Genomic DNA, 112,538 nt, shown 5'->3' with positions numbered 1-112,538 from the left:
ATAAATAAAATCTTTAAAAAAAAAAAAAAAAAAGAAAGAAAGTAGTAATAGGATACAGAAAGGGGACCTGGGTAGGAAGGTAACGGTTGATGCTGGGTTGCAGAAAGTTTTTGTTTGCCTACATGGCAATTTTTTAAATTGAGATGACATTTTAACACAAATAAAAAGAAAAGATATCCAGAGTCTCTTAATAAAATAGAAGGTCTGAAAAGCTGGACTCTCATATCCACAAGATCACAATCAACTCCAGTGTCATAGAGTAACCTTCTGTAAATATGGCAGTGATTTCTACATTGCAAATCACTCTAACGCAGTATATGTGTGGTATTGCTACATAACCCCCCTAGCTTCAGCCAACCCCTGAGCTAGAGGAGAGGAAGATAGGCATGACAGCGTTGTATACCATGCAAAGAAATGTGGGATTTACTGTGAAGGCAACAAGTATAACTAGAGAGATTTAAGTAGGAGAGTGTTATAATTTAACCTGCATCTTAGTGTCTTAGTGTCTGTGTGGAGGATAGATAGGAAGGGGTCGGGCCCCAACGTGAGAAAATCTGAGGATATTATAATTTTCTACTCAAGAGATGACAGAAGCCTTAACTAAAGAAATAGTAGTGAAGATGGAGAGGGGGATGCACGGAATGTAGTTATTTAATGGAATTGGATGGTGATAGGGGAAGAGAGAAATGGAAGTATGAATCCAAGATTTCACATTCAGCATCTTGGCATATGGGGTATTGCTCATTAATATGTGGATAGTTGCAACATTCTACATATTCTTCTGCAATGTGCCCTTACTGCTCCCTCATTAAGAGGTGGAGTCAAATTCCTCTGCCCTTGAATCTGCCAGCCTTAGTGTCTTGTCTGTAACCAACAGAATACAAAGGAAGTGATGCTGAATGACTGCAGAGGCTAGGTGGTAAACGGACATACTAATTCCACTTAGTTCTCTTGTTAACACTTACTCTCTAGTCCCTCCACCTGGGAATGCTCCATCTTAGAAACCAGCCAACGTACTGTGAATGATGAAGGATCCACGTGAAGGATACATGTAAGCATTCTGGTCATGAGCCCCAAATGTCCTTCTTCAAGTCCTTCTTACCACAGTGCCTGACATATGAGTTAACAGGCCTCCAGAGCATTCTAGTCCCTAGCTGCTCAAGTCATCCCAGCTGTTTTGAGTCTTCAGAGCTGATGACATCAGGTTCAAAGAAACCACTCCTGTTCTGCTTTGTCTGTCTACACTCCAGATGCTACGTCTTGGGACATTTTCTTTCAGAACCCCAGCTGTATGCAGTGAGAAGCCCAAGCCATATGGAGAGGTCACGTATTGACTCCAGTCAGTTGCCTCAGTGAAGAGCAGCCTTTGAATCGCTACAGCCATCCATGAGACACTGAGTGAAGCAGCCTCCAGATAACTCCAGCCTCTAACCATGAGTTACCTCCAGCTAGTGTGTTCCAGCTGAGACCCCAGACATCTTGGAGCAGAGACAAACTATCCTCACTTTATGCTGTCTGAATTCTTGACCTATAAATCTGGGTGTTAAGTTGATAGTTGTTTACAGCACGTAAGTTCTGAACAGGGATATATAGACAAAACTCCATAATCATTGGTGACTTCTAAATTTATTATTATTTTTCTTTTTACAGCTGACCATTAAAAATGTGTGTTTATAACTCAGAAGTGAAGTCTGTCTTAATAAAGATATACATATAAATATATAAGTGATTGTCAAGTAAGGCTTTTTTTTTTAAAGATTTTAATTTATTTATTTATTTGATAGAGAGAGATCACAAGTAGGCAGAGAATGAGAGAGGAGGAAGCAGGCCCCCTGCCGAGCAGAGAGCCCGATGCGGGACTCGATCCCAGGACCCTGAAACCATGACCCGAGCTGAAGGCAGCGGCTTAACCCACTGAGCCACCCACGCGCCCCTCAAGTAAGGCTTTTTCACATAGGTCTTAATTTTCATGTTTAAGATGATTTTTGCGTGGAAGTCAATAAATTAATCCAAACAGTAGATAGAATGCAAAGAGAAGGAAATCAAGAATTTTGAGAATCCCAAAAGTTAAAGAGAAAATAAAAGACAGAGTGGAAATGAACAAAAATTAGAGAGATAAGAAGATCAGGGAAGAATTGTAACATGGAAAACAAAGTTGAAAACAGTTTATTTAGGAACATCATAAAAAATAACTAGAGAATGTAATTTTGATTGTTCAAAGATATCTGTTGAATTTTAGTAAGTAGGATGAGGGAGAAAGTAGGAGACACATAAGTGAAAACAAAAATTGAAACTACTTTAAAAAGAAACTTGGCAACTAAAGAAAAAGTCTTTTTCAAATGCAGGAACTTGCAGTAGACAGCAAGAGGAAGCATGGGATTCTTAGGGCTGTTTTATAGCTGAACAAGTCTCAAGTAAGTCCTGTGCTGTAAGGAGTTGGCCGATAGAGAAGTTGAACATACAGAAGAGAAAGGGGAGAATTTGTAAAAAGAAATGCAAATATAATTTTTTTAAGTTGAAGAGAATAAAATGTAGGCAGTTTATTTCAGATCTACTTCAGATTACACATCTGTTTTCTGTGTTGGAAATACTACTCCAGATTCCTAAATAGGGCAGTTTTCTTTCTAGGAGGTCTTGGGTGCACTTCTCAACTAAGGAAATGAATGAACAAATAGTCCACTTTTAAAATTATTTACATTTTATCAATTTCTGATGATACAGTGAGATAAAATGTTATTATTAATAGTATTGTGTTGGGTTTGAATTTGGAATAACTTCTAAAATTTCACTCCTGATTGTTGGTATAGCTTTCAACAATTAAATTTTTTTCATGGTATATTGTTAACTATAGTTAAGTAAAAAAAACATTTTTTTTCTTAAGTAGTATGTGTAATCCAATTCCATTACATATTTATATGGACATATACACATAAACACCACACATGTAGGCATGTATAAAATACCTAATGACATATACATATACACATATTTATATTTTTGTGTGTGACATTTGGAATAAACTGTTATGTTACTAGGCGTTTTCTTTGGATGATGGGATTATAGATCTATCTTTCTCTTTATTGATTTTCTATTTTATATAATGGGCAAGTATTAATTTGGTAATAAAAATTAGCTGTCATAATAACAAAGATAATTTTTAAAATAATACTTTCTTTAAAATGTCTTAATTTTCATGATTATTTTTACACTCTCTTAAATCAGAGAAATTAAAACACCTTTTTCAAAAAAACCCATTTTGTCTTTTAATTAAAGATGGACTGCTTTGGATGAAATCATTATTTCTGTAAGCATATTGAATTTGCCTCACCTATTAAATTAAAAGAACACTGTTCTTAATACTCATATTTAGCTTACCCAAAGGACACAAAAATACTGATACAAAGGGGTACATGTACCACAATGTTTATAGCAGCATTATCAACAATAACCAAATGATGGGAAGAACCCAAATACCCATTGACTGATGAATGGATAAAGAAGACACAGCACACACACACACACACACACACACACACGCACACACAGGAATATTACTAAGACATTAAAAAGGATGAAATCTTGCCATTTGCAACAATGTGGATGGAGCTAGAGTGTATTATGCTAAATGAAATAAGTCAGTGAAACAAATACCGTATGATTTTACTCATATGTGAATTTAAGAAACAAAACAGATGAACAAAGGGGAAGGGTAAAAAAAAAAAAAGAGAGAGAGAAGCAAACCATAAGAGGCTCCTATCTAGAGAGAACTAAGTGAGGGTTGCTGCAGGGGAGAAATGAGGGAGAGGGGCTAAATGGATGATGGGTGTTAAGGAGGGCACTTGTGATCAACACTGGGTATTATATGTAAGTGATGAATCACTGAATTCTACTCTAAATTCTACGAAACAGATATTACATTGTATGTTAGCTACAATTTAAATAAAGACACATAAGTGAAAACAAAAATTGAAACTACTTTAAAAAGAAACATGGCAATTAAAGAAAAAGTCTTTTTCCAATGCAGGACCTTGCAGTAGACAGCAAGAGCAAGAATGGGATTTTTTTCTTTCGGAAGAAAAGAAAATAGGCAAAAAATAACTCCCCAGCTAATATACTGTCTTCAGCTTAGTTCTTTAAAACATGCTATCAAATGCCTGCTAGAGAGCAATCAACATCAAAATAACTGCAGATTTTAGATTCATAATTTTTCAAAGCAGGATTTTGTGAGTCACTAAGTACCTTGTAACTTCATATGACTGATGCCAGACACAGTCTTGATAGTCATCAGAATTTTAGTCGACTCTTAAATACTTTCATTCATTTTACAGGTATCAGGAAAAGTATGCTTTTTACTATTTTTATCGAGAGATTGTTTTGAAATAATTGAGGAAGACAGGAAAATACTTCACTCCTAAGATGGTGAGACACTTTACTTTAAAAATGTGTAATCTTTCAGGGTGCCTGGGTGGTGCAGTCAATTGAGCGTCCAGCTCTTGGTTTCAGCTCAGGTCATGATCCCAGAAGTTGCGAGATCAAGCCCCATGTCTGGCTCAGAGCAGAGTTTGCTTAGGATTCTCTCTCCCTCTTCCTCTGCCCCTCCCCCACCGATGCTCACTCTCTGTCTCTTTCTCTGTCTCTAAAATAAATAAATCTTAAAAAAAAAAAAAAGACGTTATGTAATCTTTTAAAGGGTTCCCAGGTATAGTTACTGAATGATCAGGTAGATCCCAGCCAGCTGGGATATAAAAGATATAAAATCTTTTATATATGTATGTATGTGTGTGTGTGTATGTGTGTATACATATACATGTACATATACATAATATACATACACACACACACACACACACACATATATATATAAAATTAAGGAAAGAAAACTGGTTCCAGTTTTCTTTCCTTAATGATTTTTTTTAAACCTAAAACTCACTTTATACATTGTATATATAAACCTTGTGTTAGAAATACTTAAGGTGGCATAATTGACTGACTTAAGTTTCATCTCTTATCCCTATATCTTCCTGTCTTGGGTAAAATGCTAATACTTAGGAGATTGCTGAAAAGGCAGATACAGGGAAAGTAAGGCTGGAGGCATATGTCTGCATAAGCCACAAATTAATTCACCAATCTCCAGAAACAGAAAGCTGATGCAAATAGTAATGGAATTGACAGGCTTCTTAATTTTTTTTTTTTAAAGAAAATAAGATGTAAATTAAGTATAATGTGATTTCAAAGTTTCAAATACTATAAATGTCAGTGAGACCATGGTATTATATGAATGAATACTATGTTCATGTTGAGTATGTTTTCACTTTTAAAAAATATATTTGTTTAGGGATGCCTGGGTGGCTCAGTGTGTTAAGCCTCTGCCTTTGGCTCAGGTCACGGTCTCAGGGTCCTGGGATTGAGACCCGTATTTGGCTCTCTGCTCAGTAGGGAACCTACTTCCCCCTCTCTCTCTGCCTGCCTGTCTGGCTACTTGTGATCTCTCTCTCTCTCTCTCTGCCAAATAAATAAATAAAGTCATATATATATGATATATGATACATATGTCATATATATATCATTTATATATATATATAAGTGTTTAGAACATCTCTGTGAAAGGAAACCCGTTGTTTCCTATGCTCTCAGTTTAAAAGAAAGATCAACTTCAGCAAAATCCCTTTTCTTCTGAATTATACCTCAAGAAATGATTAAGTTGATACTTTAACACTTATCATTTTGCCTTTTTTAATTATCAGTATAAAACTTGATAAACACTCTCTTCTGTCTTATTTCTGCACCTATATTCCTACTACCTATTATTTACACATTTAATACTTTGTATATGATCTCTTTGTTCTAACTTCCATTTAAACAAAAATAAATTCTTTTTAAGACGATTATAACTTCTGGCTTCATATTGTTGCAATTTAGCGATCTTCTGGTTCTACGTGGACTCTAAAAAGGAACTTGATAGCCGTTCTTGAGTGTTTGCCTATGTTTCCACATGCAATATAGGCTTATTCACATCCACAAATAATCTTAACTAATGGAACATTAAAAAAATAGAATAATTTACTGATTAGGATGAGTCACTTCCAGTAAAAGCAAACCTCTTAGTAAGAACACGAAAGCTATATTAAATATCTGAGGGCGTTTACCATTGTTTCTTGGTCATGTTGGCTTGTAGTGACTGGGAACAGTTGGCCTGTAAATTAGAATTGCTTATTGATCACATTTATTTCATAGCAGCCTGTTATGGGGATGATCAGTGCTATCCCATTATCTCTGTTTTTGAGAATTTAAAATATTATAAACCTTTATGATTCATAACCACTTCGTTTTAAGAGCATATGATTCATTATACTGTTTGTGTCATATATGCATAATGATTTTGGAAACAAATAAATCATTCTTGATTCAGAAAGAACATGAAATTTCTAGCAGGTTATAATGTGCTGAGCCTTATTTTTCAGTGCAAATAATGAGTCATGGAGCAAAATGGATGATAAGAGTAGGTAATTAAGAAAGTACAATAAGGAAGTCAACTTAGATCATCATCTGGCCCTGTAGAGAAAAAAAAAAAAAAGAAAAAATCTTATTTTCCAGACACATCTCAGGCCACACACCCTACAACTACCACTGAACAACTTCCCCCCTTTTTTTTCTTTAAAGATTTTATTTATTTATTTGACAGAAAGAGAAAACAGTGTGCACAAGTAGGCAGAGCAGCAGGTAGAAGGAGAGGGAGAAGCAGGCTCTCCACTGAGCAAGGAGCCCCATGTGGGGCGGCTCGTCCTAGGACCTTGGAATCATGACCTGAGTCTAAGGCACCCGCTTAACCGACTGAGCCACCCAGGTACCCCTACCACTGAACTTCTTACTCTATCTTGAATAACCCAAACCCTTATACAATGCTGCACCCTCTGTACACGTGGATACTTTGTTCAGAACATCCTTCTACCCCATGGGCACCTGGGTGGCTTAGTAGGTTAAGCTTCTGACTCTCGATTTTGGATCAGGTCATGAGCTCAGGGTTGTGAGATCCAGACTGGTGTCAGGATCTGTGCTGAGCATGGAGCCTGTTTAAGATTCTTTCTTTCCCTCTCCGGCTACCTCTTCCCACACTCCCTCTCCCCACTCTAGAAAAAAAAAAAAAAAAAGAATATCCTACACCATATCTCTTACTTGACAGATACCTCTTCCTATAGGACCGTGTTCAAATGTCCCCTCTTCTGAAATGTCTTCCTAGAATCCTCTGGGTTTTCACAAGGCTTGGTTCATATACTGTTTTCTGCTTTATTAAAATCAATTATACTAATAATTAATGTAATAGATAAATAACATTCACTGTCAGCATAAACCCCCAAACAAACAAGAGGCTTATAATGTCCCTTTCCCTAGTCTTCACACAACCTGGAATGGTGAAAGAATCTTTCATTTTTAATTTCAGGGGTTTTTTTCTTTATATTTTGTTTATTTCATATTCTCGGCTTATTTGCCCACATTTGTCCTATATCCCACTTCTTCATCTTGGATTCATTCTCTGTTTTGCTAAACTGTGTTCTTCAGTAATTTTTTTTTCCAATTTATTTATTTTCAGAAAGACAGTATTCATTATTTTTTCACCACACCCAGTGCTCCATGCAAGCCGTGCCCTCTATAATACCCACCACCTGGTACCCCAACCTCCCACCCCCCCGCCACTTCAAACCCCTCAGACTGTTTTTCAGAGTCCATAGTCTCTCATGGTTCACCTCGCCTTCAGTAATTTTTTTAACAAATAATTCATAGGGGGGCGCCTGGGTGGCACAGTGGGTTAAGCCTCTGCCTTTGGTTCAGGTCATGATCTCAGGGTCCTGGGATAGAGCCCAGCATCGTGCTTTCTCCTCAGCAGGGAGCCTGCTTCTCCCTCTCTCTGCCTGCCTCTCTGCCTGCTTGTGCTCTCTGTTTCTCTGTCTCTCTCTGCCAAATAAATAAATAAAATCTTAAAAAAAAAAAAAAAAGAAAATGCAACAATTGGTTTAAAAAGAAACAATTCATAGGTAGTAAACTCTCTAAGTCTTTGCATATCTAAAAATGCAAATCTTTATTTTGCCCTCCCCCATGGGTTTTGGCTGGGTAAAGAACTGCAGGTTAATGTTTTCTCTGTCAGAACTTAGATATTTCTCTGTTGTCAACTTGTATACAGTATTGCTGATTTTAATTAGAAGAAAACTCTTTCATAGGCAATCTGATTTTTTTCTCTTGAGAAACATTAAGGATTTTATCTTTATGTTTCTCATTCTGAAACTACATTAGGATGTGTCAAAATGTGGGTAGAGGTTTTTTATTCATGCTACTCAACCCACTTTTTTTTTTTTTTAAAGATTTTATTTATTTATTTGACAGAGAGAGATCACAAGTAGGCAGAGAGGCAGGCAGAGAGAGAGAGGAGGAAGCAGGCTCCCCGCTGAGCAGAGAGCCTGATGTGGGGCTCGATCCCAGGACCCCGAGATCATGACCTGAGCCGAAGGCAGCAGCTCAACCCACTGAGCCACCCAGGCGCCCCATCCTACTCAGAAATTTTTTGGATCCTTTAAGTATTTTGAATGACTCACTTGTATGGTTAAGTTTCTTCAATTAGTTTATAGTTTGGGGTTGCTATTTATATTTGTGGTTGACTATCTTTATCATAACAAGATTAATGGAATGTATTTTATCAGATCAAATGAGAATCTTTTTTGCAGTAAATGACATTAAATTCTGAATATAGAAGACTGACTTGTATGTTTGGAAGGAGGGTCAGGCTGGGAAAATTTGCAAGGTGTACAAATAACTTTTACGTAGGATGTGAGGGCTCCTCAGCCCTTATCTGGAGCACTGCCCTGGGAGTGTCCTGTGTCAGTCACTGACTGTCAGTCAGTCACTGACTGACACAGGACACTCCCAGCTCTGAAATGAGCTCCCATTTCAGAGTGTCCCATTCCCAATTTTTCCTGTTGGCAAAGGGAATAAGTGGTTCTTCCTTCCTCATCTTTGCTGTGGATTTGGAAGTTCCCCGTTACCTCAGCCTCTACTTTCCTTCATCTCTGACCCCAACCTTCACGTGAGGTACTCTCCTAAGGAGGTAGCTCATTTTGTATATGAAACAGTCCCCCTAGGCTTTATCCTGAGGCAAATACTGCTGCTGCCAACTGCTTTTAGAAGGTGGGAAGGGGGCAGCCAGCTGGCACAGAGTATACAATTAAAGTCTTTAATTAATTGCCGTAATTGCCCTTAGGGGCCCCTCCCTCTCTGATTGGTTCAATCTGAGCAAGATATTTCCCCTAGTTTCTTCAGGAAATGCTGAAATAGTGTAGAGCCTTCTCCAGCTATAGCCTTTGTATTTTAGTTCTCTTTAATGGTTTCTCCAGCTAGATTATCCTATGTGCTCTTTCCCATCAAAAAATTCCTCAAAATTTCCTTTTTTATTTAGGGTGTATTATGGATGTATTATCTAGTAAAATATTTTCTGTAATTTCTAGGTATTTTGGTTGAGTTTCTGCAATTCCAAAAGGTGGCTAGAACATGTTTTGGTTCATAACTTTTATGAATGTACTGCATTGTAGGCTGGAGTAATTGTTCTCTGTTCACACACATCTCCTTTCCTAGAAAATGACTCCCGGATGGCAGCATGGTCTTCCCCAGTGCCTAATCCAGGTGTCTGTAAGTGGAGAGACTGCATGAACAAGAACACAAAAATAGAAAAACATCAGGGCTTATGGAAGAGAGAATTCTGATTTTTCTCTCTCTTTTTAAAAAATATTTTATTTATTTATTTGACAGACAGAGATCACAAGTAGGCAGAGAAGCAGACAGAGAGAGGAGGAAGCAGGCTCCCCACTGAGCAGAGAGCCCAATGTGGGGCTCAATCCCAGGACCCTGGGATTATGACCTGAGCTGAAGGCAGAGGCTTTAACCCACTGAGCCACCCAAGCGCATCCTGATTTTTCTCTTAATGGAAAATAATAGAAACTGGTAAAAGGGATGGAAGGGAGAGGGGTATATCTGGAGCAAACAAACCTCTAGCATAATGGAAAACTGCTTTTTATTTGGCGTTTAGATTGTTCTTAATCTTTTTCTGAGCATCGGCTCTCCCATTTGGGAAAAAGAGCATAGCTATAAGATAGCCAGAATTATTTTCCTATTTAATCACTGTGTAATTCTATGAATTAGATATTAGAACACAGTAGACTTTACCAGACCACTGTTCTTCTCCCAGCATTGTCCAGATAGACCATATCGTTTGCACTCATCCTAAAATGAGCAGGACCAGGGTTCAGTAAAATAATGAAGAACTTACTCTTCTCTCTGAATTATGAGCAGCTCTCTTTTCCTTTTAGACACTTCTCCACTATTATCCTTAATTTTCCCTCTTTCAACCACCATTTCCCAATGATTTACTTCATGGCTGATTCTAAAATCTGTGATAGGGCATTGACTGATAAGGACAGTGTTAGCTGGTGAGGGCTGAGAGCAGATGCTTTATAGAGATATATACAATATTTTGAGGTAGCATTTAATTAAATGCATTAATTTTTTTAAGATTTTTTTCAGTTGTAAGGAGAAAAATTAACATATAAATCATGTGGTTGAACCAATTTGCCATCAAAGATGAAGATATAGATAAACATACAAAGATAAAGATAGACACACACATGCACACATATGTCTGCATATATATATTTAGATCATTGGAGCCTCCTGCAATGGCCCCTGATTCTATGGCATGATTACCTAAATTGAAAACATAATTAATTGCCTATTGCAGAAGTTCTAAGATGCTTGAAAAGATAAAGTCATACTAGTAAAATGATATACAGTGATACTGATATATGACACAGGCACACTCCTGAGTACCTTCTCAAATTCTAGTCCAGGATCAGCCAGCCACCTCTCTCTTGCCTCACTATCAAGTTTCAGTCTGTAGCAAATCATAACTTTTTAAAAATATATTTTATTTATGTATTTATTATTTCTAGAGAAAGAGAGAGCATGAGCTGGGGAAACAGTAAAGGGAGTGGGGAGAGAGAGAATCTCTCAGACTCTACACTGTGCACAGAGCCTAACATGGGTCTCCATCCCACAACCCTGAGATCATGACCTAAGCCAAAACCAAGAGTCAGAAGCACAACTGACTGTGCCACCCAGGTGCCCCAACTTTTTTTTAACAGTCTTACACTTCACTGAAAATGCATTTTTCCCCCATTTTAAGCTAAAATGACTTGTTTCTGATTCTTTATATCTACACGGATGTCAAATATTTCCACATACTTCTGCCAGGATGCTTCAGTCTTAAATTGGAGCTAGAAAGTTCTAGGGTGAAGAGTAGTCAGCAAAAAATATTTTTTGTAAAAGATATGTGTTCAGTAGTTGATAGCATTAAAATTTCCTCTGTATAAAGCAAATTCAAACAGACATAATCCTTGTTTTCAGTAATGCACAATGTAAGAGAAATCTTGTTAATTCATACCTAAATGCTTAAAAATAAAAAAAATCAGTTGAATAAATAAATATTTAGCTCCCATTTTATGTGTGAGGAGAGAAATTATTCACCAATGTCAGCACTTCTCAAAATGATGTTGCTATATTCAAGAAAAGCGTCTACAAAAATTTTAATTGTGAGTTTTCAGTTTAATCACACTTTAAAAAACAATCCACACACCCACCGTGGTTAGAAGTTACACAGTGAGGTGACTTGAGTAATGCTGACAATGCAAAGGGCTCCTGGTGGCTCTGTCAGTTAAGCGTCTGCCTTCGGCTCAGGTCATGATCCCAGGGTCCTGGGATCGAGCCCTCTCTCAGGGTCCCTGCTCAGCGTAGAGTCTGCTTCTCCCTCTACACTTCCTCCCTGCTCATGATCATTCTTTCTCTTCAAATAAATAAATTACTAAAATTAAAAAATGCTGAAGATACAGAGCAACTGGAATTCTCATGCAGTGCTATTGAGAGTCAAAAATGGCACAATGGCAGTATCTACTAAGGCTTAATATATGCACAGTCTATGCAGTCAACTCTGCTTTCAGGTATTTATCCACATGCCTACCAGAAATGCAAACATTTGGGCCTCAAATATGCTCCCAAGAAATTTATATTAGCGTTACTTTTATTAGCCCCAATTGGAATGTAACAGGGCAAATGTTAAGTCCAGATAAGAATCATGAAATTGAGATGTTTCAAATAACCATTTAGCACTATTATTAAATTCATGAATTACTATGCTTATTGTACAACTTTATCACAAAAGTTAGTCACACAAGAAAGTTAGAAGTGGAAATTAAAGAATCACTTGAAGTGGATATGGGAAGGAGGCATCACAATGCCAGCAGCGAGGCACAGTTGTAGTCCTGTGACAGGCATTGGCCTGGATTGCAGTCAGATTGCCTTCTGGGCTGTCAGAGCCGCCAGCAGTCTGGCTGGAGCTACATCTCCTCACATATAGCACGGGTGGTCTTTGAGCTGCTAATAGGCAGCTCCTTCTTTTAGAGGGTTTGCGTAGCTGGTTGTAATGGTTATGCCTGAGTCCATGGGGTCCCACCAGTCTTTCTGCAGATGTTGGCCAACTAGTGTAGCTTATCTGTAGGGGCACTTTAAGCCCTATGGCGGGTGTCGACAAACAACTACTACAAAAGTTCACATTGGCCACTGGGATTTCCTTTTGTCTTACTCTTTAGTTTATTGTTTATCTTCTATGAGTGGGAGTTTACATACAAAGTATGTGACATGGAAAGAACCTAAGTGCCCAGCAACCATAGAATAAATCATGAAACAGCCATACAATGGAATACTCCAAAGCAATGAAAAAGAATGAACTACCTCAAATGTTGCAACATAGATCAATCTCGTAATAAGTTGAATAAAAAATCCAGACACAGAAGAGTATATACAGTAAGATCCATTTATAAAAAGGTTTTTAAAAAGCAAGCAAAAAAAACTATAATCAGAGTTACTTTTTCAAAGTTCCTTTTTCAAAGAGTCTATTGATTGGGAGAAGGTACAAAGAAGACTTCTGGGGTGCCTTTATTATTTCATATCTTGACCTGGAATTGAAATTACCTCTAGGACAGTGGCACCCGGGTGGCTCAGTGGGTTGAGCCTCTGCCTTCGGCTCAGGTCATGATCTCAGGGTCCTGGGATCAAGTCCCACGTCGGGCTCTCCGCTCGGTGGAGAGGCTGCTTCCCCTTTCTCTCTGTCTGTCTTCCTGCCTACCTCTGATCTTTCTCTCTGTCAAATAAATAAATAAAAATCTTTAAAAAAAGAAAAAGAAAAAGAAATTACCTCTAGGACAAAGCTCCAACTGCCCACGATCTGGATGCATAGACATTGTTCACCCACGGTGTTCCCTCTCAAGTCTATGTCATTATAGCAGATATAGTAGGTGCTCTACCATATCCTTTTGGGTCTTTCTTGTAAGTCTTGGGCTTCCTTGTGAGTCCCTCAGCTTCTGTATGTTGCGCTTTTGACAGTACACAGCTGTAATCTTCAGAAGACTGCTCTTGGATTACTGGGGCCCCTTTGGCCATACCTGTAAACAGCTGGAGGTACCAGGGAGCTTGTTTATCCCACAAGGTAGGTTGTGGTCAATGACTGGTGAGGAATAGTGAAAGCCCCATTCCTTTCCCTCAAGACAAGACAAGCTCTGAAATGTAATGTTCTCTGCATAGATCCGTGTAGGATCAGGCTGCGGGGAGGACTTGACCTAAAGCGGCTCCCTTTCTTAACTTCTTTCCCTTCCCTGTCTGGCTTCCCCTATGACTCTGTTGGCTTTTCCTGGAAGTATTGCCTTAACAAATCTCATGCTTACAACTTTTGTCAATGTCGACCTCTGATAATCAGATACAAAGTGGCCATATTGGAAATCCAGTATCGAATGGACGTAGCTTTCTTTCCCCTACTATCCTTCACAATACTTATCACTACTCTTCTTGTTGACTAGAATTTATACCTCAAAAAGTTCCTTTTAAGGATTATGGTCTTAAAAGGCTTCCATTTATTGAATGGAGCCACAATCTGGGAGGCATGTTTATGAAACATCAATCAATGACTTGCATTTTTAAAAAATATTTATTTATTGACAGAAAGAGAGACACAGCAAGAGAGGGAACACAAGAAGGGGAAGTGGGAGAGGGAGAAGCAGGCTGCCTGCTAAGGCAGGGGGCCCGATGCGGGGCTGGATACCAGGACCCTGGGATCATGACCTGAGCAGAAGGCCAACACTTAATGACTAAGCCACTCAGGCACCCCAATGACTTGCATTTTAGAAAAATGCAATAAGATTAGCAAATCAGTCATCTGACAAGTCCCTCAGCCACAGGGGATCCACCAGAGGCTGCAATAAAGGAGGCAAGGAGCAATGTTCAGGAAAGGTCCAAAGCACAAGCCTTGCCTGGAAAGGGGAACTGAATAGGGCATGAGGGACATATTCCTTAGGACAGATTTTGATCACCTGGCCACAGAAAGAGAAGAAAGAAAAACTCAAAGCAGAAACAATTTTGAGAAGAAGATGATCCAATTTCATGACTTTTTTGTCAGACTAATCCTGAACTGATTGATGTTTATTAATTCTATGTGTAACTAATGGAATGAATGCATGTTATGATTTAATAAGCCAGAGGGATTTATATTATTTTTATGTGGTTGAGAATAGGGAAGTTACTACCAGTCCCACATGAAACCCAGATGACATGAATTTACTGAGATTTCAGGAGCTTGCTTAGTAAGAGTTTAGTACAGTTATCCCATGGGTAAGCACATTAATACTACTTATTCCTATCAAAACAGCTGATCAAATATTTTTTGCCCAAAATTCAGGTTTAACAATATGAATAGCTGGTGGTATGAGCTTCGGAATTAATTACAGAGTAAGTCAGTAAATACAAAATTATGTAACATTTCAGATGGAAATTTCAGAAATCATGTATTTTAAATCTGTATTTCCCAGTTTCAGTGTACTTGTATCTAAAATAAACTTAAATTGACCTTTTTAGACAGCTTGTGCAAAAAAAAAAAAAAAGTCACAAATACAGCATGATTGCCTAAATTGGAGTAAATGGTAGTCAAAATTACCAAAAGAAACTGACACAAAATGAGGTGAATAAAACCAAAAAAAGTATATAACATAAAAATGTGCATAGACAAAGGCTATAGCGAAGCACACCAACAATTCAGTAATGTTTATTTCTGTATGCTAAAATGATTGAGGATCATTTAATTTCCCGCATCAGGAAAACTGTTGTTTATGAAAAAGATAATACATAAAATCCTCCCTCCAATTCAAAGTTCCCTCAAACAGTGGTTTAGTGAATGAATGTCATCTGAGTATGGGCTTGTTATATGAAAGTACATTATTATAAAGGCTTGTGTGAATTGAATAGAGAGATTCACTTTGATTTCTTTGAATTACTAAACATTGCCTAGGAAACATTCTAAAATAAGGGAGTGTTGCTGACCAAAATAGAACTGTTGGTAGTGGTGAGATTAAACAATCAGACTTTTTCCTAACGTTTATTTCCTTGATGGACTGTAAGGGAAGGGATAAACACATTCAAATATGCCCACATGACCTTTACCTGGTGGAAAAGAAACTATATTTGTGCAGGGCTCCCTTAAGTAATTGTTCAATGACTTCCTTGCAGGTTATAAATGTCAACTAACTTGAAGATATGGTAAAGGAGAAAGAAAAATGGAACAAATTTCAGAGAAAAGGCATAGCTGATGAGAACAGGATTCTTATCAAGGGAGTTTTTAAATATCAAGTTTCCATCACATTGAAAGGGATCAGCTGTGAATCTGTGGGATGGTTTATTTCATACTTGGCATTTCCTGTGAGTCATACCTTTCATCTGAGCATCTTATTAGACTATTTTATAAACACAAAACCTCAACAACATCTGCATTATTTTCTTTGTTTTATAAATTGATAATAAGTCATCAAAGAGCTTGTGAAGTTGACAAAGGTCACCTAGAATGAGATTCCCTATCAACAGCTCTCTCCATGATGGCCTCTAATAGGATTTAAGAACTCCATAGCTTCTACACTAACACATTCTGTAACATGAAACCAATGTCTTTAATTTTTCAGAAGTAATTTTTTTAAGGAGACATTGCTAGGAAAAACTTCTCTATATATACATATACACAGATAAATATCATGTATCTGTAGATACAGGGACAAAGATATACATAGAAAGGATTCAAAACCAGTAAAGCAGCAGTAAACTGATAACAGGCAGAGGAATTAGAGCCTGGCTCCTGACCATGGATGTCTGCCTTTGTTTACATAGCTGAGAAAAGAATGAGAAAGTCTATAGGCAATAGGCAATAAATAGAAAGGTGGAATGTTCAGGATTTTTTTTTCCTTTTTTTTTCTAACTCCTTTATCAGTTGTGATCTGATGTTTCTTAACCCTTTTTAGAGATTCTCAAACTTTTTGGTTCATGGTTCCTTAAGGTCTCAGTAAATTTTTCACCCTCTTTCTAGGCCAAAAGAAAAACCCAATACTATACCACTCAACACCAAGAAACCACAAATAATCCAATTAAAAAATGGGCAGAGGACATGAACAGACATATCTCCAAAGAAGACATACAGATGGCCAACAGACACATGAAAAGATGCTCAACATTACTTATCATCAGAGAAATGCAAATCAAAGCCACAATGAAATACCACCTCATACCTGTCAGAATGGCTAAAAAGAAAAAAAAACACACACACACAAGAAACAACAAGTGGTGGGGAGGATGTGGAGAAAAAGGAACTGTCATGCATTGTTGCTGGGAATGTAAACTGGTGAATGCTGCTGGTGTGGAAAAAAGTGTGGAGGGTCCTCAAAAAATTAAAAGTAATCTTTTTTATTTTTAAAACTACTATATGATCCAGTAATTGCAGTACTAAGTACTTACCCAAAGAATATGAAAACGCTAACTCAAAAGGATATATAACATCTCTTTGTTTATTGCAGCATGTTTTATAGCCAATTTATGGAAGTAGCTCACGTGTCTATCAACAGATGAGTGGATAAAGAAGATGTGTCATATATACAGTAGAACATTATTCAGCCATAAAAAGAATGAAATCTTGACATTTGCAACAACATGGATGGATCTAGACAGTATAATGCTAAGGGAAATAAGTCAGTCAGAGAAAGATAGATACCATATGATTCTATGCCCATGGCGAGTTCAAGAAACGAACAAATCAAAAATAAAGAGACAAACCAAAAGATAGACTCTTAACTATAGAGAATTATGGTTACCAGGGGAGAGGTGGGAGGAGGAGGTGAGTGAAATAGGTGATGAGGATTAAGAGTTTATCTTGACATGCACTGAGTAATGTAGAGAATTGTTGAATTGCTATACCGTAAACCTGAAACAAACAACAAACACTGCATGTTAACTATATTGGAATTAAAATAATAATAAAAAAAGAAATACTTAACACTTCCCTGTATCAAGTAGTTACATTGGAACACCTTAATAATAGTAGTTGGTGTGATGGCACTGTGCTTTCCCCTGACAATTTAAACTCTAGCGGGACTCCTGCAAGTTCTTTGTGAGGGGCCTCTGAGCACTTGGGCTCAGTTTGGGACCCAAGTCTTTAGGTCATCTCCGAACCAGGTGAAATGAACAGTAGAGCTGGCATCGGAGGAATTTGAAAGCAGGTGAAAAGGACTCTATGGAGTTATTTTTCTTTCATTGTAGGATCTCCAGAAGATTACCTGGTTCTAATAAAAATGTGTATTGCTGCCCTTTAAGCCTAATTATTGTTGTGCTCTCCCGAATAAAGAGGAAAATAAAGAGACCACTCTCCTACACAGTACATACAAACAGCCTATTGCTGCATCAGGTTTAGCTATCTCCTCCTCAGACAAATCCTCCAAAATTACAAACACTCTAAGCTGCCTGTTCTACTCAATGTTTTACTTTTGCATTTTTTGTGACTCATTCTTCAATACACATAACCTCAATAACTATACAAATAAAACCAGCTTCTGCATCTGAATCACACAAGAAGAAATAAACTTTTTTTTTTTTTTGTAAATACTAAAACTTTGTTTGATTCAGCCAAATTTAAAATATAAGCATAGTGAAATTTGTTTTCTGGGACCCTGAAGGGACGTTCCAAAGAACTAGGTAGTACTCTGACCCTGCAATGAACTTGGATAACAAATCTGTGCGCTTGCCAGTTTGGATGAGAGATGCTGGATGCAGTAAGGTGCGCTGGACAGAGGGAATGGTGGTTTTAAATGAATCTGCAGACGAGAAGGCATAGAATAAGATGTTTGAATTATAGACATGTATTGGCAATGAAATTGTTTCTCACACAGGCACCTCAATGAAGTATGTATTTGGGAGAAGAGTGGCAGCGATTTATTTAACAGTGACTGATTGGTGATTCTCCTAAACCACACCAAGAACAGCAGTGAGTTTCTAATTAGACTCCAGTGAGGACAAAATACTCTGTTCAGAGTTAAATACAATTCCTAAAAAAGCAAGCAAACAAACAAACAAAACCAAACTATAGATAGCATGCTTGCCAAGTGCCAGGCACCATCTCAGTTTATCAGAAGATCCAGCTGTGTGGTAGATGAGAATTACTGGTGTGGAAAAAAGTGTGGAGGGTCCTCAAAAAATTAAAAGTAATCTTTTTTATTTTTAAAACTAAAGAATTGTTTAGGGACAATTCGTGCCCTCCCAGGGTCAGGCCTGGTGGTTCAGAACAGCAGGAGTTTCCACAGTACAACTCAGAGGAAATAGGAGAAGGTGTCAAGAAGTTCACTTTCCTCCCTGACCTCAGTTTACTCTTTTTAAATGCGGGGGTTGGACTTAGTGATTCTGAAGCCCTCTGGTTCTGCTTCTAGCACCATATGAAGTTCACTTCAATGTCAAGGAAAGAATTGCAGCAACATAAATAGACGTCAGGGTATAAACACTGTATTATCCAAAGGGAAAATAAAGATGACAGATTACATGTTTTAAAATAAACTTACTGTGGTTTTTAATTCTCAATTCCAACATTGAGTTTTATGAGTATTGATTTCCTAAGAAAAGAAAGCCTACAATTGCTACCTTCCTTAAGTACCTTTCTATTCATTTTAAATAGAGCCATTAAAAGTTTTCAGGCCCAATATACATAACTTTCAGTTTAAATGTCCTTTTTACCCTCACCAAAAGGACCTTTCTTATATAGTGAAAACAAAACATTTACTTTTGTATGCATAAAAAGTTAAGCTTGACATTTATTGAGCGTTTATAAGGAAACATTACCTTGTTTTGTCTGGAAGGAAAAAAAAAAATTCGACTGACAGAAGTGTTACTGACAATGCAATAGGAGGGGCACCCTGAGGGACCTTGACTGAAGACATTTCTGATTTACTTCAGCTCATACATTTATTTTATTTATCTGCTTCATTTTCATCTTATGTATCCCTCACAGTAGATCTATCGAAATTTCCCTGCTCTACAGATAAGGAAACTGAGTTTCAGAAAAATTACATTTTTACGATAGTATTGGATTCAAAACTAGGTCTACCTATCCCAAAATTTCTAGCAGTTTTCCCCTCTACTTTGTGGGTTCTAGCATATAATCCCTGCTTTCCAAATTATGCATTCTCCCATGATCAAATGGAAAGAATACATTGATTTTTCTTCAGCGAATGAGAAAGAGGCAGCTGTAGGCAACAGAGGAGGAGGAAAGTGATGCTTAAGAACTGCCACTTCTTACTCTAACATGTTTGCAGACTTAATTTACCCTCAGCCTGTCCATACTTTCTACTGTATGCAAATTAGATTGCTTCAGTTCCTGGATACACCTTCACCTACCAACCTCCACTTCTCCATGTTTTTCTCTCCTGGAATTCCCTCTCTCTCCTCTTTGCTTACTGAAAACCTGTCCATCCCTTACAGTCCATTTCATGAGTCACTCCCCTTCCGTGAGGGGAATCTCAGTTTCCTCAGTAACAGAGTACAGAAAAGAATTCCTACTGGGATCATCATATCTACCTGGCAGAGTCATTAAAATGATCAGTTAGTGATAAAATATAAAAAGAAAATAAACACATTATTTCTCACTGTTCAAGATAAAAAACTGGCATTCAGCCCAATAAAGAAAATATCTAAACACTTAATCAGTGTCAAACTTTCCTCACTCCTCACAGCAAGGAGGGGAGATGGGGATGGTTGGCTTTTTATGCAGTATCTCCTCTGCCTCCTCTCCCACTGTGCAGGCCACAATTCTGGCCTCTCCAAGGTCAGCCTAGAAAGAGAGGGACTAGAGGAATGGGGGCAGGTTACGTGGCTGATGTAATGGAGTGATGACCTCAGTGCCCTCTGGACTGAAGAAACATTGCTGACTTTTCCTCTGATGGACAGGTTTGTTCTTTGGAATTTCTCACTCAGGATCACCAATAAAATTCCTTTGCCCTTGGCATGCCGTCTTCTGGGTAGCTCTGTTCTGAGCATTTCTTTGTTTATTGTAACCCACTGAGGCTATCCTTTTGGAAGAGGTTCTCTTTTAAGATGACCCAGGTCAACTCACTTTGGAAGGGGTCTCATTTTGTTCCCACAAGCCAAATTGAGTGGAAGTGCATACTATCCCAGTGGATTTGCTGTACACCTCTTGACTTGAGACATCTGAGTCTTAAGTCAACACCATTGTCTATCTCCCTCAATCTCCAAGACATAGATACAAGAATCTCCTCAAAGTCTTCACTCATCAATTTGTCATGAAAGTAAAGCATCCTATTCTCATGAGGAGGAGCAAAGATTAATACCACACAGAGACATCTCTCTAATCTCCAACTTTTTTCTATTATATCAACTGCAAGTTATGATCAAGCTGGCAGAGGCATTTCATTATCCCTGAGTATATAATGCACAGGTGGTCCAGCACTTCACTTTAGTATCTGGGGCATTAGGTGGGGGAAAAGAATTATTCCTTGGAATCTAACACATTGGTCTTTGTCTTTGAGTTTCATTTTAATAGTCTGTTACATAGATGGTAGGCCTAAGCAATAATTAAACCATGCATGGGAAAATCATTAGGTGTCAAGGAAGCTTTTCTCTTTCTCTAGAGTCAGATCTGAATTCTGCTTCTCCCTGCTCATAATCTCTCTAAACTGTCTTTGTTTCTCTATGCACATAGAAAAAATAGCTAACCCACAGCTTTCGATGTTATATTTGCTCCCATAGACCAGCAGAGACTAACTAGTTTGAATGAAAGGGGAACCCTCCTAACACTGTTGGTGGGAATGCAAACTCGTGCAGCCACTCTGGAAAACAATAATGAGGTTCCTCAAAAAGTTGAAAATAGAGCTGCCCTACAACACAGCAAATGCATTACTGGGTATTTACCACAAAGATACAAATGTAGTGATCTGAAGGGGCATGCGCACTCCAATGCTTATAGCAGCAATGTCCACAATAGCCAAACAATGAAAGAGCCTAGATGTCCATCAGCAGATGAATGAATGAAAAAGATGTAGTGTGTATACACACACACACACACACACACACACATACACACACTGGAATAGTGTGCAGCCATCAAAAAATGAAATCTTGCCATTTGCAACAATGTGGATGGGACTAGAGGGTATTATGTTAAGCAAAATAAGTCAATCAGAGAAAGACAATTATCATATGAGCTTACTGATATATGGAATTTGAGGAACATTATGGAATCATGGGGGAAGCAAGGAAAAAAACAAATGGGATGAATCCAGAGAGGGAGACAAACCATAAGAGACTCTTAATCTCAGGAAACAAATAGGGTTGCTGGAGGGGTGGGAGGAATATGGTGGCTGGGTGATGGACCTTGGGGAGGGTATGTGCTATAAGTGCTATGAATTGTGTAAAACTGATGACTCACAGATCCGTACCCTGGAAACAATAATACCTTATATGTTAATCTAAACAAATTTTAAAAATAAATGAATGCCACTTCGAAGTTCCTAGAGAAGAAAGATAATTGGCCTCTTCTGGACCAGGTGTCTATACCTGATCCAGTCATCTTTGTCCAACAAACAGGTTGTCAGAGCCTCTCACTGAAGGCAGGGAAATTCCCAAAGAAAGGAGGTAATAGTCTAGGTAGACACTCCTGGACAGTGTCAGAAATATATATGTTGCCTGGCACAAGGTCTAGCAAAAGTGAATACTTTGCATGTTTTTCTTCCCTTTAAAGACATTTTTCTCTTCTGAGGAGTTAAGAGGTACTGGACATTGTGGTTAGTTTTCTAACATTACTGTCCCTCTTCCTTGGTTACTATCCAAATTTTCATTCAGATATCTTCACCTCCCCTAGGCATCTCACACTAGCCCTGGGCTGAGTGACTGAAGCCCAAACAATGAACACAGTCCTTCTCCCTATTCACAGTTATTTGTTCCAGAATGACTGATCTCAGACTGACAAAATCAAAGGACAGGTTTTCTGATGGCTTCTAGAAGAAAGGTGTCCTCCCTCTTCTGAGAACACTCTTGAAAATCTCCCTCTGTCTCCATAGATGTGCCCAGAGAAGCACATTCCCATGGAAGTTGTAACAACCATCTTGTGGCAAGGAAATAGAACAAGGCTTAAGTAGAAGCTGAACCTGAAAAAATTTAAAGAAGAAGAAGAAGCAGCTGAATCTGTATGATACAGAGGGGAGATAAAAGGAAACTGAATCTTGAAGATGATTGAGCAGCTGACAAACAAACCAACTCTAAAGCCAACTTATACGTCAATTGCCAGTTACATAAGCCAAAAATCCTATCATTTTAACCAGTCTGGATTGGATTCCAGAAAGATCTAATTTGTATATTCACCCAAAATTCTAACATGAGGACAAAAATGTCAGTAAGTGTATTTGCAAAAAATTCTGATGTTCACTAGGGGACATTGTAAATGGACTTAAAAAAAAATCAAGAATTAAAATTAAATCTCTCCAAACAGAGGATAAAAGAAATCTTAAAACGTTTCAATGAATATAGCAGATCTGTGTAAAACTCAGGGAGAGGAATAGGAAGATGCTTGAATTGAATCATAAGAAACTGACTGATTTTGTAATAAAAGGTGATATTTCCAGGTAATCTCATGGGATTCTCCAATGGGTTTTCCTCTAACTCTGCCAATGAAGAGTTAGATCTAAATCTCTCAAGAAATTGAAGAGGTTATCAAGAAATATGTAATACCTGGCAATACAATGAATCTAAAAAATAAAAAGTCTACTCTACATGGAAACTGTATACATTAATAATACTGCTAGGGGAAGTACACTTTCTACCACCACTGTAAGTTCATCTAAAGGAGCCCTTGCACACCAGAACCCAGGACCAAGAGGAGACAGGGAGACCTCAGCCAACCCTGTGTCACACTCCAAGGTAAGACATGGAAAATGTCAGACAGGCAGCAGTCCTGAGACCACTGTGGGACCCATGCTTCTACTACCCATAAAAACTCCATACCAGCGGTGCCTGGGTGGCTCAGTGGGTTAGAGCCTCTGCCTTCGGCTCGGGTCATGGTCTCAGGGTCCTGGGATTGAGCCCTGTCTCAGGCTCTCTGCTGGGCGGGGAGCCTGCTTCCTCCTCTCTCTGCCTGCTTGTGATCTCTGTCAAATAAATAAAATCTAAAAAAAAAAAAAAAAAAAAAAAAAACTCTATACCAGAAACTCTGACAGAGAAGAGAATTTTGTCATAGAAATTCTAGCAATACCAAGGGATCAAGAAAGGTGAAATAGCTTAGCAGAGTACTGCTTTTTTTTTTTTTTAAATTTTAACCACTGTTGTTACCTAGTTCTTAATTATTTTTTTATGCATGAGCAAGAAATCTTATATTTGTGCAATGAAATAATATTTTGGAATACTTCACAATGCTTTTCTTTTTGGCATTTCCTTATATTTGTTGTTGTTGCTTAATCTTACCCCTATTCAATTGAAACTATTCATTACTTCTGAGAGGATTAAGATTGTTAACATTGAAAAGGAAAAAGAGTCAGTAATCAGAGTTTGGCTTTTGGCTTCCAGAATTAGGTTCCTAACATCAGTTTCAGTAAAGGCCATTTTGAATTTGTGTTTGAATTTCAAGAGCCAGGCAAGAGATTGAGATAGATGAAAACTTTTTGGTTTTTGTATGTTTTTTATTTGTTTTTAAACTCCATAATCTTTCCTGTAAATGTCAAGAAATAAATTCTGGAAAGTTGAGAAAAGAATTTTTACTAAAAACTTTTAAATATGAGAAATAGAAGAGATCTTAGAAAGGCAGTTTTCTATCCCAAAGGAAAAAACAAAAAAGTAACAAAACCTCCCTTAGGTGTGGTATCTTGGACTGCTTGGGGGCTGCTTTAACAAAATACCACAGCCTGGGTAGCAAAACAACAGACATTTTATTTCTCACAGTTCTGAGGCTGGGAAGTCCAAGGTCAAGGTGCTAGCCTATCCATTTCCTTGTGAAGATCCTCCTCCTGGCTTGTAGATTGTCACCTTTTCTCTGTGACCTCACTGGCAAAGACAGCAAGCATGTGGTTGTCTCCTTTTATAAAGGCACTGATCATATTGGTTCCTGACTCTGTTCTTACGGCTTCCTTTAACCTTAATTATTTCCTTACTCCATATGCAGCCAGACTGCGGGTTAGGACTTCAACATATAAATTTGGGGGGATGCAATTCAGTCCAAAGCATGTGGAAAGGATCCTCAGAGTGAGTAAAGCATGTAAGTGAATCATGATGAGTTTCCAGAGTCCCCTGCCCTCCCTCCTCCCAAGAGGAAGGTGGGTTAGACAATAAACTAACTGGCAGAAAACTCTCAAATAGCTCAGTTCTATGAGCAAAAGGAACTTTCATTTGTTTGGGGCCTGGAATTCTAATTGGAGGCAGCCTCAAAGAATGTTCTATGCCAAATCGCCATGGGTGTCATAAAGTAAACAGTAATCAGGAATATTTAGACTGAGAAGACCTATGATAACGCTCTGTGTGCAGCATCTTCATCTGTGGATGTTTCCACATGTTAAAGTTAGAGTTGCTGTAACCCTTAGCAGAAGGCTGTAAGGAATCTCCTAAACCAGACATTGAATAGGAATAAGAAAATTTCACTGGATCTGAAATACTATCAAAGCTGAAATAGGCTTTAATCAACAATGAAGGTTGGTCTCCTTCCTGCAGACACAGTGGCTGCTACCATTTGTTGGCATTATACTATTCCAGTATACTATGCTATATTAAGTAAGAAAATACTTATTTTTGTTGGTATAGTGACATTATTCTGGATTTTTTTTAATTGATGCATCCTTATCCTAAAGCACAACTGCTCACAGACCTTACCCTCCTACTACAGACAACTACAAAACTGCACAAAGTGGATGAAACAACTGTTTTTATACATTGAATAACTGTGCTTTCTGAGAGAAGAGTAACCAAAATGAACCCTATGTTTGCTCCAGCAATTTCTGGATTGCAGTACAGGGAGGATAAACCCAAACAGAAGCTGGCAGTTACAATGAGTTCAGAAGACAGAGTTTAGAGATGAAGGAGGATGAAACAGCTAGAATTTGCAAGGAGAATTACCAAAGAAGAAGGAGCTATGCAAAGAATGAGCCCTAGAAATCTGCATCACAGTCTTTGATGGGTGAGGTGAAATTCAGTATTGCCAGCCAAAAGAACAACTGCTGGAAGATCATTACTAGGAAGCTGTAAACTAAACTATCCTCAGAACTTACCTAAGCCTGGGAATCATTTGAGTTCACATCAGTCTGAGCGGAGAAAGGTTGTCAAATACGTGGCATTTCATGAGAGAAACCAGAAGGTACAGGGGTAGTAGTGGCTTTAAAGACTACCATAGGCCTCTATGAAAAGCTTAAAGGCAAGCTTTGAACGAATCAAGCTGATCTGAGAGAAGCTTATCCTGCCAGAGCAATGTCTGATACTTTTCAAAGGAAGACCACAAAATCCAGCCCTCCATGGCATAAAGTGACAGGATCTAAAATTACTGGTCATGTGAGGAAGCAGGGAAATGTGCCCCATAACCAAGAGATAAATTAGTTAATATAAACAGTTCCAAAATGACAGACATGATGGAATTAGCAGACAAGGACTTTAAAACAGTTATTATAAATATGCTCAAAGATTCAAAGAAAAACTGAAACATGATGAGACAAGAAATGGGAGATATAAAAAGAACCAAGTGGAACTTCTAGACGTGAAAATATCTAACATTGCAATTTCGTTGAATGATATAACGTATTAGATACTAGAGAAAAAAACCCTTGAACTTGAAGTCATAGCAATTGAATAGCAATTGAAATACCCAAAATGAAGCATAGAGGGAATCTATGGGGTGGTGGGTTTTGGAGTGCAGTGGGGGTGGGTTGGTGGTGTGGTGGTGATGGGAAGAACAGAACCTGAGGAACACAGTGACCTGAGGAACAATATCAAAATTTTAACATGCACATAGTTGCCATCCCGGAAGGAAAGGAGGGCTAGGAGGACAGAAAAAGAAGAAGAAAAAAAAAAAAAGAAAAAAACTAAGAAATTTCCATTTAATGAAAATATAAACTCAGAGATCCAAGAATCTCATCCAAGAAACTCAAACCACCCAAGGCAAACCATAATCAGATAGCTGAAAACTAGTATTAAAGGGAAAAATCTTAAAAGCAGCCAGTATTGAGGAGTAAGGGCTGGAATTGGTATAATTTATTTTTCAAGATATTCTCAGAGAATCTGGGAATCTTTAAAATTTTACATTAAAAATGCTGCCCTCATTTAGAAAGCATCTTCTTATACCACCACAAACCTCAGTTTGAAAATTATACCTCATGTTACCTTAAATAAAAGTCAAAAAATTTTTTTCAATACCTGTAACAACTTACGCAGAAGCAACCTTGTCATCTAACTACATCAGTATTTGAGGGCATTTTTTTTCTTTAATTGTAATTAAAAATCGAATGATATTATTTCTAATGGTTAATTAAGCTCTCAACATTTTATGAATCTTTGACTTAATATTCTTATTCTTTTTACATTTGTATCTGTTAATTTATAAGTGAGAAAAATTTTGACATTTATATTTTTATTTTAAAAATGGTATTTATTTATTTATAATTAGAGTAGAGTTGACTCACAATGCTACATTACTTTCAGGTGTGCAATATTGATTCCACAAGTTTATACTTTATGCTTTGCCCACCACAAATGTGGCTACCGTCTGTCACCAAAGTTATTACACTATCATTGACTCTATTCTTTTGCATTTTAAATTTGTGATTTGTAATTTTTCCATGAAGTTTGTATTCAAATTTATAAGCATTTGGTTTCATTAACTATTTTGACTTCTGAACACACTTTCAAAATAAAAAAAGATATCATAGACACTAGTTTTTAATTTTATGAAAAATAAATACCAACATATTTGTACCATAATTTCACTCCCTTATTAGACTCACAACTCAGGAGAAATTGTTCTGCATTTCTCATTTTGAGAGAAAATATAATTAATTGTATCAGCACAGTGAAAAGAAAATTTCCAAAGGAAGAAGAGGAAAAAATTATTTAAGGGTATGTAGATCTGTCTTGACTTACTGTTTCCATAGAATAACTTACAACTGTAAAAAAGTAAATGTTAACTTATGGAAAAACTGATAGCATAAATTATTTTTGTCCATTAGCATTGCAAATGAATTTGTCATGTAGATATATAAATGGTTTCTATATGGTAGAAATAAAACACAGGTTTTAAAATTCAGTTTAACAATTTTATTCCATATTCTTTTTTTTCAATTATAGTATTTCCACCTCCAGTACATTTTCCAGCTAGCTTTATTATCCCTCTAATTCCATCAGTAATGTACTAAATCAGTCTTTGACACAACTAATTTTATGTTTGTAGAAGAGCTATGTTTTTGAATTATTTGAAAACTATATTTTGATGAGTATCAAATGCAAAGAGATGGTCAGCAAGCTTAATTTTCTAAAATATTTATTTATTTATTTGAGAGAGAGAGCATGGGGTGGGGTGGTGGGTACAGAGGAAGAGAAAGAATCTTGAGCAGACTCCCCACTGAGCATGTAGCCCATCAAGCATGCTGGGCTTGATCCCAGGACCCTGAGATCATGACCTGAACTGAAATCAAGAGTTGGTAATTTAACTGATGGATCCTCTCAGGTGTTCCTGAGCCAGCTCAGTTTTAGATGAGAAAAATCTGCATTTCTGTATGTTTAAGTCACAGTAAATGAATTAAAAACTCAACTTTTTAAAAAAATTATTTATTTGAAAGAGAAGGGGAGAGAGATCACACACAGAGGGAGAGGGAGAATTAGACTCCTTGCTGAGCAGGGAGCCTGATGCAGGTTTCCATCCCAGCTGGGATCATGACCCAAGCCAAAGGCAGACACTTAACTGACTGAGCCACCCAGACACCAATTAAAAACTAATCTTTTTATTTGCTAATACATATCAGATAAAGGGCTAATACCCCAAATCTATAAGGAACTTCTCAAACTCAATAACCAAAGAACAAATAATCCAATCAAGAAATGGGCAGAAGACATCAACAGTCATTTCTCTAAAGAAGATGTCCAAATGGCCAACAGACAATGAAAAAGTGCTCAACATCACTAAGCATCAGGAAAATACAAATCAAAACCACAGTGGGATACTACCTCACACCAGTCAGAATGACTAAAATTAACCAGTCAGGAAACGGCAGGTGTTGGCAAGGATGTGGAGAAAGGGGAACCCACCTATATGGTTGGTGGAAATGCAAGCTGGTGCAGCCCACTCTGGAAAACAGTATGGAGGTTCATCAAAAAGTTGAAAATAGAGCTACCCCATGACCCAATAATTACACTAATGGGTATTTAACTCTGGAGATACAAATGTAGTGATCTGAAAGGGCGCGTGCACCCAAATGTTTATAGCAGCAGTGACCACAATAGCCAAACTATGGAAAGAGCCTAGATATCCATCAACAGATGAATGGATAAAGAAGAAGTGGTATATATACACAATGGAATACTATGCAGCCATCAAAACCTTGAAATCTTGCGATTTGCAATGACATGGATGAAACTATAGGGTATTATGCTAGGCAAAATAAGTCAGCCAGAGAAAGATAATTATATGATCCCTTTGATATGAGGAATTTGAGAGGCAGGGTAGGGGTTCCTGGGGAAAAGGGAGGGAAAAATGGAATAAGGTAGGGACCGGGGAGGGAGACAAACCATAAAAGACTCTTAATCTCAGGAAACAAACTGAAGGTTGCTGGAGTGGAGGGGAGTAGGAGGGATAGGGAGGCTCGGTGATGGACATTGGAGAGGGTATATGCTATGGTGAGTGCTGTGAATTGTGTAAGACTGATGATTCACAGATCTGTACTCCTGAAACAAATAATACATTATATGTTAATAAAAAAATAAATAAAAACTCATCTTATTTGGAAATTTCTATTTTTAAGAGATCAGAGCCCTCTTCCACACTGTTCCTTAAGCTTATCTCCAGAGAACATCTCCACACTGGGTACAGTCTCACTAGCTGATCCCAAAACAAGTACAGAGATCTTTATCAATTCATATATGTCTCTGGTGTTCACTTCAGGAAAACAGATGGATATAAACAACAACAACAATGAAAATATGGGAATATTACAAATTTAAGGCACCCCCCCACAACTTCTTTTGGACATTATCTTTTGTCTGGAGTTCCTAACTTCCTTCTGACCGAATAATAGAAAGTTCTATTAGATTATTTACCTTTATATGACCATTGAAGTTCACAAAGCTGCTGAAAATAATCTTAAACAAAGGATATGTGGGCTTCTTTTATAGGAAGTCCTTCTACAAAAGCCTCTGTTCTGTCTAAGTCATCAGAGATGAAGAACAGTGATGTCTGGCCCAAGAATACCCAACCTGTACCATACCCATTTCCCCAGGGACCCTACTATGGAAGGGTTGTAGTTGCTGTCTTGTGTTGGTGGTGGGTTTTCTCCAAACCAGTCAAAAGATGAGCCAAAGTGGAGTCCTCTTACCGGCAGAATCCATGACAGCAGGCTCTCCTTTAGTGTTAGAGAATCAACTCTGCATCACAACCCTGAAGCCAGGGATTACTAATTTTGGCTACTCTTTTCTAATTGGAGTGAGAAGAATACTAAGGAAATATGCATAAATCAATAGGAAGACATCATTCTGTCAGAGTAAATCAGGAATAAAGATCTGACAGACAATGACTCTGTTAATATGTAAAAAAAAAAAAAAACAGAACTGGACTAATCAAGTAACAAATAAAAAGTGAAATTCCACCATAATTCAACATACGGTCTTAAATTAATAATTTGATTAAATTGGGTTTCTTTCTTTGTAAGTAAATGACTTTGGATCCAGAAAAAGTGACTAGTTGTTCAAACAGTAGAAAGTCATTTGTATAGAACTTACATGGAAATGCCAGCTCACTGGGCCAAATTCTGTGTGTGTCTCTCTGAAGCTGGGCAAACACAAATGAGGGAAGCTTATTCACATTTTTTAGGTTTTCATAAACAAGGATGACAGAGGAAAGGATGAGCTGCTGATGCTTTTCCATTTCATCTTGTGAACATTTCATTCTGGAAATTATCACCACGGCTAAGGTCTTTGAGTTTGCCATAATTAGACTGCTTTACAAGGAATGCAGCTCAGCTGGTACTTAGCTACTGTTGACACTGCAAATGCGTGCTGCACAGGGAAGGACATACTTCACAGAGGGTCTGAGACAATTCCAAATATGTACCTGCTGCGACACTGGCTTCCAGTGCCATAATGCCAAATGCAAAGGGAAGTATTTCAGATATGTTTAAACTTGAATTCACCTCCTTAAACCTAACAGTTGAAGTGAATAAAAAGAATGAAATAATATTTTCTCACTATTTAAACAGGATTCTGCCAATATTTACTATTTCTACTGACCACATTTGAGATATTTGCTTCCTACTTTATTTCCCATAATCCGTGAACTGCTCATAGAGGCAGTTGACAATGGATTTATGGCTAAAGATGTTTAAGAACATTTTCAGTCACACCAGGTTTAGTAAGACAATTATCACCTCCACAATCACCAAAAAGAGCATTGTGGTTAAAAAAAAAGAAAGAGATATAACCTTGTCCTGACTTTTGACAAAAGCAGCATGTCATCTGCTCTGAAACATTAAGTAGAGTGCTGGCCAATATACTTTAAGAAAGACAGCGAAAAAGCAGAAAATAGATCAAAGGGAAAGAAACTTTTGAAGGAATGTAGATGGTGGGTAGCGGGTGAAAGGAAGCTACATTCTGAGACAATTCTAGTGTTTTTGAACCTTAAACTCTGTTTAACAGTTTATTTGAAGCCTCTAAAACTTCACTAAATTAATAGAAGAGGGGCGCTTGGGTGGTTCAGTGGGTTAAGGTCTCTGCCTTTGGCTCAGGTCATGATCCCCGTGTTCTGGGATGGAGCCCCGAATTGGGCTCTCTGCTTAGCAGGAAGCCTGTTTCCCCCTCTCTCTCTGCCTACTTGTGATCTCTGTCTGTCAAATAAATAAAATCTTCAAAAAAAAAAATAGAAGAGGGACATTTTGTTCTTTAGATTCTAGTAATATTAGATATTATGTCTTTTGAAATATGAAAATTAAGACACCTTAAAGAAAATAATACATCATCCAAGCAAGACAATGAATGATCTGATGTAGCACAAAGATGGTATGAATTGAAAAGGTCTGCTCCCTGCCTCTAAAAGTTTGGGGATAAAAAGCCCTCTTTATTTTATATTGTTTTCAGTGGAAGGTGATACAATTCTTTAAAAATCCTTGTGGGTTTCTTAAGTATTCACTCATAATCAATTTCATTAAACAAAAGACAAATTCACAAAGCTCCTCAAGATAAAATTGTATAATTAGGCCTTTTTGAGACTGCTGTGGGAGAACACCACTAAGAATCTTAGAAGCCCTATTATTTAACTGAAATGACGTGGCCAGGAAGGCATTAAAATCTTGAAAAGGGGGCAGATTGGTAGCTCAGTCTTTTAAGTTGTCTGCCTTCCTCTCAGGGCTCAGGTCGTAATCTCAGGGTCCTGGGATCAAACCCTTCCTAGGGTTCTCTGCTTAGCGGGGAGTCTGTTTCTCCCTCTCCCTCTGCTCTGCTTGTGCTCTCTCTCTCTCTCTCTCTCTCAAATGAATAAATAAAACCTTAAAAAAAAAATCCTGAAAAGTCCTTTCCTCTGTTGAAATGTTCTATGAGTAACTGTGTTAAATCCTTCTGAAATACTAACAAAGAACTTACAGACTTCTACTGGATTTGATCTTTTCCAGAAGCCATTGTTTCAACTTGTTTTTAAAGAATCTGGATATGAGAAACAATTTTATTTCAAATCCGGCAAGTTCTTGCTTTTTTATATTTAATAATTTATTCTATAGCTCATCTCTTCTCACATTTTGTCATAGGCAATGAAAAAATATCAAATGGCATTTTGAATAACTGCCTGGAAATCCCCTAGCTAGATCTTTGAGTTTATTAATGGCACATTTCTTCTTTGCCACATTATCACAAATGACTATGTTGGCAAACTCTGTGATCACCTAACAAGGGTTCCCTTTCCCTCAGCCTCCGATAATCTTTTCCTCTGTTTCCTTTAAGGTTTTGCTTCAAGACCTGTTAAGCTTCCACTAACACTCTACATGAGACCCTTTAGATTTCAGTAACAGCCTCCTCTAGAGCATTTCAACGTCTTCCCACAGTACAATTCCAAAATCAGTGCCACATTTTAAGTTTTTATTATAGCCGCATCCCATTTTCAGACTCCAAAAGTTGTAGCAGTTAACCTGTGGATGCATAAACTGTTCCTAAAACTTAGTGACTTAAAGCAACATCTATTATTTATTCTGTTCTTGCATCTACAATTTGAATAAGCTTTAGCAAGGACCATTTCTCTGAACTCTGTATGGCATTATCTGGGGTGGCATGACTGGCAACTGGAGAATCTACTGTCAAGGTAACTCATTCATGCGGTTGGCAATTTGGTGCTGTCTGTTGGCTGGGACTTCAGCCAAGGCCAAAGGCTGGAGCTTCTGTTCTTTACACGGGCCTCTTCCTAGATGTTTTGGCCTTCCTAACATCATGGTAGCTGGGTCTCAAGATCAAGCATCCTGATGAACCAAATGTCAGTTCATGGCATTTTTTTATGTCCTAACCTTGAAAGTCAGGTCACTTCTACTGCACTCTATTATTTAAAGCAGTCTTAAAGTTTCAGCCAGTTATGAAAAGAAGGGATATAGACTCCAGTTCTTGATGGGGAAGTGGCAAAATTTTAGAAGAGAATGTGAAACAGAATGATATTGTTGGACCTATCTTTAGAAAATATAATCTACTATACCAAGTAAAAAGTGATTGCATAAGGAATTAATTTGGGGGGGTGGTAATGTATCTTATCACTGACACCAGAATTATGGAGAAGAATTAAACATTTTATAATATAGCTCCTGTTTCTCTCAAAGTAAACTATATCTGTTGAGATGGATTATAGATCTAACCCAGTTTGGGAATCTTTTTATGATCATCTAAATCAGACATATCCTTGTAAAATATTACTATCCTAAAATATTATTTTCCATATTTCAATAAAAATAACTTAATTTCATGGTAACAATTTAAAATGACCAATATTTTCCACCCAGTTGAGTTCCATTTAATAAGTATGTATTGAACAACTACATGCCAAACATTGTTCTAGTTATACTAATGGTGAATAAGGCATGTTCCTGTAATACTGTAGTTTGAAAAACATACACTAAATAGTTAATTACACCATAGTAAGAAATGAAAAATAATAATGGTCTGTACTATATCTCCATGAAAATTAATGAAATTGGATCCCTACCTCACATATATAAAAATTAAAACTCAAAATCCATAAAATATAAGAATTTATAAATTTAAGAATTTGAAATATAAATATAAGAATTTGAAGTGTAAAACTCCTGAAAGACAACAGTAAATTTCCATGACCGTTAGGCGATGATTTTTTTCCAATTAAGAACTTTTGTGCCTCAAGGACATCATCAAAAAAGTGAAAAAACAGGACACAGAATAGGAGGAAATTTTGCAAATCATATATAAATCATATATCTGACAAAAGACTCAGCTAGTATATGAAAAGAACTCTTAAAACTCAATAATAGAAAGAAAAATGACTCAATTTTTAAAATTCCCAAAGGATCTGAATAGACATTTCTCCAAAGAAGATATATAAACTAATAAGCACCTGAAAAGATGCTCAGTATCATTCAGAAAAATGCTCACCAAAACCACATTGAGATACTACCACCCACCCATTAGGATGACTAGAATAATAATAATAAAAGGCATAGAGGATGTGGAGAAATTGGAACCCACATATGCTGCTAGTAGGAATGTAAAAGTTCATATAACAACTCTATTTATTCTTTGGTAACTCTGTGTTTAGCCAGATGATACTTTGGAAAATAGTCTAGCAGTTCCTCAGAAGGTTAAACATATGGTTACCTTACGCCCCAGAAAATCCGTTTCTATGCAAGATAAATAAAAATATATGTCCATACAAAAACTTGCACATGAAAGTACTTAGCAGCATAATTTGTAATAGACAAAGTGAAAACAGCCCAATGTCCTTCAAATGATGAATGAATACACAAAATGTGGTACATTCATATAATGGAATATTATTCAGCAGTAAAAAGGAATGAAGTACAGATACATGCTACAACGTGGATGAACTTTGAAAATATTGTTGTGAAAGAAGTCACATAAGCTTACATATTATATTATTCCATTTATATGAGATGCCCAAAATAAGCAAATCTTTGTTTTGTTTTGTTTTGTTGAGAGAGAGAGGTAGCAGAGGGGCACAGGGAGAGAGAGAATCTTAAGCAGGCTCCATGCCCAGCATGGAACCTGATGCAGGGATGGATCTCACAACCCTGAGATCATGACCTGAGCTGAAATCAAGAGTTGGACACTTAACTGACTGAACAACCCAGGCACCCCTAGAATAAGCAAATCTATAGAGAAAGAAAGTAAATTGTAATTGCCTAGGATGGGGGTGGGTTGAGGAAGAATGGAGAGTGACTGCTAATAGGAACTGAGTGTTTTGGGGGTGACAAAAATGTTCTAAAATTAACTCTAATGATGGTTGCAAACTTTGTGGATATATTAAAAACTATGAAATTTTCACATTAAATACGTGAACCGTATGGTATATGAATTATATTTCAGTAAATATGATACACACACACATACACACACAAACATAAAGGTATGTACCCCATAGAGTGGAGGCATAGACAAAATAATGATGTCTGTTTGGTAGATCACAGAGTTTCTTGGAGGGAGAAATGCTTAAAATGTTTGACATTGGAGAAGGAAAGAACTTGACACAGAGAACAAAAACATGCAAATACAGGGAAGGTTGGAGCAGCACAGTTGAAAATGACCGAAGCACATCTGTATATTATGGGATTTCAAGAAATACGCTTGAAGATGCAAGAAGGGATGTATTTGGCCTTGAACTCAAAAAGAGCAAGGCATCATTGAAAGTCTTTGAGCAATAAGGGCAAAGAGGTGATGGAATCATATTTGCATTTAGAACAGTCCAACAGTATGGAAGAATATGGGCAGCAGATGAACTACTATAACTGTAGGCAGAAAGGCCTAGGGGGCAATTAGTGTCATAATTACAAAAGGGCCTAAGAAGCAAGAAGGCCTGAACTAACGAATTAGCAGTGGAGGTGACTGGATGTGAAGGAGTTAGATGCTCAGGACTTGTGAAGAAGCAAGATACCTGGCAAACAAAGACAATTAATATTTAGTAAGTGGAACCGGAACTTGGTGGGCCTTTTACCTAGATATTTCAACAAGGGTAAAACGTAAAAAATACTCTGAGATGGCTAATGCTTCAAAGGACATAATCTTCACATATAATATTTTCCTGAAGGAAAAGAAATGACATAGGGCACAATCTATAAACGTATTTTTATGTGCTTAGAACCTGTAAATGTGGGTTCCAGTATACAAAACCACTTACACATTTCTTCCCAATAAATAGTCAGATATGTATTTTATTTTATTTTATTTATTTTTTTAAGTGACATATTTTTTTTAAGATTTTATTTATTTAGGGGTGCCTGGGTGGCTCAGTGGGTTAAGCCGCTGCCTTCGGCTCAGGTCGTGATCTCAGGGTCCTGGGATCGAGTCTCGCGTCGGGCTCTCTGCTCAGCAGGGAGCCTGCTTCCTTCTCTCTCTCTGCCTGCCTCTCCATCTACTTGTGATTTCTCTCTGTCAAATAAATAAATAAAATCTTTAAAAAAAAAAAAAGATTTTATTTATTTATTTGACAGAGATCACAAGTAGTCAAAGGCAGGCAGAGAGAGAGGGGGAAGCAGGCTCCCCTCTGTGCAGAGAGCCCAGGACTCGATCCCAGGACTCTGGGATCATGACCTGAGCCGAAGGCAGAGGCTTAACCCACTGAGCCACCCAGATGCCCCCAGATATGAATTTTAATAACTACATAACCAGTGACTTATAAATACTGTGAAGTTCTTATATAGTTTTTTTTTTTTGTAGACCATCATTGTTAATTAGAAGTCCCATATCTTTGAGAAGTAATTATGGTGTTTTGTCCCCAGCAACCATAAAGATAGTTTGGTGAGGAAGAACAAGCACCTGCTGCATATGCTATGTTTTTCTGGTATTGTACCAGAATCTTCTGGAGGTGTCTAAATGTTCCTTGTTTAAAGAAGAAACCAGGAAGTTGGCAGTGGCTGTAACTTCTCAAAAATGCCCCTTGTTGGTCATGAAATACTGATTTGCACACTTCCTGATCTTTAGTCTCTAAGATATACAAATCATGGTGAAGTAACTGTTCCTCCCTTAGCAATCCTTATGACCCAGTAAATTCTCCTGTCTAGATAGCAGATGCCAACTCTTCCAGTGCAGTGACTTTAAAAATTGTCAGAATTATTCACAGTTTCTACCAGCTGAATATTTATTAAACTTTAAATTGTATGTCCTTCAGAACTATATCAACTTGAAAATCTCTTAGCTATTACATATCAATTAAAATTACAATATTCTGAAGAACAGAACTTCTCAAAAGTAAATCATCATAATGTACTCTCTTTGGGTATAGTACATCTTATTTGTAACAGTCCTACATTAATCATTGGCTTAATTTGTTTATTTTTCTTAACTTTTTAAAACCCATACTCCACCCTTTCAGAAGACTTTAGAAGGTTGTGTTTTTTGAAGCTTGTATTTCAAAGGAATATTGTTCCAAATACAAAACTACAAAACAACAAAAACAACATGCCGGTGCTATGTGCCTGCCAGCACACATATACACACCCCCAGACACAACATATAATCTGTAATTGCTCTTGCCCAGTGAGAATTGCTATGCTCAGCAGGTTTTTAAAATCTTATCTCAGTTGTTCATGGATTCATTTTAAAAAAATGAAGAACAGAAAAGAAACAGGATTATGCTAAGAGAACGATGTTGTCAAGGGCATTCATAAGAAAACAATAAAGGGCTACAAATAGCCAAAACTAAGGATTTCAATTTTCCAAAGCTCCAAATCCTTTAAATAAATGATACAGAGTAAAGCATCTCACCATTGGCAATTATCCTAATTGGTCGTTTATTGCAGTGCCAACTAAGTGTATTAAAAATAAGAGAAAAGATAAACTTGTGACAAATGTATCCAGCACTGAGATTTTCCTGAATTAAATAAAACTTGGGCATGATAAGTCACACAATGTTTAGTGGTTTATTTAACATAAAGGTGGAATAACTTAGCTGTATTTTCACTCAGTTGACTAAGATAATCAATACAGTATTTCATCTTGATATCTTAATACATTGCTATGTTTTTACTTTCTTTTCTATAATTATCATTACTACCTCTAATAGTTACTATTTTTTGAGTTCTTACCATTTGCTAGGCAGTATGCTAAATACCCTTATGTTATTATACCTTATTAATCTCCCCTAATAAACCAAAGTAATAAAATAAGGCCATATAAAAATCAGCTTTGTCACTAGTGCCTTGTCCTCAACAGTTATTCACTAGATGTGTGTTAATGAATTTAATTGTGATAAGATTTCAGAAAATATAATAAAAATGTGAATGTTCCACACCTGTCATTAAGTGCTGGTCTATGTCCAAGAGTAAACGAGAACCAGCTTGTGCCTATACACACTAATTTGTGTTCATGCTAAAGATTCAGCCATGGGCTATTTGATGTTTTGGCAGACAGCAAGAGAGCTTGCCAGCATCAGAGAACAGGGGACGGGAAGGAGAGCAAACTGTCTATATTAAGTACTTCTTACCCATAGGCAAGCCCGTTGGAGATGGTAATGAAGCACAAGTGGTCAACAATATACTCCTAGGGGATTCATGTGAGAAGCCTGGGTTATAAGCAGAGCTGCTTTGTTGCCAGTGGAGTAAGCAATGATAGAGCAAGAGAGGCTCTTGCCCCTCTTCTGTGTGGCATGGTATCATCACAGCTTTGGCCAGTTAAGGACCCCAGTAAAAGAGCAGGGGAGCACTGTAGCCTCCAATAAAGAGCAAAGATCACTTGGCATTGATAGATAAGGACTATTGTGAAGATGCATGAATAACTCTTGAGGACTTTCCAAGTAAACACTCCTCTAGGAAGAGGATATTCTTTTTTTTTTTTTATAATGATTTTTATTTATTTATTTGAGAGAGAGAGAGAGAGAGCGTGAGAGGGCAGAAGGTCTGAGGGAGAGGCAGACTCTCCATGGGGCTGAGAACCCGATGCGGAACTTGATCCTGGAACTCCGGGATCATGACCTGAACCGAAGGCAGTTGCTTAACCAACTGAACCACCCAGGTGCCCCAGAAGAGGATATTCTTGAGCAGTTCTGAGGTGGTGATGGGAAAAGATAAAAGGAAAAAAAAAGTCTATCATCATTAATACAATCCCATTTGTCCTCATAGACTGAGGAGGCCTGAGTAATACATATAATCAATGTCATACCATATATCGTATCATATAATAATTGCTTAGCAATACCCTAAGGGATTTTTTTTTAACCTTAGGATTGTTGAAATAATAAAAGGAATTACTTGAGGTGTACCAAACAAACATGAATTATTTGTAGATGAATATACTAAACAACTCAGAAACATGAATAACATATTACAATGTGTTTGACACAGGTATAATTGTTTTTATTCACTAATCCCTTCCCTAAAGGAATGGTAAATTTTTCCAAACACCACTGAATGGAACAAATTCCACACTCTAGAGCTGATTTACTCTTTCCACAGCATCTCCAGAGCTAGTTCATTCCATTTTGGGTCTCATCCTGGCTCTTGAGTGGTTGAATACGGAAGCACTCAGACTGTCTGCATTTTCTCAATCTCCAGCCAACACATAAAGACTTATCACCTGCTGTCATTAATAGCAAAATAGCTCTTCGCTTAGCTGTTACTGTTGCCAACCGGCCTTTTTTTGTTGTTTTTTAAAGATTTTATTTATTTATTTGACAGACAGAGATCACAAGTAAGCAGAGCCAGGCAGAGAGAGAGGAGGAAGCAGGCTCCCCGCTGTGCAGAGAGCCTGATGCAGGGCTCTATCCCAGGACCCTAGGACCCTAAGACCATGACCCCAGCCGAAGGCAGAGGCTTTAACCCACTGAGCCAACCAGATGCCCCGCCAACAGGCTTGTCTTGACAAGTTGTACATTTGCACATGTTTCCTCCTGATGTGCTGTGCTTATCTTTGTTCTCAGTTTTGAACTTTGGGCTGTAATGGAAAGTTTCCTGAAGGGAGCTTCTAAAATGACAACTCCTTGGAGATAAAAAGTCCTTTTCCTGCTTACTAAATTTCTCCTTTTAAAGGATCTGGCATGGAGCACCTGGGTGGCTCAGTGGGTTAATAAGCCTCTGCTTTCGGCTCAAGTCATGATCTCAGGGTCCTGGGATAAAGCCCCACATCGGGCTCTCTGCTCAGCAGGGAGCCTGATTACCCCTCTCTCTGCCTGCCTCTCTCCCTACTTGTGATCTCTCTCTGTCAAATAAATACATAAAATCTTAAAGAAAATAAATAAAGCATCTGACATACAGGCAGTTAAGACCTAGTAATTTAAATCCTCGCTACTAAAAGTACAGCTCATAGACTAGCAGCATTAATCTCACCTTGGGAGCTTCTAGAAACACAAAAATTTGGACTCTAGAAATAGGACTCTTAATCAGAACCTTCACATCTACGAGATCTGTGGTGACTTGATTTCTACGCATATTAAAGTTTGCAAAGCATTGTTCTAAGTGGTATTCCATGAGCAAAAATTTGTGCCCCCCACCCCCTGCTCAGCAGGGAGCCTGCTTCTCCCTCTCCCACTTCCCCTGCTTGTGTCCTCTCTTGCTGTCTCTCTGTCAAATAAATAAAATTAAAAAAAAATTTTTTTTTGCCCCAAAGAACAAAATGTCTTTTGTATTGTTTTGAACACAGTCATGTTCACCATTCACAAAGTAGGATAATCAGGGATCTTTCCTTTCCTTGGTTCTTCTTCTTGAAAGAACATGATGACGAAAAATTCAGGCCTGGATCTATAAATTCATGTTCTCTCTTCCATGTAAAGTTTAATTTGCTAGACCTCCTTACCTGTCACCTTGTATCTACCCATCATGACTACCACCACCGCCACAAACCTTACTGAGTGGTGCCAAGCACTGTGCTAAGTGCATTTACATTTGTTAACAACTCTGTAAAAGAGGCACTAGAGTCACCATCCCAGTTCTATGTAGTAGAGATTTGAAGCCAGCTTGAGTCTTAACCACTAGAAAGGTATTCCTCCTTGCCAAGTCAGTGATAGTTTAAATCTCATATATACTAAGCCCTCTTGCTTAAAACATTTTGTTACTTTTCCTAGTGATGTAGTAACTTAACTTGTTTTCTGAGGAAGTTCCTATAAAAATACAATGTTTAGCCATTTTTATTTAATAAAAACAGTCAAACACTCCTTATGACTAGCTGTAAACTTAATTACACTGGGGAAAAAAAAATAGGTGTTTTACTAATATGTGCATTTGTTTTGAAGAGAGAGTAGCATTTATATTCCTATTATCAGATGAAGCAAAATATAGGACATTTAACACTATTTTAAAAGACAAAAAATCATAAAGAGGTTTACTTTGTAAAGGTATTAACACTGCTAAATTGCTTTCTTAGGAAAACTAAGATTTATGCACATTAGAATTTAGAACAGAAAATTTTTTTTTTAGAACAGAAAATATTTTAACATAAAGCATTAATCTCTGATTTAAAACATTATCTTTGTTGATGCTATACCTACCATTTGTCCAAGTTGAGTACACTTGTCATTTGATACTATTTTTATTGATTCCATAAAAGTGTATTTATGACATCGGGATTGATTCAAGGAACATTTTTATAAATCTAAATCAATATGGGCATCAAAACAAAAGAATGTTAATTTTCTAAAACCACAAGAACATACAAATATATTTTTTTTAAAGATTTTATTTATTTGACAGGGAGAGATCACAAGTAGGCAGAGAGGCAGGCAGAGAGAGAGGGGGAAGCAGGCCCCCTGCTGAGCAGAGAGCCCGATGTGGGACTCAATCCCAGGATCCTGAGATCATGGCCTGAGCCAAAGGCAGTGGCTTAACCCACTGAGCCACACAGGCTCCCAAACATACAAATATTTATAACGTGCACACTTTCTCTATAGTTGTATGGTCCTCATGTAAGTAGTATAGTTTAAGTTAACTTCTCAAGTTTCCTATAATTTTTTTCTCCTTAGCCTACAGATTATTTTCCCTAAAATATTTCATCACTACTTCAAATATTTTTATTTCCAAAATAAAGCATCACTATTTTCTCAGTTCCAGTTCTAAGTCATTCTGAAGTCTATTTTTTTGTAATGCATTCATTACCTTTTGTTGTCATTCCAACCCACATTACCTACATTTCCTTAATATGCTTTTCTATCCATTTGAAGAACCCATTGGATCTTTTTTAAATGGACAAAAAACAACCTAATTCCTAAATGTACTGATTCCTTCAAAGGTCTGAATAATATAGTCTATTACTTGTCTTTAGAATGTGCTCTTACTCATTATTACTTGTCTTTAGAATGTGCTCTTACTCATTCTTTGCATATCCATCTTCATAAACTCAGAGCTTTGTTAAGGGTGGGTATCCAGCAAACTTTTTTTTTTTTTTTTTTTTTTTAATTTTGAGAGTAAGAGCATGCATGAGAGCGCATTAGTCAGGGGAGGGGCAGAAGGCAGGAAGAGGGAGAAGCAGACCTCCCCACTGAGCTCAGAGCCCAACAGATTGCAGGGCGATCCCGGGACCTCGAGATCATGACCTGAGGTAAAGTCAAGTGCTTAACCCCCTGAGCCACCCATGCACCCCTCCAGCAAACTTTTATTAAGTCAGTCAACCCTCTAAGTAAGCTACTTATTGTTCACAAGATTTAGTCTCCTTTGGGGTATCCGAAAGGACTCTTGTGAGGCAATGGATAGTGCTATTTGTCTGATATGTTTCTTTGAGTACATTTCTAATTTATTGTGAAGCACATTTGACATTCTGTATGTAATCATTGTTCAGTGAGAAAGAACATGGGCTGTGAAAATGAGAACAAAGTGAATAAAGGGCCAGATATAACAGTAATAAACAAATTTTAAAAACATTAATTTGAAAGACTCCGCATATAGACACCCCCCCCCCCAGCCATTGATTAACTAACTGTTTCTTGGCTTTTCTGTAATCGCTCGCCCTTCCCCTGTTAGACCCCTCCCCCAGTTAATTGTTTAACCACTCCCTTGCCTTTCTGTAACCACTTGGCTTTTAGGGGGTGATACTGGTCTCCTGTTTCAACAGGATACTTTATGCGCATAGTCACATAGGCAAGGGGGTCGCCTAGGTACGTGGGCCTAGTCACGTAGGCAGGATGCTTCTCTGCTGAGTAATAAGGTCCAACTCCCCCTCCTCACTCCCCCTCCCCACCTTTCTCTTCGCGTGCCGGGGTCCTTCAAAGCCAATCTACAAACACCGAGTATGCCTTACATTTAAACCAGCCAATAAGAACCTTGTAACTATGTTTCTGCTTCTGTACGTATGCTTTTGCTTCCCCAAACCCCATAAAAAGGCCCTGAACAAAGGGCTGGCGCGCGAGTCTTCCTAAGACTTGATCGCCCGCAGGTACCTGTGTCAACTCAATAAACCTCGTGCTGTTTGCATCTGATCAGTGGACTCGGCTTGGTTTTTGGGTCCGGGGGTCTCCTCCTGAGAAGGGGTCCATTCCGGGGTGCTTGGAGCCCCGGGGGATCTTTCATTTGGGGGCTCGTCCGGGATACGAGACCCCCCACCCAAGGACCACCGACCCACTGTCAGGAGGTAAGCTGGCCAGCACTTTATTCGTTGTGTCTGTTCGTTGCGTCTGTGGCTGCGTCTGAACCTGTTACTTGTGAATTTGCGCATGCGTTTGGTTTGGGGTTCGATCGGATCCATTTGTATTTGGCGAGGGCCAGAAGGAGCTGACGGGCTCGGACTTCTCCCTCGCAGCCCTGGAAGACGTTCCAGAGGCGTTTGTAGTCCCGCCGGACGGGACATTTGAGTATTTGCGCATGCGTTTGGTTTGGGGTTCGATCGGATCCATTTGTATTTGGCGGGGGCCAGAAGGAGCTGACGGGCTCGGACTTCTCCCTCGCAGCCCTGGAAGACGTTCCAGAGGCGTTTGTAGTCCTCCCGGGCGGGACATTTGAGTCCTTCGGGACATTTGGGCCCCGGTGCAGCGGGGCATTTGGAGCTCAGCCTGTATCAGAGAGATACGTGGCCTTGGTTGGAGAGGGGGAATCCGGACCCCCAGGATCTCCACTTGAGTTTTTGCTTTCGGTTTTGTACCGAAATCGCGCAGCGTCCTTCTTGTTAACTGTTTTGTGTGTCTTACTTATTGTCCTTGGTGTTTTCTTTGACTCTAAAATGGGGCAAACACTTACCACCCCCTTAAGTCTCACTTTAGGTCACTGGAGAGATTCTGAGTTTCTCCTAATAGATGTGGGGGTTTCTCCCTCACTCACTTCCCATGTTAATGGCTATAACTGGAACCAACGGGTTGGTCTAACTCGAGACAGAGACCATAAGGAATATTCCCGAGCAGCTGCCGAAACTCTCTTTGTTTCGGGGAAGTTTCCCTGTGTTCTCTGGCCCGACTTGGACTGCTTAACCCCTCCCCCCTTGCTGGTGGGAAAGCATGGCATCTGCTCCTCTGTTGGGGCTTATGAGCTCTAAAACCGGGAATCTTTTCTCTGCCTCCTGGCAGCACTTTGTTTCTTCTGTTTCCCCCTTATCGTATTTCTGTACCAATGTGCGTGCAGCCTGCATGACTAGCCTCTCGATCATGCACCACGGCTCCTTCTCTCTCCACTGTCAACGAGCAAGAAGAGCACCCCCTGGACCTAACACCCCACTCCAGATCTTCCCACTTGTGTCTCAGGTAAACATTTGAAATGGAGTGGGTCCAGGTGAACTGTAAATCAGTATTGGAATGAAGTTAAGTTTGTTGGTTTAACTAAGATAAGATGTGTCTTTTAAGTTATCAGCAGTAAATGTGAAACTTCGAAGTTTACTGAAGGTCAAATAAGCTCATGTTATTTGTTAAAATTTGTTAGCAAAGAGATGACTAAACTGATGGTTAATTGTCTGTCTCAAAGTTCTAATGGGTAATTGCTGAAGTAGCTTTCAAAGTCTTTGGTAACCTGAAAGTTTTAAAGTTTTGCTTGGATGACAAACGGAATTGAATTGTGGACATCTATATCTTAACCAAACAGGATAAAATGCTAAGTCGTTAATTACTGGATGTAGGTTTATGCTTTTGACTTCTTACTGCAAAGAAACTAAGAGTATTTAAATCTGCTGGTAAACTTGTTTTCCACTTAACTGATTCATAAATTTGCCACCTGAAAAATTCTGTTGTAACAGTTCACAAATGGCTAATAACTAAAGGTGTTTCTAAGAATACAAAGTTCTGCTTAGTGTAACTAAGACTGATGGAAATAAGGGAAACTCTGTATGTAGGAAAGTAGGAGATATGTAAGAAAGATTTAAGGAATGGGAATACATTTTGTTGAAGGTAAGGGAAGGTAATTTTGTCCTCAATAAAATGGTTGTTTGAAAGAAAATGGCTTGGGACAAAACCTGAATGCAAAGGAAAGATGTAAAAGGTTTGTGAAGGGAAATCTTCAGAAAAGGAATTTTAGATATGGTCAGGACAGTCTAAAAAGGAAGAAAAACAACCTCCAAGGTGATTTAATACTCTCCTGACCTGCCTCCACATAAATTATACTTCCAAGTAAAGTATAAGGGCCATTTGGCCTTGAGAGATTAAGGAAGAAGCCCAACCTTGAGAGACTGCGAAAACACCCGGTTGCCATCCTCCATTGCCTGTAACCATAGAAATTCACTCTAATCTGTAAAGAGTAAAAAGGGAGATTGATCACCTCCCATTAGCCAGAGATACCCAAAAGGGAGGGTATCCAACCTGTTTGAATCTGAAGAGTGCCTGACTGTGTAAATCTGTCTGTACGGCTTCACTGCTTCGGCTACGGAGTCTGAGTGGGCTGCACCCTGAGTCTCGCAGGGCGTCATATGGCAGAACGGTCATCTACTCCACGGAGTAGCCTGGTCTGGGGTTTATTTGGACAGGCCTTAGCTAAAACGCTCCTAAGTTCCTGTGGGGAATGCGAGCAGGACAGCAGGGGAAAGATCCCCCTCCCTTGTCTGCGACATCATTCATGATGGGAGAAAAACCCAGAAAACTCCTATCTTAAGACTGCACACTTAAAAATAAAATTAAAAAGGGAAAAGACACTGGTATAAAAAAAAAAAAAGCTGATTTTCTTTGTTTAAAAGGACAAAGTTTTCTTAGATTAATTGATCAGATAAGAGAATGTAAATGGTTTTCTCTTTGCCAGCCCAGAAAACCCAGTCTCTATGTTTTGTTTTATCACGTGTTTAACATCCCTAATTATATTTAGGCATGTGCTTTAAAACTTTCTAAGATTTTAGCAATTGTTGACAAGATTTAAACCAATGATAAACCTTGGGTTACATTTGGGAAAATGCTATAATTATTCTAGAGATTCTATACATTTCCTAAAGTTTTAAATGTTTTAAAAGATCATCGCTTGATATTATAATTACAGAAATGTTATGTGTCACAGAAGTAACCTGATTTCCTTGTCAGCTAAATTGGAAACTCTTGTCTCATCAGCTCTAACCATATCCATTCCGAGTTTTGTCATTTGTAATTGTTTTAATTCTCTTGTAAAATGAGTTTTATCTTAAAGGAGATTCATATAAAGGACTTCCAGGACAAATACAGATATTTAATATACTTGAAAATCCTAAAACTGAAATGGGTAAGAATTTCCAAAACTAACTAAAGGTGCATTCACCAGAATTAGTAACATGGAACTAAATGAACTAAAAGATTATAATGTTGTGTCTCTTATTTTAGACATTGCTGGTTCTCTCTAATGTTTGCTCTTCCAGACTAGGGATACTTTTTCTTAAGTTATCTGTAACTCACAGAGATGTAAAAGTGCTCAAGGCATTCAACTTTTCTCTCTATCTAAACCCTCTGAAACCAAAAGGTCTCAATAAGTATTCTTTCTTCCATGGCAATCAGTCATTTGCATAAGTTCAATAAGAATCTGTTCTCTTTGTAACAGGACAGCATTGGAAACTGGTTATTTTACCAAGGCTTTGACTGGAATGTCATAGTTGAAAAAGACATGCATAGACTCAGATATGACCAGACAGCTTTAAGGAACTAAGGTTGACTTTATGAAACCTGGAGCCATAAAGCCCCTTGGGACTATTGGCCTGATACCTTGTTTACAGAGTTCCCAGCAGCCTCACCAGGTGAGTAAAGAATGTCACTCCTTGGTAGGTGCAGAATCTCATGAAGAGGCATATGCCCAAATCGACAGGTATTGCAGGCATGCCTGATGGCAAGTACGTGGCTTGGCTTCTGGCCTGGAGAGGCTACTAGAAGTTCAACCTAGAGATTCCTTGTAAGAAGTTCCAGCAAAGCAGATTCTAAAAGATCTATATGATCACACTCAACTGTTCTTGCTGAGCTTATGTAAATAATGGGCCAAGTTTGTTAAAACTGGACTTGTTTCACAAGTGATTTAGTCCTGATTTGGCTATCTCTGTAAATGAGGGTTATTTTAGAGAGAAAAATTATGTTTTAATAACACACCTTTATGGATGTTAAATTCTAGATTCGATTGTCTTTAAATGTTTGCTTACCTAAGCTAAACAATTTGAGGTAAACTTCAGAGAAGTTACACAATAGCTTCTTTAGTCGATCTTATTATTTTGTGGGTGTATTAGCAAGACCCCACGGGCACATGATTAAACAACTGGAAAATGGGATTGATTCCCCTACAATTGTATAACTTAACTAACACCTTGTTTGTGGCTGGGATAATGAAATTGCCTCAAAGCCAGCCTATCGCACGCCATAGGATTAACTATGGACTTGTGGAGATAATGGATGACCCCACTTTCTTTATGATTGGATCAGATGATGCATGGGGAACTCCCCTTATCTCTTGACAAGTTTTCTCACTTGCCAGTGATCCTCTGTAATCAGGATATTGTTAAGGCTGGACCACTCAAAGGTCTTCTTATTGGTTTCATCCCTTAGTCATATTTATCCTAGAGGCCACCTCTGTTGAGGTGCAATTGCAAACAGATGCTTTAGCTAAGCATAGAACAGCCCTCATAAAAGGAGCCTCAAATCTCACTATGGGACAGTCCCTGGCTGTAATGACTTCACATCAGGTCCAGATTTGTCTTAGAAGCCAAAGGCCACCAATGGATGATGGAGGCCGACTTATTAAATACTGGGCTATACTTAGAGATATGCCAGAAATAATACTTAAAACTTGTCAAAGTTTAAACCTAGTTACCTGTATGCCTGAACCTGACCACTGTACTTTTTCTCTATAGAGCAAAAATGTTCAGAGGTTATTGATCTTGCTTACTCTATTTGGCCAGATTTAAGATGCCCCTGTTAAAAATAGGAATGACACTTGGTTTTCTGATAACAGTAGTTTTCATAGAAAGAATAAGAAAAGCTAGGTATACTGTAGTGTTCACTAGCACTTTGCAATTGCCAAAGCCTAAGAATAAACATTAACACTGACTCCAAATATGCCTTCCTGGTACTACATGCCCATGGAGCAATTTGGAAAAAAAAAAAAAGGGGATTGCTGTCAAGCCATAACTCCCCAATCAAATATGGGCCTAAGTTACAAAACCCTCCTTAACTTACTAAGGATGGTGTATATCAAATCTGGGATGCATATCTGTGGCTTACACCCACGATTGGACGGCTCAGTCAGAAGGCAGTTTTATGCTGGGAACAAAGAAATCATACGAGTGATACTTGGGCAAAGAACGCATGATATCTAGGATGGCTATCACTAGAAATGTGTTCCCAAGTAACAGTACTCCAGGCTACTGACTGGTTTGCTACTGACTGGGCAAGACGACCTGGCATTAGATGGCCAGCTCCAAACAGAACCCACTGGATATATGAAACAAACCTGTGGCCCTGGCTTCCTCCAGGGTGGATAGGTCGCTGTACCTTAGGATTTGCCTGGATTCATGGGCGCATTACTAAAACCATTACAACTCCAGCTAGTCTCCCCAACTTAAAACAAAGATGGATGCGATCTATTTTTTAAATGGTATAATCACTTAGCATCCATTTTTGTTCCATCTTTGTGACTAGAGGATGTCATGTGGCATATATGTAATTATCAAGACAGAATGTTGTGTGTACATCCCAGACTATCACAAAAGTGTCACAGGATTAATAAAGGATATGAATGCCCAGATTAAAGCTCTACAAGATCCTTCTCTCTCTCTCAGCAATTGGTTAGCTTACTGGTTTGGAGGAGGACTGTAGCCAAATCTCCTTTTTGGGCTTCTCATTCTTATTGCCTTATTAACCTTAATATGTTGCTTTGTTCGCTATTTCTCTACTTGGTGCCGAGACTCCATCGCTGCAATGACTTCACCACGACAGATGATCCTTACCATGCGCAAAGATACTTTTTCACTGTCAGCACTGGATTCAGCTGCCTCCGCCTTTTGTAACTCCCCTATACATTCCTCCACTGATCAATGTTGACCTGAGTAGGTAGGGACAGCTCTACGCCCCTATTCAGCAGGAAGAAGTTACAGAAGATAAGACCTTCCACCTTCAACCACCTTAAAGATTTAAGGGTCAAAATTGTTCAGGAGGCTGGCTGAAGAGGGAGCAAGGGCTGGCGCCTTGCACCCCCTCTCCACCCCTCCCCTTGATAATATGTATGACATTTCACAGGCACCCCTGACTGCCCTGAAAAAAGAACAAATGTTTATATTGCAGAGATCACAGTCTTGTAAGGCAGGAGTCTCCCTTTGTTTGCAAATGTCCTTAAGATTTACAACAAAGAAGTTACCTTATCAATAGCCCAATTTCCAAAGACACATAACTCAGTTCCTCAAGCCCATCTGCAAGCCCTGCAGCTAGTACACCCTAACATCTGCAAGCTAGCAATAGGAACTCCAGCCAATTAGGACGTAGAAAATTACTTTGACCGCCTTCACAACCATCCCCCCCGGGGTGACTCGGGTTAAATCCTTGGGGAAGCTATGGGGACTGAAGTCAACAAAGTATGTTAAGAACACTTATGCCCCGTGTTTCACAGACCCAGAGAGTGGACCTACTGTAGTGGGACATCCCACTTTTATTGTCGCTATTGGGGCTGCAAAACCACTGGTGACACAGCAATATCAGCTAATTCGACAGACCGGATCCCAAACTGACCTGGTACAGGACCAGAGCGAATGGATATAAGATTCTATCCATGATAAAGAAAAAGGGGGGAATGAAAGACTCCGCATATAGACACCCCCCCCCCCCAGCCATTGATTAACTAACTGTTTCTTGGCTTTTCTGTAATCGCTCGCCCTTCCCCTGTTAGACCCCTCCCCCAGTTAATTGTTTAACCACTCCCTTGCCTTTCTGTAACCACTTGGCTTTTAGGGGGTGATACTGGTCTCCTGTTTCAACAGGATACTTTATGCGCATAGTCACATAGGCAAGGGGGTCGCCTAGGTACGTGGGCCTAGTCACGTAGGCAGGATGCTTCTCTGCTGAGTAATAAGGTCCAACTCCCCCTCCTCACTCCCCCTCCCCACCTTTCTCTTCGCGTGCCGGGGTCCTTCAAAGCCAATCTACAAACACCGAGTATGCCTTACATTTAAACCAGCCAATAAGAACCTTGTAACTATGTTTCTGCTTCTGTACGTATGCTTTTGCTTCCCCAAACCCCATAAAAAGGCCCTGAACAAAGGGCTGGCGCGCGAGTCTTCCTAAGACTTGATCGCCCGCAGGTACCTGTGTCAACTCAATAAACCTCGTGCTGTTTGCATCTGATCAGTGGACTCGGCTTGGTTTTTGGGTCCGGGGGTCTCCTCCTGAGAAGGGGTCCATTCCGGGGTGCTTGGAGCCCCGGGGGATCTTTCAAATTAGATATGACAACTTTCTCTATTTAGAATGCAGCCAGGATAAGTGCTAATTAAATGATTCAACATTTATAAAAGATTCTAATAATCAATCATTCATACATAACTTAATACAACTTAGATCCTCAGCTTTAATTATAAGATAGAATATTTCTTCTTCCCGCTTCTTGGAAGCTTATCAATTCTTCCTTCCCAGGAGAGAAAAACAGAAAAAAGGAGAACCAATGTTTGGTTTTGTATTATTCTTCCACAAGCACCACAACTCCCATGTGGACAAGTGAGGAGCACAGGCAGTCACTATCTCCTCAGGAATCCCCCAAACAGACTTTTTCCTTACATTATTTTATCTGTACTTTACTGCATCTTTATTGCCCTCTAAAGTTGAAGTGTATTGTAAACCTAAAACTGCCCTAAAAACATTGTTTTTTTCAGAAAGTCGAAGATGGCAAGCTGAGCAAACAGTCTTAACTGATGTAATACATATTTTAAATGTTACTGAAATTCAGTTGAACGTTCATAGAGGAACAATATGTATTCAAATCTGAGGACCTGCCCAGTTTTGTCCATGGTATATCATTCACGGTGACTCCCAAATTCCAAACCACCATTTTGAGATTCTTTTTCTTCCATGCTTTCTTTCTTCAGGCTCTTAGCACATGTGCAAGCTACAGACAGCTTGGTTTCTTTTTTTTTCTTTTAACAAGCAGTCTCGCCTAGAGACCTTTTTTTTTTTTTTTAAAGATTTTATTTATTTATTTGGCAGAGAGATCACAAGTAGGCAGAGAGGCAGGCAGAGAGAGAGGGGGAAGCAGGCTCCCCGCTGACCAGAGCCCGATACAGGGCTCGATCCCAGGACCCTGAGATCATGACCCGAGCCAAAGGCAGAAATCCAACCCACTAAGCCACCCAGGCACCCCAACAGCTTGGTTTCTTAAAAACAGTTCTTCATCATGCACATAGGAACTCAAACTCAATTTATACATTCTGAATAACCTTTACTAACATTCTTGATTATTTGAACCCATCCTTTCCACTTCCCTTTTTTTTTTTTTTTAATATTTTACTTATTTATTTGTCAGAGAGAGACAGCGAGAGCGAGCACAGGCAGACAGAGTGGCAGGCAGAGTCAGAGGGAGAAGCAGGCTCCCTGCGGAGCAAGGAGCCGGATGTGGGACTCGATCCCAGCACGCTGGGATCATGACCTGAACCAAAGGCAGCTGCTTAACCAACTGAGCCACCCAGGCGTCCCCACTTCCCATTTTTTAAGACTTTTAAGACTCTCTCAAATTCTTTTTATGATTCTTCTTTATATTTTTTCATTTGGCACTTGTAAACTTACCCATATAAAAAAAAGATACCTTTGGTGCCTGGGTGGCTCAGTGGGTTAAAGCCTCTGCCTTTGGCTCAGGCCATGATCTCAGGGTCCTGGGATCAAGCCCCACATCGGGCTCTCTGCTCAGCAGGGAGCCTGCTTCCTCCTCTCTCTCTCTGCCTGTCTTTCTGCCTACTTGTGATCTCTGTCAAATAAATAAATAAATAATAAATAAAATCTTAAAAAAAAAAGATACCTTGCTCTTTCTCACATTCATTTCTACATAGCAGGAGCTAGCATGGTGGCTTTTAAACACAAAGGTTTAAAACAGAGAGAAGGATGAAACTCTTAATAGTGAAGGTTCACTAAATTTTATTTCATGTATATACTAGAGAAATGATCTGTCCATTAGCTTAGTGTACTACTACAACTCTTTTATCTCTAATTTTAACCATCAAATTCTGGGTATCTTGTATTGTCGAAATGAACTGTAAGTGGCTAAAAAGCTGAACAGTTAAAATCATCGATGCCTCTATTATGTTTAATATGGGGTACCTGGTTTATATGTATCATTACTATTATTAGAATCAACTAAGTTGAATACTTTGACCAGAGAATAAAATAATACTTTAATGCCTGTTCTTTGAGTTTAATAGTACATTTTAAATGAAAGTTTTATTTGGCTTCAGATGATAATCATTAGGACCACAAAACTAGATGAGACCAAGAGCAATACAAGCTCTTTCTCCAGGGTGGTCTGGTCTTAACTGTATTTTTCAAAGCATCATAGAAGCCTCTTCAGAAAAAGAAAATATCAGCCTATTAGGTTATAGCCAATTCTTTTGGGCCTTATTTGTTACTCATCAAATCTAATCCAAATTGTTCACATTGTTGTTAAAGAAAAGAAACTATTAAAAAGATGTTAGGCAAAATAAATACTTTATTGCTTTATTTTTAGAAATCAGCCTTTGTGTGATAATTCAAATATTTATAAACTTTTTAGATATTCTTTCAAAGAATATTGTTAACATCTCAACCACTTTTGATTAAAATTTCACACAAAGAAATATAATGAGTTGAAAATTATAAATGCTAAAGGAATAATTCTAATAAATTTGGTTGTTACTTTACACATTTATTTAATACATACAAAACCAAATAGGAAACCACCTTCCTTTTTATTTTTTCCCCCCAAAAACAAACAGTTCTCACTGGTTAAAACTAAATTAAAACCATCTATTATGAGGAGAACAAATCTAAAATACCTCCATTTTGAAAAACAAAACCAGCTTATTCATTTCAATCCATTCAAGTCAGAAGTCTCATTATTTTGGCAATATTCTACTACTTAGTCTAAAAGAAGAAGAAACATCTCCTTATAATATAAGAAGTCAGGACAATGCAAAAAGTATAGTGTTTAACATAACGTATGTTTCCAAAAGAAAAATACTACATAAGCTATAATAAAATTACATTTGTCTTGGTAAAGTAACAATGCTTACAGTGTAAGAACATTAAGTAGTTGTAGGTAACCTCATACAATTCTATCCTACTGCTATTAGTAACCTCCTCAAGAATTAAGAGCAAATTTTACAACAGAACAATTTTTCTCCTTGGAAGTGACACTAATTAACAGCAGTGGAGGGAAAATCATTGGTTGCTTCAAGCTCTCAAAAAAATGAATCAGTTATTGCACAGTAAATACCTCATAGAGGTCAGTGTTTTAAGAAGCTAGTCTAAAGAAATATGTTATTTATAAGTTGTTTAAGTCTGGAAGTTTTCAAGTTTTAAAATTAATTCTACATAGGGAATCAATTGGAAAATATTGACATACAAATAAATATTAGGCTTTTCAAATGGCTACAGTTTTGGTAGTTTAGAAAAGAAAGAAAGTCAGCAAAGTGCCTATGTTTCTATGTACGTTTTTAAAAAAGATATGCATAGAATAAACATTGTACACTGTATACAGTAGCCCAGTCCAGCAGCAAGTATCTTCTGAAGCACAAATAACACCTCTACCAGTGTATATCATTGATAACTCCAACATCTCACAGCCAAAAGGATCCATGCCAACCTTAAAAAGAGAAGTGACCATTAAACATCTTTCAAATATTTGTGTTAAAAGTTCTTTAAAAGGAGGAGGAGTCTCTTCTCTAAATACACACACACACACACACACACACGTGCCTTGTGTGTGTGTATATATAAATAACATCCTTCTTTATAAATTATGCCATGATTAGATATGGACCTATGGAATACTTTATTTTTTCAAGATTTTATTTATTTGAGAAGAGGGGTGAGAGAGAGAGAGCAAGAGAGAACACAAGAGTGGGGGGAGGGAGAAGCAAACCCCCTGATGGGCAGGGAGCCAGAAGCAGGGCCTGATCCCAGGACGCCAGGATCATCACCTGAGCCAAAGGCAGACACTTAATTGACTTGAGCCACCCAGGTGCCCTGGGATACTTTTCTTTAAAATACAAAAAGATAATAATAATTTGTGATTAATTCTCAATCTTGGTCCAAAAGTTATACATCTGAAATACCATTAAAACCAATGGTATCAAAATAATGCTTAATTTTGCAAATTCTGATTTCTTCAATTCCAGTATTTATTTATTTTATTATTTTTTCTTTTTTTCAGTATTTATTTACTATGATGAAATTTCAGGAAAATAACACACTATCAATAATCACCTGGAGGTAAATATTATGAGATTTGACCTACTTACACTTCTAATGGGGCTGTGTGAGTTTTTCACATTGCAGGATCACCTATTATATATATTCTAAAAATTAAAAATGAACCAGAGAACAGTCCTGGGGACTAAGAAAGCATTAAACACTAAGTAGTTATTTATATTTAGCAAAGCAAACATTTTCAGAAAAGTTTACCTATAAATTCCATTTAATGACTATCTTGCTTAGAATTAGATGCTTTACTTGAAGATACTGCTGCCAAAAGTCCGCTTACAATTTCCCGTCTGATTTCACCAACAATAGACTCTTTAATCTAAAATGGAAAAAGAGAAAAATAAGAATTTAACAATATGACTATAATCTACTTTTTCTGTTTTCAGAAAAACAAAAACAACATTTAATTCCTACAATCGGATGTGAGGGCGATCTGGCTGCGACATCTGTCACCCCATTGATCGCCAGGGTTGATTCGGCTGATCTGGCTGGCTAGGCGGGTGTCCCCTTCCTCCCTCACCGCTCCATGTGTGTCCCTCCCGAATCTGCGGCTTGGTTGAAGAGGATGACCTTCCCCGATAGAGGAGAGGACCGTTCTTCGGTCAAGGGTATACGAGTAGCTGCGCTCCCCTGCTAGAACCTCCAAACAAGCTCTCATAATTCCTACAATCAACTAAACCATAGAGAAACACTCATGTAAACCCTCATGAAATATAAAGAGGTAGTGAGGAATCATGTCCATCTATCCTCAAACCTAGATCAGTGTGTGATCTGGCATAACTCAGATAATTCTATTATAAAACAATACCACAATTCTTACGTTGAGAACATTAAAAATGTTATTTATAGATTAAAAAACTCGATTTGCTTCATGACACAAAGGAACCCAGAAGAACTAATTAAATGTTAGATTCACTTTTACGTTTTTTTATTAATGTCTAATTTCATATGGTCATCAACAGTATACTTAGTGTTGTCATTGTTAAGAAATCTCATTAGTGTCAAACTAATATATTGGCATATTGCCTGTTTACACCAACTGAAAACAAAGTATCTAAAGAAGTTATATATTGTTCGAAGCTAACATACACATTTTAAGTAGAAAGAAAAAATGATAATTTAGTACAATTTATTTTAAAACATGAAAAACATCCTCTAAACAACCACAAACTCTAAAGAAATAAATTTTTCTTTAGTTGTATGGTAGAAGTTTGTCACCTGTCTGAAAATTTTGCTTCAGATAAGGATATACAATCTTATTTTATTGTTGGGAAAGGCAAACAGATGTAGGGGCAACAATAACTCCATCAAGATTTTCTTTTCCAGATGCCCAGACACTATGCACGCCCTATCCATGCCTTTTTCTCTCTAATAATACAGCATCACCTCCAAATAGCTCTTTGTGAAGGCTTTATATGTGGATTTCCTGAAATAAACTGATAATGTCTTCCCAAATTAGAACTTGAGACACTTTCAACCAGCTTTTAAAAATTCTACATTTCCACAGTTTCCTGTCAGCCTGATCTATTTCCTAAAATGTTCCTAAGTACATCCTGAACACATCTCAATTGAAGTCTTTCCAAAAATGGCTCTGTATTAATCTGTCACGCAAAACCAGTACATAATACATAGATTTATACAGAAGTACTCACAGAAACAAATGCTCCTTAGCTACCAACCATCTGTTTTGGAATAATTTAAATCAATACAAACTTCTCCTTTTATCTTCTACCAATATTTCTAAACTTTAAACATCAGGAAAAGTGTTTGGCTTTCATACTACTTCACATTTATTTTTAAATGAATATGTGTTGGATACAAATATTATGAAAACCAGAACCTCTTAGCCACAATGTATTATAAGCACAAATACAATGTGTTGAATCAGAACTTTTGCAAACCTGTATTTACAGAAGACAAGAAGTAGTCTTCCCAGTCCTGCTATTGCATGCAATATGGCAATTTTAGTAACTTTCATCATTCTTTATCATTCAAAAAATAAAACAGAACCCAAAAAGTATTCTCTACAAACCAAAAATGTGTGCCAACACTTTTTGAGGGTACAGACATTATTGGAAGCATAAAAAAAGGTCTGGCCGAGGAGGATGTTGTAATGTAGAAGGGCCCAAAATGAATATTGTTTCATAAAACGTTAAGAGGAAATATAATGTATTAACTCACTAAAACATAAGAACAGAGAATGAGAGATCTGTATAGGCTACAAGAGGAAAAAGTAAAAACTTCTCAGAGAATGACCTTAAAATAGTAGGTCATGAAAAATAATGGCAACTTCAGGTCACACTGTGGAGAGAAAACTGCAGCAAGAGCACCTCGGAGGTGAGAACAGGGAGTGTCACTAACAGACGGTTCCCACCAGGGTGCAGGAACCTGGATTAGGAAGACTGAGGTCAAAGGGGGATGTGTTGTGCTGTGAGCTAGTTCAGGGAGACAACCGTGTCTCACTTATCAGTGTACCTGGCATAAAATAAGTGCTCGATAAATGTCTGAACACACTGCGTTTATGAGAAAGAGAAAAGCAATACAGAGTGAAGGCAGGAGGAGGGAGAGAGACACAATATCTGAGACCGAAGGTAGAGAAATATAGGATTATAGACAGACTAGCACTGAAAACAATAAAATGCCTTTAATAATTAAATGAAGGAATAAATGTATGGACAAATAAATTAGCTCCCACGTCTCACAGGCTACAGGATTAGGAGTGAGAAAACTCTATTGGGATGGATGGGAAAACTGCCCTTACGAGCACAATTTCCAAAACGTGGTATAGCTGAACACAGACTTGAGTGAGATTAAGAAAAGAATGCTCACAGGCAAGAGAAGCAGATAGTTGAAAGTGTGAAGTGTGACAGGTATAGCCTGGGTGATGACTCTGTGGCGGCCATTAGATCAAGTGATGACTGATCGAAACTGTAGTAAGAACACAAACAAGCTACGTATTTACCAAAACACATGTTTAATGCATGTCAGATGGCCTATAATAAAGATACTAAAAGGCATGAACCAAGCCTAGGAAATTCATCAAACCAAAAAGTACTCTCTAAAGAGAAAAGCAATCTATGTTTATTCTTTGTTGTTTAATTTTGTCGATTTGCTTCTATGGCACATGCTCACTTACTAGATTTTTCTTAAGTTTTTTTTTTTTAAACTTTTTAAATAATTGTAAACAGTTTCAGGCCACTGATTACATACACTGCAGACCACCTGGGCAAATTTTAAGAGTGTAATTTTTTCCCCACTGCAACATATACAATCTGTGCAAAAGTGTGTTACCTTTAATATGACAAAAGCTTTGTTATTGAATGAGTATATTAAACATTTCTCTGAAAGAGAAAACACTTCTTTGAAAAAGAAGCTCTTTCTCCTTCAGAAGAACTCTACTGTATTAACACATTATAATGAGAGCATACTTTTTCAAAACTTCACATATGGTGAAATGGTGAAAACAAAAACCTGACAGATATCATTGTTTTCATGCATCCAAGAGTGCAGTAAAAAACATCCTTGAACGTATCTGCCATACATGCTTAATCTTTACCTGCAAAACATTCAAATGGCTTAAATCCTGCCATCCTGAGGAGTAGCTTTTGTTAATGGGTGTCAGGAGCACAAAATTTACTGGAAAGGCAGAGTCTAATTTAATTTTCTTGGTAGCTGATACGTAGCTTTAACAAGCTACTCAGTACCATGGGTATTTAAACAAAAAGATTAGGAATTTGAAACGAATGGCATTAAGACTAATGTGAATTTAATACATGTTGTCAACAAAGTTTAACAGAACACCCTTATAACTGAGCTAAGATATTATCAACACATTTTTTAAAATTATAAATGGCATTGGACTAACTTATCTAATAGTGTATACTTTCTAAGTGCTTCAAAATAGTTTCTTTTTTTTTTTTTTTAAGATTTTATTTATTTATTTGACAGACAGAAATCACAAGTAGACGGAGAGGCAGGCAGAGAGAGAGAGAGGGAAGCAGGCTCCCTGCTGAGCAGAGAGCCTGATACGGGCCTCGATCCCAGGACCCTGAGATCATGACCTGAGCCGAAGGCATCGGCTTAACCCACTGAGCCACCCAGGTGCCCAAAATAGTTTATTTTCTTAAGTACATCAAAATTCCTTTTAACACCTTGTGTTATTTATATATTTTGCTTGTTAAGACCTTATCTGTAAATAGCAAAAGGGTAAATGTTAAGCCCAACTTCCTCCAAACTATGTCAAATGTTGAATTAGGGGGTTTCTTTTTTTTTTTTTTTTTTAAAGATTTTATTTATTCATTTGACAGACAGAGACCACAAGCAGACAGAGAGGCAGACAGAGAGAGGAAGGGAAGCAGGCTCTCTGCTGAGCAGAGAGCCCGATGTGGGGCTCGATCCCAGGACCCTGAGATCATGACCTGAGCCAAAGGCAGAGGCTTTAAACACTGAGCCACCCAGGCACCCCCGAATTAGGGGGTTTCTAATGAACAGGTTTAGTTACAAATTCTGAAAATTTCCTCAGACATTTGCCCTGCATGTCAGTTTAAATGTCTTCAAAATTATAAAATCTTTCTTATATTATGGGAGGTTCTTTTTTTTTTTTTTTTTTTTTTTTTAGTTTATTTATTTGACAGACAGAGATCACAAGTAGGCAGAGAGGGAGGCAGAGAGAGAGAGAGGGAAGCTCTCTGAGCAGAGAGCCTGATGCGGGGCTCAAACCCAGGACCCTGAGATCATGACCTGAGCCGAAGACAGAGGCTTAACCTACTGAGCCACCCAAGCACCCCTTTATGGGAGGTTCTACCCAAATGATCAAATACTTCTCTAGGACCAAGAAACAACTATCTTTTCTACATGTTATGTCCTATCAGCCAAAGAATCAAAACGTTTTGGTCCTTTTTGGAGTTTTACTCCTCAGAAATTACAACACACATCAGGTGACTTATTAACAACTTTAAAAATGAGGACTCAATTGTGCATTAGGGAATATTTATGCCAAACAAGCGAAATTCAGTCAAGTTTTCAAGGAAAGCTTTCAAACTAAAGCAAGCTAAAGCGAACAAAAATATCACATTTCTGGGAAAGAAAATGTACCCTAAAACTTACTTCTTCATATAAAACTTACCTCTTGCTATATATAGTGTAGAGAAAAATAATTACTTAATTTTATACAATTACTCTTTGAAATGAAACATATAAATAAAAATGGATTCTAATCATTTGCATCTAACTGAGCAAGATGGATATACAGAGCCTGCTACACATTAGCCAGCTACATATAATCAACTTAGAAAAAATACATTTGTAGAACAAATAAATTTATAGAATTTAAGACCTTCTAAACTTTGAGCTGGTAATTCAAGTCATGAAAAGAAATTATAAACATACAGTCTCTTCTGCTATAATGCTGGTTTTGAAAATGTAAATTTGTCTCAACATGATTGAAATATTAGGAAACAACTTGAGTATAATAGAAATTTCACGTTCTGCTTATGTGCAGTTTCATCTGTAAGAAATATTGGGTGAACACAGATGACAGCATTCAGCTGAACGCAGGAGCACAGTACACGAAATACACATACATTAAACATCCACCAGCTCTCTCAGTTCAATGTGTCATGAGCCACACCTACTCACATCTGATACTAAAACTTTCTGCTGAATTTCATCTTACTCTCCTCTGCTACCCTGCAATACCTCACAAGCTGCAACTCTTCCAAAGCCCAGCTACACAAGCAAATTTCAGGTATTTTTCAAGGTCAAATGCCATATTTATTGCAGTATTTATGTATCTCTTAACCATTTAACATGTATAAAATTGTGCTATTTTTGTTAGGTTTCTATCCTCTTTTAAATATGTCACTTACAAAGTTTTGGTTATGCTTCTAATCCTATTTTCCCCATAAGCTCTGTGGTTTTAACTGCACCAATGTGCACAGCACAACAACTTTAAGGAGTGCATATATATTATACCATAGTAAAACTGACTGTATTTATTTTTACTGTACTTCTCAAGCTACTATTATGCAGCTATGAATGATGGCACATCATACCCATGAACTAATCTCTGGACTCAGAGGATCAATGGCCCATTTGAGAGAAGATTCTGGTCTGCTGCCACCATTCTTGACCTGTAACCACTACAAATCTGTTCGTATGTTACTCACAAATTAATTTTAAAAATACCTTAAGTTCAATTGCTTAGATTCAATTTATTAGAAATATGTAAATTAAAAATAGGGAGCCACTGACCCTAATTTCTCTGGCCCATTTTGCCCTTTTTCATTTCTAAATGCTTGAATACAGTATACTACATGTTTTTCTGTGTAATTTTATTGTTTCCTGAATTAGTTTTATTTACAGTTCTACTAGTCTTTTAAGCTTAAGGATTTCATGTATTATATGTATTTTTTTTATCCGTTACAGAGCAACATACTCAAAAACACTCTTAAGAAGTTTTTCTGTTTTTTGTTTTTTTTTTTTTTTTAATGTATAGGGTTATCCCCTTTTTGACCAATGGAAAAATCCTTTCTCATCATGGGTTTTAGTATCACTGGGAAAGAACTATGGATAATTATGGTTCTTCCTCAGTTACTCTTAAGAGAATAGATTGAAAAAAATATATTCAACATGTGGAACTTTTATCCTGTGTACTCTATTACATTTTATACCTGGACATACTGTGATTTGGGAAAAAAAGGAAAAAATTAAAAGCCATAAAAAATTTTGATCTGTGCTCTCACTATTTTCATATGATATATATATATAACATATATATGACATATATATATTATTCCTTCTTATTGCTTGATCCTAGTGTCCAAAACAGCTATTTTACTAATTTTCTCAATCAACTTTTGACCTGTGACTACTAGTCTTCCTAATTTTTGCAGTCCTTTTGGTAACCTAGAACTATGGTTAAATGCTTCAGGTTCACACATTGCTATTACCCAGGGTAAACCTTCTTTTCTTTCTGTATTTCTATCTTTGAACAATTCATGTATCTTTCATGTATCTCTACCATCCTTTTTTTTTTTTTTTTTAAAGATTTTATTTATTTATTTGACAGAGAGAGGGATCACAAGTAGGCAGAGAGGCAGGCAGAGGGAGAGAGGAGGAAGCAGGCTCTCTGCGGAGCAGAGAGCCCGATGCGGGACTCGATCCCAGGACCCTGAGATCATGACCTGAGCCGAAGGCAGCGGCTTAACCCACTGAGCCACCCAGGCGCCCTCTCTACCATCCTTTAAGCCAAACGGATCAAATTCTTTATACTTATCATTTCACACTGGAGTATAAAATTTGCAGAAATGCCATTAGAAACATATCTTAATAGACATGAGCTAGATCAATGGGAAAGTTCTCTGAAAATTTAATTTAAAAGCTTTCTGAAAACTACTGAATACAGTGAATCAAAGGAATATCTTATAAATAACGTCCAAATAAAACCTCCTCCAACACATACTGCCAAATAAATTAAGCATGGATTTTACTCACCTCCCGTATGACTTGCTGCAACTCATCTTGCTCCACATTTTTATGCATTTCCCCAGCAGCTGGCCTTAATGGGATTTTTCCATTGCCTTCTTCCACTTCAGATTTAGGTCCTACAGCTTCCAAGGCTTCTTCGGCAGCTCCAACTTCCTCAGAACTTTCCACATCTGGTGGTGTCTGCACAGAGCCTGTTCTAGAAGGAGCAGTGGGTGTTAGGGCCACTGATGCTCGGAATACTTTCTTGCTTGGTACTAGATGGGTCTTAGGTTTGCCCACTGAGTCACCAGAAGGTACTCCACTTCTTCTATTAGCATGAGACGGACCAGAACATACAGAAGATGACTCTGAAGTTGCTTGGGAGAAAATGGATTCTGAGCTTTCTCCCGGAGGAATTTCAAATCCCACTTCTCCAAGTCCCATGCCCAATTCAGACTTCAGATAGGATTGTTCCCGCATCAGTTCAGTGACCTGGAAGTCAGAAAAATTGTAATTCTTCTTTCTTTAAATTAAGACTGGTAGTTAGAAGAAGATTAAAATTCTAGTTGTGATTACTGCTAAAAATCACCTAGCTTGTAAAGACATGATTCTAATTCATCTAGTAACTACTTAATTTTATTTGCAAAAACATAGGAAAATGTAAATTCGTGATGAGACAAAGCCATAAAATACATAGCTAGACTATATGGTTGGATGAAATTTTACTTGTTAATGCATGGGTTTCCAAATTACTTGTTAAGGAATAGTAACCAGTGAAAAGCAAAATAGCTAATCATAATGCTTTGGCATCCAGATGAATCAGTTTCTTTAAAACATAACAAAAATCAGACTTTTGTTCAAGAAGTAGTCATCCTACAAATCCAACTGCCTGAAGGACCTGGAAACACTATGAAAGCATATTTTCTCTGTAGCATAAATTAAATACTTTTTATAATCCATTACCTCCTTTACACCATAAAGATAAATCTCCATTGCAAATAACTGGCTTTCTAATGGACTAAGATGGCAAAAGAGTTTCAGAAGTGCCAAACTCACTTCCAATCAATTTAGTTATCATCAAATTCTGTATTTAAAAACAAAAACATTTCATCTACACGGGGAAAATAGTGTGTTTATGAAATGTTATTATCATTCCCTTCCCCAGTGATTTGAAAGGAGAGAGGCTTACTGGTTCCATTACATTCAATGGAGAAGGGCATGACAAGTTATCAGCGCTTCTACTGCCACACATTCCCTGGAAAAATAAGAACAATATATATGTATGTATGTATAAATTATTTCTTCAAAATGCAAGTTTTTCACAAAAAATGAAGGAATTATTGCCCTGAAACATTCTTTTATGTCATGAAGGTCACTCTTAACTCTCTCGGGATTCTATAAAATATGTTAATTCTGACCGAATTAACACATTCATAGATGTTCTGATTCTCTGCTGTCACCAATATGCATTTCTAAAAATAATGTATTGAAACCATTTATGGAAAAAGATATTCACCAATGATAAGTGATAATCTTATTCTATGCTACACATATATATGTGTAATACACATTCTTTTTCTACTGATTCTACTCCATACGGGTGCACATATATGTGTGTACAGAGTTATCTGTTGTTGACAAAATCAAGTATGTGATTCAAGTAACAGCAAAGTTCATTATTTCCACATTTCAAAACAATGTATTTCACAACTGCAAAGATTACAGCAATAATAATCAAATGCCGAAATTTAAATTTCACTCAAATAAACATTGTAAGTTTGAAAAGTGACACAAAACAAAGAGAAAGTATTTATTCTCTTGGCTGTATACATGTTTTCTGCCTTTAAAAAAGATCTCATTTGATTCCTTAAAAAATTAAAGACTTGCAAAGAATCCAAAATAAAGGAAAAACTTAAAACTAATAGTTATTTATTCAAAGACAAGAAGGGGAAAAAGACTGAGTGAAATACATATTTATGTTCTTGGCAGTTAGTTACAGGCAGGGATTAAAATCTAAATTAGTTACATATTAACCCACTACCATTTTTAAAACTCCTAAAAATTTTGTATTGTTCCTTAATCTTTATTAAAAAATCATTAACATTTTTCAGTATATTTCTAAATATATTAAATATTTAAGAAAAGAATCACAACTTGCTCATTTAACTGATCTGTGGGAAAGTTTCCTTAAACACTGTGCTTGCCTCAATACCATTAAAATAGTGTTTTAAAATTAAGGCATTGGTCCTAAATTATGTGGAGCATGATACATAAGTCCTAAGTGAAACCCGCAGACAAGCCCCAAGGCACCATACCATAAGGGCTGAAGAGCGGAAGGGAGAAGGCATGCGCACAGTGCGGAACTGCTCCTCGAGGGCCAGCAGGCGCTCTTCCAGCTGCAGTTCCAGGTCCTGAAGCTCCATGCGGACCGAATTTCTCAAACTCTGAAGCTGATCAACTTCATACCTATCAGTGTGATTACAGGCACAAGGTTGAAAAAAGCAGTTTGGAGATTCACATTCACCACTCTTTCACAAGTGATTAGAAAGTATTGAGATGGCCAGTTCTAAAAATTAGCATGACAGCAACTGCCACAGGTGTGACCAGTAGGACAAATGGTCTTTCTTCCTCTACCCTGTATCTCAAATATTCCAAACTAAAACCACATTACAACCACTGTTTTCCTTAATACACTGAAAGCAGTTTAATTAGTAAAACACTATGCCTAATTTTATTTACAGTGATTCACAAAATATAAGGTACACAGCACCAGACATAAAACCAAGCTTAAAAAAAAAAAGGTGACAATTCTTTTTTGGAATGAAAAATATTTTGAGTTAGATTAAGACAAAATGAACTTTTACCTTTCCTCCTCAGTCATATGATGATAAACCATAGTTTGCTGACGCAGCATTGCCAACTCTAAATCCATCATTTGCGTTCTAAATAAATTCAGGCTCCGCCTCATTACCTGGAGCTCCTGAAAAGTATTCTAAAATACAACATGACAAAATTATACTTCTAAATCATATAAATTACTTTGTACCACAAAGATCTAAATAAGAACTCACTTCATATAGAGGTAGAACAGATGATTTCTGAGTACTATATGGAGCAGCAGCAAGATCAGGTCCTCTTGTCATAGGGTACTATAAAAAAGTGAAAGTAGGATTACAAATCAATGTTAAAGTGGTTATTTCCAAATTATCTAAGGTGTTAAAAAGGTGATTTGGGGCCTACATATTTTTTATTTGATTTGGGGCCTATGAGGCGGAAAAAAAAAAAAAAAAAAGCAGCAACAACAACAACCACCAAAAAATGCGACTTCATTTTGTAAGCAGGAACCCAATCAGTCCCCAGTGCCACCTGATTACTCCTAGCTGTTTCAGGTATAAGTCAGCATATAAGGAACAGAGAACAGGCAACGAAACATGTATCATTTAAATCTATGTCTTACAGGACTTCCCTCTTGCCTTGAGGAAATAGAAAACAAAAACAAAACTCAAAAATGTAGAAGTGATAGCAAATTCTGAGATTACAGGGAATTACTGAGTTGGCTGGAGAGAGTAGTAAGCAGTCATCACACTTATTCGTAGACATTTAGGCATCTACTATATCTCACTATTTTAAAGAGTGAAGAAAAAAGACAAAAGGCATTCCCAGCCTTCAAGAGTTCTCACAGTGTAAGAAGGAAAAAAAAAAAAAAAAAAAAAAGAAGTGAGAAAAAACTTAGAATGTTGGGGTGGGGGAGGGGAGTGCTATGACAGAACAAACAAAAATCTAGATTGGGTGAGTAAATGATCCCAGCACTGGTGACACCTGAGCAGAGTCTTAACAATAAACAGCACTTGATCATGCAAAGAAAGGCAAGGACGGGGCATTCTAGGTTCAAAAACAAAAACAAAAATAAAAACAGTGGCATTCGTAAAAACAGACACCCTGGAATGCACACCTATTTGGAAGCCTGCACGCAGTCCAACACTGCTGGCGGGCACACACACAAAGAATTAGACTGGAGAGATAAGCAAAGACCAAAGCCTCTGTCTCCTGGGGGGGTAGTGAGGGGTGGTAAGAAGATTAATTAGCTGAGTTGCTGATAGGACATCGGAGAGGAGATGACCACATGCAGAGCAGAGTAATAAGCTGCTCTAGAAAGGTGCTCCATTAGGATGTAGGCCGACAGAGCCCTGTTTCACATAATTACAGCTGAAAGGCTGGCTCTCTCACTCACAGACAAAACTAAATAAGATTTATAAGAAGGAAGAATACCCACATTCTAGTTAGACTGGAAATCATTTGGAGACAGTCGTCATGAGGATAAAATCTATATTTAAAAGAAGGTGTACTTGGGGCACCTGTGTGGCTCAGTGAGTTAAATGTCAGGCTCTTGGTTTCAGCTTAGGTCATGATCTCAGGGGCCCGAGATCAAGCCCCACATTGGGCTCCATGCTCCAGAGTCTGCTTGAGATTCTCTCCTCCTCCTTCCTCCTCCCTCCCCTTCTGCCACTCCCCTCATGCACTCTCTCTATCTCTGAAAAATAAGTAAATAAAATATGTAAAAGAAGTTATACTTTACTGCATAACTTAAGAAGCTGCAACTTAAGGTACCTGGGTGGCTCAATCAGTTAAGTGTCTGTCTTCCGCTCAGGTCGTGATCCTAAGGTCCCGGGATCAAGCCCCTCGTCAGGCTCCCTGCGCAATAGGGAGCCTGCTTCTCCTTCTCCCTCTGACTCTCACCTCCACTCATGCTCTTTCTCTCTGAAGTAAATAAAATCTTAGAGAAAAAAAAATTGCAACTTTTGGAGAGCCTGAGTGGCTCAGTTGGTTGAATTTGACTTTTGACTTCGGCTCAGATTGTGATCTCACAGTCGTAAGATCCAACCCTGCATCAGGCTCTGTGCTGTGTGGAGCCTGCCTATTATTATCTCTCCACTTCTCCTTCTGCCCTCTCTTCCCTCCCTAAAATAAAATTAAATAAATAAATAAAGTATATGCTCCTCTCCCTCTCTCTCTCTTTTTTTTTTTTTTTAAGATTTTATTTATTCATTTGACAGAAAGAGATCACAAGCAGGCAGAGAGGCAGGCAGAAAGAGAGGGGGAAGCAGGCTCCCCACTGAGCAGAGAGCCCTGATCACAGGAACCTGAGATCAGGACCCGAGCCGAAGGCAGAGGCTTTAACCCACTGAGCCACCCAGGCTCCCCTCCTCTTCCTCTCTTAAAAAAAAAGTTGCAACTTTCATTTTTACTTTCCTAGTAGCTTCCTATTTTGTCATCATAAAAGATCTATTACATATATTCTAAGCCTGACTCCTAGCTGAACACTGGGATCATTACATTACATTGTCATTTCCATTTCTTCAACTGTCTAAACACAAGTAGCTTGGAGAGAGATTTAGAAAGGAAATGTGAAATGCAAACCTAAAGACAATTTAGTTATTTTCAAAGCTTTTTTGGGGAATTATTTCCAGCCTACTTAACATATCTGAGAGTAATAATTTTAAAAATGACAAGACACACAGACTATTTTTATTCAAATTCACACTTTACCTGATTTTTTCTTTTCTGAGGTAGTTCCAGTCTCTGAAACCAGTGGAAGCAGACTCATTCTGTGCCAGGAGACCCAGCACCAGGAGTCAGGAGATGGAGGGAAAAGTTTAGTCAGAGAGCTATGAGCAGAACCAGGAGAACGCACTGCGACACAGAAGCCGAGGGGAGGGAAGCTTAGAAAGGAAAAAAGCGGTAAACACCGTCAAATGGCAGAGAAAAAGAAGAGAAAGTATTTGAGAGTGAAGATTTTTTATTAATAGGGACAACCTGCCTAAGACCACGGAGAAGAGGCTAAAGAAGGGAGATCTACCCAATGAGCAAAATCTCTTCCCTAGAAGGGAGGGAGATTATGAACAGAGAAATCAACCTTGTTCAGGACTAATTACAGCTTCTCCCTTGATACAGGAGGGCAGAGTATAGGAGGGCGGCAGGTACATGTAAGTTTGGGCATGTAAGAAAATGAAGCTGAAGTGGATCAGGCCTCACGGGACCTAGCTTCTCAGTGAATTAAGAGGTGTTCAAATCAATGAAAGAAAAAAAAGATATTTTTTCCTCATACCTGTGAAAGATTCTGCAGTGAGTTTCTAATATCATGCAATACTCTTCGCAACTGCATCTCGATGGCAGAAGGAGGGTTCGCAGAGCACGCTCGGTAAGGGTAGGCAGCATGTCTATGCGAGTTAGGACACCCAAAAGGGGCACTGAAGGCACTACAAGTGGTGCCTGTTATGTTGGGAACACTGTGAGTGCTCAGAGTTCTCATGTGCTCACACAGGGGCCTGTCCTGCCACTCAGAGTGGACAGAGTGAAGAGAACAGGTGGACTGAGATACAGGTGCTGGAGCATACAGTGAACAGGTAGGAGTCCTTCGATGATGGCATTCCGCTGACCGGTTCACCTCGCTCTGAGGGGCTTCTTCTTTCTTCACGGATGACGGAGAGATGAAAATAGTGGATTTAACTGAAGACGGACCATCATGTTCAATCACCTCTTTCCCTAATTCCTGTTCCTCTTCAGGTGTGTACTTATAGGTGAAGGAAGGTGGACTGCATCTGGTTTCCTTTCCTGGGGACAACCGGACATTGACAGAGGATACAACTCTTACTGGGCTCAATAAGGTGGTTGGTAAAGACTGAGACCTTCTTAGAGGATAGCCAGCTTTTGCAAACAAGTACCTCTGTTTTAAGAGATCTTTTGATTTTATCAAGCTACGTCCTACTCTTTGGTGAGACAGACTACAAACCTTCATTTGAGCTCTTTGCAAAGCTGTATTAACTCTGTCCACAGAAGATGGAGGCCCAGTTGTGTTTTCAGAGCTCTTCTCGCTGCATCTAGCTTCAATAGAAGCCAGTGATTTCAGAATATGGTGTGTGGTATAGTGGGCAAATTCGTATTCACTGCTTTTATCCACATCACTTTCAGCACTTGCTTCCCTCAGCAGGTCCACTGGCTGTGTTGGAGACAAATCCTCTCTCATTTCACTAATTTCAGTAAAGTGACCTCCTGTGCTGCACATGGATTGTGTGTTTCCTGCATTCTCCACAGTCTCGCTCTGGGGGAAATCCTGGCTATCTGACCTTTTCTTTTCGGCAGCTATTGCTGCCTTCTCTCTTCCCTTTTGAAGAGGGATGAGCGACTCCTCCTCTGATTCATTAAAATAAGGCTGGTCTTGTGCTGTTGGTGTGACAAGGTCTTCACCAAATGATGTGACTGTTGTCTCACTATCACAACTATCAGCGCTACTCCCCATGGCTTGCAAAGACTCGGGAACCTGTGAAAGGAAAACAGGTAGGAAGATGGATAATTCAAATAGGAAGTATCATTAACAAAAACACCAAACTGATGTGATGCTTTTGTATCTTCACGATCTCCCACCTCAGTTAGGGTCCTGGTACTACTAAAAACTGTTTTTCACTGAATCTAATTGGCAACCCCTCCACTTTCCCACAAAGATTATTCCAGAATTTTACTATTTTCCTTAGCTCCCCTTTTCAGCACCCATTTCCCTTTCTTCCAAGATATGACACCAAATCACTGAAAAGATGGACAAATGTTTCTTAATTTTCTTCCCCAACACCTACAAAAGTTCCCATAACTCTCCCCACCATTCCTTCCTTTCTGTTCTGGAAGAAAACTATCCTTTTTTTCAAAGTTAATCCTCCAGTTTGTGCAGCCAATCACATCCTCTCCAGGACTAGTATCACTTCACAATTTCATCCCAGATTTTTCGGCATCAGACTGCCCTATTAGAGCTCTCTCCCTTGGCCAGACAACTTCCCTGAGTCATTCTCATATGAGAAAGACACAAAGACCTATCATCTTTATTTGAAAAAGGAGTCAACATTTGTATCTCCTCCTATCATTGATTTGATCTCCATTCATGCTTCTCCTCATTACTCCCTCAGAACCACTCACTCAACCACTCACTTTCCAAAAAGCCAATTTCTTATCTTGCTCATGTCCACAGATTTCCTTTAAAGAAAAGGCTCTTCAACTTCCAGTTCTTCTGCTCACTGGATTATTCTTTCTGAGTCTCTTTCTCTTGTCCATGTACCCCAGGACTAGGTTCCCAGAGTCTCTTTTGGGTCATCTTTTTCCCCTACTCCACATTTCTTTAAAATTTGGTTATAGATATTTTAAACACTTTCAAGATACTTCTGTACCTTTGCATACAAGTGTTCCATATACTATACACAAATTATAAACTCTAAGGATAAAGATGTGCTTATTGTGTGGGTTAACACTCTAGCATCAGAGTCATATAATATTCAGCAAGCTATGCAACATAGTTACTGTTAGTTATTAAATAAAACAATTATGGTAAAATACAGAAACAATTACGGGAAAGCAGAAGAAAAATACCAAACAGAATAATGATCAAAATAACCTCTGTTTACTGAAAGCCCAAAAATAAAGGAGAAGCTCTTTTTATTTGTAAATGTTCAGTCAGAGAGAGATGTATAATTAGTGAAAACTAAAACTTGTAGTCAAATGCTTGGATAACATCCACATCCTGGAATTTTTTATTCTGTAATTTGAAAAATAAAGATTAGACAGATGAGGTCTTAATATATAGAGTTACTGAAAAATCACACGAATATGAAATTAATCACAGTGCCTACTACAATAGAAATTTTTACCTGAAGATGATTAAGGGAGAGGCAATCTGTCGAATCTTCAGCAAAACCACTGCTATCAGAGTGCTGACTTGCAGTACGTAATAGATGATCTACCGAAAGAAATGTAGTTAGGCAAAACTGCTGAATATGACTGACAAGAAAATATTACAGATATATGATTCCTAACAGGTAAATATATTGGTTCCTTCTTAGAAAAATATGCATCCGTATACAAGATGTGTCTTCAAAGCACAGGAGGTTAACTAGAATTCATCCCCAAACAGAATCAGATCTATCAAAAATTCTCAGCATTTAGTTGCTAATTAAGTTCTAGTGTTAATGTATTTTGATAAACCCAATTAATGTTTTTTTTTTTTTTTAAAGATTTTTTATTTATTTGTCAGAGAGAGAGAGGGAGAGAGAGCGAGCACAGGCAGACAGAATGGCAGGCAGAGGCAGAGGGAGAAGCAGGCTCCCTGCCGAGCAAGGAGCCCGATGTGGGACTCGATCCCAGGACGCTGGGATCATGACCCGAGCCGAAGGTAGCTGCTTAACCAACTGAGTCACCCAGGCGTCCCAACCCAATTAATGTTTTATCTTTGGAAGACAACTGGCTGAAATGAAGAATCATGTTAAAAAAATAGAAATCCCAAAGTAAAATGTAAAGTATTACTAGATATGTAAAGATATTTAGCATTATCTTAGTAGATATGTAATAGATATTTAGCAGATGAAATTAGAAGTTTAAATGTAGTGTGTAAAAAGTTCGATTATTTTCCTAATAAGAAAATGAGACTATAACTAGGGTGTCAAATAATTTGCATGCCAGAGTACTTAAATGTTAATGATACTTCAAATGATGCAAACATTTTAAAGTCATGATAATCAATGATTTCCTAACAATTGCATGAAATTCAAATACATTCAACTAGTACATAATACTGTTAATTTTATTTAAAAAAACCGTCTGGTTTTTAGCCTGAAAACTCTAATTCTTGGTTAGGATAACCTAAAAACACTTTATAAAGTAAAAAGGCCAACCAGGTACAGCAAGAGTGATCACATGCCCATCCACACTGTAAGTAGAGGAGGACTTTACAGCTATTACATTTCCTAGGAAAGAAGCTTCATGAGAAAGTCAAGTTCTGTAAACCTTCAAAAGCACCAAGCTAAATAAAGTGTTTACCAAATCCACATTCAAGATTTGAATGATAGAACCTGATAATACATTTGAATAAAATCCAAAATCAATTAAAATTCACTAGACTTTGAAAAATATCCCACTGTAGCCTCAGGTCCAATGTAGAGCATCACAGAATAGCATATTTTTTTCTCATTATAATTTAGAATAATTCTGTAGTATTGTTTTTAAGTTAACAAAACTGCATAATGAGATATAAAAAACTAATCCATACCTTTGATAAGTCTAGGTAAACTGGAACAATTGTGAAATGGAACTGGAATAAGCTGTTACCATGGGTACTAATTATGCATTATATCAACTGAGAGAATGATTAACATCTTACATCAGAGCAGTTATCACCATAATTACATGTTATCACCATAATTACATGTTTGCTTGTCTTTTTTTTTTTTTTAGACTGAGTCTTCTGAAGACAGAAACCTCATTTACTCTATTTTGTATCCTAGTACCTAGAACAATTGAACAATAAAAATGTTTGCTGAATAAATCAATGATAACTTTCCCCTTAAAGCAACAATAAAATTAAACAGTGGCTTAAAGGATTTAGAAGTGAAACTGGCTATCTGGTTGGGCAAAGGGCAATTGCTGGAGGGTCTGGGGAAGCCGGAGTGACCAACACTACTCAAGGTTCTCTCTGCTGAGATCTGCTTTATCTGTAGCAGTGTACAGTCTGTGTTGAGTTCGCCTCTGTGGTTAGCCTTGAGTTCACACGCACTAGGTCAGATTGTAGACTATTTGGGCTTCAGAGCAGGTGTTGGGCAGTGGAAAGAAAAAGGAGGCCTGGGTTCAAGTTCCTACTTTATCACAATAAGCAGTAACTTCTCTCCGCCACAAAACAGAATAATTCTTCTATCTCTCACAGGGTTACTTTAGGAACTAAATAGGGTATAAGTGAAACTATTCTGTAAACTGCAAATCACAATCTATTTTCTTTAGTCATTTCACAAAAAAACACAGATCTCCACAGAAAAAGGTGGAATTAAAAACGGTCAGACCGGGGCGCCTGGGTGGCTCAATAGGTTAAAGCCTCTGCATTTGGCTCAGGTCATGATCCCAGGGGTCATGATCCCAGGGTCCTGGAATTGAGCCCTGCATCAGGCTCTCTGCTCGGGGGGGAGCCTGCTTCCCTTCCTCTCTCTCTGCCTGCCTCTCTGCCTACTTGTGATCTCTGTCAAATAAATAAATAAAATCTTAGGAAAAAAAAAAAAGTCAGACCTCTGTGATAGCTGAAAAGATTACATATTATTTCTAATTAAAAACCAGGAAGTTAGAGCAAAACATTAAAGTGAGAACAAAACCAAACCTAGAATTTGTATTTGTCTAATATCATAAAGACACAAACAGAACTTATATACTCTATATAGGATTAAAGAAAATTTGTATATCCTGAATAAGGAAAATGTTTGATTGCTCTCAGTATAGCTTACTGAATGTCAGTTGTGACAAAAGTTGAGTCACTAAACCTTTCTAGGCTTCAGAATTTTTTTTTAAGAGATAGACAGAGAAAAGGGGGTGGGATGCAGAACAGAGGGAGAGGGAGAGAGAATCCTAAGCAGGCTCCATACCCAGCTTAGAATTCAATATGGGGCTCAATCTCACCACCCTGAGATCATAACCTGAGCTGAAATCAAGAGTCAGATGCTTAACTGACAGAGCCACCCAGGCACCCATAGGCTTCATCCTAGGACTGGGTATGAAATTAAAATTACTGTAACTTCAAAAGTCCTAGGACTAAAGTGCAAAATATTTTTATGCATGTAATATATTCATTTTTATTAAACTTGTGAAATGCACATTTTACTAGTGATTCTAATTCTGTAATTATAACCTAAGATACTTTCATTATCACATTATCAAAATTTGATAGGCTATATTAAAAAATGATGAAAACACTATATTGCTCCCTCTCCCTCTCATGCATGTACAAAACCACTGTACTCTTGATTTATAAAAATGTGATCCATAAAAATGTCAACATTTTTACTTGTACCACCAGAGATCTCTTCTTATTGGTTAGAGGGAGAAACTCAGATGTGAATGAATACAAACCATGTTCTGTCTTTGCTACCACAAGGACCTTGATCTTGAAAGATCCTGAAGTACTTACACATACTGTTTTTAATCCCCTTTTTTGATGCAGGGCAAGCTATTTTTTCCAACATATCCCATGTCAACCTAACTAAAGGAAAAATTTCTTGATGGCTCTGAACCATGCCTTATAGCTCAGAAACACATGCATATATTTATGTACTTAAAAGGGGGAGGAAAATTAAACAGGAAAAGTTCTTTTTGTGTCTGACCAGAACTATAGTGACCTATCTTGTTTCTTAGTATCACAATGCAATACTATACTATATGCAACTGCAATGCAATACTATACAAAAACTATATGCAAATTGTCTCTTACAAAGTCATTTTAGAGATCAGAAGAGAACAAACATGCAATTTCCTATTCTAGGAACATACATATGAATCCTAGTTTAAAAAAAAAACAGGGTGGTTCAGCATGTGTAAGCTTTAAAAATAAACAGTCCTACCTTCAGTGGTCACTTTAACTTCCTTACTTCTCTCTCCTTTTCTCTAAATCTCAAATGCTTTGTGACTTTAAACATCAGACATGTTTTTCTTGTTGCAAATTAAAAGTGAAAGAAATGGATTCAAAGGTTTTGGTCAATAATTAATAATTTGAGAGAAGAACAGTATCTAGAGCCACTCACCTTTGATCCATAGTTTGAATTTAACTTAACTAGCTTTAACCAGTACTGAGAGATTGGTATTTTTTGCTAGAGGCATATTCATGTATATACTTAGCAGATATGTTTATTTTTTTTTTTTTTAAAGATTTTATTTATTTATTTGAGAGAGACAGTGAGAGAGAGCATGAGCGAGGAGAAGGTCAGAGAGCGAAGCAGACTCCCCATGGAGCTGGGAGCCCAATGTGGGACTCGATCCCGGGACTCCAGGATCACGCCCTGAGCCGAAGGCAGTCGTCCAACCAACTGTGCCACCCAGGCGTCCCAGCAGATATGTTTAAATAATGAAAAGCAGAGGTGGATAATACAAGTGTGTATTCTGGGGTACCTGGATGACTCAGTCAGTTAAGAGTCCGACTACTGATTTCGGTTCAGATCACGATCTCAGGGTTGAGATCAGGCCTGCCTCAGATTCCGCACCAGGCATGGAGCCTGCTGAAGATTCTCTCTCTCCCTCTGCCCCTCCCCACCTCACTTGCACAGGCATGCCCCCAAAAATAAATAAATAAAATCCTTAAAATAAAAAATACAAAATGTATTTCAATCATAACCATGTAAAACGTAGGCCTCTATCTGTTGCTCTATCACTTCCCATCCAGCCCATATACAGAGCTAAAAAATAATTAAGAGTACAAAGAATGGCATTTCAGGATAGGCAAACTAAAATTATATTATATGCACACAAAAGTCTTCAAGAGGGTACAAAAAAATTCTATAACCAAAGTATAATTGAGAATGCATTCCTGTGTTCTTAACCTTCATTTTACACTCACAGGTACTCAAACACTGATAGATAAACCCCTTTTCCAAGTCAATTAATGACACTGGTCATGGGTTTGGGAACTAGTGGATATTAGTCTACTTACCTCTTTTTGACTTTGTGAGACCTAGCTGGTAAGCAGCCGGAATGTGAGGAGCTTCTCCCTCTGTACTTTGAACCTAAAAAATGGTTTTAAGTAGTTAAAACTTTAAAAATCTATAGCAAAGAAAAATATTTCTTGATAATTATTTATTAAACAAATCAACATAAATAAATAAAAGTAGGAACCAAAGCTTTATATTTAAAAAATGCAAAGCATCTCATCTCAAAATTGTGAGAATGCCCCACATCTTTATTTTATGACCTATTTTCCAGTTAACAATAGGATTACAATTTGTAGCTAGCAATGAGAAGTGAATTTACTTCATTTAAAAAACTACTTAATTAAAAAAAAAAAAAGCTGCTATTAAATGAAAAATAGATCCCTAAGAAAAAGTTCTATAAATGTTAAAATTCCAAATGTAAGGCCAATCCCAGGATAAATGTCAGGACTTTGCAGGAGATCACGACTAACACACAACTGAGGCAATTACAAGTCTTACATCTTTAAAAAATTGTGTTATCATGCTCCCATTATAAAATTTTATAAAACCCCACAAATTTTGAGTGTCTTAAAAACCATACTTATATATAGACTGCTTTGTCCTAACATAAGAGGTCTTTAAAGATGTAACTTGGGAGTTGTAAATAGAAAACATGTTTCATCACAGAACTAAAATATTGAAAGATCTTAACCATAAATCCTCCCTGAAACCTATATTCAGAGAAGTTATCAAACACAAAAAAGTTATTTTTTTATGATATTCCCCCACACACACCTGCACAACTACATACTTTAGTTTTCAGATTCTTTATTCACCACACCCATCCCATTCCCCAAATACTCTAACATAACTAACTCTATATTGAGATTAAACATTTGGGGAGGGAGAGACACTAGTACCTGACACTGCTCAGTAAAATAACAAACAGCATCCTAGAAAAGTAGGCAAACTAGCCAAACAGGGTTTTCCACCTTGAACAAATGAGAAAGCAATTAGCAAACAGGTTTTAGGTAGAACCCTGGTAGTTTTGAGCTATGAATCCATCCATGAATAAGAAATATCCCACAGGAATGACAGTGGAATGACAAACATGAAAAAAACCTCAAAGGTTAAAGATATTATTACCTAATTTAAAAACTGCTCTGATTTGTGGTATCTTTGTTCTATACAGTTTTGCGAATCCAAGACTTATAAATCTTTGGAGAACTAAAACACACTGATCATTTAAAATCACCACCTATAAATTATTATATATAATAGTTTCTACCCTCTTTGTTATTACTGAAAAATTATATATATTTTTTCAAAGCAGCAAACATAAATTCAACAGGAAAACCATTGTTGTGTATGCAAGGAAACAAAATGCATTTTCCTTTTATATTAGACAGAAAGGCTATTATTAGTCTTTATTTAGGCCTACCATACTTCAAAGAGTTTTCTGTTAAAGTAAGAATCAAACAGACTAAAGAAGTATAACAGAAATCAAATGCCTCTTTAATTATACTCTAGGAATCTCTGTTTAGGCAGGGCATTATGACACACCAAAATTATACTCTCTAATTTTTAAATGTAGAATTATCACACATTCCACTCCTTAGATTTATAAAATTAGTCACAAAATAACATGACTTTAATGAATATGTATCTTCAATATACTATCTTTCAAGATGCTACTCTATGGCAAAACAAAACAAAAATAAACTACAAAAACTACAAACCCTATAGTTAGTTCAAAGAAAAGGACCCTTAAAGAAAAGCTGAGAGGATCAGATTTTACTAATAAAATTACTAATGTCAGGATTCTTCTTCCCACTTAATAAAATCATTAATCACTTGTTGAAGACCGAAAATGAAATGACATGCTAGTGGTAACAGTTAAATTTCATAGCTTAGTATGTGTTATTACTGGTCACAGTTGTGTGAAGGAAAGCAGTCAAACTGGAGACAGAGTACAGCACAGAAAATTATGAAGCAAATAAAACCTGGATTTATTTATGTGGCAGGATACTCAACAGTTTCAAATCCTCAGTTCTCATCACTTGCTACAGATTGCCTTTCATTAAATTAACTCTAGCTAAATACTGATAACTGAATTGAGTAATGGAAAACAGGTGTGCAACTACACAATTTCCTTTGGTCTCTGGGTAAGTTTGAAACTTTCCATAATAAAAATTACAAAAAAAAAACAAAAAACAAAAAAAAAGAAACAAACAAACAAACAAAAACAACAAACAAACAAAAAAAAAAACTACCACCCAAGGCAAATGAAAAATCACTTGGTCTCAGTGTTTTGAAATTTAAAACTGTATGAAAATAGCTTTAAAGTAACCCTATATTTGCATTATTTCATTTTAAAAAATGTTTTACCAAAACATTTATTAAAACTGTATCTTTGTGAATCAATGTCCTGCTAAGACAGCAGGCACCTACTTTGGTCGTTTTTTGTTGTTGTTGTTGTTGTTGTTTTAACATGTCACATTTATCCTAATACACATTTTCCAGGCACAACACTATTGTGCCGTGTTCTATAAAGCAGCAATACATGGAATGTTCTAACTCAAATAACCCTTCCTCTAAAGTTTAAAGAGACAATGTATAGCAGTTTTTTAAAAAAAGAAAATCAAAACTGGAGTTTTAGAAATTCTAATTTTTAAGGACACCTCAAAAAATTCAAATGAAAGCATTATTTTTCTAAAGAAGTAGTATGGAGCTGTACACTAAATGACTTGAGTTCTTGTCCAGTGTCTTACACTGTCAGCCAGCCTGACCTTTACCAAGTGGTATGGTGTAGTCAAATGTAGCAATTCGAGTCTTATTCATGGCACTTGCTGGCCAAGTGGCTTCCCTAGTTTATTATTCTGCATTTGTTGCAAATTTTTATTTTAAAAAAACCTTTCAGGTTTTACTTACAAGGTTTAGTTTCTACTATCAGGTAAATGCTTATATAACAAAAGTTAATTTAAGTCTTTTAGATAAATGTCAAATAAAATTTGGTGGCTAATTGGACTTCAAAAAAACAGACACGGTACATGTATCCTGTTAGAGTTCATATCTTATTGCATTCTGTTCTATCTAAGACACAATGCTTGTCTTCAAAACACAGTCAAATTTGAAAGGCTAAAGGAACAACTTAACTATCTGTCAAGTATCTGACTGATTTCAGATTATTTTAACTCAGGCCAATAAACAAAACAAAAAAGAATTCTAAAACTCAATGACTAAAAAATAAGGAGATATAGTAGATCAACAATCAGGAGACAGAATTAGAAACACTAAAACTTCAGTAGCTTAAAAAATTATACACACTTCAGGTATCAGTATCTCTATTTGAATATAAATTTGTGGAGTAAGACAAAGAACAACCCATTTACAGACATAAACAGTTAAAAGTTCTCTTTCTTCTAATATTAAAGTATGAGAAATTTTTCCTTGACACCTAAAAGATGAACAATTGCTTACTAATAAGTAGGATCATTTTGGTTTAACTGTGGATCCTTCATACTACAAATCTATGGCTCTAGACTGTTACCATGATGTACTTAATAAAAATTAGCTATTTTGAGAGGAAATAAGAATCATCTAGGAAAGTCATTAAGAATTAGAAAACTCGAGAGCAGGGTTTTACGACTTTCAGACACACTGAAAATTACAAATAGTTTACAAAACATTTTTTTTAATAAGGCAAACTAACTTTTAATTGAAAATAGTCTCTGTCCTTTTATGTATTTTTTCTTTTTTTTTTAAAAGGTTTTATTTATTTATTTGACAGAGAGAGATCACAAGCAGGCAGAGAGGCAGGCAGAGAGAGAGGAGGAAGCAGGCTCCCTGCTGAGCAGAGAGCCCGATGCGGGCCTCGATCCCAGGACCCTGAGATCATGACCCGAGCCGAAGGCAGCGGCTTAACCCACTGAGCCACCCAGGCGCCCTATGTATTTTTTCTTAATGTGAGAAATAATCACTCTCACTCTCCAAGAACTGAGTCTGTCTTGTCATCTATTTAATTCCCCTTACATTGAAGTATTTCCTGTCTTCATTTCTGGTGACTGTCAGAGCTTACCTTTGCCTCAGAGGGATGCACAGAGTCAGGTCTGCAACATTTTCTTCCACCTAGCTACCCAAAGCAGCTGGGATTCAGTTGATCTGTTTGAGAACTGGTTTACTGAGACAGAAAGGGAGTGTCCTCTAACTTAAATTTATTTGCTGTTTTTACAGGAAGAATGTTCCCAATAGGAATAAAACCTCAAGGGAAAGGAGTTTAAAAGAAAAACAGCAACAACCTACTTTGAATGGGATCTAAAAGTTTGCTTCAGTAAGATTGTTCTCTTCATTTGTCAGTATAATTCAAGTCACACTTGGGAGAAGAGGAAATTAAAGAAACACATTATTTCCTTTCTTTATCCATTGTTCTACAAGCTCTCTTTAAAGTTCCCAAAGGGATAAAAACACAGTTCTAGGAGGTTTTTATCCATATTTAAAATACATCTGAAGAACAAGGATTTGTTATCCTCAAAATTCCCCATATTAACAATGCAGTCATGGTCGATCATATCTATATATTCTTTTTTTGAAAACAAAAACCTTATATTATTCTTCAACCACCAATGCCTGTAATTTTGTATTTAAAAAAAAAAAAAAAGTTCACTTCCAAGTGACATTACCATCTTAATTGCTTTTGCCAGCAGAGGGAGCAAAAAACCCCCCATAAAACCCCCACACATTAAACCATTAAATGTTAACCTGCCACCAAAGCATATCTAGTACTTTACAAATGTTTTAAAGACCTTTGTGCATGCTAGCAATAATTTTTAAAATATATAGCTTAAAATTCAGGAACTCTAGGAATTAAAAAGCAAGTTAAAAAGTGTCTTCTCATCAGGTCATCTGCATTAGATTTGCAAATATCTAACATAATTTGCTTATATTTTCATACTCTGCTATTAAATTAAAACACAGAAACCCACGGATATATCTGTCATAGAAAAGGGTCCTTAATGAAAGGCAAATAGTTACACTTTAATTATTAATGGTAGGACAAGTTTGGACTAAAACAAAGTCAAAAGGAATCAAATTGTAAAACAGAACAAAAAGAGGTTTTTTATGGAGTAGTCATCTCTACTATTATGAACTCAATACAATGAGAAATACATCAGAAATTAAATAGGAGAACTATAAAGGATATATGAAGAAATAAGGGGAAAAGAAGCTCACAAATAATGTAAACAATTTCAAAGGACTGCTCCTCTCCCTTTTCATTTCATTTTTTAGTTAGAATTAAAATACTAAAGGATAAACTCAAAGAAGATAAATAGCTATAACAACAATAGAATTAAAATACTAAAAGATAAACTCAAAAAAGATAAATAGCTATAACAACAATACAAATTTTGCAATAAATAAAAAAACTTCACTAATGTGAGAGATACATACTCAACAAAAGGACATTTATGAGCAGAATCAATTATCTCATTTTTCAACTCCCTAAAATAATGGCATGTGATTCTAAAATTACTGGGAGTTACTACGATATAACGAATGCCATTCTGCAATAATGCTGCCCGTTATGTAACTTTCAGCCATACTCTTCAGCAGTATATGTGTGCCTCAGTTTCCTCATGTGTAATATAAGACCAGCACTGCCTACCTCACAGACTAAAGAGAAAAGTACTTCAAGGATCTGGTACAGTGCCTGCCACAACATAGGTCTTAATAAACTTCAGTTTCCTGTCTCAAACTATACAGTGCCAATTTTAAGTATTAGCTCTGGCCATTCAAAAGTAGTTTTAGTTGACCTCATCAAAATGAATCTCTATCTTGCCCAATCTGTAATTTATGTAAATGCAGTAATATCTCTAGGTAGGAAAAAAAAAAAATAACCAAACATTGGTCTTCTAGGCTTGCAGAAATTATATTCAATGGTGTTTCAAACCTTCTTCCTTGAGGTTCCCTCTCCTCCCGTTCAGAAACATACCATCTTTGGGTTCTTCCCAGTCCCATGCCAAAAACCTATCTTTCTCAAAGCCTTATTCACACTTATCCTTTCCAGTAAGATACTTTGAGAAAAGCGTGCCTAAAGGCACATAGAAATTTAGTAGCAAAAAAGGAACTCAAACTTCTCTTTTATTTCAGAGGCTGTTTTTAACTATTATGCAATACTGATTTTAATTTAAATATACTCTCTCATGGCATCAAACGGAGAAAGGGGGTTAAAGTTCAGGTATCATCATGAATAACAGAGGACCTAGAGGAGCTGATGAACTGTCACATTACCCTGGCAATGCATAATCCTGTGACCAATTCTTGGTTCTTGAAACATAGAACTAAAACTTGAGAAGTCAAAATTAGGATGATTTTCTTCTCGTATAAATCTACTAGCTATCTTTGTTTTATAAACATATTTTTGGCATTTTTTTTTTCCTAGCTCATTATTTGAAACAGGTCTCAGTAATATTTACCTACCTCTTCCATTTCAAAGGAGTCCTTTTGCTGTGCCATTATATTTCTTATGGATGGGATCGTAAGAGGTGCACATGGCTCCTTCTCAGGTGTGGACACATGGGCGCTTTTCACCTCGTTGCCATTTTCTGGCTCACTGTGCCTGGACATGTTGAAATCGTTACCTAAGTCAGATTCTACAATACCAGATTCCTCACCCAGTTTATTCGCATGACTTTGAATTTCTTCACTTTGTTCACCTTCAGTTTTTTGGTTAAAATTCCTATTTGCTTCATCACTAAGTCTATCAACATCAGCATTCTCCATAATAGCTGCTGAACTACCTGATACTTCTTCTTTAACTGTAGCCAACATAGAAGATGAGTCTTTCTTCTTTACAACTTTTTGAGACTTTTGATCATTTTTATTGCCACTTTCTTCCATCACTGAAACATTCGGGATCTTTCCTTTTTCGATTGTTGGGGAAGGACTACTACCTTCTCCTTTTTCTGTTTTATCAACACATAAATTTAGTTTTGATAGTGTTTTCATTAAACGATTTGCAGTGTTACTTCGGGTTAAAGGTGGAGGTGAGTCTGTCTCCTTGTTAGAAGTCACTGAAGACATACTCCCAATTCTCTGGAGGGGAGTCCCAGAGACTTGAGAATATAAAGAAGAAAAGGCATTGGCCACAGTAGTAAGCACTTCAATTTGACGAAAACGACCTACAAAAAGGAAACAACATTAATTATATATATATATATATATATATATATATATTTATCTGTTTATATATGTATACATATACATGTATACATTACTAATATGTATATGTATACATATTACTACTTTCCAGAATGCCAATAATTGAACTTAGACCACAAAGATCTGGTTATAAAACCAGAACTTTTTTCCTTATCTAACATTTTTAAAAGTTCTCTACATTTACTGGGAGAGGGAGGAAGATTTTTCACTGTAAGCACTAGAATTTATGTTTTAAGAATTTATTTAAGAATTTATGTTTTATGACTTAAAACCAGAAAGAAAAACAAAGTATGACAACTCTGAATAAAACAGAAAGGACCAGCTATTGATCAACAGCTATGATTCTATTTTTATGTCTTTGACTCCATTAAGACTCTTCCAAATGTTCTCTCAAGAAAATGTACATAAGTGTGCATTTTATACCTAATTGTTGGAAAGGGGGTGGGTAGGATTGGATTTATAAACCTCTTAAAGCTGTTCCAAGGACCCCTAAGATCCCATTTTTTGGAACTTCTGTGCAACAGAAAAAATAAGATTAATATAAATAAAAATTGGCAAATTAGCCATGTTATTTTAGATATATAGAAAAGCACCTAAATTTCACTGACTTTATTTAATAGTAACAAGACTCTCCCCTACTTCTTCCCTTTTTTGAACATCAGCAATCTGGAGGTAAGTTTAAGATAAGTACAAGGTTCTACTGTCAGTTATAGTAACACTTAAGAACAAGAAGAGGAGAAAGTTAACTTCTATAAACAGAAAAATAAAAATTCAGAATAAGTAAAATAGCTATGGTGTTAATTTCAATAATTAAGTTTCCAGTGCTATTCCTAAAAATTAATAAGGTTTTAAAAAATAAGACCATCTCACTCTGGATGCTAATATTTAAAAACCTTACTTGTTAAAGCATAATTTGGGTTTTCTACTTCCATCCGTTGCATTTGAGCACTCAAAAATACTTTAATATCTATCCCTCTGGCAAATGATGATGAATTAAAAAATCTGGAAGGAATTTTAGAAGCAATATCTGGTTCATCTCGTCCAAATCCAAGATTATAAAGAATTTCTTCAGGATCTTCCTCATAAAGTTCCAACAATTCTGAAACACTACAAAAAAAGAAAAAAAAGAAAAAGAAGAAAGAAAAAAAGAAAAGAAACATCAAGATATAAAATAAGTTTATAGTCCACATCACATTATAAAAAAGAGCTTCTGCTCTTTACGCCATTATTTATTTCAGCATCTTTGTATACTGTGTACTAAATGTGATACAACTCTTAAAAAGAGTCCATTCTTTCAAACTGTTAGGACTGGAAAAAAGAGCTAGTTCCTGATCAGATACTCAGCAAGACTCCCAAAATGATTCCTCACCTTATTTTTTTTGTCATTTTAAAAGAGTCCCAGTAAAGCAGCTAAAAAAATTAAAGGACAGCTGAGAGAGAATAAGGAATAAACAGACAAAGAAATGAAAAGGGAAAACACACTGGGAAGGTGGTAGCACAGAACATTCTGCAGAATTTGAGCTTTTCTGCTAACTTTGGCTGTCACTGAAGATGCAATATAGGTAACAAGCTGAACTCAGAAAGGGAGGGAGGGGCCTACATTCAAATTTTCTCTAACCACTTTCACTCAGGAAGTAGGAGGAGTAAGGAGGGTATGGAGAGAATGGGTTATTCAAAAGGTAAGTTCTTGCTCTGATTCTATAGAGAATTAAACATTTCTTATCTCTTCTTCATAGCAGTGATAATCCACCTTAGGAGATTTACTGAGGAAAATGTTAGAGATGAAACTTGAACTGAAGAAAATTTCAGTTTGTTTCAGAGAAAATGCTCAGATTCCAATACAATAATCTGCGTAACAATTTAAACTGGTCCCATAGGCCCACGTACTTGCCTATTTTAATATATATTTTGAAGAATTTTGATTTAATATGTTGAAGATAAGTCTATGCTTAAATATCAAACTTTATATTAGAAAGGTTTATTGATTTTTTTATGTTTGAGTGACTCAAGACCCTAAAAAAAAATGGAGAATTTTGGAAGAAGTTATTCCACTATGGACTTCCTCTTTCAAGTTGTTGATAAGGCTCAAAATAAGAATATTATAATAAGAATTCCAGCAGCATTTGCTGCTTTTTCTTTAATCTTAACTTTTTTTTTTTTTAAAAAAACCAATGAATGCAACATTTTGGATTCTTTTTGATTTCATACTATCAAGCCAGATGCAAACTAAAAAAGTGGTAAGAATAGGTCATCTATAACACAATATAACTAGTATAATTTCAGAATAAGTTACCTTGAAACTGTCCCACTACTTTTCCCAGATCCAGTGGAATTCATACTTCTTCCTTTCTGATGAAACTGTAGTCTTCTCTCTTTGGCCAAGATATTATTGCTATAAACAAAATTAGACTATATAAAACCTTATTTTCATAAATGTTCTTCATTTTTGAAAAGAGAACAAACAGCACAGCTACGTACCAGTTTTCAATTTGAGTATCCGTTTCATGGAGGTGGTTGGCTACAGGTAAAAGAACAGATGCAGACAGAATTGTTAGTAGGACAGTAACTGTGGTATAGTCAACAAGAAAGAAGATTAGCCAAATATTACAGTTAAATGCCTACCATCCCAAACTCTTGTCTTGGTTCATTAAATCTGAATCATTAAAAGTCTCACACAGATCAACACAAACAGAACCAGTAACTTCAGGAAATTGTTTTAATTTGTTAGCACTGTGTAAAACAACTCCCTTAACTAAATGTTTAAAATAAAAGATATATAGATAACCAATTAAATTTCTTTAATAGTTTGAAATAAATAAGATACATAGCATCTGCAGTAAATGTGGTTCTAATTAATATATTTAAAAGCTGTTATTAAAGAAGACTTTAAGAGCAAAAACATGATTTAGCATTATTTAAGTGTGGCAACAGTATACATAAATTTCCACTGTGCTTTATTTTTTTTTTTTTAAAGATTTTATTTATTTATTTGACAGAGAGACAGAGAGAGAGGGAACACAAGCAGGGGGAGTGGGAGAGGGAGAAGCAGGCTTCCCGCCGAGCAAGGAGCCCAATGTGGGACTGGATCCCGGGACCCTGGGATCAGGACCTGAGCCAAAGGCAGCGGTTTAACGACTGAGCCACCCAGGTACCCCATCCACTGCTCTTTAAAAGGCTAAAAATTCATCCCAGTTACAACCAATTTTTTATGTATCTACTTTGAAAATTTATATTCATTTCAAAATAAGTTTTCTTAAGAAGTTACTTTTTAGTTTTATCCTAGACTTAAACAGATAAGTATTGTTAATGTTAAGTTTAAAGTGAAGTTAAATTGCCTGCATTTAACTTTTATAGACAAATACAAAGAATGGGAATAATTACAAACATATCTATTTCAGTATGCCAGATTTCTTTTTTTTTTACTTCTGATCTGCAAAGCCATGGTAATTTTTTATATTTCTTTGTACATCCACTCAGAAAGGTGCCTAACATATCGCATTCAATAAATATTTACTGAAAGAATGAAAATAGTCTTGATATAATTTTCAGTATTACAACATAATATTTCTGTTCTTCTCTGGAACTTCCTTTTAGGTTTTGGTGTCCAATAAACTCAATCAATATGGATAAACAGGCAGAACAGAAATAATTCTTAGGGCAGTGAAAATACACACATGATATAATAATAGATAACATGTCATTATACATTTGTCTAAACCACAGAACATACATGACCAAGAGTGAATCCCAGTGAAAACTATGGACTTCAGGTAATGATAATGCCTCATTACAGGTTCATCAATTGTAACAAATGTACCACTCTGGTGGGAGAAGCTGATAATGGGGGAGGCCATGCATATATTTAGGCAGGAAGTACAGGAGAAATCTCTATACCTCCAGCTCAATTTTGTGAATTTAAACCTATTCTAAAAAAAATAAAGTCTAAAAAAAATTCCATACTGTGAAATTAAGTCAGATGTAAAAAGTGCTATTTACAGTAACACTGAAATGCATTTTAATAAGGGGCTGACAATATGCTCACTGTACTAATTAGTAAGCAGTAAGTTTAACCTCTTTACAGAGTTTATTCCTTGAAAGCACATTAACTGAAATAATAAAACCTAATACATTCACATATTCTAGAGCTGAAATTAGAAGTTTCTAAATAAGTAATCTACCATACAGACTGATTCAAAACAGCAAAAGATCAAGGATATTACATTCAATGGATAAATTTACTAGTCATTATAATTTAAGAGATTTACATTTTAAAATTTGAAAAGATTTAATAACATTTTTATTTTAATTAATTTAAAAAGATTTAATAAAATCCTCAATTCTTTTTTATAAAAAGCACACATTCATAACCCAGCTACACAGGTACCAATAATCTTCCAATACCAGTAAAATAACAAAATAATAAAAATGTTTAATTCTACATTGTGGAAAACTTTACTATGAATCTACTGGACTAAATAATAACATCAGTGAAAATTTAAACATGGCACAATGCACTTTTAAAATATTAATGCAGTCTGAAACAGACATCAGCATAATGATTTCTAATTAAATTCTAATAACTCTATTTTGTTTTTGTCCTTTAGTGCTCTAAAAATCTGGAAAAAGAGAAAGGGGAAAAGATAGGAAACACTTGAATACAAAGAGAAAGACAGGCCACAGCTGTAAGTCTGACATAAGGCTACCTCATACTAAAAATAAGCTTCAATTTAGTCTTCTCATGTATAAATATTTAAGTTTCCTTCCTTCTGGTAGGGCAATTCTTCCCTCAGTTCTATGACCATTGTTTGCCCCCAAACAGTTCCTTTAACCAATTAAGTCCAAGGAAGACAAGAACACTTCACAGTGGTTTCCAGGGCCATTTCTACAAGCATCCTACAAGCTCTAACTAGATTATTAACATATAAAGGCTCTGTAAAATGTGTCTGAGCCATTTTCAAGACCTTTAACTTTGGCTCCGAGAACTGTACACCTGAAAGCACTTGTTTTTTTGGCTTTTTGGTTTTTTGTTTGTTTGTTTGTTTTAATTTTAAACCTGTATGAAAAGACAGTACTTCCAAACAAATGTACCTTCAGCTCCCAAAGATAAATCATCTTCAAAACTGCCTCCATTTCTCAAAAGTACACCTGAAAGAAACATTAGAAGACTCATCCTGGTGTTCTGTTCTTCTAAATCCCCACATGAAATCATAGTTTTAGCTAAAGCAAATTGACCAAGCAAAAAAATAAGATACAATAAAGTATTTCAAACCTGAATGTACTCATCATTCTGATTATATCATTTCAAAAATCAAGTATAAGTTTTACTCTATCGCAAACAAACCATGATTTGCAGCCACGTAAAGTTGTTAAAAGCCCCCATAAAGGCTATTTTATACTTACTATGTCTTTGAAGATATTCATTTAGCTAACATCTTATCCAAGAGTTTCATGGAAAATCAGATCCTGGAGCAATCATTTCTTTTACCTCCCTTAACAGTCAGGAACTCAAGCTAGACTTTTCTAATACTATAAATGTTTTTTACATGCCTTGCCACTACCTGCACATTCTTGTTGTACTTTGAACTTTAGAATTCTGTCTTGCACAGGTGGTAAAATTTCAGGTGTGGCAATTTCAGTTAATGTAAGCAAAGAAATACTGCACTAAAGCTGACCCAGTTCACTTACTATTTTTCTTATATTTCCATACCATATTTCTACATTTCACCAGTCTTCACAGTATCTAACTAGACAAAAATATGAGTTTCACCACTGTGGAAATTCAATAATTTGCTTAAACTATCCACTGTTTATGGTTTACAACAAAGTTTCTTTCTTTTGGCTTTTCTCTCAGAATGGCACAGTTATAAAGTGAACATTACTTTTATAATTTATATATGTATACATTCACTCAAAGGACAAATAAAGTAGGGCTCTCATAAAGAGCATATTTAGAAAGGCAACTTTCTCTTACCCTTGAGCGTATTACTGCTTTGCTCATCCAGTGAGGCTCCCAAAGGGGTACTGAAACCACATAAACATATAAACCTTAGTCTTAAAAAGCTATCTGGAGAGTTGTCACTGCACAATTTTACACTTAAAGGATCATAGCCAAGCAAGCTTCTAATCACAGTTTAACTCTCCTCCCCAAACACAAAAGGAATGCAAGTGTATTACATAAGTAATATCCTACTAACTAAGCAAACACCTATCCTCAAGTCAGTTCACCAGGAATGATTTAATCACAAATTTGATCTGCCAACAGTTAAGAGCAAGAACTATAATTACAAATGATACGAATTAGCATTTTCTTTACAAAAACAGAAAAAAAGAATGTCAGCAGGCATTAAGAAAATGTCTGCTCCCTTCAATCCTTTCCCTAGAAACAAGAAACAGAATTAAAAGAAAACAAATCTTTACTTTAATAAAATTTAAAAGTCAGAGTCTAGTTAGAGATAAGGCTCAACAGTTTTTTTTTTAAACATCATCGGTTAAACCTATCACCAGCATTTTAGAGCATTGCTCAGTGCATCCCTTACTCCAACTATCTTTTTTGGTCTAAATGAAGAAGTTTAAGATTTTTTTTCCCTGTTTTTAAACTATGAAATATACATAAATTCATTTAACTCTAAAAACTAAAAAGTCGGCTTGAGAATCAACCTTAGAAGCAGCCATTGCTAAAATTCTTTCACATTCTTTCTGTTCAAACACAGATAACTTAGAAATCTTTTAATGTGAAAATGAAAATGTTTTTCATTTCTTTCCCAAAACTAAATTATATTAAGAAACTTGTTTTATTTTGAAGGTTCTGTTTTGTGATTTGACGCTTTCATCAGTAACAGTTTATACCTGTTAAAAATTCACAATCAGGTATGGGACCATAAAAATATCAGTCTCAAAAAATATTACTGAAATGACAATTTTAATGTTAAAACTTTCTGTAAGCAAATATACAAGCAGTGGCAGTTCTTTGAAAATTAGTGCTTTTGAAATGTAAAAGAAACACAGCTACCATAAAGACAATTAAAAATTTTGAGCTAAGTTTTTTCATATATTTTAATAAAACTGGAATTTATGCCTTTATAAAGTCCTTCTTCTTGCCTGGGCCAGTTCCTTAGGACAAAACACTATATTACTCCTTCTGCAGATTTCTCTACGGGTGGGTGCAGTAACAGAAAATGGCAAATAAAGAGAATATAACTGCCATTCTCCTTCCGAAACAAGTTTCTCACTCTTAAAACTGCTCTCTTCCAAATTCTCTCAAAAACTATCCTTTCTTAGATGTTATTTCAAGTAATTTATTTCCACTTAGTCAAAAAAATGATTATCAAAATAAAGATCCCCCTTTTAAAGGAATGACAAATGGTATCTTTAATCAGGACATGGACGACAACAATAAGGAAAAAAAAAGAAGTAAGAATGTATCAAGGGGGAAAAGGTAGCTTTAGATCACTTATAATGTATAAAGTAGGTAGTTGCCTAACTCTGAAAAGGATCTTAAACTTACAGAAAAACAAAAAACAAAAAACTAGAGTTGCATATATCCTAGTAGTCCAATCTGTGATAATATAGCTAACATTACAAGACAATTTATTCTAGCTTTCCCAGGTACAAATGAATGCCCCTTTTGTACAAAATAGGCTCAACTGTAAGGAATAAGAAGGAAATCTACACAGGAAACCTATGAGGGAAGGAGCAGCAAATGACAGAATCTGCCTACATAAAATTAGCAATAGAACTTTTGGAATTTTCAGAGATGGTTTGTCTGATGAATAACATTTACCTCCTGCATTTACCTTACAAGATAAATGTATTGTTCACTTGATATGATCGCATATAATCTTAATTCCTATACGTCAAAAAATAAACACAATGTGATTTTTCTCTTGCTGTTAAACATTATTTTTGATTGATCTTTAGAGAAAAGGTCCATATACTTCTTCATATCTCGAAGGGTCTAATACACCCTCAATAAAGGTTAAGGAGTTTTGTACTGAAAAGTGCTTTTTAATTCATAAAATTACTCAAAAATCCAGGTAACTCATCAAAACAGGACATCAATGGAGTAGTGGCCAATATTTTATCTGTGTTTAGGGAAGAAAAATAAGTTGGCATATATAAAAATCGCTTCTCTTTCCTCCAAAATACATTTCCCTACCTCTGTAGGTACCTGAACAAAAGATTAAGAAAAGCCCAAAATAAGATGGCAAATATATGCAGAAACAAACACCTTAACTGAATTAAAAAGTAACATTCTTCGTATGAGATTTTACAAATAAGAAACTGGAAAAAAATTAAAATATAAAACAAGCCCTTTTTTACTGTAGTAAGATTTACTTGCAATATAATTCGTCTCCTCTTGTACTTTATCAAAAATTTGTACCAGTTGCCAAAGCATGTAGTTAGATTTATGCCATCTGAATGCCTTCAAAGCTCTATTTCCCCTCGTGCATTCCAGTGCCATTTAACAAATGCACATCCAAGGAGTAAACTTCAAGAACAAAGCTAGCTGGTTTTATAGCTGTCCAAATAGAATTAAGGCACAAAAGTAAAATCAAAGCTCCGTTCGTGTTGTTAAGTAAATTAAATTGATCTAAAACACATTTGAAAGGGAAATAATTCCATGACAGATATACAGATGTCAAAACAAAGGCAAAATAAAATACTGTGTGAAATGTGAAAATCCTTTCGAATAAAAACAAGGCAAGAATAATAACACTGCATGATTATTTGTTTCAGGTCTCTGATCTCTGATGCTAACATCATGCACAGGGGCTGAAGTCCTAACAACTGTAAAGTCAACACTGTCACCAAATAATCAGCGGTCACAGCACTCCATTTCTAATCTTTTGGAGGAGGAAACTATCCGCCAGCTCACTTTCCGGCCTATAGCTCGCAACGGCCACGGGACCCACAGCCGCTGCGGCCCTAGTGACTCCGCTGGGGAGTGCCATCTCCGCCGATCTCCCTCTGGGACGCGAGCCGCGAAAGCGAACACTCACCGGCAGTCCTTGAGCCATATCGCAATCTTCTCGTTGGGCACGTTTCCTGCGGGGCAGAGTGAGGGGACAGCTAGTTACCAACCTGGACACTCCCATGTAGGAAAATCTACTGGAGGTAAATGCAACCTCAGCAACATGTCTTAGTGTCCATCTGAAGGGAAAGGAGATGGCACCGGGGTGTCTGTATTGACTCTGAAGACGTCCCGCCAAGCGCACGCATTTAAAGGTCCAATGTGTCCCCTCTCCCCCGGCTTATCAAACTCTGGAGGATCTTCCAGAACTCACAGCAGTCGCCCAGGGCGCACGAGACCTTCCCCCGCCCGCCAGCCTGCACCTCCCGGAGTCCTCCGCCCGCCGGGGCTCGGCCGGGTGCACAGACCTCTTCCCGCCGCCGCCGGCAGCTTCGCGCCCGGGAGGTCCTCCTCGTCGTCCTCGTCCTCGTCCTGCGTCGTCGCTTCTGTGGACAGGTCCTCCGTTTCCGACGCCTGCCAGGAACCGCGGCACTTGGCCCAGGCCTTCCTCCTGCGACTCGCCACTTGCCACTCCAGTTCCTCCTCCGCCTCCGCCGACGCCACCAGAGGCCGGTCCATGGCCGCACCGGGGGCTCCGCTGCCGGAGCCTGAGTGAGACACGGCGGCGGCGGGGACCCCCCGCCCCTGCTGTCAGCACCCAGCCGGGCTGGGGGCCCCGGGAAGCGGTAGCGGGCGCGGGAGGGGGCGGAGGAGGAGGAGAAGGAGGAGGAGGAGGAGAAGGAGGAGGAGGGGACGGGAGGGAGGGAGGGAAGGAAAGGGAAGGAGGGGGCAGAGGGCCGGCGCTTCACATGTAGCCGGCCCGGCGCGGCGCGGGAGCGCGAGTGGCCCGAGCGAGCGCGGCTGAGAACGAACGCCGGCCGGCCCGCCCGGGTCCCGCTCCCCGCCCCCAAAGCCCCCGCCTCCCGCCTCCTCCCGACAAGCCAGGGGCCGGGTCTGCCGCGGCGCGTCTGCGCGCCCCTCCTTCGGCGGCGTCCCACGCCCCCTTCCGGCCGGGGGCGCGCGGGGCGGAGCGTGGCGCGGCGCGCGCGGAGTGGGGCTCCGGGTCCTCCTCTCCTTGGCCTGCGGAGTGGGCGAGATTTGTTTGCTTGTTTGTTGGTTAGCGATCTTTGTTTCCTGTCAACTTCTCTCGCAGAAAACCTGAGGGAAGGCCAAGCGCCGCTCTTCGCCGCTTCAAAACAAGTGCCGGCTTGGGCTCGCGGACTTAACTCAAGCCCAAGGAGGTTGAAGATGAAAGAAACGCGCATGATTGATATTTGTCAAAATGTCAAACTGGAGAAGACCAAACTTCGTGAAGTGCTACTTTCATGCTTAAGAAAGTTATTTATCGTGGTTTTGTTACGTATGAAAGTGAATTGAGAATGTTTAATCTGAAATTCCACAGTGAAGCTGGATAAAGATGAAGGAAAATAGAGCAAGGAATGGCTAGGAAAGTGTAGAAATACTTGCTTGGATTTTGGTGTTTACAAGATGCTTCAAGAAACAAATGATGTTAAAGTTCAGAACTCTCTTAAAAATGCGTTTGGTCATCCTCCTCCCCCACCCCCTTTTAAATCTCATTTAGTATAAAGACCAAAATCCTATTCAAGTATCACATAGCGACTTACGATGGTTTACCAATATCTACAAGACCGTATCAAAAACCGAAACTAACGGGGCGCCTGGGTGGCTCAGTGGGTTGGGCCGCTGCCTTCAGCTCGGGTCATGATCTCAGGGTCTTGGGATCAAGTCCCGTGTCGGGCTCTCTGCTCAGTGGGGAGCCTGCTTCCTCCTCTCTCTGTCTGCCCCTCTGCCTACTTGTGATCTCTGTCAAATAAATAAATAAAATCTAAAAAAAAAAAAAAAAAAAATCGAAACTAACTTTCCAGAACCACCATTATATTCCGGGCCTATGTAATGTGTGTACTGTGAAAATAGAAGGGGTGCTAGAACACTGATACTAGCATCTCATTGTTTTGAAATTTCACTATTCTTTTTCTGAATCTTAAAAGACTTTCCAGTCTTCAAGAGTCTGTTAGCAAAATGCCAGTAACGATGTAATAATGGCTCTTCAAAATTGGCTAGAGCCTAGTTCCCTGTAGGAAAGGTAAGCAAGAGAGTAAGGGAAGTAGCTGGAGAGGAGGCTCTGAAAGGGGTGGTAAAAAACCACACACAACAAAATATGCTGTCTTCACATTTTCATTATGGGCCCTGACCGATACCACCATTTTCATTTGGGGCTCTCAGCATCAACTCCATTATCCCCATGTGCTATTGCTGTCTCTATGTCCTTGCATCAGTTTGTTGCTGTTCTTTCTGTCCTATACTTTCATGAATTTCAAGATCCGAGTCAGAACTTTTCCTGACCACATCTTTCCACCACTTCTGGTCACATCTCTCCCACAATCCCCTGATACACAACTGAATGCCTAGGTCACTTATGTTGAGACTGAATTGTGTAATATGACTGGCCTTTGAGGGTGTATGTTTGACTTCCCAGCCACACTGTAAACTGTGAGAGATTAAAGAACATTATTCTGTATTCTTCTTATACCCTCTATACTTCTAGTACAGTGCTAATCCCACAGGAACGATGACTTCTGTTGAGGTACATGTTCTGTTCTTTATGTCTTCCGAGTGGACAAATGGATAAAGTATTTGCTTCATGTTGTTTTTCTAAGGCCTAATTTTTTTTTCAAGGTCTTAGACTGAAAGAATGTGCACATGCAGAATTAGGGTAGGGTCAGATCGAGAGTGAGACTCTTAAGCAGGCTCTGCTACCAGCACAGAACCGGTTGGGGCTGGATCTCACCACCTTGAGATCAGGACCTGAACTGAAATTAAGAGTCTGGCACTTCTAACTGAGCCACCTAGGTACCCCTCTAAGGCCTATTATTTTTTTATTTAGCTTTGTTGTTTAAATACTTTTAGACAGCAAAGAACTTTCGAGAAAGGCAACAGTGAACCATATTTTAAATTTAAAAACCAACCACCAGAGTCAAGCAATAAAGAAAGGGGTAGGGGGGATGCCAGCAGGTAACATTAGAATAGAATATAGAAATTGTTGAATCTCCAATAGCACAATTGTATGTTTTCTTCTACATGGAAATTTTTAATGCAAAATGTTTAGGGTACAGAAGTAGTTGGGAAGGAAATCCTTGAAATAGTAAGCTATCTTGGAACGTAAAGGGTTTTAATTGCATTCTCGACTTTGAAATTTTAAAAAATGCCCAAGGTGTTTCATTTATTTAGCAATGAATGCCATATCACACATGAAAAGAGTCTTGTTATTTGGTTATTCAAGGATCCCCCTCCCAAAAGTACTGTATTTAGACCAACTGCAAATCCACACTGCAGAAGCTCTGCATAAAGAATAATGTCTGATTCACTTATGCTTACAAGGTAGAGGAATAGACAAATTTATATAAAATGTGGATAATTCCATTCAGCAAGTTGTAGTGGAAACATTAGGTGTTTGGTGTCAGACTGAAGTTTGAAATCTGTCTCTGTGTCTTTCTAGTTTTATGGCCTAAGGCAAGACAGCTATTATCTCTGGCCATCACATTCTTCATCTGTGAAATAGCAATCGTGATAACAACCTTCCTAAACTGATGTGAGCATCACATGGAATCACATGGAAGTAGATACTCAGAATAGCTTCTGGAATTGTTATATTGCAGAAGGCAAACATCAATTCTATAATAAGGGGACTGTTCTTAGACTGGTAAGTGACACCTACATGCTAATGCAGATGAGTTTTTTTAAATGGCATAATTTCAGGCCAGGACAGAAAACATACTCTAGTTAGACAATTTTAAATGGAAAAGCTTATATCAGAAATGAAACATTTTGCTCAGTTTAATTACTTTAGTTATTTTCTGTTTTTTCAGATCTTAACAAATGCCTCAAAATTACTAAACAAGATTTACTATTTGTTAAGCTAAGGCATTTTGTTCAAGTTATTGCATTGTTTGTTCAATAATATTTATGTAATCAAAATTTTATGCATCAAAATTTAGTGATAGAGTGATCGAAAGTGGTAGCATTGCAGTTTACCAAATTTTCAGCCCTTATTAAGACAAAAGGAGCTGGGAGTATCAGATAAGTAGAATTGCAGATTAAATAAACAGAGCAGCATTTTTTATTTCAGTAGGATTGCCTGAGAAAGAATTTTGTATGAAATAAATTTGGAAAACACTATATATTATATCCCCACCTCTCACAACCAAATCCAGTCACAATAATGTAAAAGACTTGAGAAGTAAATTCTCAAGATTTATTGGGAAAAAAGAAGAAAGCTGGCTAACTTCATTTTACCCAGTATTTCTAAAAGTCATTTGAACATGAAATCTTTTGGGCCTGCTCAATATAGCTATTAACATTTTCAGGGATACCAGTGGAATAATTTGCAACAGGATAAAAGGAAAATATTATTCAATGATTGAAATATTTGAAAATAAATCTTGGTTTATTTACAATAAAGGTTTATTTACAAACCATATAGATGAACAATGAGGAAAGGTGGTTAGTCTGATTTGAGATTTTTTTCTGATATATTTCTTTAAGTCATTATTATTCATGAAAGTATTTCTAGTTGTGTATATTTTAAAGTAATAAAATTCACTTGTATAGTCTATAACTTGAACCTATTATTTATCCTTAGGGTTTTTCCACATTAGGAAGAATTTAGGGAGTATTATACTAGTTCATTATCCTCCTAAGTAAGCATTAATATAGCATAACAATCTGCTATTTTGATTTTCCTTATTTTCTCAAGTACACACCAGAAGGAGAAGCAGGTGTTAATACCACTGGAACTTTGCCTTGCAGATTATTTACATAATCTGGGTAAATTTACATACTTTCTAATTTGTTCATGTTAAAAACGTGTCATTTTATCATCCATTCCACTGTCTTCAGATCACAATTTCTTCAGTTTGTCACATAATGCTAAATTTACCTTCTCCATGGTAAAACCTTGTAGACAGCTTGTGGGTTTTTTTTCCCCCAGTGGCTCAATTCTTTGGTGTTTCTGAGCAACAGGTAAGAATAGCTCATCTATTCTTCATCAACAATTGACTGAAGCAAGATTATGTAACAGAGTAAGTTTTATTTGGTCTGTTTCATGAATTCATGAAAATTTAGATCAGTCCTTTTTTCTTTTTCTTTTCAGTTCTGCCTTAAATATTGTTTTAAGATCTCTGACATTTTCAAACATAAAATCTTTTGAAGAGGCACATCTATCAGTATTAAATACTCAGTTTATGCCACTTGATATTAAACATTTTTATGCTGACACAACAAAACAAGAGGATGTCATTATTCCATTTCCTAGTTTTGACACTATCTTATCATATGGTCAATGTCTTGATAGATATATTCTTCCTATTTTAAGACTGACTTCTGGCTTATATCACATATATTATTATTCCCTATTTGAAGCCATTTAGCACTTTAAAAAGTTTCACAATGCACATATTTGGAATTATATATTCACATGTAAATTTTCCTACCTCATTTTATAAGAATCAGAAGAGGTTGGTGACTACATAAACCATATCTAATACTAATATATCTTTAAAAGCTTTAAATGGTACTGACCTCATAGATAGTTCTTTAACACACACACATGCATGCACACATACACAATGTCTGTTTTAAAAATAATTCTTATGTGTGCCTAAACCTGAATAAATATAAACTGTACTGCCTCTCCCACATTTCCCTTCTCTAATCTCCTTTCTGCAGCTCCTTCATGCCCATCTCAGAACAAACACAATCTGCATTCAGAACAGAACCGTTTACAAGTTCAATGGAGTTATTTTGGGTGAGTCATTGAAAACACAGTACAAAACCTTTCCTCACTCACCAGAAATGCATTTTTAAAATAAAGCCAAAGTGAACAAGGCTTGGCAAGTTTGAGGGTGGACAAAATGGGGAGAGAGCAGGATTTCTGCCAGACTCAGACAGGATTTTGCTAAACCATTTTTGTCTATTCCTTACATTCAACTCTACCAATTTTTCTTACCATACTAACTAAAAAGTATAAGATTGAGCAGGTGGGACATCAAAACACAAACATTTCAGTTCAACTACTACTGTGATACTGAGTAGAACCAGCAGATCCCTTATATCTTAACATCAGTTAAGTCCCCCTTTTTGTCATTCTTTAATTCAGAAGCTATAAGATGTATCCACTAAATAATCTTCTTATTCTAATTAAATCAATTTTGACAAATTAATAATAATTATAGGCAGTTTTTGGAAGGTTGTATATAAATTCAGTAAACAATTCTTTAAAATTGCTAAAATAAGAGACATTCCATGAGAGTTAAACAATAAAATATTAAAGGAAATAGAGCTATAGAGACAGAAAATAATAAGCTAGTTCCTAAAAAAACTTTTGAAATTGAATTAATATAATTAAAGTCTATATAAATGGCTTAATACATTTTAGATATTTAACAATGAGGTATTCAAGATTTATGTATCAGTATAGATTCTTCTTTATCTATCTATATAACATATTACTCACCCTTTATCCTGCAGAGAACTTTCTAACAGAAATACAAGTAATTACTCTTCCACAACTTGGTACAAATCAGTTGAGGTTCACATCTCATGAATGAGGAGAAACCTAGAAAGAATCAAGAAGGAGAGATTCTTAAACCTATAATGATAATTCAGAAATCCTTTGCTATAAAATTTGATAGTCCATGAAAGCCACGTTTAACATAGGTTGACCCAGAAAGTTACTTTGTTGTAACTGACACAACCTGTAGGCCACCCTATAGGCGGCCCTATGGTTAGAATTGTTCACAAAGGGTCTTTCTCTAAAGCTATGGGACAATCCAGGTTCTACTAGATGAAACTATGCAAATGTTCTCCTTGAACTCCCTGCAAATTATTAGTTTCCACAAGTCAGGGTGACAATTATGGGTTAAAAGGAATGAAAACTCTGTGTTTGAAATTAATCTGGCTATGAAAGCACTAGGGTCATAATAAACAAACACATATTTCCTGCTGTAGTTTAAGAGCATAGCCAAGAACTCTGGTTTCCCACATTTGGGGAATTTTTTCCTTTTCTTTTATGGTTAGGCAATTGTTTTTAAATTATAAAATAAGTACTTATACAGCCTTCAAGGCTTATCTCAACAATCTAAGAATGATTTTATCACATATAGTTATATTTAAATATAATCAACAAATGATCAAAAGTTAAAGGGACTAAATATCTATTGATGGGAACCCAAAACTAAGAACTTCCCCACAATCTTATTTCAAATCAAACAGAAAAATGAAGAAAACTTCCATTAAATTTCTTCGTAGCAGGCAAGAAAGGTAGCATATTTGGCCTGGACTACATTAGCACTAAATCAAACAGCTTAAAGTTATGTCTATTAATAGGTTGTTATTATATAAAAGAACTACAGGGTAAAGGTCAACACACAGGTTGTTTTGGTTAATTTTTTAAAAATCCCCTGAGCCAGTGTCTTTCCAATTTTTTTACTAGTCAGCCAAGTTGGCACCTTGAAAACCTTTAAATACTGTAACTATAATAGTGCTGATACTCAGTTTGGAGAAACGCTGTTAGAAGAGCAATTATTTCAGTGGACCCAAGGAAACAACAATGTTGAAAATGGATATGTTTGATTGAGTACTTGCTTTGTGTAGACACTGTACTTTTAGGGCAGGCTTTATAGTATCCCCTTAAATACAACAACCCTAAAAGGGCTTGTATTATTCTCACTTTATAGTCAGGGAAACTGAGCTTCAGAGAGGTTAATTCTTGCCCCAGGCCATATACTAGTAAGTGGCAGCTTAGAACCAGGACTTTTCCTCTGCAAAGTCTATGCTCTCACCTAAGATGTGTGACTGTCACCTAGTATTCCAGATCCACTGTTAGAGAAACATTAGTAACCACTTACTCTCTTCAGACTGAGGAGATTCTTCCCCTGTAGCTGATGGGCAGAGGATCAGTGTGACTCAGAACTGGAAGGAATCCTATTTTTTGTGTGTGTGTGTGTTTTTGTCTTTTTTAATATTGAAACAAATCAGATAATTACAAGAATTGTACAAAAATTAACAGCCTGTGGTGACCTCTCGGGTCTAACCAGGTGACACTGGCACAGTCATCTTTTTCCATGAAAGCCCCTGGGCCTGGAGGGGGCAAGAGGGGCCTCCACACACTGACGTCTAGCACGTCTAGCACGGACTACTCCTGACCCCTTCCACAGGTCCAGAAACTTCCACTTGTCCAGAGGGCACAGCCCAGCCCAAAAGCAGGTGGGGCTCATGCAGGGAAGCAGTGCTTGTGGGCACCGCTCGGAGACAGGCTGGAACCAATTACCTACTACAATTCCCTCATTTTACAAAGCGAGGGAAACTGAGCTCAGAAACTTTAAGTAGCCTGCTCAAGGTTGGCCATCTAGTTAGTGACAGAATTAATTAGGGACAAGAATCCATATCTCAAAACCCTACAAACATTGATAAAGGCAAAAGTTGAAAAACTGCTTTTATCTTATCAAATGTTCTAAAAAACTCAGAGAATGTAAAAACAAAGATTTTAGTATCTAAGCTTCTTAAGGACACGTAATATTACAATTTGTCAGTCAAGGTGGCCCAAAATTTGTCCTTGTACCTAGCTATCTTTGTGGAGAGGACTCAAGGTTGGGGACAGTGAGAATCTCTGCAAACCAGAGTATATTATTCAACTAATTTTGAGTCCTTCTAGGATAACATCCTATATTCTGTTAGATATAAAAACCCAAGACTGTAGCATCCCTGCCCCAGCCACGAGAGCTTATTCAGGGGGAATCACACTCATGCTCAAGAAAAGAGAATTTTGGGCGCCTGGGTGGCTCAGTGGGTTAAGCCGCTGCCTTCGGCTCAGGTCATGATCTCAGGGTCCTGGGATCGAGTCCCGCATCGGGCTCTCTGCTCAGCAGGGAGCCTGCTTCCCTCTCTCTCTCTCTCTCTGCCTGCCTCTCCATCTACTTGTGATTTCTCTCTGTCAAATAAATAAATAAAATCTTTAAAAAAAAGAAAAGAGAGAATTTTTACTTCTTAACCTAAAGTCCAGTCTTCTAAGTAAGACTTAACTGCCCAATAGGAAACCTGAAGTTTTAAGATTTCACCTTTTACAAGAACTATTTAAAATTCCATTTTTAAGAAAAACATTATTCAGAAAGTTTTATTGACAGGTAAAATTCAGCCACTACGGTGACTAATATATACTATATGTGAGTATTTCAATGTGTTAATATTTAGCCATGATTTAAAGCAGACCAGCAAAGATCTGGGTATCTCGATAGTATCAAATGATTTCCAAAAAGATGGTTTTTACAAAATCACTCTGATTTGTGAAATGGCATCAATCTATATTGATTCTCAATATGAACAATGATGTGAAATGAGATGTGTTTTTTCTAATAAGGAGTCTTCCCAGAAGTTGTTAAGTATATCACCTGGTATTTTCTTTAGGAGAAACTCGGAAGAATGTCTTTTTACAGTATTTGTTCCAAGATGAGTTGAAATTACTGGGACATTTTATTCTAATCTCATGGACACCAGGACTTGGATAACTAACAAAGTTTCTGTTTTTAACATTGGTTACTAGAAAATTGAAAGCCAAATATGTGGCTCACCCATGGTAGATGAGTAGGTCATCATGGTATGCATCCTAAACCTTATTCATAGCTCTGTTTTGTCCCCACCCTTTTTTTGTTCTTCTATTTTTTTTTCCTTCCTCAAAATAATATGATATAGTTTCTGATATTCTTTTTCTGCATCATGACAAGGAATAGCTAACTATGCAAGAATATTATGCAAAATTATGTTTACTATTAGGAGGGAAACAAAGATGTTACATTACAATGACAACATTATGGCTTTTTTCTTTTATTTTCCAAACTTTCTGAAATTTACAATTTAGGGAGAAAAGGTTATTTGAACCTTGAAAACTCTAGCTATTTATTCAAAAGACAGAAATATGGGAAATATTTGCAAGCCCCCTGCAATGTACTTCAGTTTGATTATGTTAAGGCAAGAGAGGAACTGTCATAAAGTGAGGTTGGAAATGTAGGTGAGAGCCAAATTTCAAAGGCCTTGGTATGTTATTTTAAGATTGTGTTACTGCAGTTGGGAAGTCAGAAACACCTTTCAGTTTTTAACTAAAGTGCTTTATTGCAAGATAACTAGTAACTATATAGCTGAAAGAGTTGGGCATAGGAAGTTGTTAGGCAAGGGAGCCAGTTAGAAGGCTTATTAGTATGGGGCTTGAGGATACGGAGGCCAATAAAGACTCAAGTTAGGCTGGTGAGATTAGGGGCTTCCATCAGATTTCACAAATTAGAAATGGATGGAAAGAAAGAAACAGAATGATCTTTAAGGCTTTTTCTACTGTAGGTACATGACTAGGTATTGGTGTTGTTCAACATCATAGAGAATTTAGGAAAAGTTGGTATTTGGCATTAATTTGTTTGGGAGTAAGGAGAACAGAGAAAGGAAAATAAATGAGTTCATTATAGGACATATTAGATATGAGGTCCTTCTAAGTTATACAGATGGAAAGGTAGCCTGAAGCATTCAAAAATACAGTACAGAACTGAAACTCTGGATGAATGTTTGGCTTAAATTTTGTAAGGTATGTGTGTGCTTGCACTTACTAACACTAGACGGCCATGTTTCTATTTCCCAAGTAAACTATTCCCAATATACCAAAGCAGTGGTCATCAGTGATTTCTGAAATGCTAATCCTTTGGATCATTTTTAGCCCTCACTTTATACTTATCTTTATAGCTTTTCCAGGATTGGCTATTCCTCTCATTTCTTTCTTGATCTTACATTTTCCTCTTCTTCTACTTCTCCGTCTCCTTCACTGGTTTTCATTCTTTTATCAGCTTTATTGTCGTGTTCCCCACAGAGCTCCCCATGTTTATACACTCTCCCTGACTGAGATGGAGAAGACTAAGGATGGAAAAGGTTGGGGGGAAACAAAAGTTTGTTGAATGTATTAAGTTTGAAAGCCTGTTAGAAATCCAAGGGACTATTTTGTGTAGGCATTTAGATACATGAATATCGAGTTCAAGGGAAAAATCTGGACTGAAATATAGATTTAAGAGTCATCAGCATATAAATAGTTTCTCCACCTAAAAACTAATTGAGGTCAGCAAGGGGGAATTGATGAAGAATGGTAATAAGAGATGTCTGAGGATAGTGCTTGGAGTACTCTACATTTTAAAGGCAGATAAGTGAGAAGAATCCAGCAAAAGAAGCTAAAAGAGATCCACTAGTATAACTAGCAAAATGGGAAGAGAACTAAGAGAAGTGGTATCTTGAAGGCCACTGAAAAAAAGGTTTTAAAGAGGAGGAAATGATCAACTCTACCAACTTCCTGAGAAGCTGATTAAGATGAAGACTGAGAATTGACCTCTTGGTTTGGCAGTACAGATGTTGTTGCTACCCTTGATAATAATTGTGGTGGAATAGTGAACAGTGAAGCCTTGATTGTAGTGGGACTCTGTGGGGCTGGTTTTTAGAAGAGGGAAACAGGAAACAGCAGGGGCAGTCAAACTAAAACAATTAATTAGTTAAGACAGAAAAAAAGAGCAAGAAAACCATTATAAGATATATGGCCATTCAAGATCATGAGTATCTATGTTTGGATAAGGTTGGGCAAAAGCCAAGTTCTAAAGTTTTGACCCCTCTAACTTTATTTCCACTTAATTTTAATATTAGACCTTCTTATAATTACTATCATTTGTCAAAAATAGTCATGAGAGAAGTAAAGATAGAAACAGTAAATGTAGACATCTGATGAAGAACAGGATGAAGATAGGGAAATAGCAAAAAGGAAATACAGAGTTGAAGAAGGATTTCTGGTTATTTTTTTAGGAATAAACCATGTTTATTGGTTAAAGACAAGAGCAAGTAGAAAAAGGTTAAATATACACAGAAAATGTTAGGTATTTGAGGGATAAGATCTTAAGAAAGGGAGGAAAATTTATTTCACTTAGGTCATTTCTTTCTTTTAGGTTAGAAAGACATACAGTGTATCAATGTAGTTAAGTTTTCTGGAGAAGATAATTTTTTTAAAGATTTTATTTATTTATTTGACAGAGAGAGAGAGAGAACATGAGCTGGGGGAGCAGCAGGCAGAGGGAAAGGGAGAAACAGGCTCCCAGCTGAGTAGGGAACCTGATGCTCATAACCTGAGCCAAAGGCAGACATTTAACCAACTGAACCACCCAGGCGCCCCCAGTGGACGATAATTTAAAGGAGTTCGCATGTAATGTCCTATATATACTCTAAGAATTAGGCCAGATCTTCTGCTGAAGTAATGGATCATGAGCTGGTTGGAGAATTTAAGAGTGAAGGTTTGGCATAGCTATTATTAAAAATGGAAACAAAACTAAGGGAAAAGTAAAATATTTATTTAACCATTATATACCACTCTAGGCACCTTTTAAATATCAGCTCATTTATCCATCATAATATGTCTGTGAGATATGTTGACTATTATCCCCTCTTTGCAGATGAAGAAAATGAGGCACAAAGTGGTTATGCTTTTTTTCTAAGGGTACCCAGCTAATAAATGGAGGATCCTGGAACTGAGCTTTTGTGGGCTAGCTCCAGAGTCCATACTCTTATCTTCTTTGCATTGCTGATAAATGGCAGTGGCCTACCTTTACTTAGCAGGTTTAGGTACATAGGTGCTGAATTTCAAAGGACAAAATTTTACACCTGTCCAGGATAGGAGTTTAGAGGTAGAGTGTGATGGAAGTTGAGATTAGTTGATGAGATAAGCCATAGCATGCAGGGTTAGATGGAAGACATAGAGCAGGATGGAGAGAATCCAGTTCATGTAGAGGCTCAGAGACTTGAATCTTTGTTATAGTCTTAAGACTTATGTTCCTTTGAAATCAAATAGTTTGATAGAGGTAAGGAAGAGGGACCATGGAAAACAGCAGGGACTCAGAATAAGAGAGTAACATTGTGAAGTGTCATTAAGAAGGGTAAAGAGTTGCTGGGAATGGCAAGGTAACAGTGGAATATGGCACTGGTAGTAGATCACTGAAGTCCAAAGAAGTTAAAGGCCAGTGCAGCAGAAGAGGTCAAGAAATGCTGGATCTAGGGTGTTGGGTGGGGCACATCTATAAATACTGAAGTCACTTATGAATCACTCAAGATGAGACATGAAATGGGGTGGAGAAAACGACTGCAGAAACCAGTGGATTGCAATGTGAATGTGATGAGGGAATAAAAGATGGCATAAGAGAGACCAGACAGACATAATGAACATACTCCAAGCAGTGGAGTCATATAGGCCAAGCTTCCCTGTAGCCACCTGCCTCTGGGAATGTGATAGGGAAGCCAAAAGTGCCATGCCATTAAGATGCTGAAATTGGCAGCATTCCTGAAGAGCTTTTTAAAGAGGTTGAACTGTTGAAATGATTAAAGCTTTAAATTACCTCAGAGGTACAACACATTAGTAAAGTAAATATTAATACAGATTAGCTTATCTAGCCCATATAAAACCATTATTATATAAGTACAAATATGGCCCTATGGATATTTTATGTTTTTAAAGGTGGGAGAGTGGAAGGAGGAAGAGAACATAGGAAACAGAGGTATAATGTGGCCATGCATAATGTGAACAACTGACATAAAGGAGCAGGAAAGAACCAGCAACCATGAACATGGAAAACCTCTTAAATGTGCCCTATGAATAATGTGGAAAGGGGAAATGTGCAAATGAGCTATGCTCTCCCTTAGTTCAGAATTCTCAATAAAAATTGTTATTTTAGATGCAGCCAGTGATAGGGGCTTTCCCAGTTCCAACAAAGAGACTCAAAACAAAAAATAGATTTTTACAGAAAAGAAATCCTATCCTTGAATCAGAAGGCAGGGTGAATTACATATTATGATATAATTAACTACTTAATATTAGAGGAAATTATGTTTCGATCAACAAAAATTCAGATTTGCCTGGCAACCTGTATTGTTGGTTACCTACAAAACCACCTCTCCTCCACCTTCTTCCTTAGCAACCAAATCTTTATTATGCCACTGGATTTTGGCATATACATATGACACCAAGAGATAAGGTAGCTGTCTTGTGATGATAAGTAGAGCTAGCCTTGAAAGAAAAACCAAGATGCTAATAAGTTTCCCAGATTTGAGAAACAGTAATGCAGGGACCCAGCTAAACATGAAATTTCAGATAATGAATATATCAGAAGGGATATATATCATTTAACTAATATTCAGATTTAACTTTATGTCCTGTACTTAATCTGACAACCCTAGATACTCAGGATGACAAAATGGGAAGTTAGCTAGATCCTGTCATTGATGAAGTAATTGAGCTGCTGAATTAGCCAACTTGGGGATGACCTTAACTCAAAACATTTTAGCATCAGATAAATATTCCTTAGTTTTAAGCGAATTCTCATTGCATTTTCTGTTATTTACAGCCAAAGCATCTTAACTAACACAGTTCTTTCAGCCCTCTCATTGAGCAAGTCAATGCACATATTGTTCATCCCTACATATCAACTTACAAATTCTAATTAGTATTTTCAAAAGGTTTCTTTGTGAAAGTTCTTTAATATGAAATACATCTATGTTTGCAGGATTCAGTTATCCATCTTTATGTAGTACTCCATAAAAGTTATTTTCATGAAATCTGTAAGATGAAATGTCTTTCTCTGCACAGTTTAGCTGGATTAGATGATCTCTAAGATCTATTCTGGTTCAGAAAATATTAGTTATTACAGGACAAAAGTAGATGTGAAATAAAGATAGGCACCTAACAATAAGACCATACAACAAAAATGATCCAGTATTAAAGTTAATTATGTAACAAAAGGCTTTTTCTGACAGTAGTTGCTCATTTTAAGAATTAGCAGAACATATTCATAATACCACCACTGTGAAAAACTAATAAAACAGCTTTGATGTGATGTTTCTTGAGTTATAAAGAGAAATGAGAATGAAGTCTTTTATTCATATAAGTATATAGCTTTTGTTCTTAATATCCCACAAGTACAAAGGAATCTTGGGCAAAAGAAAACAAGATAAATGATGAAAAATTTCTAAATGGTTATATTCACAGGTTGTGTGTCCCTGGAAGCCCCCAAAAGTTGGCACTTTCCATCTGTTTCTAGTCGCTTATCAGAGGCCCGAATAAATTTGTGCGTGCTCTTAAAATTCAATTTTTTTTTACTATGAGTATAACCACAGTGATTGGAAGAACAGAGTGATCTTTAAAGGAACTAACCTCCCCTGTCAAAGGTCAAAGGCAGGAACATTTTTAATGGTTATATGCATTTGTGTGCATGCGTGACAGTTCTGCAAGCGTGTGTGCGCACTTATGCTTGTGAATAATCCAGAGGTTCTTAGATCAAGAAGCCTCTGATTTTTCTCCCCTGCTCATGCACAGGGCAGATATAGCTGCACGAAACGGGAGCTGCAGAAGTTAGCTGTCAGAACTGGAAAATGAAGTGAGGTTACCAGAAAGTTTATAATCAACATTATCTGACATATCATTACTCTTCAAAACCACGTTCTGATCTGAAACCAGCCATTTTGCCACTCTCCTCTATTTCCTCTCCTAATAGTCTTATTTAAATGCAATTTAGCTCTCCTTCCAAGCCTGCTTTCTAAGAAAAACAAAAACACTGCAGTAATAGTAGCCATTCATTTTAGAATACTGTCCAATAACCACTATTCTCAGTCAAGCATGCCTCCTGACAGACTTCCCATGCATACCTCTCAAGAAGTGTATCACAGTATTTACCCAGCAAAACCAGGTAACTCCCAAGAAGGAAAAAATTTGCTTCTTAAAAAAATAATTTTCTTGGGGCACCTGGGTGGCTCAGTGAGTTAAACCTCTGCCTTGGGCTCAGGTCATGATCTCAGAGTCCTGGGATCCAGCCCCTCAACAGCATCAGGCTCTCTGCACAGCAGGGAGCCTGCTCCCAAACGCCCCCTCCCCACCCACACGCCTACTTGTGATCTCTCTCTCTCTATGTCAAATAAATAAATAAATAATCTTAAAAAAAAAATGATTTTCTCTGTACCAGATCTTAGAAAGAACCAAAGGCATGTGCATGCATGCATAGCCACAGACCTCCACAATGAACTTGGGAAAAGAGAAAGGAGGGGAGGAAACATGTAACATTTTCGTCTGGGTGGTCTGAAGACACTAGAAATTGGAAAAATATATTTAGAAGTTAAAAAATCTTTGTGAGATGATTTCATTTGAGATCTATTTTATGTATATTATTTGTACTACTTTTAAAAAATGATATATGTTTTTCCCTAAAAATTAATAACTATACAATAAACTCTTTCTAAAGACTGTTCATTGATATGACCTTGGAAGGGTATTTCTAGCTCATTGATTATTTTTTTATAATACTTATTTTATTATACTAGGTAAAATTTTGCCTCCACATCTTTCATGGTGAAGAAACAAAAATAAAAGCTGTAAATGGAAAAGAACACTTCTTCAGGGTCATTTAATTCAAAATTTTCTAAAGAATTTTCTTTCCTCAGTTTTAATGTCTAATAGTATCCATTATTTTTCTAATGTATACCAATATTTCTACACTGCCCCAGGAGAGGCTATTTTAAATATTTCTCAAGCCCAAAGCACTTACTATTAAACAAAATTTCTTGTTTTCCAAATGCTTTAGAAAGGGCTGAGAAGGGGGCTAGGTGGCTCTGTCGGTTGAGCAGCTGCCTTCAGCTCAGGTCATGATCTCAGGGTCCTGAGAGTGAGCCCCACATTGGGCATCCTGCTAAAGGGGGGAGTCTGCTTCTCACTCTCCCTCTGCCCCCCTCCCTGCTTGTGCTCACTCTCTCTCTCGTTCCAATACATAAAATCTTTAAAAAGGTGTGTGGGGCAGAATGATGGGGGCACCTGGGTACTCAGTCCGTGAAGCATGTGATTCTTGATTTCAGCTCAGGTCATGATCTCAGGGTCCAGGGATGCAGCCTCACCTGCGGCTCCTCACTGAGAATTCAGCCTCCTTGCGATGCTTTCTCCCTCTCTCTCGGCTCTTTCCCTCCCTTCCCCACATGCTCATGTGCACTCTCTCTCTCTCTCTCTCTCAAAAAAAAAAAAAAAAAAAGAAAAAAAGGATGATTAAAAACTAAAACTTATATGTGATATATAATCTGATGAAAGAGAGGGATTAGGTCATGGAGTATGCTAAGTTACCTCTTATTTTATTATTTTTTATTTTTTTGCCAGCACAATTGCAAAAATATAAAATGTCGCTTTGTGTCCATTGCCTATGTGATTTTAAATCCGTGAAAACAGGGGCACCAAGGTAGCTCAGTTGGTTAAGTATCCAATTCTTTCTGCTCAGGTCATGATCTCATGGGTCGTGAGATCAAGCCCTGCATGGAGCTCTATGCTGAGCGGTGAGTCTGCTTGAAGATTTTCTCCCTTTGCCCCTGCTATCCTTGCATGTACACACAAACACACTCTCCCTCTCAAATAAATAAATCTTAGGGGCGCCTGGGTGGCTCAGTGGGTTAAGCCGCTGCCTTCGGCTCAGGTCATGATCTCAGGGTCCTGGGATCGAGTCCCGCATCGGGCTCTCTGCTCAGCAGGGAGCCTGCTTCCTCCTCTCTCTCTGCCTGCCTCTCTGCCTGCTTGTGATCTCTCTCTGTCAAATAAATAAATAAAATCTTAAAAAAAAAATCTTAAAAAAAATAAATCTTAAAAAGATAAATCTATGAAAACAATCTTGTATTTTTTGATACTTCTACTACCAGTAATTTAAGACAGTATAAAAAAGTGCCTTGCAGAATACACTGCCGGCTTATTAGCGCTAAAGCACTTGCTGAGTACCAAAGGTAATACCCATTGCCCCTTTTGCATACTTTAAATTCAGTGTCATCTTCTATTGCCTTCAAAGTACTTCTTCAAAATAACCCCATTTTACCAATTCAAGCTTATATATCAGTGACACATACACTCCTCTCCATTTGGATGTTTCTCTTCAATAAACATGTTTTCCCTTCCTCAGCTTTGTTGTTCCCCCAACCAGGAATGTCATTTCCTTTACCTCTACTCTCACTGGAGCACCTTATTTCCAGAAATCTTTTTCCTAGTGTTTGTCCATGTGTTGCTTTTACTGTCAATATGTCCATAAAGCATTCCATTGTTCTAATTTCTGTTAGTTTATTCTTATGCTTTTCTGTAGGCTCTGGCTGTCCTTGTATTTTGAAACACATTGGAAGTTCCTCTACCAAACTTTGTTTATTCATTGTTCATTTCTGTAGGATTCAAATTTCTAGAACCACCAAGTCAATAACCACAGTATTAAAAAAAAGAAGAAGAAGAAAGGTTTTACTTTTATAGAAACTACATTCAGAACCCCTTTTCCCTTATTTTGAAATGCAATTTCTAAGTGTTTCTCATGGTAGCTACTAACAGTGACATGATTTCAAATTTTACAGTTCTTCTTTTCAAGCTCATTTTTACCCAAAATTTCAAATATGTCAGAGATGTAAGCTGAGCAACTCTTGTTAAAGAGAATGCAGTGTGTATCTGGATCGTGAGGGTCCTGCCTGCCTAGCCCTTACACAGCCCCACCATTGGCTCCCGCTGCTCCTTGGAGAAACTCTGGAGGCCCTTTGTAGAAACTGCAGAAACTCTGGCCTTGGCTCTGCAGTCTCCTCTTTGTTCAGTCTTGAGCAAGTCTCTTTTCTCAATCTTAAAAACAGTGAACTTGATCTTCAGAGACCATTCATAGAAATTACAAAGCACCACACTCAAAACAAATGAGAAAAAAATTCGTGCCTATTTTGGTTCTATTGTTTTATTGGGTCATTACTTTGAAATGCTTTCTTAGGACAAAAACTGATAGATGTTTGATAAAAATTAGTACTGAGGGTTGGCTATAGATTTGAACTTTCTTTTTTTTTTTTTTTTGTTTACCTAGATTCTGTTTTGTGAGTACCTTTTAGTATCAGTAAATTTCAGTTTTGAAAATTCTAGTTTGAGGTAGCATTTCAAAAAAAGAAACCAAGTTTGTAGTCAACATTCACAACTTCTAATATTTCATATTCCTTCAAGAAAGCAAGCAGTGTAACATGGTGTTCCTACATAGAAACAATCTGGTATAAATATAATAGATATTTATTTTGGCGGGTGTTCATTTACAGAATGTGTGAAGAAATACACAAACTCAGTATCAGGAAAATACCATTAAAGAGTACTATCATTCCAGTTAATAAAATATATTGGTGAACTTGGGACATTTCATTTTGACTGTATTTTGAAACTATTTCAAATGGGCACTGATTCATTTGTAAATGGAAAAAGCCGGCAAAAACCAAAACAGTAAGTACTACTTGATTCCAAACAAGCTGTTAAATAAACTACTGCTGCTTTTAACTGCAGAGTACTTACATCTAACTGCTGTCTATAATTTTTTAAGAATTCCTGGCTTCCTCAGCAGATAAACTTGACTCAGCTATCAACATAAAAGTCCCCTACCTATCAGTTTGGCTTAATCAAAAGTTTCTGATGTTTCTAATCTTTCTACCAAAATTTTTTATTTTACAAAATAGATGTATAACATGAAAATCTCAATTAAAAAAACCATTTAACCCATGTGTATGTATATGTTTATGTAAATAAACATATAATTTTAGAAATATTTGTTAAATAAAGTTACTTCTAGTGAATTAAACTTTCCAAATTAAAGTGGTATATATAGACAATTTATTGAAAATTTAATTTGTTTTTACCATAGTGCCCTCATTACTAGAAGGTTACATAAGATTTTAAATACAGTTAAATTAAGAATCATTCAGTCAGTACACATTTTTATTCATTCAATAAATAGTTATGTTGTACTCTGCCCCAGATAGGAATTGAGTATTGAGATTTTGTTTCTGATACCCAGGAACTTGCAAACTAATGAGTAGCATAATATGGAACTACAGTATAATTATCATTTTAGTGATACAGGCAAGTGTTTTTAACATACCACTAAATTGTCTAAAAGCAAATGAGATCTGAAATGGGTCAGTGGAGAAAGTTTTTGCCTGAAGAAGCAGTGAGAGATTCCTAGTCATACTTTCTTTCCTTCCTCCTGCAGAACCAGTACCAACCAGCTTTAAAAGTTCTATTATTGGCAGGTGGGGAGGGGGGAGTAGTCTGGCAAGGGTAAGAATAGCGATTTTGATTTGAGAAAGCCTGAAGTAGAAGGGAAGGATAAAGAAGATGGGGGGGGGAGACTAACATTTATGGAATACTTAGCAATTAGCTTTTTATGTCTATTATGACATTGTGTTTCTTCTTAAAAGGAACCTGCTAAAAAGCTATTGAAATCACTGAGGTAGAAGAAGAAACCAGACAAACAGACAACAGTTCTTTACCTTGGCTCTACTCAACCTTGTCCCTATGGACCAGCCTTTGAGGGAAAAGTACCTAGCACCAAACTAATGGAGAATATCAAGTAAGATTTTCTTTCAAACTGTATACATGCCTTGCATTTAGTAGGTCATCAATGTTTTTATTTGGTTTAATTAAGCAAAATAAGGAAAAATGAATAAATAAAGGTAATGCAAAAAGAAAAAATCAAGGTAATGCTCATAAGATATAGAATGAGTTTTTGGACTCTTACTGTTGATAAGACCTGTAAGAATTATAGTACGGTCATAAGAAGACACTTGAAAGTTGGTTGCATATGCATTTTTAGAAAAATGTTGAGTTTGGGGACTTTGAGGAAAAGACCTCATTATTTTTCAA

At 37.2% G+C, this 112,538-nt stretch overlaps 1 protein-coding gene and 1 long non-coding RNA gene across 5 annotated transcripts; one reads left to right on the top strand and one right to left on the bottom strand.

Moving 5' to 3' along the window:
• Positions 1-53,018: 53,018 nt before the first annotated feature.
• On the bottom strand, positions 53,019-92,391 carry ITPRID2 (ITPR interacting domain containing 2). Of its 4 annotated transcripts, none has more exons than XM_044242471.1 (18): positions 92,128-92,390; positions 91,749-91,794; positions 88,721-88,770; positions 87,838-87,894; positions 85,228-85,267; positions 85,043-85,141; positions 83,648-83,856; positions 82,009-82,709; positions 75,555-75,627; positions 70,753-70,841; positions 68,172-69,383; positions 65,137-65,214; positions 64,930-65,057; positions 64,381-64,531; positions 63,255-63,320; positions 62,093-62,557; positions 54,800-54,917; positions 53,019-53,978 (listed from the first exon to the last, which is right to left on the bottom strand). In XM_044242471.1, exons 1-17 carry the CDS (start codon positions 92,336-92,338, stop codon positions 54,813-54,815), a joined length of 3,780 nt encoding a protein of 1,259 aa, XP_044098406.1. In that variant the 5' UTR covers positions 92,339-92,390; the 3' UTR covers positions 53,019-53,978; positions 54,800-54,812. The 4 variants fall into 4 exon arrangements, with proteins under 4 accessions (XP_044098406.1, XP_044098407.1, XP_044098410.1 ...); XM_044242472.1 differs by having other exon boundaries at positions 63,267-63,320; XM_044242475.1 differs by lacking the exon at positions 54,800-54,917 and having other exon boundaries at positions 92,128-92,391.
• Positions 92,392-95,235: 2,844 nt separating this feature from the next.
• LOC122902653 lies at positions 95,236-112,201 on the top strand. Its single transcript, XR_006383837.1, has 3 exons — positions 95,236-95,480; positions 97,505-97,583; positions 112,094-112,201. It is a non-coding gene; the product is annotated as an uncharacterized LOC122902653 (long non-coding RNA).
• Positions 112,202-112,538: the final 337 nt, after the last annotated feature.

Source organism: Neovison vison, chromosome 3, assembly GCF_020171115.1.
Source record: "Neovison vison isolate M4711 chromosome 3, ASM_NN_V1, whole genome shotgun sequence".
NCBI classification, from domain to species: domain Eukaryota; kingdom Metazoa; phylum Chordata; class Mammalia; order Carnivora; family Mustelidae; genus Neogale; species Neogale vison.
Note: the sequence above shows the minus strand (reverse complement) of the source record. Positions and strands in the feature narration are given on the sequence as shown.

Coding starts and splice junctions, on each gene's coding strand:
- ITPRID2 (XM_044242475.1), bottom strand. CDS start 92,338: ATGGACCGGCCTCTGGTGGCGTCGGCGGAGGCGGAGGAGGAACTGGAG. Junction 87,895..88,720: donor AAGCAGTAATACGCTCAAGG/GTAAGAGAAAGT, acceptor TGTTTCTTTCAG/GTGTACTTTTGAGAAATGGA. Junction 85,142..85,227: donor GATACTCAAATTGAAAACTG/GTACGTAGCTGT, acceptor TTTTGTTTATAG/CAATAATATCTTGGCCAAAG.